Here is a 126,406-nt window from a genome sequence, read left to right on the forward strand (position 1 = left end):
AAATAAAGTCGGTCAACAATCCCCTAACTAATGATGATCAAAAGGTGTTCTTCGTACTGACATTACAATGTTTCACACATACATTTTTTAAATAAAGTCGAAATTATATCCTTTATTATAAAAGCTAGAGTTGCCAAGCTATCATGTTTGCCCTAATCACTAGCTTTTTTTCCCTCCTAAGCATGTATCTGATCTCAGTCGTTGATTTAAATTCATTGTTAATCTAATCTCAGTCGTTGATTCAAAGGCTATGTTTCAAACTACTCATTTCCTCTCTCATACAGATACGTCATAATGTCCATTAAAAACATAGTTAATACTAATCAAATCACCATAACTCCCAACGATTACCATCTCCAACCATTGTCATCTCCCGCTAATCAAATCACCATAACTCCTAACGATTACCATCTTCTACCATTATCATCTCCTACCATCATTTTTATCTACAGAAACTCTTAACGATTGCTGAAGGTGAAGTTTCCCCCAAATTTTACCACTAAAGTTATAGGAAGATATGCGTTTACCAAATTTTATCGTCTCCTAACTCTTAATGCTATCTGAAATAGAGTGATAGGAAGATATGCGTTTTAAGGTAAAGTTTCCCCCAAATTTTACCACTAAAGTTAAATGTTCGTTCTTCACAGTGCATGTACAAAATCAGGTTTGTTTCACTTGATGATTTAATCTTTTTCTATTTAAATAAGATGAACGGATTCCGTAAACTTATTCCGTAAACTTTTTCTGCCTAACTTCTAGGATGTCGGAGAACTGCAACCATTCTTCGTTGTTGAATATTTCTATGAGCTACCGGAGCAATGACACTTGCTAGATGGTGATAGGAATACTCATAACGTCATGTTCAACAAATCAGTTTGTCGGCCGTTGTTGACAAATGGTTGGAGTGCATTGCGATTATTCTACGAGTTTAGTGGAAGTAAGATTATTGCATTCCAGTACGTTGGTGGGAGTAGATTTCAAATCTTTGTTTTTGCTCATAACATTACACTAGCTGATTATCCACCCTATCATTCCATGAGTGCGGCAGCATCATGTTATTGTACCTTTGAAGTTCCTATCGTTGGATATGGATCGACGAAATCACCGAAGGTTGTTTGTTGTTTTTTTGTTGCTATTCAATTAGATATATGCTATAATAAACGATTTTTGTCTGTCATTAACAGTTTTTTTTAGGAACTACCTGATACTTTTGGCAAATTCCTTAGAGTGAAACATCACGATTACGTCATGTTGTGCGGACCTTATGACAATATAATTCCTGCGAGACTCAAATATACATACGACCCCATACCAAATGTGATGTTCGGAAAAGGTTGGACGAGTTTTTGTGCTGCCAATGGTATTGAGGGCGGAGACGTGTTGATTTTCAAGTGCAAGTGCGTCATGGACAAAAAATATGTTATCGTATCCAAACGTTGGTAAACACATGACTGGAGTTTTTTATTAGTAATAATTTAAGTTTTTCTTTGAAAGAAAGAATAATTTTGTTTTTATTTTCAAATATTATCAGCTTTTCATAGGTAAAAAAAAGGCAAAAAAAAGTACGTAATGCAGTTTATGTTATTGTCTTTACAGTTTAGTTTGCTCTCTTTTCGTGCCGTAGCATCTTTAATTTTCTGTTTAGTGGCAAAAAATATATTGCATCACAAAAAATTGATGAAATCGTAGTTGATTGCAATTGAAAACTTTTATGCACCTATTTATTGCAGCCATAAAAGCAATTAGTGCAAATTAAATGTACTTTTCTAAAAAAGTTTTTTGTAAAGGAATTATAACTAGGTATATTCACTCGCGTGCTTTTAATGTGAATGTCTATAGTATTCTATTGGTAGTAATTCCTATTTATTGCAGACATAAAAACAATTAGTGCAAATTAAATATATTTTTCTAAGAAAGTTTTTTGTTAATATCATCATTGCAGTCATGAATGCTTTCAATACGTAGTAATTAGCAGAGCAATTAGTGCATACTGCATAAAAGCAATTAAAAGCAATTCTTATTCGAAGAAAGTTTTTCTATTAAAAATAATTCTTATTAAAAGCAATTACTACCTATTTATTGCAGCCATAAAAGCAATTAGTGCAAATTAAATGTATTTTTCTAAGAAATTTTTTTGTAAAGGAATTATAGCTAGGTATATTCACTCGCGTGTTTTTAATGTGAATGACTATAGTATTCTATTGGTAGTAATTTCTATTTATTGCAGACATAAAAGCAATTAGTGCAAATTAAATGTATTTTTCTAAGAAAGTATTTTGTTAATATCATCATTACAGTCATGAATGCTTTCAATACGTAGTAATTGACAGAGCAATTAGTGCATACTGGTAATTGCTTTTAATAAGAATTATTTTTAATAGAAAAACTTAGAAATGACTGCAATCACTTAAAAATGTTGGAATTTATTTGCCGAGTACTGTGTTCTCGCATGGTCAGTTGTACGTTGCAATTTTCAGGGTCACTTCAAGACAGAGTTTGAAAATACTAATCGTTGATGGAGATGGAGAGAGTACTGATACAACCTCAAATGTTGTTTATGGCGAAGTCTTTCGTAATGTATCTTGATGGTTAATGTTCAAAAAATTTTGTAATGTATGCTACCAGTTGATTTTGTTGCTATTGTTGTCTTAGGAGGGAACATATTTTTAAATTGCTATAAAACTTCTATTAACTAAATATGTTTTACATTATTGTGATTGATTCGATTAACTTCTACATGGTATGACCCGTGCGATAGCACGGGTCGATGGTCTAGTTATTCGAAAATGGAATCTTGTAAATTTTGACTATGGATGTATCTTTAGAAAATGAGCAAACCGACAAAACTAAATGGTGGCTTTTTGCAAATTGGTAGACCAAGTTTCAAACGATACCCAGATTTTCATATAGTAAATTATGAAGACATGCAACACATGATCAGTGCTTTGAAGTTGTAAAGGATTTTTCTTTTCACAAAATACAAAAACACCAGTATTGCGGTTAATTCTTGTCAAAAAGAAAATTACATGTATAATTAATAGTACGTGAAGATCACAATTTTGTTAGTTTTCTGTTTGTTAAAAAATAGTGTAAAAGCTCATGTAAGTTTAGTTACTATTATGGACAATGCATAATATATGTAGGGGTCGAGGTTCGAAACATCTCACTTATTCATCTTAAAAGGTGAATTTCAAACCATTAAACTACTTGACAAAAAATATTGTATAAAAATTTGTTTAGTTATTTAACTTTTTGCATGAAAATGTTTTAATTAATGTTAACCTTATAAAGAAATTGTGGCTAATATATTAATGGTGTGTTTGTTTCAGCTTTAAAAAATCTAAGATATTTATGTTTGGTTACTGTACATAAAAATCACTTTTTAGAAAGAAAAAATGTTTTTAACTAGTTTATGTGTTCTTTCTTTAAAAAAAAAAAAAGTTTCATGTGCTAACTACTTATTTTTGAAAAAATAGATTTTAAGAAAAGTTAATCCTAATAGCTTTTCATATAAAATCAAAAATAATTTTTTTTAAATCCTAAACAAACACTTAAAAATGACAAAAGTAATTTTTTTTATAAAAAAATATATATTTTTCGATGAAAAAAGCTGAAAACAAACACACCTAAATATATTTTTATGCTATTTTAAAATTTTTGTTTTCTTGTCTCCGGGTGAGACTGGTCAACTCACCATCACTATATGCATTTTGACATATTTTTCAAAACTCAAATCTAGCACAAGGATCAGCTAATATGAGGGATCTAATCACACATTTCACTTGTGTGCCCTTTTTAAAGCTGGAGTAAAGTTCTATATGGACTAACGCATTAAAATTGGCAACAACATCAATCAAACTTGGAGCACACAAACTTTAAGAGAAGCACGTTTTAAGATCTCAAACCAACATCAGTGGACCAATAAAAATAGGTTTATATATTTTGACATTAGTGGCGAGTTTGACAAAATTGAGTTCAACGTGATTTCGACAAACTCACAGTCATTATTAATATATGCTTGATCTTTTTTTATTTGATAAGAAAAGAAAATCAAGTATTTACTTGATCATTATAAAAAAAGAGTTATATTATTTAAATGTTTAATTTTAACAACAAACATGACATTGTATAATTCAATTTTTTTTAGATAGGCGAAATGAAAAATAATCATTAAAATTCACACATACTAATGGAGGGGTCATGCTTCAAATCCTAGTCAAGACAGGTTTAGTCTAACAATTTCGACATTTTTACCAATTGAGTTAGAACTTTTTTTTTTAGTGGACTCTATCTCCTACTTTTTCATTTTGTACACTTTATAAAGATTTCAAAAATACAAAAATAAATAAAGGAGTTTCAATCGAAATAAAAGAGTTGAAGAGTTGAAGGTTTAGGGTTCAATTCCTGACAAAGAAAAAAAATACTAACATACTAACAATTAACATACTAGTATTTATAATTAAATAAAAAATAAAAATAAATAAAGGAACATTTTATGATTCGCTATTTTTATTATGTTCAAATATCATTTTTTTTTCTAAAAAATAAGCTTATACAAATATTATTAAAAGGAAATTGCTAAGTAGGTTGAAGTGGTTTGGTCAAAAAAAAAAAAAAAAAGTAGGTTGAAGTGGGATAAAAATAGGTCATGTCATGTGGGACTAACCACTTACGATCTCAATTCTTACAATCTCTCTCAAGTGTTAGCCTCTTACGTCATATCATCATATACTTGGAACGATCCACTACACCTCAATCAACCGCTGCTCTCCATCAAGCTAAATCAGGATGCTAAATACCATTTGTTAAGGGATGAACTAAAAGTCTAAACCTAATTATTTCTGGATTAACAATTTTTTAACAAGTAGAGTAGGAAGCATCTATGGCAACGTCATAGACCTTATTTGGCATATAAGTCTAGCTGCATCCTTAAGTATCATTTCTCACCTCGTGTCCTCATTGAGTACCCCATGAATTCTTCACAAGTTAGCAACACCATGGTACGTTAGCAACACTATGGGCTAGTTGACTCCCATGTTCTCCTGACAATCCCCACTCGAGTCTATAAAGTTGGAAAGAAAACCATCCAGCATCAATAGAAACTGACATAGGCTGGGTAATTACTTTAGGATGTAACAATATACTGTGAAATTTCAATCATGTCTTAATATGTGTAAGTTGTACAAGGTAAAAAGTAAGAGAGAAATAGAGATAAACATATACAAAGTATTTTGCTGTTCAAATAATATAGTTGTATAACTTTTGTATGATTATATGTATAATTAATATTGCTAAAATATAAGTTTTACATTTATGTAGCCATATGTTCAAACACGAAAGAAGAAAAATACAAGCTTGAGACACAAGTTACATAATTGAGCAGGTTAAGCAGTTGGATAAGAAGAATCCATGGCAATACCACATAAGCCTTCCTTAGCAGCTATACCTCTTTGCATCCTTATGTACCCTTTCTCACCCCACACTGTGCCCCATGAATTCTTCACAATCCAATAATCAGTGCCATTAGCACTACCATAACCAACAGCAGTAACACCATGGTCTAGCTCAGTTCCACATTCTCCTGTGTAAATTCCACTAGAATAAAACATGAAACTTGAATCACTAGCATCAATGGATACTGATATTGGTTGGTTCGCCACAGCTTTGAGAAGCACTTTCTCGCTATTAACTGGAACCTTTTCAAATCCTTTAATCTTAGCCACAGGGGTGGTGGTTGCAGTGTTACAGCTTCCATCAGCCGCTTTATAAGGGTAATTAGTCTCACTTGTGATTCCACCATTTTGAATGATAAACTCAAATCCATCTTCCATTAATCCTCCTTCACACCCTTGATCTTCACCTTTTGTGTCACAATCAACTAGTTCTTGTTCTGAGAGGGAGACTAGTTTGCCTGTTGTTATTTGGTTGATACCCTCAGTTGCAGCCACTGTTGAAAATGCCCAGCAGCTCCCTTTTGTTTCATTTTCAAAACAAAATCAACGGAAAGATTATTTATTTAATCCAATTAATTAGACTCAATATAATCACATCAAATAAAATCATAGTAAGAACACTATACCATATATAACAAAAGTTTATTAATTTTTTTTTGAGGAAAGAAGTGTAACATCCCGCTCGTCTGCTAATGGAAATTTTACCTGTTAAGTGTATCAGAGGACTCAGGTTCATGGAAAGTAAGTATGGGAGATATTTTATGACATGTCAGCATAATACGGGGAAAATATTAGAGTCGTTTTAAAAACGCTTAAGACAAGGGCAAAATGGTAATTGCACGCCAAAGGATATTTATTTGGATTTGGTCTCAAAATCATTCATTTTCCATTCACTTTCTCTCTCTAGGGTTTGAGTTTGGCAATTGCTCTCCCCTCTCTCTAGAACTCACACGCCCTCCTTCTCTCTTTCTCTTCCTCAATTCTTCTCAAACTTCTTCCAAAATCATGAATCATGTTGTATAAGATTCCTTCAAGGTCTTTAGTTGCTTGGGAGCTTGGGATTTGGTTTGATTTCCTTACTTCTCATCACTAAGAGAATCTCAAGAAGATAGGGTGATGATTGGAGCAAGGTTTGAGCTTGGTAAGGTTCCTTCTTGGTCAAGAATTAAAGGAAAGATGATTTGAAGTGGGCTTGAAGAGCTAGAGTATGGATTGTGATACTTTGAGCTTTGGAAGCAAGCTAAGTTTCAATATGTGAAGTGATGAGGATGCTTGAAAGCTTGGGGATCAAGTGCAAATCATATTATGTGAGTTCCATAAATAGATTACCCACCCTTGGGTTTGCTTAATCTTGTGAAGAATAATGATTTATGTTAAGTTTAGTTTTTATGAAACTTTAGTGCCCCAAGCCAATCCTAGTTGTTTATATGTTAAAATTGCCATGATATATGTTTAATTAAGTCTATACAAGTTGTTGGATGTGTTTGGTGCATTACAGGGTCAAATTGGACGAGTTTTGGGTCGAAAATGGCGAAAACCCGCAGCCGAAATCACCGAAAACGCAGAATTCGCAGCGCTGCGCCTGAACAAGGGCGCTAGGCGCCCAAAGTCAGAGAGGCCAGCGCTAGGCGCCCTCCCTCTGGCGCCAGGCGCCCCAGACAGGACAACGTTCGCGTTGTTCTGCGCTCGGGTGCTTGGGGGCAGTCGCGTGGGGGTCCGAGGCGATCGTTTCGAAGTATTCTTTGACTGTTTTCACTTATTTTTCAACTGGAATAAACTTGGCTTTATGAAATCATAGAATTTTCTAAATGGCTTAAGTCTTGGGTTTTGGCATTTTCGGTCCTTAGAAATTATTGGAAATTTGCACACATTGTCAATTGATCCGTGCATCATTAATCGTGGCAATCTTAGCATGTATCACAAGGATGGCTCAGGAGAGTTTAAGCATGATGGGGTAGTAATGAACTAAGAAAGGGAATGTATGTAGAGCCTCGGCTTAGCTAGTCGAGAACTTGAAGATAGCATGTGACAAGTAAGGCAAATATAGGATATGGGTCCCTAGAATGATAAGACGCGAAGTGTATTCTCTTCGCATATGATCTAGCATGCCTTAGCAAGTATGTGAGCCGTGGATTGACTAGTTGATTTATCCACCATGATTAGGTATGTTTATGAACAAGTATAGGTTACCGATAATCGGATCGATCAAGGTTCCGATGTAAACATGTATGTATGATTATGTTTAACTTTTATGCACGACAAGACCATGACTAATAAGTGTAGGTGACATGTCTCTTGATATCCACATCAGGGGGATACAAGGGGTTCTCATGATGAGAACGATTCAAGCCGTAAGGGACCCGCATGTCACTGAGTAACAAGATGTAGGTGCTCGTGTCTCTCGTTATCCACGCCAGAGGGATACGGGAGGTTCTCGACCTAAGGGGAACGGTTTAAGCCGCAAGGGACCCGCACGACACCGAGGGAGTCCGATGTACGTACATCGGTTATGTATGGGATTGATCTCGGGGTTACTCCACCCGGGACTATCCGTAAAATGAATCAAGATAACATTGTTTGTTCAACGCTAACCAATATGAATGAACTTAAGTACGTTTATGTATGTTATGATTATGATTATGAACATGTATGAACTCAGGTACGTTTATGTAAGAGAATAATAGCATTAGATGCTTTAAGATAAGTATAGGTTATGTCTAGAGCAAGCTATGAACATGATACCGATGACGATCTTAGGTTCCCCTAATCGTCCGGTTTAGCATCGTGCCATGATTATGATATGTTAGGCCTCGGTACATGGAGTGTATTCTTGGCAATGCGGTTCTAGATTCCCCCTCGACCGCCTTGGCACGTATAGGAAGTGAAGCCTATAACAAGTGAGATAAGACTATGACGGCTTTAGTATACACTACCGTCTAAGTATGCAAGTCCCCACACATGTATCATCAACCGTCAGGTTGTAATGTAGACACGTGGTGACCGTAGGTTTCTCCTTGAGGTTGCCTATAGCCTAGGATTTAGGGGAACTCACTGAGACATTATGTCTCATCCTAATCCTTATTTGTTTCAGATAAGCAGGACGTTTATGCATGTTCGGAGCTGGATGGATATTACTTCAAGGGTTCGTTCGTAAAGCTGCAGGACGTTTTGGACTTCAAGGATGTATTTTTATGTATGGAGGGGTTGTGTTGTATTATTATTTATACGAACGTAACTTGATGTAAATATTATTCATTCGAAGTTTTTAATTGTTGTATATTTTAATGTATCCAATACTAATATTAACGCACGTGCTAGACTTTCTAGATACGTCTGGTATGGGTGTTACAATTGGTATCAGAGCAGGTCGATTCAGACCGTGCCTTGGGTCATTAATGTTACAACTAAGGTAGTGGGACCATTAGGTTCCGGTAGATGTTCTAGTTGTTGTTGTTAGTTGAGCCTGATCAACTCAATTTAGCATTCAACGATTAGAATGGATGCCTGAGAGCTGAATAGGACCCAGGAGGAACGAAGTATGTGATGAAGTAGTTTGATCGTGCCAAAAGGTGGCCGGTGAACTAATCAAGTAGAAGTGTGAATCCTCCGGGAATGTAAGGCATGTTAAGAAAGAACGTTTTGGCAATGACGGGTAAGATGATAGTGATACTTAATGTACCCGTAAGTGAAGAAGTTGGATATATATATCTAATCATGACCGAAAGATTCGGTAAGAGTTGTTGTTGGAACGGGTTATGATATTCTGGAATGTCAGAACAAGGCTACAAGATAGTGAGAAGTTGGCATATGATGACAGAGTCAGCAGGCTCTCAGGAATAGCAATATGTGAATGAAGTTAAGGACATGTATGCTCGAAAAGTTGCGTAAAAGGCAATGTAGCGAGGTAAGTTATTCGTAGTGGAAGAAGTTAAGGATTCAAGAGAAAGTTTTATATTATAAGGACTAAGACATTGATTTCCGACGTGCCAAGAATGGTATCGAAAAGGGGCTGATGTTGCCATGCATATGTTATAGAATGTTTTACGATGATAGGAATGAATGATGTACATTGTATACTTGAGAGTAAGAATTTTATGCAATAAATGTTTTCTGAAAAATGGAGTTGGAGAAGCTCACGAATAACAAGCCTGGGACGAAACTTTCCGTTTTTATAAAATTTACTACTTTGTTCCTATGGTTTGCAATGGCTATTGGGGAGATATCTTCACAATAAACTTTTATGCGACGAAAATCTTTTATGACCTCAAGTAACGAATGCATATCATATCCTAAGATTTTTAAGGAAAGGACATGGGCAACCATCAATAAAATCGATACGGTTTAAGGTAGCTTTGGAAGTTAAAGCGGTGTAAAGTTATAAGAAATCAAAAGGTTCTCGGATTATATGGAATTATGGTGTATTTCTCGAACCTATGTTTTGCTTAATAGACTTGCTAAGGCTTGATATGATGTTGAGTTATAAAGTTTAAAAGAATTTAGAAAAAAATTACGCGTATGGGTGATTGAAGTTGACATTTTGAAAATTCATAAAAGTTTTTCTAGGAACCGGTTTGCTACGATACTCGTAGAGCGAGCTAGACTTATTAGAATCTAGAATTGATGACACATATGTGTTATCAACTCGTTCTATGATTTTATAGCAACGGCCAGGGCCTAAACTCAATATATTTATAAAGTAGAAAATCATCAACGTCAATGACCCGTGCGCTAGTTTACGAAGTTTTCTTTAAAAGGAAAAAAATTAATGAGCAAGCATTGGTATGATTAAGCAAAATATAGTCCGCGAGAATGCGAAGGTACAAAGATTAGATGTTCAAGAAAGTTATGTTCAAGTGCTAGATGGGTTGTTAATGGGAATTGAGTTTACTCAAAAATAAGTTCAGATATGATATGTATGGTAAGTGCAACCAGCAAGAAAGTAAGGTTTACCCCCGAGTCAAGTATTATGAGCATAAGATAAGTTATCACGAGTTTTTAATTTACAAGACAAGTATAAAAATTGTGATGTTGGTTGCAACATGGAAGATCTCAAGAAGTAAGTATTCAAGTAATAAGCATGAATTGAAGTCTCAATTGCTCTAACGGATTAGGGTAATGGTTTAAGTCAACAGGTGTGAATCAGAGTAGCGCCATGGAAGCTAATCGTTAAACACGAAACATGGGATTTTAGTATGAAAGAATCTTTGAGAAGAATTTTCGATGTGGTAAGTAAGTATGGATGTTTATGTAGATAGCATTGGCTAAGGTAAAAGTTTTAAGTATGTGCCAACACCTAAGTAAGATGATAATGGAAAGTATGTAAGGTTCAGAAGGTTTCCTCTTGTGATTCATATAATGATCATAGCATCAAGAAAGAAGACCGGTTGCAGGAAAAGGTATTAATGCTCAAGCGATAACCGAATGAGATGATATGGTGAATCAAGTTATGTGTTTCTGAAGAAGAGGAACAGGTTACGTCAAGTGGGTCAAGGATCATCTATGGTTTATGTTATGCAGTAATACGTGTCTGAACTATGTATGTCAGTTAAGAATGTAAGAATCTACCTTCGAAGTTTAAGCATGTTGTCGTGTAAGGAGATGTGACTCTCGAGCTTTGTGCAATGAGAATCATACTTTCTGAGGCAATACTTGTTGAGTGAAAACGATACTTGTTAAGATATGTTAAAGCATGATTTATAACTTTTAAAGTAAGATTGGTATTATGGAACTTGGGAACGATGTTTTTATTTAAACTCATGGAATTATACATTTTCGAAACTGATAAGATACGTCGTAAGTAAACTCACTTAAGACGTACAAACTTCAGGACCAGCTTGTCGTGGACAAGTTTTAGGCGAGTGGTAAAACCTTTTCCCAAAAATATTGAAACTCGTCCGGTGGTTCTGTGGCATCATTATACAATCAGATTTGGAGATGATAAAATCTTTTTAGTAAAGTATAAATTCGTTCCAAGAACTCGAATACCAAAGTTTAAGAAAATTTCTTTAAGCAAGATGCTAGAACACGTATCGTTATCATTTAACAAGTAGTGGCAATTCAAAGTATGCACACGTTATGGGAACGGCAATGTTCGTATGAAGTCAATATCATGTAGGATACACGGAAATGTGTTCAGAATGTTTGGTGTAAGTACAAGTAGAATTTCTAGCAAGTTTCAAGAGCATGTGAACCACAACATTGGTGATTAAATTGTTAAGATGAATCGGCATAGTTGATTTCACATTTCCATGTCAAGCTATGTGAGTACCCACTAATTCAGGTGCCGAGAAATCGCATGAAGTCGAAATTTTTTTTTTCCTAAGGCTCTGAAAGGAGATAAGTGATTCGTGGAACCGTCTATATGAGTAATGAATGTAAGAGGCATAAGTCGCAACGTGCGGTAAAGAAGATTATGTAGGCATGAAAAGATATTTAATGTTGCAAGTAAGCACTGCAGGGCAAACCTGGTTTCCGGTAGGAATCCAGTTAAAAGGCAAATCCTGAGTGTACATGTTTATGATAAGATACTTTTATGAATGGTTTATGTTAAATGGGTAAGGTACGAATCCGAAACATTAAGCCTATGTGTAGCAAGATAAGTTCCAAATCACAAGTTCTGAGATAATTCTAGATTTTGTGAAGGATAACAAGAATGAGAAAACTTTATACTTATGTGTATGAATTAAGAAACAAGATGAACTGCATGTTTTGAAGGGAAAATTGTGCGATGAACTTCTTGAGAATGTATGATAAGAATAAGTATGACTTAAAGCAAAGACGGTAAGGATTCGTTATGATGATTGGTAGATGGTCTCTAAATTTCGAGGACGAAATTTCTTTAAGGGGGTAGAGTGTAACATCCCGCTCGTCTGCTAATGGAAATTTTACCTGTTAAGTGTATCAGAGGACTCAGGTTCATGGAAAGTAAGTAGTGGGAGATATTTTATGACATGTCAGCATAATACGGGGAAAATATTAGAGTCGTTTTAAAAACGCTTAAGACAAGGGCAAAATGGTAATTGCACGCCAAAGGATATTTATTTGGATTTGGTCTCAAAATCATTCATTTTCCATTCACTTTCTCTCTCTAGGGTTTGAGTTTGGCAATTGCTCTCCCCTCTCTCTAGAACTCACACGCCCTCCTTCTCTCTTTCTCTTCCTCAATTCTTCTCAAACTTCTTCCAAAATCATGAATCATGTTGTATAAGATTCCTTCAAGGTCTTTAGTTGCTTGGGAGCTTGGTATTTGGTTTGATTTCCTTACTTCTCATCACTAAGAGAATCTCAAGAAGATAGGGTGATGATTGGAGCAAGGTTTGAGCTTGGTAAGGTTCCTTCTTGGTCAAGAATTAAAGGAAAGATGATTTGAAGTGGGCTTGAAGAGCTAGAGTATGGATTGTGATACTTTGAGCTTTGGAAGCAAGCTAAGTTTCAATATGTGAAGTGATGAGGATGCTTGAAAGCTTGGGGATCAAGTGCAAATCATATTATGTGAGTTCCATAAATAGATTACCCACCCTTGGGTTTGCTTAATCTTGTGAAGAATAATGATTTATGTTAAGTTTAGTTTTTATGAAACTTTAGTGCCCCAAGCCAATCCTAGTTGTTTATATGTTAAAATTGCCATGATATATGTTTAATTAAGTCTATACAAGTTGTTGGATGTGTTTGGTGCATTACAGGGTCAAATTGGACGAGTTTTGGGTCGAAAATGGCGAAAACCCGCAGCCGAAATCACCGAAAACGCAGAATTCGCAGCGCTGCGCCTGAACAAGGGCGCTAGGCGCCCAAAGTCAGAGAGGCCAGCGCTAGGCGCCCTCCCTCTGGCGCCAGGCGCCCCAGACAGGACAACGTTCGCGTTGTTCTGCGCTCGGGTGCTTGGGGGCAGTCGCGTGGGGGTCCGAGGCGATCGTTTCGAAGTATTCTTTGACTGTTTTCACTTATTTTTCAACTGGAATAAACTTGGCTTTATGAAATCATAGAATTTTCTAAATGGCTTAAGTCTTGGGTTTTGGCATTTTCGGTCCTTAGAAATTATTGGAAATTTGCACACATCGTCAATTGATCCGTGCATCATTAATCGTGGCAATCTTAGCATGTATCACAAGGATGGCTCAGGAGAGTTTAAGCATGATGGGGTAGTAATGAACTAAGAAAGGGAATGTATGTAGAGCCTCGGCTTAGCTAGTCGAGAACTTGAAGATAGCATGTGACAAGTAAGGCAAATATAGGATATGGGTCCCTAGAATGATAAGACGCGAAGTGTATTCTCTTCGCATATGATCTAGCATGCCTTAGCAAGTATGTGAGCCGTGGATTGACTAGTTGATTTATCCACCATGATTAGGTATGTTTATGAACAAGTATAGGTTACCGATAATCGGATCGATCAAGGTTCCGATGTAAACATGTATGTATGATTATGTTTAACTTTTATGCACGACAAGACCATGACTAATAAGTGTAGGTGACATGTCTCTTGATATCCACATCAGGGGGATACAAGGGGTTCTCATGATGAGAACGATTCAAGCCGTAAGGGACCCGCATGTCACTGAGTAACAAGATGTAGGTGCTCGTGTCTCTCGTTATCCACGCCAGAGGGATACGGGAGGTTCTCGACCTAAGGGGAACGGTTTAAGCCGCAAGGGACCCGCACGACACCGAGGGAGTCCGATGTACGTACATCGGTTATGTATGGGATTGATCTCGGGGTTACTCCACCCGGGACTATCCGTAAAATGAATCAAGATAACATTGTTTGTTCAACGCTAACCAATATGAATGAACTTAAGTACGTTTATGTATGTTATGATTATGATTATGAACATGTATGAACTCAGGTACGTTTATGTAAGAGAATAATAGCATTAGATGCTTTAAGATAAGTATAGGTTATGTCTAGAGCAAGCTATGAACATGATACCGATGACGATCTTAGGTTCCCTTAATCGTCCGGTTTAGCATCGTGCCATGATTATGATATGTTAGGCCTCGGTACATGGAGTGTATTCTTGGCAATGCGGTTCTAGATTCCCCCTCGACCGCCTTGGCACGTATAGGAAGTGAAGCCTATAACAAGTGAGATAAGACTATGACGGCTTTAGTATACACTACCGTCTAAGTATGCAAGTCCCCACACACGTATCATCAACCATCAGGTTGTAATGTAGACACGTGGTGACCGTAGGTTTCTCCTTGAGGTTGCCTATAGCCTAGGATTTAGGGGAACTCACTGAGACATTATGTCTCATCCCAATCCTTATTTGTTTCAGATAAGCAGGACGTTTATGCATGTTCGGAGCCGGATGGATATTACTTCAAGGGTTCGTTCGTAAAGCTGCAGGACGTTTTGGACTTCAAGGATGTATTTTTATGTATGGAGGTGTTGTGTTGTATTATTATTTATACGAACGTAACTTGATGTAAATATTATTCATTCGAAGTTTTTAATTGTTGTATATTTTAATGTATCCAATACTAATATTAACGCACGTGCTAGACTTTCTAGATACGTCTGGTATGGGTGTTACAAGAAGTTTATTAATTTATGCACAATAGTTAATAAGTAGGATATGATTGAAGTGTGAACATTTGTGTAATTAAATTCATATAATAAAGCGGTTCGGGTCAAATTGTTAAAGTTGAAGCGATTAAGACCACCTGAGACTTGAATAATCTTTGATCAGACTTTATTTATCCACGAAAATTATTAGGCACCATTTCTCTAGAAACTAGAGGATTAAGAAGAAGAAAATCATATAATAAAGTATTTTTTTTATGTATGATATTGTTTATCTTACCACATTGACCCTGGTCCTTGATTGGAGTGACAGCTCCTTTTAACCTCCAATCTACAGCTGCTGGAATAGCAGTAACATTTTCATACTTAAACGATGTCGTATTAAATTCACGAGCAATCTTCTTGTAACCATTACGGGAAGCCTTAAATTCTTCAATAGTCAAATCAGCAAGGTGATTAACACTTAGCTTGTAAGGTTTGTTGTCAGCAGCATTGAATGATTCAATGAACTCAACATTGTCCTTGAATATTTGGAAACGTGTTTCCTTCTCAGCAGCATCTTCATACACTTTGCCATATTCTACCATCCATTGTTCGTGTCTTTCTTGTAAAGATGGTGACTCATACAGTTTTCGGGACATGACATTGGTAATACCAGCAAGTGCAAGGATGAGGAACAAAGCCAATATGTATTGTTTTTTGCTAGTGGAAACCATTTTAATTTCTTGTTATCAAAGAAAAGCTTTGTTGAGGTAATGTGTGTTTGAGGGAGGAATGTAAATTGGTATGAATTGAAGGCAATAGCATTGATGGTTTATATAGAGATCATTTCTTATTCAAGATTCCTGTCACGGTATATTGCATTTGATAGATTGGTAGTTTCTTTTATTTATTTATTTTATATTATTATTTAAACAACATGGTAGCTTGTGTTCTGTTTAAGGGCCATTGCAACTTGGTCAAAATTCATTAAACTATTTAATTAAAGTGTACTTATCTACGTAAGAAAACAGAATAGCCAACAACCTACACAAAATAAATATAATACAATATAATATGTATGAGCAAGCAATTTGGAATTTATGGGTTCTTTACTTTGGTTTTATCCATATTTGATTTGATAAGTCTAACGTTGTATGGTGATTGAATTCCCTTGCACGGAAGTTTGTTGCATGGATTTATACAAGCTACATGACATTTGTGTATTCTCTGATTTGAACATAATCTGTTAATGCATAGTTGTAGGGCTTTATTTCATTCGAAACTTGCTTGTAGTATTTGCCGAATAGATATATTGGTCCTAAAAAATTGAAAGCATGAGTAAAAATAGTCTTATTTTTTGCGAATTGACAAGTACATTATGAAATTGGGAAACCGGTGGTCAAAATAGTCTCTTCATTAGTAACCAAAAAATAAATAAAAATCCGTCTATTACCTTACTATTAGAAAATATGACATAAAACGTTAATTTAAAATGTGGCATGTTGATCCTAAATCAATGTCAACACTTCATAAGCTAATTTTCTATAATAAACTAGTCCTTAAGATAACCTAAATTTATATTTAAATTAGCCTCAACTGAGTTGACGTTAATGTAAAATAAACTTGCAATGTAACATGTCTAGTTAACATGATATGCCATAATTATAACGATTGAAATTAATATAGGAGTCCTTTTTTAATGATATCTTACAATTTTGAAATGTATTCGCTAAATCGTAAAAATGAGAGACTATTTTGAAAATGCTTAAAATTTTGTGGATTAATTAATTTGACTATTACTTTTATCCTGTTTTGTCTCCCTCTTCCACTTAGTTTTTCTCTTGCTTTCTTTTTTTCAATAAAAAATGGCTAGACCTCCACCAAGACAAGACTAAAGACCATGTTTGGTCAAACCATCAGTCGCATGATTAGCTCCCCTTAAGATATGAGACCACAAGATGTTACCACCTTTAGACAATCATCATGGATATCAATAGCCACTTTTGAATATGATTCCACCATAATTGAATGAAAGCCTCTATAAGAGAAACCAAAACCTTGCCAAGATGATCTCGAAAAACAACATTGGACACTTCACATTCCAATGAGCAACCAGGCAAGATATGAAGAAATTGTGTGTCTTGTATGTTTTCCCTTTATAACTAAAACCAGAGCAAAAAAATCAAGAATTCCTTTTACGGCCTCTACTTGATCCAAAGACGCCTCCACAAAGAGGATAATATCATCTGCAAAATGCAAACGAGACAATCTTGGCCACCGTCTAGTTAGATGGATGGAGGTCCACATAATTTGCTCCACAACAACTTAAATAAATGAAATAGACGCCCAATGCACAAAACAAATAGATAAAGAGAAATAGGGTCTCCTTGTCTCACTCAACGAGATGCAATGAAATGGACAAGAGCATCACCATTCCAATGCACGCACATTTTCACAAAAGAAATACAATGGTAAACCAAAATCACAAGGCTAGAGGGACATCTTATGTCAAGCAAAACATCATGACTAAAGTTCCATTTAAGCATGTCATAAGCTTTCTTCAATTCTATTTTTATCGCCATCCGCCATTTAGAACTAGTTTTTTCTCCTGGAATCAAAGACATCCTGAATAATAATAATAATAATAATAATAATAATAATAATAATAATAATAATAATAATAATAATAATAATAATAATAATAATAATAATAATAATAATAATAATAATAATAATAATAATAATAATAATAATAATATTATGATTTTCAATGCAAATCTACTTTTTTTAGGTTCCTTAATATGAACAACCGGATCCACATTTAGATAAGGGTAATAAGAGTTTCAATAATTCCGTCCACCCTCGCATGAAAATTGAAGATGTCAATGATGAGATCACATAAATTTTCCCTGACTTTGATAAAAATAAAAAAAAAAAAAAGGTCTTGTTAACGAGTGCACTCGGGGCACTCTTTAAGCATCCTAAATTTGAAAATTATTATTTTAAAAAGTCAACAATTACAATTTTCAATGCATTCATTACATAACTTTTCATACAAAACTTACCATTTAAAGTGCTTAAAGAGTGCCCCGGGGCACTCGTTAACATTTCCGAAAAAAAAAAAGAGTTTGAAGGCTATCAACTCAAGGAGCCTTACACCCTTCATAGCACGAACCATTCAAAAAAATCTACCACGAGTAATCAGTCTAGCAAGACTATTTATTTTCTCTTGTTAGATCTCTGGGAAAGTTGTAGATATAGATAAAATGAATCAAACTCTTCGTCATCAACATAGATATTTTTGTAAAAACTAGTCACAGCTTCTGAAGCACGGGTACTCCATTTTGCTAAACGTACCCGTACAGGGTACTGCGCGGGTACTGGTACACGTACTGTACACGTACTGTACGCACCCATGAAGCACCAATATTTTTTTATTTTTTTTAAAGGTTGGGTACAGTTGCGGTAGTGCAGTGGTACTTGAAGGGTACATATATCCTCTTTTTTTTTTTGGAGAAAATGGAGCTTTTAATGAGAATTAATAGCAATTATAGTTTTTTTTTTGTTTTTTTTATAAAACTCAAACTTACTTAAGCACATCCTCTTTTTTTTGGAGAAAATGAGCCCTTTTTATGAGAATTAATAGCATTATAGTTTTTTTTGTTTCTTAATACAATTCAAACGGTTCAAGAGGCACAACAACCATTTCCTATGTTCTAGAACTGCTGCTTCCTACTAAATGCCCCACCTTTCATTTGAGCAATATAATTTTCTCATGCAATGTTATTTTAAATTAAAAAAAAAAATATTATCCTAACGTACCCGTACCTTTGTTTTTTGAGAAATGACGTATCATGTACCCGCACCCGTACCCGTACCAGGTACCGTACCCGCACCCGTGCAACGCAGGTCACAGCCTGACTTAGTTTATCCTTATATGTAATCCAGTTCCCGGCATCATCTTGTATTATCTCAATCTTATTTTTGCAATGACGAATGGCAGTCACCCCCACGTGAGAATTTAGTATTACGATCCCCAAAATCTAACCACTTAGAGCGATATTTTGGGAACCAAAGGATTTCTTCTTACATCAATACTTTTTATAGTTGCTTCCAAGCTTCATGTAAGTTATGATCCAAATAGGGTGTGAACCGATAAATCGACCGATGATTCAAAGAATTCATCTTCTTAATGAGACTCCTATCGCGAGAAAAACATTCCAAAAAACACTCTTATTCCACTCTTGTAGCTTATATTTACAGTTTAAAGATCATCATACCACGACATAACTGAATTTCAGTTTTGCTACATGAACATATCAAAATCGGTTATCCATGAAGCAGAAAACTTAAAGGGCCTACTGTTTGGTTGTTCAGTCATCAAAATCTTGATCGGTGGTCTAAGAAGAAGGAAACCTAAAGGACCTGTGTTGTCTCTTCCTTTATTTTTCTCTTTTCATTTTTGAATTCGAACACATATTTCCTCTTCGATTTTTGCATTATATTTGTTTTGAAGTTTTATAAGTTTTCCATTTTTTCCCGATGTGGTAAGAACAAATTTTAACTTAGTTCATGCAAACATCATCCCGCTACAAAAAATCATATGGATACATGAATACAATTCATGTAGGTATACACATAGACACGAGGGCAGAGGCAGGTCTTTCGATCAGCAGGGGCTAACATATATTCAATGTGATTATTTTTTAGTATTTAATTTTAAAATTTGGCATAAGAATAATAATTTTAATTTAAATTAGTATGTTTCTATGTGAAAGAAATTTCAAGAGTTATTAGTATATGATGGGAAAAAAATGAAAAAGAAACAAATATGTATAGATTTTGATGTTCAAATAACACAACTGTGTAAATTTCGTATAAATGTATATTTAATGTTGTTAAAATACAAGCTTGAGACATAAGTTACATAATTGAACAGGTTAAGCAGTTGGATAAGAAGAATCCATGGCAATACCACACAAGCCTTCCTTATCAGCTATACCTCTTTGCATCCTTATGTACCCTTTCTCACCCCACACAGTGCCCCATGAATTCTTCACAATCCAATAATCAGTACCATTAGCACTACCATAACCAACAGCAGTAACACCATGATCTAGCTCAGTTCCACATTCTCCTGTATAAATTCCACTTGAGTAAAACATGAAACTCGAGTCACTAGCATCAATAGCAACGGATATTGGTTGATTAGCCACAGCTTTGAGAAGTGATTCCTCGCTATTAACTGGAACTTTCTCATATCCTGTAATCTTAGCCACAGGAGTGGTTGTTGCAGTGTTACAACTTCCATCAGCTGCTTTATAAGGGTAATTAGTCTCACTTGTGATTCCACCATTTTGAATGATAAACTCAAATCCATCTTCCATTAATCCTCCTTCACACCCTTGATCTTCACCTTTTGTGTCACAATCAACTAGTTCTTGTTCTGAGAGGGAGACTAGTTTGCCTGTTGTTATTTGGTTGATACCCTCAGTTGCAGCCACTGTTGAAAATGCCCAGCAGCTCCCTTTTGTTTTATTTTCAAGACAAAATTAACACAAACATTAATTATTCAATCCAATTAGACTCAGTCACAAAAAAAATCATTATAACAAGAACAATGTATAGCATAGGTTAATAGGTCTTTACCCCTTGTAATATAGGTCATTTCCGGTTTTAAACCCTGTAATTTTTTTTTTATTTACCCCCTGTAAAAAAAAATTGTTTTGATTTACCCCCTAATAGGCCAAACAAAAACCAGTTTTATTTTTTTTTTCAAGAAATTTTCGTTTTTGTTTGGCCTATTAGGGGGTAAATCAAAAGAAAAAAATTTTAAAGGGGGAAATCAAAAAAAAAAAAATTTACAGGGTGTAAAACCGGAAATGACATATATTACAGGGGGTAAAGACCTATTAACCCTATATCTTATATATAATAAGGGTTTATTAAGTAAGCTTTGACAATATAAATTATTATTGCATTGACATTCAATCATATTTGTGCAACCTTGTAATAGTACCTTATGCACAACAGTCAATAGTATGATAGATTGAAATGAACATTTGTGTATTTAAGTTGATATTATAATTTAGTGGTTGAGCTCAAGTGATAAATGACCTTCAATTACGGTTGAATATGTCAGGATTATCTGAATTTGACATCCGACCAAAACAACTTTTTATCAGTTTTTTAGTTGCCTCTTGGGCTTGGCCTAACTTCGAATAACTACAATTCATTTCCTTAGAAACGGGAGTATCAAGACAAAATATATTCATATAATAAATCAGTATTCATGTGTATAATATTGTTCATTGTTTATCTTACCACATTGACCTTGATCCTTGATTGGAGTAACAGCACCTTTTACCCTCCAATCTATAGCTTCCGGAATAGCAGTAACATTTTCATACTTAAATAATGTTGTAGTATACTCACGAGACATCTTCTTGTAACCATTACGGGAAGCCTTAAATTCTTCAAGAGTCATGTCAGCAAGGTGATTAACACTTAGCTTGTAAGGTTTGTTGTTAGCAGCATTGAATGATTCAATGAACTCAACATTGTCTTTGAATATCATGAAACGATTTTCCTTCTCAATTGCATCTTCATACACTTTGCCATGTTCTGCCATCCATTGCTCGTGTCTTTCTTGTAAAGACGGTGACTCATACAGTTTTCGGGACATGACATTGGTAATACCAGCAAGTGCAAGGAGGAGGAACAGAGCCAATATGTATTGTTTTTTGGTAGTGGAAACCATTTTCTTGTTATCAAAGAAAGCTTTGTTGAGGTATGTAGGTGTTTAAGGGAGAAATGTAAATTGGTATGAATTGAAGGCAGTGGTATTGGTGATTTATATAGAGATTACAAACTATAAATTAATCTGAATCAACATGGTTGCTTTCTTATTCAAAGTTCCTGCCACGCAATATTGCATTTGATTTAGATGGGTTATGGCTGATTTCTTTCATTTCTTTATTTATTTTATAGTACTATTATTTAAAGAACATGGTAGCTTGTGGTTTGTCTAAGTAGAGCATTGAAACTTGGTCAAAATTCATTAAATTAAACTAATGAATTAAAATGTGCTTATGTAAGAAACGGAATAGCGGACAACTTACACACGTATAATATAATATGTATGGGCAAGCAATACTAGGAATTATGGATTCTTTTTATGGGTTTACCCATATTTGATGAGCCTAACTTTGTATGGTGTTTAAATTCCCTTGCACGTAAGCTTGTTGCATGACATGACTGAGATGAAGTTACATGACATTTGCCTATTCTCTAATTTGAACATAATCTGTTAATGCCTAGTTCTAGTTGTACTACTTTATTTCACTTGATTACTGCCGGTGGTGTTAAGAGTAAATAGACAAATTGATTTTGGAAATTGCAACTATCAGTCAAAATATTCTCCAGTTTTCGCAATTTAACAAACTCGTCCCTAAAATTGTAAGTCTTAGTCAAACTAGTCTAAGTTAACTTTTATCATAGCAAGTTAGCCTATGATTCTAGAGACGATTTAAATTTTAAAGACAAATCAGCTCATAATAAGTTAACATGGATGTATGTGACATATCTAATTAACATGTCACGTTAACAATGAACGTTTATAATAGGGACTATTTTGAATAATTAGAGTTCTACTTGGCAATTCATAGAATAGAAATAAAGTATTATTTTGAACCACACTTAAAATTTGGATGACATTGTACCGAAAAAGAAAAAAATAAAATTGGGCGACTAATTTGTTTAGTGACACTGTAAAAAATTTGTGCAGAAGTTAGTTTTCTCAATTAAAAATTATCGCTAATAAAAAATAAAAAGTTACCGAGTAAAACAAATTTCAACATTAGCAAATTCTCTGGAGATTGCCAGTTTCGTTTATCACAGGCCCGCCATAATGAAATGTTCACCACATAGTTCTCATTTTTCATTTCGAGTCAAGAATATAACGGAAATTGTTGACTTGTTTTAATGGAGGTTCAAAAAACTTAGCATAGGAGTATTTAACACAGCTATAGGTAACCCATGTGCTTCGTCATAAAACAACATAACAAAAACATAAAAACAGTGATCCAAAATCTGACTGATAATTAAGACATTGTCCAAGAGAGACCAAACTATAGTTGCCAAAAACGGTAACATAATCCTAAAAGAACTCAGTTTAACTAAACAATTGCCTGGGATTTGTTAAGGATCACTCCCTCATATTTGACCTGGAACCACTTCATGGCATCATCCTTCGTGACACGGTGTTGAATTCCAACACGGGCCTTGCATCTGCGGCGACGACCCACACGGTATCCAGGGCGCTCCAGAACAACAAAAAAATCCATTCCATAAATACCAGTAGAAGGGTCATACCTGGAGCAGATTGTCAAGCATCAGGGACCAATAATGTTTCAATAATTTTAAATCTTAACAACTATGAAATCAAACATTTATGAGGAGAATGAACCTAAAGCAAGATAACATAAATACAGAAAAATAAATCCAAAAAAGAAAGGCATGGAAGTGTCATTTCAAGTACAGTAAGCAAAATTGCAAAAACAGATAATTGGACTTTACTTCATAAAAACACTAAATCACACAAATGAACCTAGCCTACATAAGTCCTTGTTCCTCAAGACCATATAGAGCAAACTTTATTATATGCACCAACAAAGCAAGGAATAATAAAAACGAAGCACAAATATTTTCAATTAATTTGGAACATGCAGTCTGTACCACAAGTACACAACCTATGTCATATCATAAAATTTCCTGCCTAAAATGTTAATCTCTGACAAAAGTAAAAAAAATAGCATGAAATCCAAGAGTTGTTCTTAAGCTTACTTGATTCCCAAATCAATATGCTCCTGAATACCAAAGCCAAAGCAACCAGTATCACTGAAGTTCCTCCTCAAAAGTTCATACTCCTTCACCTTTAAACCACTTTCCAAAAGCTGCATTGCCTTGTCGCCTCTGACAGTAACATAGCATGCAATCTTCTCATTTCTTCTGATTCCAAAGGATCGCACAGTGTACCTCGCTGTAAAAATTCAAAGGAGAAACAAATGAGACAACCACATTTATCCAATATTATATGATAGCCAGTTTATAAGATTATATAATATAAAGTACATTTTATGTTATAAAGTACATTAGATTTTTTAGCATGGAAACTAGGTTAAATTGAGCAAAAGTAAGCCAAAATGCTCAAGTACACCGACAAGTCGAAGACCGTAAACATCTTTCATTTCTTTTCTTACATGTGTGGATTTGATATTTTATTGCTTACATTAATCCTATTCCTCTAAGACCCGTAACAACCTTACCACAATTTTAGTCACAAGTTCAAACCTTTCATCATTACCAATAACTACAAAATCAAACTACAATCAATACCCTATTATCAAGCTTTCACATTGTTGAATGAAAACAAAAACATAACACAGTTGAAAATCCCATAATTAACCCTAAATTAGACTACATACCAAGCCCCAAGTTAATTTTTTTGTCTGAAAAACATTACACTTTCAAATCACTAGGTCTGTGAAGAAAAACTGATAGAATCCCAAAATTGATAATAAAGTTTATTTACCTATAAAAATAAACATGTAATTAAACATAACCCTAAAATCCACACTCATTACCAGCATTACATAAGAACCCAGTGATAAATTTCTACAAAACTAACCTTTGGAGAACACTGGGGTTTGACCACTAAGTTGTTCCAGCACCTACAACACAAAAAAAAAAAATATATCAAAATGAAATCTATAAATTGACAAAAAAAAACTCAGATCCAGTGAGAAGAAGGGTGAAAACCTTAGCGGCTCTGGTGAGACGATCTCCACTTTCACCGACGGAGATGTTAAGAACGAGCTTCTGAACCTTGATCTCCCTCATTGGGTTCGCCAGTTTCTTCTCGGAAGCCATTGATGTGTTGCGGCTGCGGCAGCAGAGATGAATGGAATGAATAAACCCCTAAGCTATTTATATAATCATTTTTTTCTCTCTGTTTTTTTTGGTAACTATGGTATTAAGCCCAACGGTTTATCGAAAAGTGTAAAGCCCAATAAGATTTGGGTGACATTGGAGAAATAAGTAGGGTGAGATAAAAACAATATTTTCCTAAAACAAAATGCTACAAATTAGATTTTTTTTAAAGATATTACAAACTAGAATTATCAGTTAGATTCACAAATTAGATTTTTTTTTTTAAAGATATTACAAACTAGAATTATCAGTTAGATTCACAAATTAGATTTTTTTTATTGTAACAAATAATAAATAATAATTGACAAATTTGTCATTTACAATTTTTATTGTAACATTAATTTATTTTTTTCAACTATACTCATGAATTAATACTACTATATGCATCATTTCCAAGTTATTCTTTTCAACTTTGTATTTCTGATAATAAAAACCAACCAATAGTTAACGAGGTGACTTGATATTCTTTTTCCTTCATATATAAATCTCCTTTAGTTTTTTTTTTTTTTTTTTGAAATGAGCAACTTTGACAATTTTTGTGGGACAAATGGAGTATGAATTATTCCATAAGTAAAGATCAAACTCATCCATGAAAAAAAAATCATTAAAGATTAAACTCTGTTACATGTACTAAAAAAGGAAAAATTTATTTGAATGAACAGAAGTAAACAAAGATGATGATGAGAGAAAGAAAAAAAAATAGTTCAAATTTTTATTTGAATAGAAGTAAAAGAAAGATTATGAGAGAAATGAAAATGATTCCATTATGATGAGAGAAATGAAACTATTGAGTTCAATTTTGTTTTATGGATAACAAAATGGTCGAAGCATAAAGATAAAGAAAAGACTAAGCTTTATAGCATGGAGTAGCAACTAGCAACTCCATCCGGGTCTGCTAGTTATAAGAACTATCCTATAAAAATTGCACTATAAAGTGATTTGATTGTATGCATGTTTAAAAAAATTGCATTATCGGTGCATACAAACCAAATCCTTATTTATTTCGATTACGATGGACCACATGGCACAGGCTACATTTTGTAGCTTCTAGAAATTAGAGTAAGAGAGCTCTAAATTTAAGGTTGCGCTCTGAACCAAACACAAGCATGAAAAAGGAGCGTGAGCATGAACCTGCTGCAGTCGTGTTTCCATAAAATCACATTTTTGAAGAAAATGAACATGATTTTGGATTTTTCACCCCGTATCATACATACTTACTAGTCAATAAGATAAACATTCAGAAATCAACAAACTGTTTAATAAAATTAATATTGAACTAATGTATACTACACTATTGAGAAATAACAACATGGTTTGCAGTCACTCTCATTACCATTGCCCCTCACAAATTCACCCTATCAAATTTAGCAGTATATCGAGAATCACTATTTTAAAAACCATACTGAATTGGACAGTTCAACCGGTTGAACCTTGAACCAGTCTTTAATACGGTTTGGTTATTTTGGTGATTTGGTTGCAGTTTCGCTGGTTTGATGTCAAATTCGATTTTTAAAACTTCATCCGTAATTCACACTTTCTAAATGAAAAGCTTCTTCCATGGCCCTCAAAACTGACAAAAGCTCTGCAGAGATCACGCCCTCGGGTTCCAAATTGGTAATGTCATTCCTGTTAAAGGGAGATGATTTTTCCTTCACTCCTTCAAAAATCACAAACCTACAAACAGGACACTGACCTTTACTTGTTAACCAAGTTACTATACAATCCTCATGAAACATGTGATTGCATGGAGTAAGCATCACCTCTTCTTTGGCCTCAAAATCCTCCAAGCAAATAGCACATCTCATACCATCTTCTTTCTTTTCTTTAACACTCTCTTTCAAATCATTTGCTGCATTGCCTCTATAATATAAGCTAACTCTTCTAGCTAAACGCTTTGGTGTAGGGTCGTAGACTACTTTCCTTAACTTGCTTAATAAAGTGGATTTGGAATTTTCTACCGATTGTGGAACTTGAGTGTTTCTTTGCTGTGTTGATGTTGATCTTGAAGTTGAATGCTGGAAAATCTCTCTGAGTCTTGTGGGGTTGTAGCCCCTTCTTCTCATGTCCTCATTGTGATTATAAGTTTGTTGTCTTCTATGTGGTTGTAATGGAAAACTGCAAATTGTTCAAAAACTATAATAAGTTCATGGAACTAAATAGAACACTCCTTTGCTGAAAAACAGTATTTGGAAGAACTATATTACTACAAAAAACAAAGATCTCGTTAAGTGTATTCCTTTTTCATCCTTGAGAATACCAGTTTCATTGTTATGAAATCCTGAATTTGTAGGAATCTTTTTCAGTGTTATATCAATCAAATACTTTTAAATTCTCTAAAATTTAAAGCAATTGAAACAAACATCTATATATAATCATCTCATTAGTTTATCATCCAATGAAAATATCTTCTCATACTAATATTATCAAGCACTGTATACTTTTTTCAATAAAAAAGAAAGAAAAACTGGTTCCAGAATATTAAGTTCTATGTATATAATTAATAGGAAGTTTAAACAAATATGAAAATTGATACAAACACAGACACGCAAACACCGGTAATAATTTAACAAAATAGAAGTTATTGAATGTAACCACATGTGTTGGTCATGTATCATACACCAAACGCGCTTGTTATTTGAAGTGTCAGTGTTACATAACTAAACACATAAGCAAACTGGAAATTTGGCCTTACTTTGGTATCCTATGATGTTCTGTAGGAGTTCTTCTGACTTCCCACAACCGCAATGGATCTTGTGCACCTGAACTCCTCTCATCCTGCTAACATGAACCAAAGTTAAATACTAACAAGTTGTTACCATCAAACAATGATTATTCCAATTTCAACTCTCTTCTTCTATAGACATAAATATAATTGGTTTTTTATATTCTCTTTCATATCCTAAAAATCTTGCTATTAAATCAAGAATATTGTGATATGCTTACATTGGCCCTAGTAGAGTGATGAGATCTGTAAAACACAGGTACTTCATTGAATTCATGAGGATTATTGCTAGTGTGATGAGGAGCATCATAGGCTCTAGAATCTGTTCTCCGAAGGCCTGGCAAAGGCGTAAAATTGTTCATGTTTCGGCTCATCGTTTCACCTTGCTCCTCAATTGATCATGCATATATTCTTTTCTTATTTAGAGGGTGTAAATATTGCTTCAATTGTGGACTTACGGAATAAATGACTCTGTTCATTTTAGTTGTCAGATAAGAATATATGCTTAGTAATGTAATGTTGTCACTTGTCACTTCTATCAACTATTACTTTTGAAGCTCTTGTGTTTTCTATTCTGATTCAAAGCCTGATGCTTACTCCATGTTGAAACAAAAGAATTCAAGAAAGAATCATGTTCTTCAAGTGTGAATGGAAGCTTTATTTATTGAATGTTATTTTTTAAGTATTGAGGGTAAGTAAAAAATTGCATCACTATTCACTAGTTCGGAATTTGTATAAGATATCATGAAAACACGAAAACGATAGATTCTAATATAAAATTAAAATTATGGTATGATCCTAATATGACTTATCTCCATTGAAAATCCTCTCAATTTTTTTTTTCTTCAGGTGTAGGCTCAACTATCAAACATGAGACCTAATTTTAATGATAAGCTACTCCCTCAGGTATTTATTTGACTTTTTTGATTCATTGCATAAATCACACATTTGGTCTATATTCTAGACAAGATACATCAATTACTCGATGAATCTAAAAAGTCAACTTTTTTTTTTATAAATAGGACCGGGGGGAGTATACCCCCTTTATTTTAACCGCGAACAATACACAAAACTGATTTCTTTCACAAAAAAAAAAAAAAATATATATATATATATATATATATATATATATATATATATATATGGGTTTTGCTAGAAGCCACCCATGAATGTGTTTTTTAGCAACCCACACCTCAATGTGTGATTTCTACTTTTTAGTTATAACTTTGCTAAAAGACACCTTCATAAAAATTAGTTGGTGTCTTTTAACAAATGCTCATAGAATAACTTGCTAAAAGACACCTTCATAAAAGGTGTCTTCTAGCAAAACCCTATATATATATAGGGTTGCTAACTTACACCCACCTAAAGGTGCAAGTTAGCAAGCTGCACTCACTTATAATTTACTAAAACACCCTTTTGTTTATATTCTAATTAATTTTAAATAGAGGGGCAGTTTTGTAACTAGTTTAAAAAAGATCCTTAAAAAAAGAAACAAAAAAGACAATGACATGCTTAAGGTACAAAACATGTAATAAAGACAAACTTTTACGGAAACAATATTTGGAATGATGAAAGTGGGTGTAAATTAGTGAAGGTTGCTAACTTGCACCTTAATAATACTTATAAAAATGAGTGTAAATAATCAAGTAATTTTAGGTGAGTGTAGCTTGCTAACTTGCACCTTAGTGTTTTTAGGGGGCGTTTGTTTGCCGGATACACAATTTATTCCCGGGATTAACTTTCCTAGGAATATATAGGTGATGATTTTATTCCCAGGAAAATATAGAAAAAAGTGTTTGGTAAAAAACTTAATTCCTGGGAACTTTACTTAAAAAAAAATCCAAGGAATAAATAAAGTATGTTTGGTTTACAATGTATATTCCTGGGAATGAATGTTATAATTATAAAAATACCCCTATTGTGTATGCGGTGAAAGTGTACGATTTTGTGTTCTATTAACCTTTGAGATTTTCCAAACCTGCAAATGAAAAAGTATACAAAATCTAGTTGGAGTTAATTTTCATTGCTCATTCTAATTGGTTCTTGTTTTTATCCTTCTTCTGAACATGCTGGGATAATGGGAGTACGAAGTGAACATGAAGTCCAAAATCTATAGAAGTGGCAGTTACTTGTATCCTTAATAAAATAACCAAATATATAATTAGTATCAACTAAGGGCATAATTGGCTTTTAACATGAGATAATGGGTTTGGGTTCCTGGGAATACAATTTTCCCATCTCCATATGATGGGAATAATATGGAGGAAAACGTGGGTAAAGGAGGTTATATTTTGGTTCCTGGGAAACATTGATTCCTGGGCATTTTGTTTTGTTCTCATCTACCAAATAAAGGTATATTTAGTTCCAACGCTACAATCCTGGGAATGTTTTCTCTATCCCCCTAAACAAACGCCCCCTTAGTGTTTTTAGGTGGGTGTAAGTTAGTGTGTGTGTGTGTGTGTGTGTGTGTGTGTGTGTGTGTATATAGATACAGATACATACATACATACACACAAAGCTGATCAATCTAATTCATCAGCCTTTGGAAAGAAGCAGGTGAAACTTTTGAAAAACATGTTCTGAAATATTTTTGTCAAACATGTTACCCTCAAGATGCAAGAACAAACCTTGACACAAATGGTTCCATTTCCAGCAATAATAATTAACCACTTTTCAATCAAATAGAGCATAGTATGTAAGTTATAGATTCTTAGGAAGATATGGGGAAAATATTTACCAAAATAATGTGATGTATAGAAGAAAGAAAGAAAACTTGTTATGGTTTATCTCAATAGTTTTACTCCTAAGGATGAATCCTAAGTACTATAGATGATGCTGAACTTGGGAATACCATTTCTGGAGTTGATTACAATGATGCTTAACTAGTGAACAATTAATCTAGTTGATAATTCTTACAACTTCGTAAATCATTCTGAAGATTTTAACTCTACACAATGCTATCCAATATTATGTGTATGCAAATAATAGTGTTAACAAGGGCACATGTTAAAGAAACCCAAAAGAAAAAATATTCTCTTAAATTGTGTGCATTCAATTCATTAAAAAGTTAAGATTAAATGTAATACACATCTTCCAATAAATCATTTCTATGTTTGATTTATTAACTTGTGCCCGGGCACAAGTTAGCATTTCCCATAAAATAAATCTATTCTTGACACAAATGGTTCCATTTCCAGCAACACTTAACCAGTTATCAATCAAATAAAACATAGTCTAGATACTTTAGATTCTTACAAATGCATGGGAAAATAACGATTCCACAAGGTAATCTATGTGAAAACAGAATTTTTGCTACATGTAAAATCCATTGAAAATGCCCCACACTAAATCAAACAGCACAGTCATCCGACGAAACTACAATCAAAATCAGAGGTATAGATGAATCTTTACTCAACAAACCCGCCAAAACATCAAAACCACGAGTGACGCAAGTTAATGACACAACTTCCCATGCCTAAAGCTTGCAATTGGTTCCTCACATCAGCCAGCTTCTTCGATTTTTTTGATAGATATCCCGTACAGTAAATGTTCATCTCCCTTAAGAACGTGACATTTTCTAACAAAAACTTCACCAATCTGATTTCGGCTTCATCTCCACGAAAATCTGAAATATCACATGATTTGAGAGAAGATTTGAAACAGCAAGGCAATGAATCTGATGTCCAGTCTTCACCATCCAAGGATAAGTAAGATCCCTAAACAAGAATCAATACACAAGTCAATAGACTGAGATAAAATTATTGTTAGCCGTTAAAGGTGGCAGAAGAAAATCTGGAGCAAGATACAAGATGTACCCCATAAATGTCAAGAAATTCTAGTTTAGGACTCTTTCGGAGAATGTCTGCTAATACTTCACAACTAGGATCGTCGAAATGCACTTCAAGATGCGTCAAATTCTTGAACGAAGGTAAAAGATGAAGAGCAGATTTTGCGTAGTTAAGACACTAGCAAGGGAAACAAAAACAAGTCAAGATCGCTGTGATATTTAAAGAAGGGTTTTGCTAGAAGACACCTTTTATGAAGGTGTCTTTTAGCAAGTTATTCTATGAGCATTTGCTAAAAGACACCAACTAATTTTTATGAAGGTGTCTTTTAGCAAAGTTATAACTAAAAAGTGAAAATCACACCTTGAGGTGTGGATTGCTAAAAGACACCTTCATGGGTGGCTTCTAGCAAAACCCTTTAAAGAATATGCAAATAATATAAGGACATGACTAATCAACATTTACAATAGACATTATCTATAAATTATAAACATAAATTGATCACACTACGTAATACTTAAGGGGTCAAAACTGTTATTAAGCCTATTAAGAAATGTAATTGATCAAATTTAAGTGATGCAATCCAATAAAAAAAAAAAATCAAGTCTGTTGTCTAAACTACCCTCCATGATTAATAAATTGGGTCATTGAAAATATAAAAAGTTTAATTAAATGAGGGGTAATATAGAGATACTATTGTTAAATAAGATCGAAGTGGTTAAGATTTGCTTATATTTCATTACAAAGGAGTACAATATTTATATTATATTAATGAAGACAATAAGTAAACATTCAAACATACCTGAATAGTTTCATCTGATAGCCTGAGAGACTCGACACTACCAAGACGACTGAACAGCTCAATTGCAAATATAGCAACATGCAGTTCGTTATTTTGGACACAGAAAAACCCAAGATCAATATATGCATCAACTATGGAGGTAGAGTTAACAAGGAAACAATTTATAGTTGGGTTACTTTTGTAACTTAAAGATGAAAGATTCACGGCATCAATTTCGAACATACAACTGTTACGATCTAGACTAGAAGATCTGAAAAAGATGTCCAACTTCTTCAATGTTGGAATTGCAACACTAATGTTTATGTTCACCCAGTAACATTTTTCGAAGGACAACTCTTGTAAGACAGGGCACCCAGAAAAAAGTCTTTGAGCCGACTTCTCATTTGTGAAGGTAAGATGTGCAAAAGATAATATCTTCAAGCTAGGGAAACAGATACCATCAGGTACAGAATCAAGGAAGCCAAATACTATATCCAACTTAGTCAATGACCGGGATGCCGAGAAACTATTGGGTAACACGAACCTACTATTTTTAGATTCTAGGTTAAGTGTAAGATCATGGACATCATGCATCAATGCAGAAGATAACATTGAAGTAACTTTCCCTGTATCAACAATAGTTGATGGTAATTCAATGAAGAGCTCTTTTATACGGTTGGATTTGTGAAGTAGTTGGTCCACTAGATCTACGAGGCAATCTGGTGACTTAGAATTTCGCTTTGGAGATAATTCTCGAAAATCAAAGACGGGTAATTGGGTCCACAAGTATCTCCACTTTGTTGCTAATATAGAAGTTCTTCCAGCCTCTTCCGTAGAGAGACGAGAAAGAATATAATGAAGAATTCCCTCAGGTAAATCGCTAATCATATCTTTCATATCAGCCATATGATATCTTTGGAGCTTATGTGAATTTGATGATGAGATTGTAGAAGCCATGGGCTATGCCTGCTAAAAATATTAAACAAAAAATAATGAAATAATATACAAGTAGAAAACCACCCACAAGAATGGTAAAATCATTGATTCATATGAGAATAGGGAAGTAATTGCAAATGATAAGGCACTAAATGTTGTTGATTAAACAAAAATTGTTAGGCATTTTCAAAAACAGTTGATATGCACTCATTCATCATGAACTTGACTAACAGACGGGCAATTTCACAAAAATTGTTGAACGATGTGCAAAGCATTGATTCGTATGAGAATAGAGAACGAATTGCTAATGATAAGGCACTAAATGTTGTTAATTAAACAACAAACAGACTTGGCATTTTCACAAACAGTTGATATGCAGTCATGAATTTCACATTTGAATAAATAAATAAATACAACATCGATGTGATTAGCAAAGAAAATAGACACAACGTACAAACCCAAACAAACGATTGAAAAATTGGAAATGATTTGAATACAACGGAATGATTTGAACGGTTACTAACTGATATTGAATAGAAGATGTAAAAAAAAAAGAGAAATTAGTGAAAACTCAACTGAAGAAAAGGTGAAAGATTGCAGCTCAAACGGTGACGACAAGAGCGCCTGGGAGTGTTCGTTCCGGTGAGGCGACGAGCGAGACTCTCATTCGTTCGTTACGGTTATTCTTCCCACAAAGAAACCTGCGTTTTGTATGTGTTGTGTGCCTTTCTTTCTTCTTATTTTATTCACTCATCTCTTTTTACGGTTGTTTTTTTTATCCGTGTTAACGTGTTAACGAGTGTCTTTGAAACACTTTTTAAAAATCATAATTAATAACTATTTATGAAAAAATATGTAATCAGTACATTTGAAATCGAAACATTTAATTTTTTTTAAACATAATTACTTATTTTAGAAAGCTTAAAGAATGTCTCGGAACACTCGTTAACAAGACTTTTTTTTTTCATAAGATATATGTGTTGATCATACATCTCTTTTTAATGTTATTTTAGGGTTAAATATATTTTGTCTTTATAAATATTTGAACTTTTTGTTTTTTTTTTGGTCAAGAACTTTTTGTTTTAATTCTTAAAAATAAAATTGACTTTGTTTGCGAATTTGGAGGGGAAGGGAAGGAAAAACTTGGAAAAAAATGAATGAGAAAGTGGAAGAAATAGAGAACATTGGAAGGAGGGGCTTTGGGGCTTATTTTTCTTTATAATATAAACTCTCTCATTCGTTCAATCCCACATAGAGACTAGGGCAGAAACTTGTGTTTCGTTTTCTTATGGTTTTGAACCTTTTAAAAGTGAGAAATGATATTTAAACATCCATTTTATGACAATTTTTGTGACAACTTTTTCTCTCATACTTACATTATCTTTTACTTTATCTCTCTATTGTTTTGGTTTTCGTGCAAATACCTATTTTTTCTTTGTAAATTATGGTTGTCACATACTTCCTCTGTTTCTAATTATAAGCAAATTTTACTTTTTAGGTTCATTCAATTAATGATGTATGTGATTCATAATATGGACCACATACATCATTAATTGAATGAACCTAAACAGTCAAATTTGCTTATAATTAGTAACAGAAAAAATAAGTTATCAACCAAATGGTTGTTCAAATAACATACATCTTTAAAAAGTCTCTTACTTCTAGTTTCTAAAAGTATTTTTTTGCAAAATATCTCTTTTCATCCTTTAAATTTGAACAAATTATCAGGTTAGTGCTTTAAGTTTATTAAGTTTTAAGCCTCTTCAAAAAAAAGTTTATTAAGTTTTAAATAAGAGTTGTGTTATTTGAACAACGATTTATGTAATAACTTTTGAGACAGCAATAAATTTAGAAAGAAATATAAGTATTGACACGGAAACCAAAACAATAGAGAGAGAAAGTAAAAACATAATGTGAGTATGAAAGAAAGTTGTCACAAAATGATTGTACAAATATCATTTCTTTTCAAATAAGTACTTCAATTTTTTTGAAGTTTTAAATAGGTTCTTTAAGTTATTTTAAGTTTCAAATAGGTCCTTTAAGTAGTTAATTTAATGCAACTATTTGAAGATTTTAAGTTTTAAATAGGTCCTTAAATGGTACTAAAGACCTATATAAAACTTATAAAATTTAAAGGACTAACCCGATATTTTTATCAAAATTAAAGGACCAAAAAAGGTATAGTCAGTTTTTTATTATCACTTGTGCCTCTTGTTTTTAAGTCTGTTTATGTGTATCATTTGAAATTTTGAATTTTATTGCATTCGTGTTTTATATATTATAAAATTCTTTCTTGCAAATATTTTTTTAAAAATTAACAAGAGATAAATTAAACATTTTTGTTAAAAAATGGATGAATTAAATATGAATATTTTATGTTTTTTCCGCTTAAAATTTTAAATTTAATTAAAACATTCTAATTTTTTTAGAGATGTTTTTATAATATTCTAAATATTTTTGTAGAATCTAATTCAAAAATTTGAATTGTACATATGATCTGATTTAAAAGTAAGGATCAAAAGTATTGGCTAAAAACTTTTGAAGAATTAAAAATTGCAGAATTTTTTTATAGAGATTAAAACAAAAGTTAAAATATTTATGGAACGAAAAATATATTTAACCTTTATCTTATTTATTTATTTGGGATAATTACATTAACCTCCCTTAAGTTTTAGTTAAATGACACATACCTCCCCTCTAGTTTTTATTTGATCAATTACCTCCCTTATTTTGGCTTCTAAATGACACGGACCCCCCTCCTCAGTTAACGTTGTCTGTGAATTGTTGTTAAAAGACTGCCTTCATCTTTCATCATTCAGGAGGCTACAATCTGATGTAAGCAAATAAAGCCACGAATCCATTTTGAGAAGAACTTGTGACTTCCTATTTCACCATGTTGCTTTTTTATTTTCCTTCGTCTTCATCATATCCTTGATTACAAAATGAGCGTGTGGTGTGTTTGGTAAGATGTGGTGTCACTGTTTGCCATGTTTGAATTCATTTATCTCCCTTTGTACTATATAGATATAGATATTGGTGTTGAAGGAAACAAAACTCAGAAGATGCAACTTGCAAGAGTCAACTCATCTTTGTTTCCAAAGAAGTATGTATAACGTTGTTCGCAAGATGTTTGTTGTTTTGTCTCAAGGGTGCTTAGAATTGCTTGTTGATGTGGTTTAATTGATACTATTTTTCTTTTTATTATGAGCAAAGTAATGTATAAAAAAAAATGATGTTATTGTGAATTAGAAGATGAAAATTTCTAACAATGTATTGTTGAGCGTTGCTCAATTTCTCACTGAGTCTTTTAAACTTGGGAGAGGATAGATAACAAATTAGAAAACGAATCCACCTGGGTTGGTCTGGTGGCATTGGCTTGTGATCTGGGAGTGTGTTCAGTGTCAATTTGGATGGGTTAATTTAGCTTCTTAAAAAAAAAACAAATTAAAAAACGTGAGTGAATGACTCTATGAGCCAAGAATCAGAATAGGGAGACTACAGAGTACAAAGCACCAATGAAGTGTTTCAATTTTTTTCTTCCAAATGAAACAAAACAGATGACTGACGCCGATACATAAGGGAGGTCATTGTCTATTAGTAAACTAGAGGGGAGGTGTGTGACATTTAGCCAAACCTCAGGAGAGGTGAGTGTAATTTTCTCTATTTATTTTGTGTGGACAAATTTATCCTTTTATTAATATGTCTGTCGAACAAATATACACTTAAGTGATTGCCAATTTTGGATTTTGAGTTTATAGTTTATAAACTCACACTCTTTCAAAAAAAAAATTATAAACTCATATGACAAAAAATATTTGTTTGCCAACATTTTTTTTTCTCATGGACTTACAGTGTATTTCACTAGCTTATAGTTTAATTTTTTTTTTGAAGGAAGCTTATGGTTTAAAATTGATAACTTATCATTTCTTCTCTCTATTTTACCCATGTTATCTTACTTTAAAAAAAATTAAATTAAACATCTTTTTTTATGTCATCTCATAATTGTAAGTTAGTTCAACCGTTAATTTTATTAAATATTATAAACTCAATCACCTATCTTATTTATTATAAGTTCATCCGGTATAAACTAGTTTTTTCCGTTATTCTTTTTTTATATTAAACAAAGCCTTATTCGACCAAAATGAAATATACTAGTTTTTCTTTTCTAAAGTAAACAAGTTATACAAATGTTTCCAGAAATGTATGCAGACGTGATTGAATTTTTATATTGATTATGATGGCTGAAATTAACAAGTTATACTAAGAGATTACTAATAAGCAACGATGAGGATTAAGCCTCCAATAATGATAAGTCAAAATCAAAGTTGATGAATTTTTAATTTCAGCCACCAAAAGTACTAGAGCTTTGATCTTCTCACATAAAGTGTGCAAACTTTCCTCCCTTTGCTGAAAAATTTGACCATTCCGCTCTTTTCAAATAGTCCAAATCGTACAAATACCAAACCATTTTCAAAAACATCCACTCTCTTTTCGAAAAACCACAAAGAGCAGTAAAATGCAAAATATGTTCATAAATATTGTCGTTTCCTGTTGTTGCGACACCTAACCATTTAGCCACCAAAGATCATAAAATACTGAAAAAGTTACATCTATGAAATAAATGATCCATGTCTTCTGGCATGCCACACCCACCCAAACAAAGACAGTCATTGAAACTCTATTGAAAAGATTATCCTTTACAGGAAGATGGTTACATCAATAGATGATTATTGAAGTACCAATGACCTTTCTTAAGGACTCTTTGAAAATCAGGGTGATGATTGAATTGAAAGGCATAAAGCCCGTTCGATTTCATGTTAATTTAATTTTTTTTCGTAAATTTGACATATACAGCCCGTTTTTTATAAATTTATGAAACAAAAATATCAATACACCTTAATTTATGAGTATATCGTAGAAATTTCCTTAGATTAAATGGTGGATGTCATTTATCATGTGGGATCACGAAATAAATAATTAAAAAAAATGACCAAGACTTTTTTGTTTTGGAATCGAGGAAGACTTTTTAAAAATTGAAACAGGTACAAGCAAAGCACCGACGAATACAAAATTACAAATGTGTTACGCAAATAATTACAAAAGTTGCATTTTAAAAGAAATTGAGGGTAGGTTACACTGTATACACCATTAAAATAAACAAACGAACAAAGAAAGACCAAGACTTGGGAACGTATTATACTATGAAGGCGAGACCAATAACTGGTTTTAAAAATAAATGGCCAGCTATTATTTAATGTTACCTTGGTATTGCAGACTTTCAGGTTCACAGCAATAGTGTAAAATACATCATCACTCTTGCAAGTTACAATTTCAATGGCTAGTAGTAGCATCCAAAGTGTCTCTTCACCTAGAAGGATGAAATGGAAATATGATGTGTTTGTGAGCTTCCGTGGCGAAGACACACGCAACAATTTCACTGATCATCTTTTTGGCGCTCTTTATAAAAATGGCATTGTTGCCTTCAGGGATGATGCAAATCTCAAAAAAGGTGAAAATATATCACAAGAGCTTGTCCAAGCCATCGAAGAATCCCATATTTTCATTGTTATCTTCTCAAGAAACTATGCTTTTTCCACATGGTGCTTGCGGGAACTAGCAAAAATTGTTGATTGCATTGAAGTAACAAGACAAACTGTTATGCCTATTTTCTTTGATGTGAGTCCATCTGAGGTACGAAAGCAAACCGGTGATTATGGAAAAGCCTTTCGAGAGCATGAAGAAAGATTCAAAGAAAACTTAGAGGAAGTGCAAAGATGGAGGGGATCCCTGGAACAAGTAGCCAATCTCTCGGGTTGGGATATAAGGGATAAGTAAGTACTCTTTTCTATGTTTGCATTTTGAGTTTATTAACAACTGATTCATTGAACTAGTTTTCTTCATCATTGAACTATTCAATTAATTACAGAAGCACACAATTTTTGTTCTTGAATTGCTTTATCAATTAGTGTTTGTAGCTTTTGTATGGAGTTGTCATGTGATAATGATATTTCTAACCTATGGTCTTTTAGGCCACAATATGCAGAGATTGGAAAAATTATTAAAAAGGCAACATGCTTATTGGGAAACAAATTTTCAACTTTACCCAACAATATTGTTGGGATGCACTCACAAGTGGAAGAATTGGAAAAGCTTCTGATTTTGGACTCCGATGATGTTCGTGTTGTAGGGATTTGTGGAAAGGGTGGAATAGGGAAGACAACTCTTGCTACTGCATTGTATGCTAGAATCTCTAATCAATTTGATGCATGTTGCTTTATTGATGATGTAAGTAAAATTTATGGAGACTATGGCCCAATTGGAGTGCAAAAGCAACTTCTTTGTCAAACTCTAAATGAAGAAAATCTTCAGATATGCAATCTTTATATGGCATCTAATTTGATACGAACTAGGCTATGTCAAACAAAATCCCTTGTAGTTCTTGATAATGTTGATAATGTTGAACAACTGGATAAATTGGCCATGACACGAGAATCACTAGGTACAGGGAGCAGAATCATCATAATTTCTAGAGATGGCCATATCTTGAGAGAGCATGGAGTAGATGGAGTTTACAAAGTTCGACTCATGGATCATAAAAATGCCCTTCAATTGTTTTGTTGGAAAGCTTTCAAAAGTGATGATATCATGAGCGATTACATAGACTTGGCAGATGATGTACTGAGATATGCAAATGGCCTTCCATTAGCAATTAAAGTGTCGGGCTCTTTTTTGTATGGTCGAGATGTTTCTGAATGGAGAAGTGCATTGACAAGATTAAAAGAGAGTCCAAAGACAGATATTATGAGTGTACTCCGAATTAGTTTTGATTGACTAGAGGATAAAGAAAAAGATATATTTCTTGATATTGCTTGTTTCTTTGATGGAAATGATGAGATATACGTGAAGAAAGTTTTAGATTTTCGTGGATTTCTTTCCGAAATTGGTTTAAGAGTTCTCGTTGATAAATCACTCATAACCTGTGAGATGCAGAGAATTTTTATGCATGATTTGCTCATAGAACTGGGCAAGAGTATCGTTAGAGAAAAGTCACCCAAAGAACCAAGAAAGTGGAACAGGTTATGGGACTACAAGGATGTCCACAATGTTATCTCAGAAAACATGGTAATAGTTATTGAAATGAGATTATTGCTTGTCATTTTTTCTATAATTACTTGATAACATTGTATTTGTGATTTTGAATGTCATTGGCAATACTGTAGGCAACTGGAAACCTTGAAGCCATAGTGCTGAAGCGTTATGCAAACACACAGGAGATGACAACATTGAGGGCTGAAGCTTTAGCACAAATGAGCCGTCTTAAATTGCTTGTGCTGTGGAATTTGAATTTCTCAGGAAATCTCAATTTTCTTTCAAGTGAATTGGGGTATCTCTGTTGGGATAAATATCCTTTCACTTGTTTGCCATCAAGTTTTGAGCCGGATAAACTTGTTGAACTGGACCTACCTGGTAGCAACATCCGAAAACTATGGAAGGGCACAAAGGTACCATAAACATGGTCTCTCTGAGCCTTTGTTTATCTTTTTCAGCTTAGTCAAAGAAATAAATTCAAGCTTAAATACGATTATTAATATGTCTCTTTCTATTGACCATTGTCTGCAGTCTCTTCACAATTTGACATATATGAATCTTTCCCACTCAAAAAATCTTATTATGCTGCCAAGTTTCTTGGAGATTCCAAATCTCGGTTACCTAAATGTTGAAGGGTGTATAAAACTTGTGCAGATCGATCCATCCATTGGTATCTTAAGAAGGCTGTATAACTTAAATTTGAAAAATTGTAAAAATCTGGTCAGTGTTCTTTATAGCATTTTTTGTCTGAGTTCTCTCAAACATCTAAATCTCTCAGGCTGTCCAAAATTACATGATAATATGTTAAAGGGACAAAGGCAAATAGAACATTTGGAGATGCTTGATAACAAAGAATGTACTATCCAATACCAACCAACATCCTTCATCCACAAAGTTTTCAAGCCACCCTTCCGATTTTTTATTTTTCGAAAACAAGAAGATTCAATTGGTTTATTGTTTCATTCATTGTCTAGTATGTCATGCTTGCAAACTCTTGACCTAAGTTTCTGCAATCTTCTTCAAATCCCTAATGCAATTGGGTTGTTGCATTGCTTAGAAATCCTAAAGTTAGGGGGGAACAATTTTGTGACACTGCCTTCTAGCATGAAAGAACTTTCCAAACTTAGAGAATTGAACTTGGAGCACTGTAAGCAGCTGAAATATTTACCTGAACTCCCATCAAAATTTGTTTTACCATTAAAACAATTTTTTTTTGTTAATTATGGATTATATATTTTTGACTGCCCCGGTTTAATTGACATGGAATGCTGTTATAGAATGGCTTTTTCTTGGATGATACAACTCCTTAAGGTGCCAACGCCATCCTTTTCCTCTTGTTTATATTTATTTTTATGTGATTGAACTACTAATACATAACTAAATATAAGTTAAAAAAAATACATAACTAATTATTTATCTGGTATCAGGTGCGCATGAAATCCAATCCCCTAAGGGGTCGGACTGATATTGTTATTCCCATAACACAAAATCCAATATGGTTCAACAAACAAAATGTGGGTAGTTCAATAAGCATGGATACATCACCCATTATTGATGACACCAATTGTATAGGCATTGCTTGCTACTTAACTTTTGTGGCACATGATGATCCAACTAATTTAGGTGAAGAAAGGTCACCTCATATTGGGCTGGTTTTCCGATGTAAACAACATTGGCGCTCTACAATTACTCCCATACATCTTGAAAACGATCTGGTCACAGTTGACTTAGAACACATGTTGCTAATTTTTCTCCCCAGGGAATCATTTATGGAGTATATCACAAGTGGACAACGTGGGTGCTTTCCCCAGAGAATTATTAAATTGGAAGGTTATGCTGTGCATCCCCCCAGATTGCATTTGGAGGTCAAAAATTGTGGTTATCGATGGATTTTTAAGGAGGATGTGGAGCAATTAAACCCACAAATGATGTACGGTGGAAATTCCTCGGTTCAAAACAAGTACTCCCTCCGTCCCTTAGTATAAACACATTTCAGTTATGCCTACTTCTCGCTTTCAGTGCTGCATCAACCCACTAATTGGAAGACAATGCCAATCAATAGGGGACTGGTAATGGAAATCCAAATAAGTTGGTCAAGTAAAAGGAACTCCCATAGTGTGAATCCCCTTGGAGTAGGGGGATGAGACCGGGTCAACTGCACCGTTCTCTCCCTCCGCGCATGACTAATTGAGAACGAACCTTGCAATTAGAATGACTTGGACTTGACCTTCCCAGACACTTTGGAACAGTCCTAGAAAGGAGTCGATGATTTCAGTGAAATGGAAAGTGAGAGTAGTAGAAGTTGTATTGTAACATCAGCCAACGATTCCATTCCTCCTCCTTTCACGTGTTACTAAATGTCATTATTGTAGCAACATCAAGCAAAGAAAAGCCATCCTTTGGAGATACTTGATAACAAAGAAACCACGACCCAGTACCAGTCAACATCCTTCATCCACAAAGCTCTGAAACCATCCTTTCGATTTTCGATTTTTCAAACAAGTGAAGACTCGATTGGTTTATTGTTGTCTCATCAATCATGTTTGAAATATCTTGACCTAAGTTTCTGCAATCTTATTCAAATCCCTGATGCTATTGGGTGGTTACACTGCTTAGAAATCCTAAAGTTAGGTGGGAACAATTTTGTTGCAAAGAAATATACATTCTACTTTGCACTCATTTTTTTCCCTCCTGTGTGCCTGATAAACAAGAGGCACATGATCACTTCCACATTACTTGTACAACAAGCATTACAAATTTACCAATTGCAACTCCAAAAGCTTTGTTTAGGAAGTGTTAATAACGGTTAAACTTTTACAAAGATTTGTTAAATATTATTCGATAGGATTTGTTCTCAAAAGGACCATGTCCCAAAATCAAATTTTAACAATTGCGCAGAACATGTAACAGAAGCAAATTAAAAAAGAAACAAAGCTAGCATTCTACATGCAGCTGGACGAATAGGAACAGGTTCATATGCCAAATCTAAAACGTAGCAACATCTCCAAGTCCAGCTGCAATGGACTACATATTGATGACAGAATTACAAAATGAATGCAATCAGATGGCACCACCACCATGGAACTGCGAAACAATATGCAGAGTAGATTCCTTCCTGATATTATAATGAGCTAGAGTATAAACATCTTGAAGCTGCTTTCAAGCAACAATAAGCTTCACTTGGTCGAACAGCCTCTTTCTCCTGAATGTTGGATTACACATTATTTATTGTATCTGAAATCTCTACATTCAATGTTATGATTATTCGTGTCAAAGTTTTGACAAAAATGTGCATTCCATCTCTCAATCGAGGCATTAAATGAAGTGTGGACACCTTGTAATCAGAAAGGGTGCGACCGGTGAAGATGAGCCTTTGTTGATCGGGTGGAATCCCTTCCTTGTCATGGATCTATGTTTTCTCATTCTCAACTGTATCTGAACTCTCTACATAAAGAGAACACTAGTTAAATCATGAACAGTAGTAATCCATCAAAATCAGAACAAGTTGGGACCAGAGTTTTTGTTCAAAAAGTTTACTCATGAGATCAAATTCGTCAATTGACAGACTATATCAGAAGATGTTCCATGATATAGTTCATTGGGTTTTTAAAACCATTGTTAGTAATTAAGATTTTCTAAATGAAAAGCTTCTTCCGTGGCCCTCAAAATTGAAAAATACTCACCAGAGATAAGTTCATTGCGTTCCAGATTGACAATGTCATTGCTGTTAAAGGATGAAGAATTACCCTTCATTCCACCAAAAATCACAAATATACAAACTGGACACCGACCTTTGCTTGTTAACCAAGTTACAATGCCAAAGAAGAGGTTGCATGGAGTAAGCATCACCTCTTCTTTGGCCTCAAAATCTTTCAAGCAAATAGCACATCTCATACCATCTTCCTTCTTTTCTTTAACACTCTCTTTCAAATCATTTGCTGCATTGCCTCTACAATAGAAGCTCACTTTTCTAGCTAAACGCTTTGGTGTAGGTACATAGACTACTTTCATTAACTTGCTTAAAATAGTTCATTTTTCTTTATAATTTTAATTCCCTTTTTTTGTATCATGTTTGATAGTTGAGGGAGAAAAATAAAAATATTGTGTTAGAATTAAGTGAAAAGTGATGGATTCAATAGTGTTTAAATACTGTTTCCAAAGCAAAATTATTAGTTTCATTAACAAGTGCTCTTAAGACACTTGTTAGTATGACCCTAATTTTAATGATAAGTTATATCCCCTTTATTTTAGCCGCGAACAATACACAAAACTGATTTCTTTCACACACAAAAAAAAAAATATACACAAAACTGATCAATCTAATTCATTAGCCTTTGGAAAGAAGCAGGTGAAACCATGTTCTGAAATATTTTTGTCAAACATGTTACCCTCAAGATGCAAGAACAACCCTTCTTGACTTTTCAATCAAATAGAGCATAGCATGTAAGTTATAGATTCTTAGGAAGATATGGGGAAAATATTTACCTAAGAGCATCCACAATGGAGACATTCATTTTTGGGGTCTTAAATGGGTTCCACATGTACACATCACTCATATCATTTTTTAATAGTGGTACCTAATAAGCACTCAATCACTCTAACCCAGATCTCACATAAAGTTCTTAAATGGGACCCACTAATTAACTATCAATAATTTTATATCATTATATTTCAATTTTTTAATATTAAAAGAGTGCGGATCCCGCTTAAAAGTGTGGGTCTTATAAGACCCTCCCAATGGAGATGGTCTAAGTAATGTGATGTATAGAAGAAAGAAAGAAAACTTAGTATGGTTTATCTCAATAGTTTTACTACTAAGGATGAATCCTAATTCCTATAGATGATGCTTAACTTGGGAATACCATTTATGGAGTCGATTACAATGATGCTTAACAAGTGAACAATTAATCTAGTTGATAACTCTTACAACTTCGTAAATTCATTCTGAAGATTTTAACTCCACACAATGCTATCTAATATTATGTGTATGCAAATAATATAAGGTAGTATTAACAAGGGCACATGTTAAGAAACCCAAAAGAAGAAAAATTATCTTAAATTGTGTGCATTCAATTCATTAAAAAGTTAAAGATTAAATGTAATACACACCTTCCAATAAACCATTTCTATATTTGATTTATTAACCTGTGCCTTAAGGGCACAAGTTAGCATTTCCCATAATATAAACCTATTCTTGACACAAATGGTTCCATTTCCAGCAACACTTAACCAGTTATCAATCAAATAAAACATAGTCTAGATACTTTATATTCTTACAAATGCATGGGAAAATAACGATTCCACAAGGTAATCTATGTGAAAACAGAATTTTTGCTACATGTAAAATCCATTGAAAATGCCCCACACTAAATCAAACAGGCACAGTCATCCGATGGAACTACAATCAAAATCTGAGGTATAGATGAATCTTTACTCAACAAACCCGCCAAAACATCAAAACCACGAGTGACGCAAGTTAATGACACAACTTCCCATGCCTAAAGCTTGCAATTGGTTCCTCACATCAGCCAGCTTCTTCGATTTTTTTGATAGATATCCCGTACAGTAAATGTTCATCTCCCTTAAGAACGTGACATTTTCTAACAAAAACTTCACCAATCTGATTTCGGCTTCATCTGCACGAAAATCTGAAATATCACATGATTTGAGAGAAGATTTGAAACAGCAAGGCAATGAATCTGATGTCCAGTCTTCACCATCCAAGGATAAGTAAGATCCCTAAACAAGAATCAATACATAAGTCAACAGACTGAGATAAAATTATTGTTAGCCGTTAAAGGTGGCCGAAGAAAATCTGGAGCAAGATACAAGATGTACCCCATAAATGTGAAGAAATTCTAGTTTAGGACTCTTTCGGAGAATGTCTGCTAATACTTCACAAGGATCATCGAAATGCACTTCAAGACGCATCAAATTCTTGAACGAAGGTAAAAGATGAAGAGCAGATTTTGCATAGTTAAGACACTAGCAAGGGAAACAAAAACAAGTCAAGATCGGTGTGATATTGAAAGAATATGCAAATAATACAAGGACATGACCAATCAACATTCACAATAGACATTATCTATAAATTAGAAACATAAATTGATCACACTTCGTAATACTTAAGGGGTCAAAACTGTTATTAAACCTATTAAGAAATGTAATTGATCAAATTTAATGGATGCAATCCAATAAAAAAAATCAAGTCTGTTGTCTAAACTACCCTCCATGATTAATAAATTGGGTCATTGAAAATATAAAAAGTTAAATTAAATGAGGGGTAATATAGAGATACTATTGTTAAATAAGATCGAAGTGGTTAAGATTTGCTTATATTTCATTACAAAGGAGTACAATAATTATATTATATTAATGAAGACAATAAGTAAACATTCAAACATACCTGAATAGTTTCATCTGATAGCCTGAGAGACTCGACACTACCAAGACGACTGAACAGCTCAATTGCAAATACAGCAACATGCAGTTCATTATTTTGGACACAGAAAAACCCAAGATCAATATTTGCATCAACTATGGAGGTAGAGTTAACAAGGAAACAATTTATAGTTGGGTTACTTTTGTAACTTAAAGATAAAAGATTCACGGCATCAATTTCGAACATACAACTGTTACGATCTAGACTAGAAGATCTGAAAAAGATGTCCAACTTCTTCAATGTTGGAATTGCAACACTAATGTTTATGTTCTCCCAGTAACATTTTTCGAAGGACAACTCTTGTAAGACAGGGCACCCAGAAAAAAGTCTTTGAGCCGACTTCTCATTTGTGAAGGTAAGATGTGCAAAAGATAATATCTTCAAGCTATGGAAACAGATACCATCAGGTACAGAATCAAGGAAGCCAAATACAATATCCAACTTAGTCAATGACCGGGATGCCGAGAAACTATTGGGTAACACAAACCTACTATTTCTAGATTCTAGGTTAAGTGTAAGATCATGGACATCATGCATCAATGCAGAAGTTAACATAGAACTAACTTTCCCTGCATTAACAATAGTTACTGGTAATTCAATGAAGAGCTTTTTTATACGGTTGGATTTGTGAAGTAGTTGGTCCACTAGATCTACGAGGCAATCTGGTGACTTAGAATTTCGCTTTGGAGATAATTCTCGAAAATCAAAGACGGGTAATTGGGTCCACAAGTATCTCCACTTTGTTGCTAATATAGAAGTTCTTACAGCCTCTTCCGTAGAGAGACGAGAAAGAATAAAATGAAGAATTCCCTCGGGTAAATCGCTAATCATATCTTTCATATCACCCACATTATGTCTTTGGAGTTTATGTAAATTTGATGAGGAGATTGTAGAAGCCATGAGCTATGCCTGGTTAAAACATGAAACGAAAATAATTAAATAATATACAAGTACGAAACCACCAAGAATGGTAAAAAATCATTGATTCATATGAGAATAAGGAAGTAATTGCAAATGATAAGCCACTAAATGTTGTTAATTAAACAACAAACAGACTTAGGCATTTTCACAAACAGTTGATGTGCACTCGTTCATGAACTTGACATTTGAATACATAATAACAATGTGGATGAGATTGGCAAAGAAAATAGACATAACGTACAAACCCAAACAAACGATTGAAAAATTGGAAATGATTTGAATACAACGGAATGATTTGAACGGTTACTAACTGATATTGAATCGAAGACAAAAAAAAGAGAAATTAGTGAAAACTCAACTGAAGATTGCAGTTCAAACTCTGCGCCTGGGAGTGTTCGTACCGGTGAGGCGAAGAGCGAGACTCTCATTCATTCGTTACAGGCTTCCCATACAGAGACTAGGGCAGAAACCTGCGTTTCGTTTTCTTATGTGTTGTGCCTTTCTTTCTTCTTCTTTTATATTCACTATCTCATTTGACGGTTATTTTAGGGTTAAACATATTTTTCTCTTTATAAATATTTTAACATTTTGTTTTAACTCTTCTAAAAAAAAATTGGACTTTGAGTTTCTAAGGCTGTGTTCGGTAACGGTTATAGCTTCTTGAATTAGCTTCTAAGTTTGTTGGATTAAAATATGATGTGTTTGATAACAAACTTTTTTCATAAACTTATAACTTTTTTTGAGAAGCTATTTCAATTAACTTTTAGTTTTTTATATTCTCTTCCAATTTTAACCTTATTAATTTTATTTTATTATTTTTAATAAGAAAAAAAACTACCCATATTCATACGTAACTACCCACTTTTTACATCATAAAAAAAAGAAAAACTACCCACTAGCCATTTGCACGTTACCATCCATATATTTCTTTTTTTTTTGGAAGGAATCCATATATTTCTTTGTTCTTTATTCTTTATTCTTTTTTTTTAACTTGCTTTTAATTCATTTAATATAATATATAATTTTAAATAAAATCTTGTAACAAATAGTACAACCATTTTAGTGAAATAAAAAATATTAATTGAATTCATAAAAAAGCATTTATCATTTTGGAGATGAAAGTAATTTAAAATAAATTCAAATATTTAAAATTAAATAAATAATTTATAAAACAAATATTAAAAAACATGTCCTTTTATGTCATTTTATATTTATCAATCACTTCAACAACTAATTTTACCAAACACATTATTTTTAATAAGTGAGTTTTTCAGCTATAAGCTATCAGTCATGAGTCATTAGCTATAAGCTAGTTTTTCAGCTATAAGCTATCAGTCATGAGTCATTAGCTATAAGCTAATTTTTCAGCTATCATCCAACTTATCAGCTATCAGCTAGCTTATAACTTATTTTTACCAAACAGAGTTTTTTTATCATTATTTCTGCCTTTTGTTTGTAAGTTAGCTCATGTATATCATTTGAAAATTTGAATTTTATTGCAATCGTGATTAGTATATTATAAAATTATCTCTTGAAAATATTTAAATTCGTGATTAGTATATTCAAATATTTAAATTATCTCATGTATATCATTTGATAAATTGAACATTTTTGTTTAAAAAGTGGATGAATTAAATATGTATATTTTATGTTTTTGCACTTAAAATTTTATATTTTGTTCAAATATTCTAAATTTTTCATAGATATTCTTATAATATTCTAAACATTTTTATAAAATCTAATTTAAAAATTTGAATGGTACATATAACCTGACTTATAAACACAAGTATTGAAAGTGTCGACTTAAAATTTTTGCGGGACTAAAAGTTGAAAAAAAATTATCTAAATTAAAATGAAATGTTAAAATATTTGCGGAAGTAAAAAAATTATATAGACTAAAAAGTTAAAAATCTTAGCATTCCGCTATTTTCAACTAGTCCAAAACTTACGATACCAAACCATTTTCAAAATCAACTACTCCATTATCGAAAAACCACAAAGAGCAGTAAAATGCAAAATTTGTTCATAAATATTGTCGTTTCCTGCTTTTGCGACACGTAACCAATTAGTCCATAAACCATCGAAAAAGTCACATCTAAAAATACTCCCGTAGTTGGCGGGACCGTTAGAATACTTTGATTCTTTCTTATTTTTACCTATAATTTAGAAGGGTGAATCAAATGTGAGAAAATATTAGAAAATTATTTCTCAATTTATAATAAATTGAACAAAAATTTGGATAAATATGGGAATACTTTTGAAATGAATAATTAGTGAACCAGAGCATAGATAAATCACATTCATGGAATTGACACCGTGGATGTTTAAGGGGAGCTCAAGTGGCTATCAGCATCCTTCATTCAAGACATTAGCACCATTCTGAAGCTTTAGATGCCTCCATTTATGAGGGGATGTCTAAGGTTAGGGAATCCACATCCATAGAATTATTATCCTTACTAATATCTTCATTAATCTCATCTAAAACAACACCAATTTACGAAGCAGAATTTACTTTAGATGCCTCCAGGACTGCATTATTACTTGAAACAGTCTCATCAACAGAGTACAATCCAGAAGAGGGAACAAAAATTGATGATGGGTCACTCAACATCCATGTGAGCATGTAAACTGTTCTCTCCAGCAATCTCAGATGGTTTTCCATATCTAGTACCGCTGTCCCAAGATAAAACATCATTAACAGCACGCCTCTTACAAACTAAGGTTTGATTTTGGGCAGCTGAAACTACCCTGGAGCTCTCCTGATGGATATCAATAAAGATCCGTTTCTCATTAGGCTCCACACCAGTGTTGACACTTTCTTTATCGAGCAGCGTATTTAACTGCCTCTGAACTGAAACTGCCAATGACACAGCATGGTCACGAATTAAAGAATCAAAAGGAGGGCAATGCAGCATGCTTTTTAACGCCTGGTGATACTGCAATAAGCCGATAGATGGTAGAACTGATCCTCTACTTCGGCAGACACCAAGAACTTTCAAGATATGCTCGCAAAGGTTGCCATCTTTTGCCCAACAACAATCACAGATGCTCAACATTGAACCAGGGTTCAATACAATAAAAGTTTTATCTTGGTCATCTTCGTCTTTCACCTTAGCACACCCATCTTCCATTAAGACATTGGTATCTGGAATCTTCAATGCTTTGCGCCATGATGCCAAACCACTCGTCCATTCGTTTTTCCAATATCGTGCAAAACCGTCTTTATCTGAGCATTCATCAAGCCAAAAATAAGAATGGACTTTTGTACCTAGCTTGTCAACCAACCAATCAGCACGCTGATAAGCGTCGGTGTCTTTCTCATTCAACAACCTGATCTTCAGTTGGTTGTGGTAAAGCTCGATTGCTGCCCAAGATTCCTGGCTAGCAAGCGGAAGAGTTTTAAGTGCATCAGCCCATGCTCCTGCACCAAAGGGATAAAATAAATCTAATGTACATAAATTCCAACTACAACTTCATGAATCATGATATTGAATGAACAGAAAAACCCTTAGGAAATATCCGGAAAATATTATTATACAAGTTGTGCAAAGTAGAAGCAAAAGTCACACAAATGGTTAACAAGTACAACTATTTAGAGGCTTTTACCATCCAATAAGAGCAACACCTAAATATAATGTTTATAATTTTATAGATATTTAGAGATGACCATATCAATTTAAGTCGACGATAGAAAAACAATACTAAATTTTTATTTAAAATTGAAATCAAATCCCCACACTTTCTGCGGTATAGACCAGTTTTGATGTGAAAGCAGATCTTTTCTTCCTTTCTAAGGCATAAAGAGCAATAAAAATAAACACAACAATAACAGGTTCTGGACATACTATTATGTCTCAATTTTATAGGAAAATGGGCAACATATCACTTCCTGTATAAAGAAATATATTACTAACCCATTCGAGGATACCAACTGGCCTTGAAATAGTCCATAAAATTGAATTCATCAACGAAGTCCTCCACGAAATCTTCAAAGAGTGACATGGTTCCCTGACAGCGGCAAATATTATCCATTATCCAACCAAGCCGTCGGGATATCTTTATTTGCATATCCGTTTCCAAACACTTCATTATGTTTTTATGCCATAAATGTCGAACCCGCCAGAAACTTATTAATACTGAGCACTGAAACACGTCCCTGAGAAATATATGGAATATAAATACTTGTCATTCAATAAATTGAGACAAGTTAAATTCCTTTAAGTGATATAGAAAAACATAAGGTTTTGGTTCAGAATGCCAAATAGATTGTTCGAGTAAAATTGAACCAGTCATCAGCATTGTCATATGAGCAGATCAAGGACAAAAATATATTTTTTATCCAATGCACTCTTCCGTTCAACTTTTTAATAATTAGCCTCAAGGGGAAAAATTAAAATGAAATGGTTGATTTTCGGTATGAGAAAAAAGCAGAGCAAAGCAAGTCAGTAGATAATCTGAACAAAGAAGAGTCTATGTTTAAAATACTAGATACATTCCATTTCAAGTTTTCAACCAACTACTTTGCACAAAATTATATGCAAAGGATTCAAATTACATAAAGAGACACCGATTATTAATGAGATTATCCAGCTTAATGATATATTGAAGATACCTGATTGCTGGGACATCATACTGTGGATCGTCTACAATGAAGCCAGCTAACTTCCAAGTAGGATCTTTGGTGTGTACTCTATTATGCAGAGCCCTCATCCATCGATGGGCATCCAAACATGAAAACTTTGGTGTTATTATCCAAGCCACAGGAATGGCCTTCTTGTCTGAGTTGAACACTAGAAGACTATGAACCGGGTACTGCACGAAATTACCAATGTGGTTGATGTTAGTTTCTTTGAAACTCAATGAAAGTAATATATGTCTGCTTACTCAAAATCAAGTGAGAAAGTCAAAAGCAAACCTTTAATTTATTTGTACCAAATCGTGAATCAGATGCAAGCAGACCACGGTTGCCAAACTTAATCATTTGTTGCAATTGCCACTCAGTTTGAATGCCCAAAATGAATGGATCAGAATCAGAGAAATTTTGGTAGAAGAAAACATTACTCTGGCGGCTTTCAACCCACATGCTGATACTAACAGAATCATCAGCATCTAGCTCATATGTAGAACGACGGATTTCCCTCTCTTGTCGTCGGACATAACGGTGAGTCAAAAGGTCATCGCGGTTACATGGACCCCCTTGTTTCTCAACTGATTCATTGTGCCTCTGCATAATGGTCTCCACTGACACTCCAACATATAGAAGGGATAAAACCCGAAGTCGGAGATCTTCTGAAATATATGGGGCAAACTCAGCAGGTGTTCCAGCAGCCTTTTTATCCTGTGGGCCATGGCACGGTAAACCCTTTTTATCCACATGCTTATCATCATTATATATGACCAAGGCAACAGAAGGTTCAGCTATGAGACGTTTGACAATGAAGTGACAGGTGCAACCTCGCTTGGTATTTGGACGACCAGCATTTTTCTTCTTTGGAACATATGAAGTTCGACTTGGTCGTACAACTCCACCTTTTCTATGATCATCTGGACCAAAGGAACACCAATACAAAATATACTCTAGTATGCCATCAACCTTTTTCTTGGAAGTGGTTGATGGAGATCGTCGACGCCTTGCTTCGACATGAAATCTTGTAGGACATTCTTTATTATTAGATTCACCCTTGACAAAATCATTAACTCTAGCAAATGGGATTAGAGCAACTCTATCTAATTTATCATGCCAACCTTCCACTTTTGACCAAACTAGGTTATCAGAAGAAATTTTCAAGGTGGGATTCTGCACCGGAAGAGATAAGATTGCATCCCATCTAGCCATTCTCACTGAAGGCCCTTCCTGTAATAGATGGTTAAGATTTAAAAGTCATTACCAATGGACTTAGCATTATTATGGTGTGGTCGACCCTCCAAAGAAACCACAAGCAAAATCGAAGACTTTCATTGTCCAAGCAAGTATAATATTATTGTTCTTATTTTAACCATGTGTTTAACTACAATTCTATCATTATGCTCCAAAATGTCTTTTTTGTCCACCCACCGCCACAATTTTCATCAAAAGCAAAAGAGAGAAAAAAATATAATAAAAAATAAATATAATTTCTACTATTTTTCCATCGCCGGTACGTCAAATCAAGCAAGTAAAAATTAGTACGGTTCGGTACACATACCCAGTACAGGTACTTGAACAGTTTAGCAGTAGCATGTTTCAGGGACGCTATTCTATATAGTGGAACAACAAATAGCAGGATAAAAACATACCAAAAACTATGGACAGAAGATAAATAGTTTGCACAACACATGTAAATGTTGAAAAGAATTAAAATAAAATAAAAACTGTTAGAATTAAAACATTGATAACGAAAAGAACAATTAGGATGAAGATCAGGTAAAAGCACGATTAACATGTCATTGAAATTGGTAAATGAGAATAGAGGAAGCATAGCGCGCTTCAGAATGGAAAAACCTGTCTGTCTGTCTGTCTGTGTTAGCGATTGCGAGTTCGGCGGGAGTGAAATGGGAACTAAAGGCGGCTGGGACTGGGAAGGGAGCTTCTCAGACTGACTAACTCGACGTACTCTCACTCACAAAAATGTCAGTAACAATAATTAATTAATTAATCAATGATAATTTTATATTGGTTAAATATGTTCTAAAAAAAATTGGTTTTTCTTTTTAAGGAAAAAAAAAATTGGGTTAAATATGTGCTTTAAAATCAAATAAAAAATGAGGAGAAATTTGGTGTGCAAACTTAAACTATAAATTCATAGGCTAGTAAACTCAAACCAATAACCTGCAAACTTAGACTAAAAGAAGTGTTTGTTTCAAATTTATTAAATTTATTTCTATGAATAATAACATTCGTTGAATATATGAATGTGAATTTTAATCTCGATGTTTAGCAAAAATATGTTTGGTTAACATTATATAAATTCAAATATATTTAATTAACACTTAATTTTTTTTCAATTAAGTTTACAAAGGTAAAATTGAGATAAAAAATGATAAGTTTTTAGCTAAAAACTACTTAAATTAGCTTATTAAAAAACGATATAAGTTAGTAAAAATAAGCTATAACTCGTTAGAAAGTGACAATTATCAAACTGGTCTTTTTTAATCAAATAAACTTATAAGGCATAAGCTATAAGCTCAAATATGTGTGGCTTGTCAAACATACTCTTAATATGTTTACATCAATTTTAATGATAAAATATTATGGCAAAATTGCATCAAGCATTCTTTAAGACACATGGTTGTACCAAATAGATCATTTATGTTTTTCACATAAGTTATCTGAGTTTAAGAATGTTCGCACGGTTTAATTTTTTTTTTTTTGTTCAGAAAATTATGAGTTGTACCAAGAAGGAAAAAAAATGTGATTGCTGAGATGTAGAATTTTTAGCCTAATAACAAAAAATTTCAGTAAAACAACCAAAAAAACTCAACTAAAATCATCTACTGAGACATATTCTTTCTTTCCCTCTTCTCCATGGGGCCACGGTACTTTGCATTCTCTTCTCCATCAAATAACAACTCATTTCATTCCTTTGAAAAGTTCTGCAAAGCCAAGTGAATGCAAAACTTCTCACCATACTAAAATTGACAATATATGGTCACAGCACCATATCGACCAGTTAAAATCTGCCTATGCATCATAGACAGCTTTCAGAAGTACCTTTATAACAATAAGCATGGGTCACAAAAATACCACGTGCTTTTACTGCATGACATAGTTACATGTCCTGGTTTTGATTTTTAACCATAGAAATGGGCAGGGCCGTCTTAACAAATCTGTAGGCCCGGTTTTAGTTTTTAAAGGATGTAAAAAAAAATTAAATTTTAGGCCCCAAAAAAAAACATTAAAGAAAATTATTACAAAAAATACTCAAGCAAGAAAATTATTACAAAAAATACTCAAGCAAGACTTGAACCCATGACCACCCCCATTGAATCATGAATCAAAAAGCAGCCATGCCACTGATACACTGCAATCCACTTGATAATATCACACATTAATTAGTATATAACCAATATTTGCGTGCCTTGGAAACAAAAAAATAATATTTTGGGCCCCAAAAAAATTGAGGCCCGGTGTCATAGCCCAGCCTCGACGGCCTATGGGCCGGCCCTGGAAATGGGAAAAACAAGAGGAAAAAAAAAAGAAAATTGTTGTTGACACATTAGCTTTGGCTGTGTCACACATGTAAAAGACGTTTTTACCCCTTCAGTAGTTAACTGCCGAATTATGAAACCGGCTGCAGTTAACTACCGAGGAAAACTTCGGCAGTAAACTAGCGAGGAAAATTGAAAACTTCGGCAGTTAACTGCCGAGGAAACCTCAAACCTATTTTTTTTTTTTTGACAAAAACTATTAATTCTTTAAACCTAAATTTTCATTAATTAAATTTAATTCTTTAATTATTTTAAGGACTTAAACATAATTCTTTTTATGATTTAATTCATATGATTTTGTTGCCATAATGAAGAAATATGGATTTTGTTGCCATTAAATACAAGATTCTTTTTTTTTTGGACAAAATTAAATACACGATTCTTTTTATAAAGTTGTTGATTTCATTCATATAATTTTGTTGCCATAAATAAAAGAATATGAGATCCTATAATTACTACATATTCAATCACGTTTCTTAATTAAAAAGAGGGTTTTTTTTTTTTAAGAATAGAAAAGTGGTTTTATTTGTACAAAAAAAAAAGAGGTATTATTGACAGAATAATTACAAATATAATTATTTGAAAGAAAGATGAATAATATTTGAAATATTATAATTTGTCAACAACAAAAAAATATCTGAAATATTATAATTAATTACTAATAATTACAAATATAATTATTCTATCATTTGTAACGTTTTTGTTGTTGCATTTTTTTTATTGAATCATCATTTTAGGTCCATTAACTACTGATTGCAGATATTATTCATCTCTCATATTTCTTCATTTATGGCAACAAAATCACATGAATGAAATCATAAAAAGAATTATGTTTAATTCCTTAAAAGGATTAAAGAATTAAATTTAATTAAGGAAAATTTAGGTTTAAAGAATAAAAAGAATTAATGGTTTTTGTCAAAAAAATAAAGGTTTGAGGTTTCCTCGGCAGTTAACTGCCGAAGTTTTAGATTTCCTCGGCAGTTAACTGCCGAAGTTTTCCTCGGTAGTTAACTGCAGCCGGTTTCATAATTTGGCAGTTAACTACCGAAGGGGCAAAAACGTCTTTTACATGTGTGACACAGCCAAAGCTAATGTGTCAACATCAATTTTCAAAAAAAAAATCAGTGTAAAAGCAGTTAAAACGTGATCTACCATAACCATAAATTGATTTTAAATATTACTTAAGGAAACTTGTTCTGGTTTTGATTTCCTGCAAAAGTTCAGAAGCAATGTAACATTGGTGCTAGTTCATTTGCTCCAACTACTACAATAAGATACTACACATGTATCGATAAAAAAATGTTATTAAGTGCCCTTTAGGGTATTGTTTATGTATCTAAAAACAGTAACTTTTACATTAAAACTTGTGTAATTATAACTTTTATATGTGGATTTCTATTTTCAAGACAAAATTTTTTCTTTTTATGATTCCTTAAAGAATGTCTTTTAAGGCACTCGTTAACAATCTCTTGTTAAACAATTCAGTGTCATAAAAGAATTAAACTTCAAAGTCATTAACAATTCAGTGTCATAAAAGAATTAAACTTCAAAGTCATTAACAATGCTTGGAACCTATCTGAACACTTGGATGGTTCCTTTTCCAAGCTAACAATTATCAACAAAACGAAATCAGAGTTTGTCGAACAATAAAAATTGATCCAGTTTGCAACGTACATGCTCCATAAACCAGATGAAGTTATTTCATTAACAATGCTTTAAATTTTGTAATTTTGTAATGCAATTAGATCAGTTAATTGAATCCATCATCACAAAATACAATAAAGAAAATAAAAGAATAAAATATCTATAGAAACTTAATGACACAACCACCAAGGCCCTCAGATTGCCACTGCCTCCATACATCATACAGCTTCTCAACATCGACAGGTAAATATCTCGAACAAAATATCTGGATCTCCTCTAATACTGTGACATATTTTAACATAAACTCAACCAATTGGATTTCATCTTCGACTCCGGTGAAATTTGAAATGCTAAATAATTTGAGAGAAGATTGGAAACAGCTAGGCAGTATACTCTCCATCCAGTCCTCAACATCCAATACATATTCAAATCCCTAAAGAAGAAACGGTTAACAAGTGAATAAATGGAACAAATATTAATGTATCTGTTATCCTTGGAACATAACAGATGCAAACACCGAAGCATAGTATAAGATGTACCCTAGGAAAAGTAAGGGCTTCTAGTTTAGGAGTTTTGTGGAGAATATCCATCAATACATCTAAAGTCTCAGAGAAGCCGAAAAGCCCCGGAAGAACATGAAGATGTGTCAAGTTGTGGAATGAAGGAAGGAGATGGAGAGTCTCTTTTGCATTGGAAAGGCACTAGTAAAAAGAAACAAAAATTAAATTACTATTGTGATAGAGTGAGAATATGTAATGAATATAAGATACACGTAATTAGTAAACATACCTTGAGAGTATCCCTTGTTAGTTTGAGAGACTTGACACTGCTAAGCACACTCAATAGACCAATTGCACTATAAGCACAATCGAATCTATCTTCTGGATCATCGTTATACACATAATGATCAACATGTGCATCAACTATGAAGATCGGGTTAACAATGATAAATTTTACGTTTGGATTGCTCAAGCATCTTAAAGATATAAGGTTCACAGCATCAATGATGACTATAAAATTCTCTTCACCATCTGGACAACCAGAGCCAAGATGAATGGTCAACATTCTTAAAGTAGAAACTGAAACATTGATCTGCTTTATGTTCTCCCAATAACAATCAAGTAAGGACAATTCTTGTAAGATAGGGCACCCAGAGAAAAGTTGTTGAACTGATTTCTCATTTACAAAGGCAACTTCAGAAAGTACTAATGCCTTCAAGCTAGGGAAACAAACACCACTATGAATATATAGAGTGAGATCAAGATCTAAGCGCAGCTTATTCAATGACGCGGAAGCTAAGAAATTATGGGGTAACACAACTGTAGCACCTATAATACCTACTAAGGAAAGTTCAAAATCTTGGACATTGTACTTCAAAATAGAAGATATAAAAGAATTAACTTTGTCTACATCGACGGTAACTCTGTGTGTTGAAACACGGAGCCTTTCTACACAATTAGATTTGTTAAGTAGTATGCGCAATAGATCAAAGAGGCAATTTGCTGACTTAGGAATTTGGTCGTCGAGTCCATAACATTGACGATTTTTAAAATCAAAGACTGATAATTTAGTCCACAAGTACCTCCACTTCGGTGATAATATGGAAGTTCTTACGGCATCTTTGGTAGGGAGTAAGGAAAGAATATAAAGAAGAATGTCATCATGTAAGTTGCTAATCATATCTTTCATGTCACCGATATTATCAAAATTGGGTGATGCGATTGTACCGGCTATGGGTTGAGCCATTCCTACCTGCCTGCCCAAAAACAAGTGAGTCACAAGTCAAAAACAACTACCCAAGAGTTGGATGCATGAAAACGCAATGTATGCTAGGTTTGTCTAAGTTGAGATGAAAAAATTAATCACATATCCATTCCAGTTATAGCATATCAATCCGATTTTAAACTTTTTTTTTAATGACAAATGTTAGTATGTTAGTTTTTTCTTCTTGTGAGGGTGAGGACTTGAACCCTAAACCTCAAATTCCTTAACCCTTAGCTCAAACCAGTTGAACCCAACCCCCAAATCAGATTATAACCTTGTGTTGTTAGAATAGAATGTTAGTAAATGTTGTCATGTAAATACTAAATGGAAGAAACGCTCGTTAATTTAAATCTCGTGACAGATTCGGTTCATTCCAATTATTACAAATCAATCCAGTGATTTCAATTACAGTCTGATACATGAAACGAAGATGACTTAGCTAGTAATCAAAGAGAAGGGAATGAATAGAAAGTGATTACCTCATAGAAGTTGGTCTGTGTTCGGAAGTAGCAGCGAGAGGGAAGGATGCGAAAGACACAGACAGTGAGTGTAGTGAGACCTAGTTTGACTTTGAATTCATTTGTCTAACGTTCACATGATAACAGCAAAATTGTCCCCGTCTAGTTTTTTCTCCAACAATACTTAATAGTAGAATAATTGAAAACATAGAGCATAATTCAATTGGTCCCTCAAATTTTGTTTTAATTTAACTCATGTTTGCCTTTCATATCTTTTAATTTTAATGAAACTTTACAAAGATATTTAGAAAACTATAACAATCTGTCTCATAAAAGTTTAATTTTTTTTAACAAAAATATGAATTAAAAAATGGTTTTTTAAGCGCTAAAACTCAATTCATATTTAATTCATCATTTGTTAGAAAGAATTAAACATTTCCTAGATGAATTTTTATAATGTATTAAACATGATTACAAAAAATAAGTCAAACTTTTGAAGAATACACATGAGTTTACTTAAAGGTAAGGACTAAAAGTCGTGACGGAAAACATTTGAAAGACCAAAACTTACACTTGAGAAAGCAAGCCAAGACTATTCCTAAGAACCAAAGGAACTACAATCATCTAGCTAAAGCTTTGCTTTTAAACCAAAGAAACTAAGCTTCCAAACAACAGAACTAGCTACTAGCACTTATTAAGAACCATCTACATGACAGTCACAAATATTTGGGATTGCTTTTTGTTGCACCATTTTTGGAATGAGTTTGGATGTGATCATTACTTGTGCTTTTCAGTGAAACTTGGCTATTTGTTTGTTTTCTTTTGCCTTTTGTTTTTAGCTGATGTTGGACAATACCCTCATTAGCTGAGTTTACTTAAAGGTAAGGACTAAAAGTCGTGACGGAAAACATTTGAAAGACCAAAACTTACACCTGAGAAAGCAAGCCAAGACTATTCCTAAGAACCAAAGGAACTACAATCATCTAGCTAAAGCTTTGCTTTTAAACCAAAGAAACTAAGCTTCCAAACAACAGAACTAGCTACTAGCACTTATTAAGAACCATCTACATGACAGTCACAAATATTTGGGATTGCTTTTTGTTGCACCATTTTTGGAATGAGTTTGGATGTGATCATTACTTGTGCTTTTCAGTGAAACTTGGCTATTTGTTTGTTTTCTTTTGCCTTTTGTTTTTAGCTGATGTTGGACAATACCCTCATTAGGATAATCCCCTCAAAACTTTTGTAGAATGTCCACACTTCTTTGAGCTTCAGAAGAACAAGCAATTGCAATATTCACTAGCGTGTTGTCAGACTCTAAAACAAGAAGTTTGTCAGTTGTGAGAGAGGTGTGGTTGGTAGTGATAGGTTGAGGCATAGCACAATGCCGAAGTGTGCTATCCAAACCAGGAACCAAAGAAGAATTTGAGGGACCAGCAGCAACTGTGTTCTCCAGATCTGAAGCTGCTATATGCTCAGTAGCATGAATAGAATCAATGTTGTCACAATGGGGTTCTTCTTGAAGCTCTATATCCCCAGCAATGTCACCCTGCACCAAAGAGGAAAAAGCTGAGTAGGGGGAAGACAGCCTCCGAACCTCCGAAAGCTTCTCACGCTGTTTAGTGTCATGTACAACAGAAGGATTGTACCCAGCCTCAGCATGAGCAGGTGCCTTCTTTGGTGTGCCAGACACTAAACAAGCTAAACAAGCACCTCTTGAGGATTGACAGCCATAGATTTATTGGCATCTACAACCAAAAAAACTCAATTAAAATCATCTACAGAGACATATTCTTTCTTTCTTTCCCTCTTGCTTCTCCATGCGTCACAGTACTTTGCATTCTCTTCCCGATCATTAAAATCATCTACTGAGACATATTATTTCTTTCTTTCCCTCTTACTTCTCCATTCGTCACAGTACTTTGCATTCTCTTCTCAATCAAATAACCACAACTCATTTCACTCCTTTGTGAAGTACTTCAAAGCCAGGTGAATGAAAAACTTGACACTATATAAACCGGTTGAAATTTGCCTATGTATCATAAACAGCTTTTAAAAGCACCTTTATAACCCATAAGCATGGGAAATGACAATTCACAAAAATACCACGTGCTTTTTACTGCATGACATCATTACATGTCCTGGTTTTGATTTTTAAACATATACAACAAAAACAATTATCCCACCAAGTGGAATTGGCTACAGGAATGAAATGACGCCTCAGTATTTTGATTTTTAACCATATAAATGAAAAAAGAAGAGGAAAAATTCAGTGTAAAAGAAGTTAAAACAGTGATCTACTATAACCATAAATTGATTCTAAAAATTACTTAAGGAAACTTGTTCTGGTTTTGATTTCCTACAAAAGTTCAGAAGCAATGTAACATTGGTGCTAGTTCATTTGCTCCAACTACTACAAAAAGATACAAAACATATCTTGATTTGGTGCTTCTGAACAATTGAGTTTATCAAAAGCAATGTAACATTGGATCTTTCATTGAGATAATCTAGCAATATCCTCTTTTAGTATTTTTGACATACTTGTACATAACACTATAACTATAGGGAAAGAAAGATATGAAAAATGTTCTTAGAACCAACAGACATTTTTCAATCCGCTATTATACATAACAAAGGAGGAAACATAAGATTAAATAAGTAGCAGAAAATCACTAAAGACAAAAGTTTACACTCTACACCACCACTGAGACAAATAGCCCAACTTCAGTCTTTTCACAACCTGTCCTCCAATGAGATCTTCATCCATGATGCTCCAAATTATTCAAAGTGCCTCTGAGATTAGAAAATTGAATTTCTCATGTTTTAGAATCCACAACATCTCATACTGATTAAAAAAGGGAAATGGTATAATAGATTCACTATAACAGTATAACCCAAGTCTTTAATTTAAAGAACTAACAATAAGGAAAGGATGAAGTCATTGAGAAAACAATTTATCAATCAGAGCATGTCCATTCTTACCTTCAGCAGGGAGCCCCCCAGAATTCGCAGCCTGAAAACAATGACGAAAATTAGACAAAGGCATTCTAGGTGTTCCACCTAACAATGAAACAGCCACTAATAACTTGGTGTTCACTATTTTTGCTCTATAATGAAAAGTATTTTTACTCACTTCATCCTCGTCAGATTCATCATCAGAGGATTCATCATCGTAGCTGGAACTGAAACAATGAAAAGAAATGTATATGAGTGAGAAGCTCAGCATAATTTCAGGGTAAAGATCCCAAATCCCTCTCTATAATAACACACACATCTTCCAAATGCCCCAATATCCCTAACAACGACATGCAAAGGAAAAGAAAGTTAAGGTAAATCGAATCATTCCCAAGTAAAATCAAAAGATAAGTTTAAACTTAACATGTTCTTATTCATGAGAAATTTGCTCCAAACAACCTGTAGGCGGTAGATTAACCCAACAACCAAATCTGAAGGAGCTAAATTAGGCTCATATCATGAAAAGGTCATAGCAAAAAAAAAAAAACACTTTACATACTAGAAATATTATAAAGAACATCAGCCAAATCCTATTAAATTGAAGGAAATACAAACAAAATAATGTAGAAAGTCTATAGCTTTAAGAAGTAAAAAAGCAAAGATATTACTGAAAAAGAGGTTTAAGAAATTATGAAGATATAGAAAATACAGTAAAGAATTCTGAATTTGCTTTCAAGTCAACATTAAAAAATTTCTTATGATCACAAAAATGCGGCCCAATATTAACTTAGTGCATTTAAAAGAACATATAGCTTTCAAGTACTAACCAAATATTTTAACTCAAATAGATAAAACAAATAATACAATTCGTCTAGTTCAACTTGCATTACCTTCACATCAAGTTAGTAGTTATTTCAATCAAACCTTTCACTTTCCACACAGGAACTGGGACCCACGTTTAATTGTTTATCTCTTTGCCGATTAAGTGTTTCAACATCTAAGCATTGGCAGGAGCCATGGTTAAGCATACTGCTGAACCCTAAATGTTTCCTCTCCATTATGTCCATACTTCACACTAACATAAAGACCTAACCTAACATTCTATAATTCAGTCACTCACATATATTTAGGCTTCACTCAGCATTGAACCATACCTAACATAGTCTAAAAATGTTGGGATGTGATAGTGTGCGAGCGAGGGTGGGGGGACAATGAACCAGTTTCACAAAATTCTAAGTAAGAGGAGACCACCTACTGAAGTTTGAAAGACAACTTCAAGATTCAATTTGGGGTCAACCACTCTAAACACTAAGACGGTTTCACTTCCCAGCAAACAGAGTTTGTCCAATAACATAAATTGATTCAGTTCACAAATGGCATACTTCATAAACTAGTCATAGTAGTCTAACAAGTGATGCTATTTAATTAATCAACCACACTTTTATATAGTGGAATGAAGTTAAATTAGTAAATTGAACCCATTCAAAGAAAAACAAAGAAGAAAGAAGATTTACCAAAACTTGATGACACAACTTTCCAGGCATACATCTTCCAATTGGTCCAAGATATCATCCAGCTTCTCCATATCAGCTGATAAACGTCTCGAACAGTGTATCTTGATCTCCTCTAAATATGGGGAATTTTCTAAGATAAACTTAACGAATTGTATTTCATATTCATCTCCATAAAAATTTAAAAAGCATAATTGATTAAGAGAAGATTTGAAACAGCACGGCATTGAGTTCAGTATCAAATCTTCATCATCCAAGTAGTTAAGTACCTAATCAAGAATCACGAAAAGAGTCAATTTACAGAAATAATATTACTGTTATCCTTGAAACATAGGAAATACAAGGACAGGTGCAGAATGTAAAATATACCACCCCAGGAATCGTAAGAACTTCCAGTTTAGGAGTCTTTTGGAGAATGTCCATTAGTGCTTCATTAGTGTTCTCGGGACTCAGAGAAAACACATAAAGATGTGTCAAATTATAAAATGTAGGAAGGAGATGGAGAGTATCCTTAGCATGGTAAAGACGCTAGTAATGGAAACAAAATTACATTCAGTATTGCGATACAAAGAAAATATGCAACAATTATAAGAAACACATAACGAAAGACAGCATTCTCGTTAGGCATTAGTGCATACAATATTTAAAAAAAAATGAAGATGATGAGAAAACAGTCAAACATACCTCAAAAGTATTATTATATAGTTTGAGAGACTTGACACTACTAAGTCCCGTTAATAGCTCAATTGGAGATTGAGCAGCGTATGGTTCATCATGTGGATAGTCAAAGTTAATATATGCATCAGCTAGGGAGATCAGGTTAAGAAGGATAAATTTAATGGTTAAACTGCATGTGCAACTTAAAGATAAAAGATTCACAGCATCAATCTTGATTGTCATATGAGGATCAAAATCTACACTGATTCTAAACTTCCTTAATGTGGAAATTGCAACATTAATCTGGTCTATATTCTCCCAATAACAACCACAGAATTCCAATTCTTGTAAGACAGGGCACCCAGAGAAAAGTTGATTAACCGAGTTCTTGTTAGCAAAGATAACATCTGAAACTATCAATTTCTTCAAGCCAGGGAAACGAATACCACTAGGAATATGTAGAGTGAACTTGAGTCCTAAACGCAGTTCATTCAATGACTCAAAAGCTGAGAAACTATGTGGTAACACAAAGTTATCTTTTGGATCGCCTAGTGAAAGTTGAAGACATTGGATTTTGTGCTTCTCAACAGAAGATATTAAGGACTTAACTTTGTCGGCATCAACAGCAACTCCAAATATTATAACACCAAGGCTTTGTATGTGATTAGATTTGTGCAGTAATCTTTGAACTAGATCTAAGAGACAATTGGCCACATTCTTCCTATTTTGTAGGCTTGACTGATACTGACGAAGAAAAGTTTCAAAATGAAAGACAGATAAGTGGGTCCACAAGTGCCTCCACTTCTTGGCTAATATGGAAGTTCTTACAGCATCTTTGGTAGGGAGTAACGAAAGAATATGAAGAAGGACGCCCTCAGGTAAGTCGCTAATAATATCATCCACATTATGTCGTTGGATCTTATGCACGTCTGCTGTTGAGATTGTACCAGCCATGAGCTATGCTTGCCTACTTGAAAACAATAAATTAAGAAAAAAAAATAAAAATGTAAATTAGTAAGTATAAAACACGAGTGATGTGTAATTTAGGAGCCTAATTAACAAAGCAAAGGGCATATACAATAATAAAACATTACAAAGTGTGTGCTGAAGACAATCACCCTAAACCAACACTAGTACACTACTAGTTACGTTGATCTAAAACCTAACAAGATTCGAATGCGTGTTGTGTTGTGTGGTAAGAAATCAGTGTAACAATGGTAGAAACTTAACTTAAATTCAACTCACAATAAATATACATGGTAAAGCAATAATCTGAAAAAATCATTGATTTCAATTTCCGTACAAGACGAACCGATTACCTGAGCATAGCAATGATGTGAGCGACTGAACAGAACAAGCGAACGAGAGGAAAGGATGCTGCACGCACCGGTGTCAGTCAGAGACAGAGTGATACCAAATTTTGATGAACTGGCCTCACTCACACCAAAATGACAAAGGTGTCAAGTTGTGAAAGAGATATAGTTTTGTTTTGTTCTAACCCATTTTTATTTGAGAAATGATATTTTGACATCCATTCGATGACAACTTTGTTGACAACCTTGTTTTTCTCACTTCTTATTAGTCAAAAACAATAGAGAGGGAAAAAGGAAAAGAGAGGATAACAACATCGTGTGAGTATGAGAGAGAAAGTTGTCAAAAAGTTGTCAAAAAGTGGTTGTCAAAATATCATTTCTCTTTTTTTTAATGAGAAATGATATATTTGAATATCCGACAACTTTTGCAACAACTTTCTCTCTCATACTCACATTACTTTTTACTTTATCTCTCTATTGCTATGGTTTTCGTGTCAATACCACTTTTTCTTTGTAAAATAAGGTTGTCAAATAAGTTGTCACCAAATTGGTTGTTCAAATAACACTATCTTTTTTATTATGGTGTGAATTTTACAGTCAAAAAATTTTCATAAAATATACAAGTATCATTTCATTTCTTTTTGAGAAATGATATTTATACAACCATTTTTAACTTTCTCTCTTATATTCACATTATATTTTTATTTTCTCTCTATATTGTTTTGATTTTTGTGTCAATACATAATTTTTTTTTGTAAAAATATGGTTGTCAATCAAATTGATGTTCAAATAATATTGTTCTTTCTTTTTAATTTGTTCGTTAACTTTTTCTTAGAAGTTTACTCTCTAACTCTATGATTAGGACCGATTCAACTATACAAAATAACCACAATTTTCAACAATATATGATTGAATTAATTTCAACTTTTTTTTTAAGCTAACCCTAATTTAATGGTGAATTGTTTGATGGAACTACTAGTTTTCGGTGTTTGTAAGAGTAGATTGTACATGAACCAGAGGTTCCGATGTAGATGAAGATTCCTTGTGGACCGTTGATTCCGCCGATGTAGGATTCAAATTGATCGAAGGGCGGTTTTGCGCCGCAAAAGGAGTAGAATGATAATGTTACCGATTTCCATGTGCAAGGAGGACTGCATGAACCCAACTTGAAGTCCCACATCGGAAGTCATGAACCCGGTAAAAGGATTTATATAGGATTGAACAATCCTCCCCTTTTTGCCATGGTTTTGAGGTGGAGTTAGGTTCAATCCCTATCAGATAAGCGTGTTTCTTTGTCGAAGGTGAATGAAGTTTTGGTGCAGTTTGTGCAGCAACGAGAAGTCGACATCGAAGAAAGAAAAAGTTGAGTGAAAAAAGACTGCCTCTTGGATTATGGAATTAGGGTTTGAAATTTTTACAGAATTTGGGAGCTAACAACTAGGCAAGCTTGATGAAGAATTGAAGCAGACTGACAAGGAGTTGAGCACTTTCCGGGAGGAAATCGGTTTAGCTTACCAAACATGTTCCATAAGGTCCTTTACAATGAATTTTTAAAGGAAGGGGATTTAATGACAATGAAATCAGATAAGTTAATTGCAGCGAAGAGGGAGGGGAGAGTGACCCAGACTAGTTTTGAATTAATTTGATTTGCTTCAGTCACTTGGCAAAAATGTCAATTGTTGATAAGCTAGCTTATCACTCATAGCTTATATGCTAACGGCATGAATTTGTAAGGTTCGGTAAGATTTGCGGTAGAACAAACTTATAAGTATGAAATGACATAACTTTTTTCAATTAAGGCTACAAGGGTAAAATTAAGATTAAAAAATGATAAGCTTTAATCTAAAAACTATTTAAAATAGCTTATAAAAAATGATATAAGCTAATAAAGATAATCTATAAGCTCGTGAGAAAGTGACGGTTGCCAAAAACATATTTTTTTGGTCAAATGAGCTTGCAAGACATAAGCTATAACCTCAAGGCTTGCCAAACATTACCCTTAACATGTTATATATCAATTTTAATGATAAAATACTATGGCAAAATTGTATCAAGCATTCTTTAAGCCACATAGTTGTACCAAATAAATCATTTAAGTTTTTGTTTTCCACATAAGTCATTTGAGTTTAAAAATTGCTGAGGTACAGAAACTTCAACCTAATAACAAAAGTTTTTAGTAAAACAACCAAAAAAACTCAATTAAAATCATTTACTGAGATATATTCCTTCTTTCTTTCCCTCATTCTTCTCCAAGCACCCACAGTACTTTTTATTCTCTTCTCCATCAAATAACAAATCATCTCACTCCTTTAAGAAGTACTACAGAGCCAAGTGAACGAAAAACTTCTCAAATTATGAGGATACTAAAAGTGACGATATATGGCCACTGCACCATATCGACCGGTTGAAATTTGCCTATGCATCATAGACAGCTTTCAAAAGTACCTTTATAACCCATAAGCATGGGAGATGACAATTCACAAAAATACCACATGCTTTTACTGCAAGACATCATTACATGTCCTGGTTTTGATTTTTTACCATATAAATTGGAAAAAGAAGAGAAAAAAATTCAGTGTAAAAGGAGCAATGGTTTTGATTTCCTACGGAAGCAATGAAACATTGAAGATAGTTCATTTGCTCCAACTACTACAAAAAGATACTACACATATATTGATTTGGTGCTTCTGAACAATTGAGTTTATCAAAAGCAATGTAAGAACGGAAATAAAGATATGACACATGTTCTTAGAACTAACAAACATTTTTCAATGTGCTATAATACATAACAAAGTAGCAGAAAATAATTGAAGACAAAAATTTACACTCTACACCACTGAGACAGATAGCACAACTTCTGTCCTTTCACAACTTGTCCTCCAACGAGATCTTCATCCTTGATGCTTCAAGTTTTTCAAAGTGACTCTGAGATTAGAAAATTGAATTTATGTTTTAGAATCCACAACATCTCATATCGATTAAGAAAGGGAAATAGCATAATAGATTCAACATAGCCTGAGTCCTTAATTTAAAGAACTAACAATAAGGAGAGGATGTAATCATTGAGAAAACAATTTATCAATCAGAGCATGTCCATTATTACCTGCAGCAGGGAGCACCTAAGAACTCGCAGCCTGAAAACAATGATGAAAATTAGACAAAGGCATCTTAGGTGTTCCACCTAACAATGAAACAGCCACTAATAACTTGGTGTTAACTATTTTTGCCCTATAATGAAAAGTATTTTTACTCACTTCAACCTCATCAGATTCATCATCAGAGGATTCATCATCATAGTAGCTGGGACTGAAACAATGAAAACAAATATATACGAATGAGTACCTCAGCATAATTTCAGGTCATAATCCCAACCCCCATCTATAATAACATACACATCTTCCAAATACTCCAATATATCCCCAAGAACGAAAGGCAAAGGAAAAGAAAGTTAAGGCAAATCGAATCATTCCAAAGTAAAATCAAAAGAAAAGTTTAAATTTAACATGTTCTTATTCATGAGAAAATTGTTCCAAACATCTTCTAGGCTGTACATTAACCTAACAACCAAATCTGAAGGAATTAAATTAGGCTCATATCATGAAAATATCTCAGTAAAAAACCCACTTTACATACTAAATATATTATAAAGAACATCAGCCAAATCCTATTAATATGAAGGAAATACAAAGAAAATAATGCAGAAGTCTATAGTTTCAAGAAATAAAAAATTAAAGATATTACCGAAAAAGAGCTTTAAGAAATTATGTTGGTATAGAAAATACAATAAAGAATTTTGAATTAGCTTTCATGTCAATCAAGTCAACATTAAAGTTTTGCTTTTGATCACAAAAACGCAGCCCAATATAGACTTGGTGCATTTAAAAGAATATTAACTTTTAAGTACTAGCCATATATTTTAACTCAAATAGATAAAACAAATAATACAATTCCTCTAATTCAACTTGCATTACCTTCGCATCATGTTATTAGTTATTTCAATCAAAACATTCACTTTACACACAGGAACTGGGACCCGCGTTTAATTGTCTATCTCTCTGCCGATTAAGTGTTCCAACATCTAAGCATTGGCCGGAGCCATGTTTAAGCATACTGCTGAACCCTAAAAGTTTCCTCTCCATTATGTCGGTACATCACACTAACCTAAAGACGTAACCTAACATTCTATAATTCATTCAATCAAATATATTTAGGATTCATTGAGCATTCAAACATACCTAACATGGTCTAAAAATGTTGGGATGTTATAGCGTGCGAGAGCAGGAGGGGGAAGATTGAACCAGTTTCACAGAATTCAAAGTAAGACGAAACCACCTACTGAAGTTTGAAAGACAAGTTCAAGATTCTTTTTGGGGTAAAAATCATTTCATGCTTTGGTTTGGCAATTATAAAAAGTAAGAACAACCACACTAAACACTTAGACAAGTTCATTTCCCAGCAAACTGAGTTTGTCCAATAAAATAAACTGATTCAGTTCACAAATGGCATACTCCATAAACTAGTCATTGTAGTCTTACTAGTGAAGCTACTTATTTCATCAACCACACATTTATATTATGCAATGAAGTTAATTAGTAAATTGAATCCATTCAAAGAAAAACAAAGAAAGAAAGAAGATTTACTAAAACATGACGGCACAACTTTCCAGGCATACATCTTCCAATTGGTTGCAGACATCATCCATCTTTTCTATATCAGCTATTAATCGTCTCGAACAGTGTATAAAGATCTCCCTTAAATATGGGGCATTTTTTAAGATAAACATAACAAATTGGATTTCATATTCATTTCCATAAAAATTTGAAAAGCATAATCGATTGAGAGAAGAATTGAAGCAACAAGGCACTGAGTTCAGTATCAAATCTTCACCATCCAAGTAGTTAAGTACCTAAACAAGAACCACTAAACAAGTCAACTGGCAGAAATAATATTATGGTTAGCCGTGAAAGATGGCAAAAACAAGCACTGATGAGGAAAATAAAGCGTACCGCCGCAGGAATCTCAAGAACTTCCAATTTAGGAGTCTTTTGAAGAATGTTCATTAGTACTTCATTAGTCTTTGCAGGTACCACAGAATACACTTCAAGATGTGTCAAATTGTCAAACAAAGGAAGAAGATGGAGAGTATCCTTTGTATGGTGAAGAGACTAGTAATGGAAACAAACTATGTTCAATATTGTGAGAAAGAAAATATACAACGATTAAAAGAAACACATAACTAAAAACAACATTTTCATTAGGCATTATCTGATGAAATACTTCACAGAAAAAAGAACGAAGACGGTGAGCAAATCATCAAACATACCTCGAGAGTATCATTTGCTAGTTTGAGAGACTTGACATTGCTAAGTCCACTTAGTAGCTCAATTGCACACTCGGCATTAAATAGTTCATTAGGTGGATAGAGAAACCCAAGATCAATATGTGCATCAACTATGGAGGTCAGGTTAACAGGGATAAATTGTATTGTTGGATCACATTTGCATCTTAGATATAAAAGATTCGCAGTATCAATCATGATTGTCATATCATCATGAATGTCTACGGAAAGCATGTTAAAACGGATGGTCAACTCCCTTAGTGTGGATATTGCAATGTTAATGTGCATTATGTTCTCCCAAGACCAATCATACAAAGACAACTCTTGTAAGACTGGACACCCAGAAAAAAGTCGTTGAAATGACTCCTCATTTGCAAAGGTAACATCTGAAACTACTAATGTCTTTAGATTAGGGAAATGAATACCGCTAGGAATATGAAGAGTGAAATGGAGTCCTAACCATAGTTCATTCAATGACTCGAAAGTTGAGAAACTATGGGGTAACACAAACTTATCATCTGGATGACCCAATGAAAGTTTAAGATATTGCATTTTGTGCTTCACAACAGAAGATATTAAGGAACTAACTTTGTCTGCATCAATAACACTTTTAAATATTTGAACACAAAGCCTTTCTATGCGATTAGATTTGTGTAGTAATCTTCCAACTAGATCTAAGAGGCTATTTTCCTCGTTTTTCTGATCCAAGAGGCTATTTTCCGTGTTGTTCTGATTTCGGGGGTCTAAGTCATATCGAGGATGACGAAAATGAAAATCAAATGCAGATAAGTAGGTCCAAAAGTGTTTCCACTTCTTAGCTAATATGGAAGTTCTTACAGCATCTTTGGTAGGGAGTAACGAAAGAATATGAAGAAGAACGCCTTCGGGTAAGTTGCTAATAATATCATCCACATTATGTTTTTGGATCTTAAGCACATCAGTTGAGATTGTACAAGCCATGATCTAAGCCTGCCTTCACGAAATAATAACATGGTAAGTTCAGCGAACATTTTAAAGCATGAGTAATATAACATTTACTCCATTGTATACTAATAATACATGTACTTCAACCAAACTACCAGCAAGGTGTGAATAAAATAATAAAAAATAAAAAAAATGAAAGGGAAATAGGGATAATTTGAATCTGAAATACTTATGTTGTGTTATAGGAAATAAGGATTCCCTTATTATGAATGAATAAAAATCAATAATCTGAAGAAAAAAAATCCATTGATTTAATAAATTTGAGGCTCAGATTCGAATCTTTAGAGCTATAATCATAAAACAAAATGAAAGAAAGACAATGAAGAGAAGGGAAGAAAAGGAAGAGATTACCTTATTAGCAATGAAGAGAGTGAAGCAACAAGCTAAAAAGCATGCTGCGTGCAGTGGTTAACCTCAAACCTAATTTTGATGGATTAGCCTCACAGTAACCCAAAATGACAAAGTTGTGTCTGTCAACCTGGTGAGAGAAAAAGGAGTAGCATTTGGTGGTACCAGGATTTGGTGCTGTAGAAAAGCACACAGTTTGGTGCTGGAATAAATCCCTGCCATTGATATCAAAATGGACGGTTCAGATGAGACACCAGTTTAACACAGTTTGATGATCTAAGCCATTAATCTAAATTGGACGGTCATGATCTGTTACAGCACCCTGTTGTAACAGCAGGAAATCCAAATCCGCACTTGGTGACATTGGTCTTCTCTATTTTTCGGATAATACTTGGGTGACATTGTGGTCGGTGACATTGGTGACATTGACCAACCACAATGTCACGCGTGTACAAAGAAACAAAAAAATATTATGAAATAGAAAGAAGAAAGGCATTTGTGACATTGTGGTTGGCCAATGGTTTGGGCAATGTCACAATGTCACCAACCACAATGTCACCCAAGTGTTACCCCTATTTTTCATAAGGTTTTTTATTTTTATTTTTTTATGTACACTTGTGACATTATGGTTGGTCAATGTCAACAATGTTACCAACCACAATGTCACCAAAGTGTTATCTGACGTAGAAAAGGAAAAAGAAAAAAGTTTAAATAATATACTCCCTCCCTCCCATCCTATTTAAAAAATAATTAAGGAAATTTTAAAATAGTTTATAGTTTCAAGCTTGTAATGAATGTGCATAATAATCCTTTCAATGTATGGAAATTTTAAAATAGGTTATGATTGTGTATTATATTAGTCAAAATGATCTCTTAAATTAAAATATTTTGTTAATATTGTCGTATTATTTTTTCAATATACTAATTTATTGTCATATCAATACCTAACAATAGTTAATAGTTAATGTCAATATGGAAGGATTACTTTAACATGTGTAATTATTTTAATTAACAAAGTGTATAATCAAAGACTATCTTAAAATTTCGATGCATTTAGAAATATTGTAACTACTCGTTACACGTTCAAGATCAAAATGAATATTTACCCTAACTTATATTTTTAAAATAACTAAATAATGCGTAATTATTTTTGAGTGTCCAACTAAATTTTATATCCTCTAAAAATACTAATTTATTACTGAGGTTGACCATCTAAGTATTTTTCATTGTGAGATACTTAAATTAATATTTAGATTGATCTTTTGAATTGTATAGGACGGCGATCAAGGGAAAAGCCCTCTCTAAAAAGAATTAATATTGTTAGATTTTTTTTTAAGATTAAATTCGAATTCAAAACTTTTGATTAAGTTTAAAAAGAATTCATACAAGTGTTATTGGGTTGGCTAGTTTTGTTTTGTCCTAACCATATTTTTATTTTGGTTTTAAAAACTAAATTTGTTGCTTCAAAGTTAACAAACGTTTTAATTATATTTTTAAGTTGGCGAATCTATTGTATTATCTCCTTACATACAAAACTATTTTTTTATAAAGGCAAATATTAACTTTTGGTCCTAAACACGTGCTAAGGAATCTAAAGTAAACATTTTGTTTAAAATATCGTGTTAATTTAATTTTTTAGAGATTAAAAATTAGTAATATTTTGTAATAAATAATATTTACCATTTATAAAAAATTTAACACGTACACATAAGTTACTTTAAAAAAAAACACGTACACATAAGTTATCATCCCTTTATAAAACTTGCATGTGCATTTAATATTCTATTTTTAGAAAATCTTAGTAACCCGTGGTTAAGAAGGGTGACACTTTGGTGCCATTAATGACACCATGTCATTAGATACCCACCACACACATCCATAATGCTTGGGTGTCATCAATGGTCAGGATGTAATGGCACGGTGCCATTAATGATACCCAAGTATTTCCCGGTTAAGAACACACGTAGGAACTCAAAATACAATTTTAACATAAAAAAATGAGCAATGCTATATCTCTAGAAAAATAACATCAAGAATTCTTCAAAAATAAAGAGTAGCCAATCACAATGTACTATTTGCCACAATTCAAGGAGGTGTGTCTGAAAAATAAGAAGTGGACAAATAAATCATCCAATTAAAATTTGACAACCGGAAATATTCTTGAAGCTATAAAAAATTGCATGGAAGAAGACAAAACAAGTTCTTCCATTTTCTCTTTCCGTTGACGAAGCTATGAATGAGTTGCTAATCTTGCTACTGCCATTGCACTGTTGATGCTGCTGATGAGGTTTGGACTTCTTTCTAACCACCAAAGTTTTTTCAATTTTATTTATGCTTAGGTTCTCTAATTTGACTAAGATTTTCTTCCGCAACGTCTTTAATTACCTACCATAGTATTTTGCTGTTGTTTCCATCAACACCATGGATCTTCGTTTCGTTTTGTGGAATTTTGATCTGCTACTTCAAATCTCGTTTAACCATTCAAATTCATGTTATATTTTTTTTTCAATTGTGGCCACTGCATCACTTGATCATGTTTCTTTTTTCAGCTCATACTATCGCATTTTCTAGTGTTTTTTTTCCAGGTTTTAACTAGAACTACGAACGACGAACACTTCTCGGATTAGGTGTGTGTCCTGGTGTCGGACATGCATCGGCGTCCGATACCAACACCGACACAATACCTATGATTACACTGAATTATGTCATTTTCTCAAATCATTGTCCGTGTCATGTCTGGTTTCCGTGTATGTTCTTCATAGATTCTACTTCTTTTGTTCAACCAAAAGATGGTTTGAAGATTACAAAGTTTGAAACCGACTATGACACGACACCGACACATGTGAATTATGCCATTTTCTCAAATTATTATTGGGATGTCGACGTGTTAGTGTCCGTGTTGTGTATGTGCCGTGCGTGGATTACAACTTTCATTTTTCAGCTTTCACCGGGTCAAATAGCCATCTTGTGATAATAAATTCCAGAATCAGTGGTTGAAAGTAACTGAGTGCGTGTTTTGGGTTAACACCAAATAAAATTCAACCCTTTCTCTGTTGGGGAGATTCTGGCATAAGTTGATGTTAATTAACATGCGCATTTTTGGATATTTTTATTTTTTAAAATAAATTAGCCAACGAGAAGACCTTCACAGAAAATAAGTTTTTAACACCTGTTCTTTCCTCTTAAACCTCAACATTTTATAATTATCTAATTTTCCTTGCATAGCAGACTTTCAGCTTCACAGCAATAGTGCAAAATACATCATCCTCAGCAAGTTAGTTTTGGCTTTTACAATTGCAATGACAATGGCTTGTAATAGCATCCGAAGTATCTCTTCACCAAAGATGAAATGGAAATATGATGTGTTTGTGAGCTTTAGAGGTGGTGACACACGCAACAATTTCACTGATCACCTTTTTGGCACTCTCCATAAAAAAGGCATTGTTACCTTCAGGGATGATACAAAGCTCAAGAAAGGGGAAAATATATCATCTGAGCTTCTACAAGCTATTGAAGGATCCCGTATTTTGATTGTTATCTTTTCAAGGAACTATGCTTCTTCAACGTGGTGCTTGAAGGAACTAGTAAAGATTGCTGAATGCATTGAAGTAACAGGACAAATTGTTCTACCTATTTTCTATGACGTGGATCCATCTGAGGTGCGAAAGCAAAGCGGAGATTATGAAAAAGCCTTTCGGGATCATGAAGAAAGATTCAAAGGAAATTTAGAGAAAGTGCAAAGATGGAGAGGAGCCTTAGCACAAGTAGCCGAACTCTCTGGTTGGGATGTAAGGGATAAGTAAGTAGTCTTTTCTGTGTTTGCAACAAGTCAATCATAACTTTTAAGTTTATAAGTAAAACTTAAACTCTTCCTTTGATTTTTTTTTTTTGAAACAGCAAAATTTTATTGATAACCACTTAGTCTAAAACAAAAGCACATAATTTTTGGTTCTTGAATTGTTTTATCAATTAATTTTTGTTTGGGGTTGTTGTGTGATGATTTGGTATTTCTATCCTCTGGTCTTTTAGGCCACAATATGCAGAGATTGGAAAAATTATTAAAGAGGTAACATGCTTATTGAGTCACAAATCTTCAACTTTACCTAGCGATATAGTTGGGATGCACTCACGAGTGGAAGAATTAGAAAAGTTTTTGATTATGGACTCAGATGATGATGTTCGAGTTGTAGGGATTTGTGGAATGGGTGGAATAGGGAAGACTACTCTTGCTACTGCTTTGTATGATAGAATCTCTAATCAATTTGATGCTTGCTGCTTTATTGAGGATGTAAGTAAAATTTACGGAGACCATGGCCCGATTGGAGTGCAAAAGCAACTTCTTTGTCAAACTCTAAACGAAGAAAATCTTCAGATATGCAATCTTTTTATGGCATCTAATCTGATACGCACTAGGCTATGTCAAATAAAATCCCTTATAGTTCTTGATAATGTTGATCAAGTTGAACAACTGGATAAATTGGCTATGACACGAGAATGGCTAGGCACAGGGAGTAGAATCATCATAATTTCTAGAGATGTCCATATCTTGAGAGAGCATGGAGTAGATGAAGTGTACAAAGTTCGACTCTTGGATCATAATAATGCCCTTCAATTGTTTTGTAGAAAGGCTTTCAAAAGTGATGATATCATGAGTGGTTACATATACTTGACAGATGATGTTCTAACATATGCCAACGGCCTTCCATTAGCAATTAAAGTTTTGGGCTCATTTTTATATGGTCGAGATGTCTCTGAGTGGAGAAGTGCATTGGCAAGGTTAAGAGAAAACCCAAGGACAGATATTATGGATGTATTTCGAATTAGTTTTGATGGACTAGAGGATACAGAAAAGGATATATTTCTAGATATTGCTTGTTTCTTTTATAAAAAATCAGAGACATACGTGAAGAAAGTTTTAGATTTTCGTGGATTTCATCCTGAAATTGGTTTAAGAGTTCTTGTTGATAAGTCATTCATAACCTGTGAGAACGGGAGAATTTTTATGCATGATTTGTTCAAAGAACTAGGCAAGAGTATCGTTAGGGAAAAATCACCCAAAGAACCAAGAAAGTGGAACAGGGTGTGGGACTACAAGGATGTCCACAGTGTTATATCAGAAAACATGGTAAAATAATTATTAAAATAAGATTATTGCTTACCATTTTTCTATATCGATTAATAACTTCAAAGTATCTATCATTTTTAATGTCATTTGCAATACTGTAGGCAACATCAAACCTTGAAGCCATAGTTCTGAGGCGTTATCCAGAAAATATTGAAGAAATACAGGAGATGACAACATTGAGGGCTGAAGCTTTAGCACAAATGAGTCGCCTTAAATTGCTCATGCTGTGGAATTTGAATTTCTCAGGAAGTCTCAATTTTCTTTCAAGTGAATTGGGGTATCTCTGTTGGGATAAATATCCTTTCACTTGTTTGCCATCAAGTTTTCAGCCGGATAAACTTGTTGAACTGGTCCTACCTCGTAGCAATATCAGGCAACTATGGGAGGGCACAAAGGTACTATTAACATGGTTATGAGCCTTTGTTTTTCTTTTTCTGATGCACACATAAGAAGTGTTTATCTCTTAATATTCCTTCTTTCACTACAGTTAGTAAAATAAACAAATTAAAGTTTAAATATGATTATTAATTTTTCTCTTTCCATTTATCATTGTCTGCAGCCTCTACATAATTTGACACATATTGATCTCTCTCACTCGGAAAATCTTATCATGATGCCCGATTTCTTGGAGATTCCAAATCTTGAGTTGCTAGATCTTGAAGGATGTATAAAACTCCAGCAGATTGATCCATCCATTGGTATCTTAAGAAAACTTTCCAAATTAAATTTGAAAAATTGTAGAAATCTGGTAAGTATTCCTAGCAATATTTTTGGTCTGAGTTCTCTCAAACATCTAAATCTCTCAGGCTGTCCAAATTTACTTAATAATAAGATGTTAGAGAGACAAAGGCAAAAAGAACATTTGGAGATGCTGGATAACAAAGAATGTACTACTCCATACCAACCAACATCCTTCATCTACAAAGTTCTAAAGCCGCACTTTCCATTTTCGTTTTTTCAAAAACGCGAAGATTCGGCTGGTTTATTGTTGCCTTCGTTGTCTCGTCTGTCATGTCTGCAATATCTTGACCTAAGTTTCTGCAATCTTTTTCAAATCCCTAATGCAATTGGAAGGCTACATTGCTTAGAAATTCTAAATGTGGGAGGAAACAATTTTGTTACTCTACCTTCTAGCATCAAGGAACTTTCCAAACTTAGACAGTTGAACTTGGAGCATTGTAAGCAGCTGAAATATTTGCCTGAGCTCTCATCAAATATTGTCTTGCCAGTAAGAAAAACATTTTTTGGTAGATATGTAGCTGGATTATATATTTTTGACTGCCCCAGTTTAATTGAGATGGAATGCTGTTATAGAATGGCTTTTTCTTGGATGATACAAATCCTTGAGGTGCCTACCCCATCCTTTTTCTTTTGTCTATATTTATTTTTATGTGATTGAACTAATACATAACTAATTTATTTGGTACCAGGTGCACATGCAATCCTACCTCCCAATGGGTCAGATAGATATTGTTATTCCCAAAACTCAAATTCCAATGTGGTTCAACAATCAAAATGTAGGTAGTTCAATAAGCATTGATCCATCACCTATTATGCATGACAATTTGATAGGCGTTGCTTGCTGCTTAACTTTTGTAGCACATGATGGTCCAACTAATTTAAGTGAGACAAGTCAATATCAGGATACTTCGACTAATTTGGGTGCAGGATGGTCACCTTATATTGGGTTTGGTTTTAAAAGTAAACAGCATGGACGCTTTCCCATTGTTCCCATACATCTTGGAAAAGATCTGGTCACAGTTGATTTAGATCACTTGTTGCTAATTTTTTTCACCAGGGAAGAATTTATTGATTATTATATGAGTTATATAACAAAGGGATTGCATGAAATTAGCGGTATTGAATTGACAGCTGTAGTTGAGCAGCCACTTGGTTTGCATTTGGAGGTAAAAAATTGTGGTTATCATTGGATATTTAAGGAGGATCTGGAACTATTAAACCCACATATGATGTACAGTGAAAATTCCTCAGTTCAGCCATATTGTTGAGGTGTAAAGAGAAACTTTGAAAGAATTGAAGAAGAAAGATTGCAAGACACTGTTCTACATTTAGCAGAATGTTGATTCAAATCACTTTGAAAAGATTTCAAAGATCACAAGATCAAATGAAGCCTGAGATATCTTGGAGAAATATTATGAGGGAAGTGATAATGTGAAGCAAGTGAAGCTTCAATCTTTGAGGAGAAAGTATGAATTAATGCTGATGGAAGAAGATCAAAGAATCAATGATTACTTATCAAAGACACGTTCTGCTGTGAACCAGATGAAAGCATGTGGTGAATCTGTTACTGATCAACAAGTAGTTGGAAAGGTAATGAAATCCCAGACCTCAAAGTTTGGTTTCATAGTTGTAGCCATTCAAGAATCCAAAAGGATGTTAAAACTATGAAGATTGAAGAACTTCAATATTCTCTGGAAGCACATGAGATGCTTGTGATTGAAAGAGGTTAAGAAAGGTCCGTATAACAAGCACTGCAAGCTTAATTTACCAAGATATGATAAGTATTGAAAGAAGAAAGATAAAGGAAAGTTCAAGAAGGAGTTTGATAAGAGAAAGGTGCAGTGCTATAATTCTAAAAAACTTGGTCACTATGCTGATGAGTGTTGTCACAAGAAAGGTGGAAAGAAGAATCAGAAAGGTGAAGAAAAGACAAATATGGCTCAAGACAATTTTGATTCTGAAGTAGTTTTATTTATGGCTACTAATTGTGAAGGTGATCCTATGTGTGAGGTTTGGTATATCTCACATAGGATCAACTAAGAATCACCACGCCACTTTGATGAAACAAGCGGTGGTTCTTTCTCAGGATCAGCAGTTGAGACAAAGACGTCTATGCCAGGCAGATCAGACTTTCCTGTCAGGACTTGATGATTCAAATTTTTGGTTTACTGGACATAGCTTGGGAAATTGATAGAGAAGCAAAAAGAAAGTAAACAATAGACATTCCCTATAACCAGATTGTATCGTTATTTTTGTGTGTGATCCTCCAATGCAAAATTAGTGCAAGAGCAACCATAGAAATAAAAATTTGGGGCTGTAAAATTTGAGGCAACATAAATAAAGGTAATTGTAAGAAAACGTAGGTGGCTTTCAAGTTTAGTGACTATATCACATAATAATGTGAAGCAAAGAAGTTGATATCATATTGTAAATTTGGTGGTGTTACGTGGACTACACAGTCACATTAAAAAATTGTATCAACTTTTGTTCGTGATATTTATAAAATATTTATAAAGTGATCGAGGGTTGGATATTGGTTGAAATGATACAAAACTGGTTGAAATGATAAACACTGCCATCATATATAGAAGTCCTTTTTACTTTTGTGTAACCGTTTGTTAGACTCTCAGTATCAAAATGCAGCTGGCCTTGAAAAGACAGCGAGATTTAACGATTATGGCCTTTGAAGGCCATCAATAAACTAACAGAAACAAACAGCAGGGATATAGTTAACTTGTGATTTTGCAAGGACTAACTTGTTATTTAGCACATTTAAATAGATAATTTAGTTGCCTTTAGTGTTAATTTAATTTAGAAATATGGACAATTAAATAATGTAACGGTAGAACCCAGAAAGAAAAAGGACAATTCACAAAGCCACCGTGCTTTATTGTACTACTTGTTTTGATTTTTCAATAATATGTAATATTAAATTACCTTATATTCATAGTCATAGATGACTTATAGCTTATTTGCAATAACTAGCATCAAAAGATACAATGGAATTACCAATTTATAGCTCATGTAAAGTCATACAACTTCAGGATAAATTTGTATTACACTTTTCCAATGATAGGCATATGATAAATTGATCAAGACTAAATCATTTTCTAAGCTATACTGGCTTATCTATTGAAATAACGTTTAAACTGAAGCAGTTTCTCCTGCCAATATTTATAACCATAGGAAAGGGAAGTGGAATAAAGATGGAAACAATTCAGTGTGAAAAATTCATTGTGAGATCTGGTGAAATCCGGAAATTGAACGCTTTAAATGGAATTTAAACGAGTTCTACCATAACCTAAAACTAATGCTTAAAGTTACTTCAGGATAAAATTTGTTCTGGTTTTGATTTCCTATAAAATTCAGAAACAATGTAACATTGGTGATAGCTCATTAGTTCCAACTGCTACAAAAAGATAATGCACATATACTGATTTGGTACTATAACTAATAAAGATATGACAGATGTTCTTAAAGAACAAATAAACCTTTTTCAACCCACTATAATGCAACAAATGAGGAATCTGAAGATTAAATAAGTAGCAGAGAATCACAAAAGACAAAAATCTACATTGTACGTCACTGAGACAGATAGCACGACTTGTCCTTTGGGGGGTCTTCATCCTTGATGCGTCAAGTTTTTCAAAGTGTATCTGAGATTCGAAAGTTCAATTTCTCAAATTTTAGAATCCACAAATCTCATCTCATATAGATTAAGAAAGGAAAATAGCATAATAGGTTCACTATAATTCAAGTCCTTCATAAAAAGAATAAGCAATAAGGAAAGGATGAAGACAGTGTGAAAATAATAATCAGTCAAAGCATATTCATTCTTACCTGCAGCAGGGAGCACCTCAGAATTTGCAGCCTGAAAACAGCGACGAAAATAAGACAAAGGCATTCTAGGTGTTCCACCTAACAATGAAACAGCCACTAATAACTAGGAGGTTTTACTCACTTCATCTTCACCAAATTCATCATCAGAGGATTCATCATCATAGTAGCTGGACCTGAAACAATGAAAACAAATACAAGCAGCTCAGCATAATTTCAGGGTCAAGATCCCAGACCCCACTCTATAATAACACAAACATCTTCCAAATGCCCCAATACGTTCCCAACAACAAAAAGCGAAGGAAAAGAAAGTTAAGGCAAATCGAAACATTCCCAAGTAAAATCAAAAGAAAAGTTTAAATTTAACATGTTCTTATTCATGAGAAACTTGTTCCAAATGTTCCACCTAACAATGAAACAGCCACTAATAACTAGGAGGTTTTACTCACTTCATCTTCACCAAATTCATCATCAGAGGATTCATCATCATAGTAGCTGGACCTGAAACAATGAAAACAAATACAAGCAGCTCAGAATAATTTCAGGGTCAAGATCCCAGACCCCACTCTATAATAACACAAACATCTTCCAAATGCCCCAATACGTTCCCAACAACAAAAAGCGAAGGAAAAGAAAGTTAAGGCAAATCGAAACATTCCCAAGTAAAATCAAAAGAAAAGTTTAAATTTAACATGTTCTTATTCATGAGAAACTTGTTCCAAACACCCTGTAGGCTGTAGATTAATCCAACAACCAAATCTGAAGGAACTAAATTAGGCTCATATCATGAAAAGATCATAGTAAAAAACCCACTTTACATACTAAAAATATAACAAAGAACATCAGCCAAATCCTATTAATATGAAGGAAACACAGAGAAAATAATGCAAAAGTCTATAGTTTCAAGAAATAAAAAATTGAAGATATTACTGAAAAAGAGCTTTACGAAATTATGTTGATATAGAAAATACAGTGAAGAATTTTGAATTTGCTTTCATGTCAATCAAGTCAACATTAAAGTTTTGCTTATGATCACAAAAAGCAGTCCAATAAAGACTTGGTGCATTTAAAAAAATATATAACTTTTAAGTACTAACCAAATATTTTAACTCAAATACATAAAACAAATAATACAATTCCTCTAATTCAACTTGCACTACCTTCACATCAAGTTATTAGCTATTTCAAACAAAACTTTCACTTTCCGTACAGGAACTGGGACCCACGTTTAAGTGTCTATCTCTCTGCCAATTAAGTGCAAAATCGAAGCATTGGCCGGAGCCATGCTTAAGCGTACAGCTGAACCTAAAAATGTTGGGATGTTATAGCATGTGAGCGTAGGGTAGGGGAAGGATGAACCAGTTTTACAAAATTCAAAGTAGGACGAAACCACCTACTGAAGTTTGAAAGACAAGTTCAAGATTCTTTTTGGGGTAAAAACTATGTCATGCTTTAGTATGGCAAGTATAAAAGTAAGAACAATCACTCTAAACACTTAGATCGTTTCATTTCCCAGCAAACAGAGTTTGTCCAATAAAAAAATTGATTCACTTCACAAATGGCATACTCCATAAACTAATCATAGTAGTCTAACTAGTGAAGCTATTTATTTCATCAACCACCCTTTTATACTACGCAATGAAGTTGAATTAGTAAATTGAACCCAAACCCATTCAAAGAAAAACAAACAGAGAAAGAAGATTTACCAAAACTTGATGATACAACTTTCCAAGCATACATCTTCCAATTGGTTGCGGGCATCATCCAGCATATCAGCTGATAAATGTCTCGAACAGTGTATATTGATCTCCTCTAAATATGGGGCATTTTTTAAGATAAACGTAACGAATTGGATTTCATATTCATTTCCATAAAAATTTAAAAAGCATAATCGATTGAGAGAAGATTTGAAACAGCAAGGCACTGAGTTCAATATCAAATCTTCACTATCCAAGTAGTTAAGTACCTAAATAAGAACCATTAAACAAGTCAATTGACAAAAATGATATTATTGTTAGTCTTGAACATGGCAAATACAAACACTGATGCAAAAAATAAAACGTACCACCCTAGGAATCTCAAGAACTTCCAATTTAGGAGTCTTTCGAAGGATGTGCATCAGTACTTCATTAGTGTTGTTCTCGGGACTCCAAGAATACACATTAAGATGTGTCAAATTGTCAAATGAAGGAAGGAGATGGAGAGTATCCTTTGTATAGTAAAGACACTAGTAATGGAAACAAAACTATGTTCAGTATTGAGAGAAAGAAAATATGCAATGGTTATAAGAAACACATAACTAAAAACAACATTTTCATAGGCAGTATTGTATGCAATACTTAAAAAAAAAAACAGAAATGAAGATGATAGGCAAATAGTGTAACATACCTCAAGAGTATCATTAGCTAGTTTGAGAGACTTGACACTGCTAAGTCCACTCAGTAGCTCAACTGCACACTGAGAAGCAAATACGTCATCAGGTGGAAACAAATCAATATCTGCATCAACTATGGAGGTCAGGTTAACAGGGATACATTCTATTGTTGTATCACATGAACATATTAAGGATATAAGATTCGCCGCATCAATCTTGAATGTACAATCATGATCATAATCTACACAATCAAAGTCAAAACGGACGGTCAACTTCCTTAATGTGGATATTGCAATGTTAATGTGCATTATGTTCTCCCAAGACCAATCATACAAAGTCAACTCTTGTAAGACTGGACACCCAGAAAAAAGTCGTTGAACTGACTTCTCATTTGCAAAGGTAACATTTGAAACTGCTAATTTTTTTAGCTTAGGGAAATGAATATCACTAGGAATATGTAGAGTGAATTTGAGGTTTAAATGCAGTTCATTCAATGACTCGAAAGCTGGGAAACTATGTGGTAACACAAACTTATCATTTGGATGACCTAGTGAAAGTTTAAGATATTGCATTTTGTGCTTCGCAACAGAAGATATTAAGGAACTAACTTTGTCTGCATCGATAACACTTCTAGATATTTGAACACAAAGCCTTTCTACACGATTAGATTTGTGCAGTAATCTTCCAACTAGATCTAAGAGGCTATTTTCCTTGTTTTTCTGATTTCGGGGGTCTAAGTCATATCGAGGATGACAAAAATTAAAATTAAATGCAGATAAGTAGGTCCAAAAGTGCCTCCACTTTTTTGCTAATATGGAAGTTCTTACGGCATCTTCGGTAGGGAGTAACGAAAGAATATGAAGAAGAACGCCTTCGGGTAAGTTGCTAATCATATCATCCACATTATGTTTTTGGATCTTATACGCATCAGTTGAGATGGTACAAGCCATCATGCCTGCGTGAAATAATAAAATAGTTAAAGCATGCGTGACATGCAATTTAGGAGGCAAGCTTTTAACTTAATATAACATTTACTCTATTGTATAATAATAATAATAATAATAATACATGTACATCAACCAAACTACGCTAGGTGTGAATCAAAGCAAAAAATAAATAAAAAATGAAAGGGACATAGGGATTTGAATCTGAAATGCTTGTGTTGTGTTGTGTTGTAGGAAATAGGGATTCCCTTATTATGAATGATTAAAAAATTAATCAACGGCAAAGCAATAATATGAAAAAAATATCCATTGATTTAATAAATTTGAGGTTCAGATTCGAATCCGTGGAGCTATAATCATAAAACAGGATGAAAGAAAGAAGATTAAGCTAGACAATAAAGAGAAGAGGAGAAGAGGAAGGGATTACCTTAGTAGCAATGAAGAGAGTGAGCGCGTAGAGTGGTTCACCTCAAACTTAGGTTTGATGGATTAGCGTCACAGTAAACCAAAATGACAAAGTTGTGTCTGTCCCTTGTCAACTTTTTAACATTTTTGTCTCCTTAACATTTTTTTACTCACTCAAAATAATAATCACTTTAAACTATCCCCAAAATGACAAAGTTGTGTCTTCAACTTTTAAGATCCGGTACCTAATATATATTCCATTGGAGGATTTTTTTTTTTTGGGTCTCTTAAGACCCAGGATTTCATTTAAGGGAACCTCACATCACTTTTTAATAAAATAATCACTATTGAGTTGCTTTTGTTGAAATCTAAATAATAAAGAGTTATTGGTGGAACTCATTTCGACATTTTATTAGAGGGTCTCTATTGGAGTAGTCGAGTACCTATTAGATACTATTGTTACAAAATTATAAAAAAGTGATGTGTCTATGTGAGACTCGTTTAAGACCTCAATATTGAGGGTTTCTATTGTGGATGCTCTTAGAAAACCAATACTACATTTATAATTTTTTTCATTATTAAGCTTTTATTTATTAAATGAGAAATGCTAACAGATGCCAAATGGCAACAGGGTAGTGTAGTCAACTCCACAAAAGTATAAAAAATATTATTTTTAAATTAAAACTTTCTTATTTTGTATTCCTTAACCAGACATACCGGTTAGCATGATCCTTATTGAATTTCATCCAAATTAATTATTTTATTAACTACAATCAATAGTATTTTAGTAAATTATACTTACAATTTTTATCATTAAAATCAACACAATTAATCATTTTTTAAAAATCGTGCACAAACCTTAAACGCCTATTATTCTAAGATGAAGAGGGAATTATATATTTTTTAAGTAATTAAACAATGTGTAATTTTTTTATATGTCCAACTATTTTTGTTTCCTCTAAAAAAACTAATTTTTTCTTCATGATATACTGAAATTAAATATCTACTAGTTGTATAGGATTGAGATCGGTGGTGTCCTCGTGAACTTAACTCAGTTGGTATGGACAATGCATAATGTAAGCTAAGGTCTGGGGTTCAAATCCCGATCACCAAAAAATAAAAGATCGGTGGCAAAACTTCCACCTAAAAGGTTTAACGATGTTTGATTTTCTCGTCATATGTAATATTACAAGTGAAGAATAGAATCATAAATATATTATATTTAAATCGAGAAGCTTTTATAAGCCAAATAAATGTTAGTGCAATCTTGGTCTTAGTAGTGATAAATAATAGCAGATTTGGTATAACATGAAAGGCATTTAAATCTTATGTGCATCACAAGTCTCAACAGCCATCTATCTTAACACTGATCATGCCTCCTCGTCCTCCTCTTTCAATTCGGTGGTATAGCCAATGGTCGCCACGACCCATCATCACATATCCAAAAAGAATTCCCTCAAGAGATCTTACCAATCATTAACCCCAAACCTTTCAATGATCTAAATAAGGCCAAGAAAAAGAAAAATGTAACGAAGGGCACTAAACAAATATTGCAAACAAACTCTTCAAAACCAATTGATAGTATCTTAACGAATTGGATTTAGGCCATCTTCTGACTTCATCACTCCACCTACTTCGTCAAGATATTTGCTTGTTAGCACAAATTCTTTGGATGGTGAATTTAGACAATGACCTTGTTTTGGGTTTAACTAAGATTGATGATAACAAAAGAAAAGGCTCGAGTCTTTCATTTAGATAAAATCAACCGTTCATCCAAACACTTGAGCTCTTCTGTTTCAAAGTCTGGTACTACAAACCAGGTTAGTGTATCTCTCTCAGAAAAGACGAGCGAATAAAGTTCAAAACCCAAAATGTTTGGTGCAATTTATGACACAAAACTGGTTGAAATGATAAACACTGCCATCATATATAGAAATCCTTTTTACTTTTGTGTAACGAACGGTTTGTTAGACTCTCAGTACCAAAATGCAGCTGGCCTTGAAAAGGCAAAGCAAAATTTAAAAATGAAGGTCTTTGAAGGCCAGCAATAGACTAACAGAAACGAACAGTAGGGATATAGATAACTTGTGATTTTGCAAGGACTTACTTGAAATTTTCTTTTAGGCAAGGATGTCAGATAAGTTGATAGGTTGCGAATTTGTAGGGTAAGAAACAAATATTTGAACCTTACTTAACCCATTTTAGACACCATCCTTGTTTTTAAGTGTCTCATACCATAAACTTTCTTTCTCGGTTCTGATTCTCCAAGAGGAATGATATTTGTACAACCAATCCTAGACAACTTTTGTGACAACCACTTTTCCTCTCTTCTTATTGGATAAAAACAATAGAGAGAGAAAGAAGAAGAGAGAGAATAAAAACACAGGTGTATGAGAGAGAAGGTTGTTCCAAAAGTTGTCAAAAAGTGGTTGTACAAATATCAATTCTCTTCTCCAAAGTCTTGACTCAATTAATCCTATTCTCTATAACTTATCCTATTTCACTCAATTAAACTCTTAATCCTCACTCCCTTAAATAATACATGATGGAGTATTTCTGTTCCTTCAAAAATGGAAGGTAACAAATTGAGAGCTTAACAAAACCGATAGACAGATTCCTATTCAACCACACCCAGACAAGTGACAGCAACTTCATTTTTTCTCCAACGTTTAGCACAATAGGTGCCAGGTCGCACTGACATTGTGACCAAGCTATTCTATTAATTCTCTGCAGATCTCCTGAACTGATCCTCTCATTTCTCATTTAAACGAGACATTGGAATGACATTTTCCAAAAGTCCAAACAAAGTAACATTCTTCAGTTACTTGATAAAACAACTTAAAGAAGATAAACGAGAAGGAAATTTAAAATCTATCTTAAGAACCTTTTACATACAAATTTATCCTCCAAAAATCATCTCTCGTCTGTAGTGTGACACACTACTAATAATGAAGTTGTTAATACTGCAGGACAGATCACAATTGCAAAGTCACGAAATCAAAACTTAATCCAGAATCCGTCACTAAAAGCACATCCTCAGATCATACACGATTTAATAGGGCAAAATATACTACTTCTGCATAATAACGAATTTTTAAAGCAAATAGCAAAGCACATTCATATATGAAGCAATCAAACTAACCAGAAAATAAAACATAATATTTCAGAACTGTTTTGAATAGCATCATACATGACACACCAAAAATAACAATATCAACTAAAAGGACTAAAAACAACGACCAACACACCATTTATTAGACAAAGAGTGCAAGTGACGCACAGACCAAGCATACTGGAACACGCTTAGAAGCCACCACGGAGACGAAGAACAAGATGAAGGGTAGATTCTTTCTGAATATTGTAATCTGCCAGAGTACGACCATCCTCCAACTGCTTGCCAGCAAAAATAAGCCTCTGCTGATCTGGGGGAATACCCTCCTTATCTTGTATCTTTGCTTTCACATTATCAATAGTATCAGAGCTTTCCACCTCCAAGGTAATAGTCTTCCCAGTAAGTGTCTTCACAAATATTTGCATGCCACCACGAAGCCTCAAAACCAAATGCAAAGTAGATTCCTTCTGGATATTATAATCAGCCAAAGTACGACCATCCTCCAATTGCTTTCCGGCAAAAATTAGTCTCTGCTGGTCTGGAGGAATGCCCTCTTTATCCTGAATTTTAGCCTTGACATTATCAATTGTATCAGAACTCTCAACCTCCAAAGTAATAGTTTTTCCGGTAAGGGTCTTCACAAAAATTTGCATACCACCACGAAGCCGCAAAACCAAATGAAGAGTGGATTCCTTTTGGATATTATAATCAGCAAGGGTCCTTCCATCTTCAAGTTGCTTGCCAGCAAAGATAAGCCTCTGCTGATCTGGAGGGATACCCTCCTTATCTTGAATCTTAGCTTTAACATTATCAATAGTATCTGAACTCTCCACCTCCAAAGTAATAGTCTTTCCCGTCAAAGTCTTCACAAAAATCTGCATTCCACCTCTCAATCTAAGCACCAAATGAAGGGTGGATTCCTTCTGGATGTTATAATCAGCTAGGGTCCTTCCATCTTCTAGTTGTTTCCCTGCAAAGATAAGCCTCTGCTGATCAGGTGGGATACCCTCTTTGTCCTGGATCTTGGCCTTGACATTATCAATGGTATCCGAGGATTCAACCTCTAGGGTGATGGTTTTTCCGGTCAAAGTCTTGACGAATATCTGCATTCCACCTCTCAATCTAAGCACCAAATGAAGGGTAGATTCCTTCTGGATGTTATAATCTGCTAGGGTTCTTCCATCCTCAAGCTGTTTCCCAGCAAAGATAAGCCTCTGCTGATCAGGAGGGATACCCTCTTTGTCCTGAATCTTGGCCTTGACATTATCAATTGTATCTGATGATTCCACCTCAAGGGTGATGGTTTTGCCAGTCAATGTTTTCACAAAGATTTGCATCTGTTTAAATCAATAGAACAAAACATCAGAAACGGAATTAACAAATTACAATGAAAACCCTAATTGATCGAAATTGGGATAATAAGGAACACCAGAAAATAGAAAATTAAACAACTAATTTGGCAAAAAAAACTTCACATAATCTATGGCAGATCAGAAATCAAAAACACGATCAAGTGAGAAATTGAATTGGATCTAATATATCAGAACCAACTTTTTCAACGAAATTGAAACAGAACACCACAAATCACATCGGAAACCCTAATTCATCTAAATACCAACAAAAGTAAACAACAAATTTGGGGAAAAAGCTTCACATATATGACAGATCGCAAATTAGAAACAATAATGAATTGAAAAATTGAATTGACCTATATTCAAAATCATCCAGCACAGCAAAAACTGTAAAAACAATAACAATATCGAACAATTTTGGAGGTATTGAATAGAATCGAAACCCTAAGCATATTATGAAATGGAAGAGATAGAAAACGGAGACATACCTTGAATCGTAGATAGAAGAAGAAAAGAGAGACTTAGGTTTTTCGGAATATCGAATTAGGATTAGGATAGAAGAAGAATGATGGTTACGATTACGAGCGGAGCGGAGGTCGTATTTATATGTTGGATGTGCCGAGTTAATGACTAAAATAGCCTCCTGTCACCAATAAGTATATGACACGTATACTTGTTTAGCTGGCTAATTACCACAAGTTTGGTTTTTTGACAAATTACCACAAGTTTGGTTTTTCTTTTCCTACACATGGAACCACATCATCGTTTTATAATGTTTGGTCAACCGAATGACTAAATTAAAAATGTTTACAAACTTTAAAATTTATGTATGATTAATCTGTTACTAGGGGTGGCAAAACGGGTCTGACCCGCCGGGGCGGCCCGTTTGGCTCGCTATTTTTGGCGGACTGAGTCAAAGTTTTGAACTCGCTTTCTATAGTTGGCTCGGCTCGTCTCGTCTCGTTAAAATACGGGCGGGCACGGGGCGGGGCGGGGCAGACCGCTTAACTCGTTGAAAACGGGGCGGGGCGGGTCAGACGTGTCGGCCCGCTTAACTCGTGTTTCAATTTGTTATTTTGAGTCTTATTTTATGTTTTTGGATTTATCTTGGTTGTTAAGTTTATTTATTTTGAGACTTTATTTTATAATTTGGTTATTGGATTTATTTGTTTTATGTTGAGCATTTCTTATTTTGCTATTAGTTATGATATTGAATTCGACAATTTGATAATTATCTTGTTTTCACAAATTTACTTGCTACCTATTCTTTTATATTTTTTTACGATAAAAGCAACATAGTTTTTTGTAACAATTAAGTTGTAAAAAAATATATATAAAAAAGTGTTTTGTTCGGCAGGCCGGCCCGCCAACTCGCATGTCCGCCACTAAACGGGGCGGGGTGAGATTTTTGACTCGGTCACAAAATTTGACTCGGCTCGTCTCGTCTCGTTTTTAGCGGGCTTAGACGGGGCGGGCCTAAATGGGGCGGTCCGGCCCGCTTTGCCATCCCTATCTGTTACAGACCTCAAATTTATACCAAAATAGTTTAAAGGGTCAATCTGTTACTAACCTCAAACTTAAAATACTCACAAGTGATCAAAATAACTTAAATGACCAATTTATTACAAACTTCAATCTTAAAAGATCCATGGTATAATTTAGTCTTAAATTTAAATTTGGTCGCCTATGTTGATTCTGAGAAGAACGGGGCGGCAATGAAGGTATCTTGCGCCGGTGTCCGCGCATGCTAGCTGTTTAATTTATTTTCATATTGTGTAACATCTTTTAATTTCTTTTCTGCCATTGCTGATGCTAGAAATTAAGCATGTATTTGCAACAATATACCATTGTAGACACGAACAATGTATAATATTATACTAATGATTTGCAGTTTGTTTATGTTTGATTTTTTTTTTTTTAAAGTTGTTTATGTTTGTATTGTCCCTCTTATTGACTCTGAATTTCACTGTTCCATGTTAAGTCTATATGTTTCATTTATTATACTTAAAAATATAACAAATTATGATCCCTAAAAAAGTATAACATTTGAAATATAGGAAATGTTAACCAGTGCCCCGGGGGCACTAGTTAAGGAATTATAAAAGGAAATGTTGTATTGGAAACTGTGTATTCTACTTTTTGAAATTTAAAAAAGTGTTCTTTTTAATGCAAAATTTGATTTTTCTTTCTACTTTTAGTTCCTTAACCAGTCCCCCGGGGACACTGGTTAACAAGACCCTTGAAATATTTACATTATAACTATACCACCATTCTCTCAAAAAAAAAAAAAACTACAACAAAAAAAAAATACATTATGAAATGATTTTAGCTCAGAAGACCCGTGCGGCGCACAGGTCAGCAATCTAGTTTTTTAATAGTAGAATTGTTGGTATGGTGATGAATGACTTATATTATTGGAACGCTCAATCACTCGGATGTTTATGAGCGATTTATTTGCAACTTGATTTTTAGTTTTTTTATTGGTTTTGTGTCAATGTTGTTTTGGTGCTTTTTTTGCAATAGTTAGAGCATTCACAATAAAATTACTTAATTTTTGATACTTAAATGAGTCACACGTGTATACATAATTTATTTATAATTTTTTTAATATTAGTATCTAATAAGTACTCAATCGCTGCAATCCAACATCTCACACAAATTTCTTAAATGAGATCGACTATAATTTATGTGAGAGTTTTCAATGATTATTGTCATTTTGTCTATCTATAAAAAAAAGGTTATTGTTTGTGTTAGCACACTTTTTGTTGGAGAGGTTATTAACAATAACTTGTTCAATAAGTCTTCGTAAGCATAACTCAAAGGTAAAGACATCACATTATATATGCAAGACCATGTTCAAACTCTGAATTCCTCATTTATTCACCTTAAGAAGTGAATTTTTAATCACTAGACTACTTTACAAATAAAAAAACTTGTTCTATACGAACAATAACATTAAACATCAAAATCTTAAGCAACAACCGTTTATTTAGCCACTCAAACTAGCTTATGAGCCACTATATTATCTTGTCTCCAATGAACTCTATTAAAGAGTTTGAATTAAAAAATAGACAACAAATAAATACAATCACGAATGATAAAACCTTGTCTTTTTTATTCATAAGTTTGACAAAGACCAAAAACTTCCCCCTCCTTAACCGTCAAAGGAGAAAGTCTTCCATACACACAACCATAAATCATAAACATTTAGACACACTCACATCAAATTCAAAAATTAAAAGAGAGTAAAATTAAATGATGTTGATTGATGTGATCTAATTATTTTTGTTTTAAATTTTGTCATTTGATGTGAATGTGCCTAAATATTTATCATTTGTGCTTGTGTTCATAAAGGAGTTTCTCAACGCAAAGAGGGGCTGAGTCACTGTTCTCGCTCGAATAACAAAGGGTCTTTTTATATTTCCTTATTAATTAGTCTTGGATATTACTACATAGCAAAGTGAATGAAAAACTTCTGTAAATATTAGGATGCGAAAATTGATGATCTTCACCACCACATAAACCAGAAGAAATATGTCTATGCATCATATCCAGTCTAAGTCATTTCGTAACCAAAAAATAAGCACGGAAAATGACAATTAAATGTAACGGTAGACCCCAGAAAGAAAAAGTACAATTCAGTGTGCAAAGTTCATTGTGAGATCTAGTGAAACCCGGAAATCGAACGCTATAAACGAGTTCTACCATAACCAAAAATTGATTCTTAAAGTTGCTTAAGGAAAAAACTTGTACTGGTTTTGATTTCCTATATAACTCAGAAGCAATGTAACATTGGGGATAGCTCATTAGTTCCAACAGCTACACAAAGATATTGCACATATACTGATTAGGGGGATCTTCATCCTTGATGCGTCAAGTTTTTAAAAGTGTATGTGAAATCAGAAAGTTCAATTAATTTCTCATCATATCTTAGAATCCACAAAATCTCATCTCATATAGATTAACAAAGGAAAATAGCATAATAGGCTCACTATAATAAGTCTGTTTCTTCTTTCTTTCGTGCTAACATAGTTACGATAAAACACAGTTTTGGACGACCCATTCACTGCCTTTCATCGAGGAAGCGATGCTTTCATCGTCTTAGAGTTGTTTCTTCACAAGCGTACAAAGCAAAAGTCACCTAGGTGAGTTTTTACCATTAGTTATGATGACCACTTCCAGTTTCTTTCCCCTATCAGCACTCTTTCACTTTTGAATGTTTTTCCAATTCTTTTGTCAAAATTATTTTTTGACTTTGACTTGTTAATATATGTTTTCTTGCAATTTGATCAATATTTACAATTGTATATATTAGGTTCTTCTAGCCTATTTTACCCTCATTAATCTTTCAATGTGTGATTGGATATTCCTTTGTATTACTAACCATATTCTAAACAATATATATATATTTAAATTGTATCTGTTTAGGACTTGAGTATTTGTGTTATCTAAATTATTTTTTAATATATATTTTTCTATTGAATTTGTTACTAACTTTTTCTTTTTTTCCCTTATTAGTATGCTTATTTTGTTACTTAATCATGGAACAAATCATGTTACATATTTTGATGCCTTACTAGATGCACAATGAATTTCAAAAGGAAATTGATAGAGTACGACACGTTTATTTGAAGTGAACTCCTTATGAGTAACGTTTGAAAATATGTGTTGCGAGGTTAGTCACATTTTTTAAGGTAGTTGTTAAACTACAACACTCCTATAAATTGTAGGGGAGGAGATCATCTCCCGTGATGATATTTTCCATGAACTCAAATGTAACTGAACATGTGGTTAAAAGGGACAACTTGAAAGAGCATCAGAAAAATGGAAGAAAGAGTAAGCTAAACAATCTTACAATTGAGGCTTTGGAGTAAGTTGTATTGAACTTTTTAGCACCATATAATTAATTACCACATTATATTATAAATATACATGTATGTGATTTATTGACGTAGACTTTTTCTTTTTTTAAATTGAAACAGGTACAGGCAGCACCGAAGCATAGAAAATTACAAATGTGTTACGCAAATAATTAGAAAGTTGCATTTTTAAATTGATGGTAGGCTTTGTTAAAAAAAAAAAATGATGGTAGGTTATGATGTACGCACCATTAAAATAAACAAACAAACAAAGACCGAGACTTAGGAACGTATTATATTATCAATGAGAGATCAATAATTGATTTTAAAAATAAATGTCCAGCTATATATCATCTAATGTCACCTTGCCATTGCAGACTTTCAGGTTCACAGCAATAGTGTAAAATTCATTTTCATTCTCGCAAGTTTCAATTTCAATGGCTAGTAGTAAACTCCAAAGTGTCTCTTCACCCAGGAGGATAACATGGAAATATGATGTGTTTGTGAGCTTCCGTGGTGAAGACACACGCAACAATTTCACTGATCATCTGTTTGGCGCTCTTCATAAGAGAAAAATTGTAGCCTTCAGGGATGATACAAAGCTCAAGAAAGGGGAAAATATATCATTTGAGCTTCTACAAGCTATTGAAGGATTCCGTATTTTGATAGTTATCTTCTCAAAAAACTATTCTTCTTCTACATGGTGCTTGCAAGAATTGGCTAAAATTGCTGATTGCATCAAAGTACAAGGACAAACTGTTCTACCTATTTTCTATGATGTGAATCCATCTGAGGTACGAAAGCAAACCGGAGATTATGGAAAAGCCTTTCTGAAGCACGACGAAAGATTCAAAGAAAACTTAGAGAAAGTGCAGAGATGGAGGGGAGCCCTAGCGCAAGTGGCCAATCTCTCTGGTTGGGATGTAAGGGATAAGTAAGTACTCTTTTTAATGTTTGCAAAAAGTTGATTAACATTTTAAGTTTATTAAAAAAAACTTTACCGATTTCAGTAAACTAATAATGTTTTACGGATGTCAACTTTTTCAAATAATTACAGAAGCACTTCATTTTTATATTTTATGTTTTTATGTCTAACATTTTGGTTCTTGAATTGATTTATCAATTAATCATTGTTGTTTATGTTTGGGGTTTTCATGTGATGATTTGGAATTTCCACCCTCTGGTCTTTAGGAAACAATATGCAGAGATTGGAAAGATTATTAAAGAGGTAAGCAGCTTATTGAGTCACAAATCTGTGACTTTACCTAGCGATATAGTTGGAATGCACTCACAAGTGGAAGAATTAGAAAAGTTTCTGATTTTGGACTCTGATGATGTTCGAGTTGTAGGGATTTGTGGAATGGGTGGAATAGGGAAGACAACTCTTGCTACTTCGTTGTATGCTAGAATCTCTAATCAATTTGATGCTTGCTGCTTTATTGATGATGTAAGTAAAATTTATGGAGACTATGGCCCAATTGGAGTGCAAAAGCAACTTCTTTCTCAAACTCTTAAGGAAGAAAATCTCCAGATATGCAATCTTTATATGGCATCTAATATGATACGCAATACACTGTGTCAAATAAAATCCCTTGTAGTTCTTGATAATGTTGATCAAGTTGAACATTTGGATAAATTGGCCATGACACGAGAATGGCTAGGCACAGGGAGTAGAATCATCGTAATTTCTAGAGATGACCATATCTTGAGAGAGCATGGAGTAGATGAAGTTTACAAAGTTCGACTCTTGGATCATAATAATGCCTTTCAACTGTTTTGTAGGAAAGCTTTCAAAAGTAATGATATCATGAGCGATTACTTAGACTTGACATATGATGTACTAACATATGCCAATGGCCTTCCACTAGCAATTAAAGTGTTGGGCTCATTTTTGTATGGTCGAGCTGTCTCTGAATGGAGAAGTGCTTTGGTAAGATTAAGAGAGAATCCAAGGGCAGATGTTATGAATGTACTTCGAATTAGTTTTGATGGGCTAGAGGACACAGAAAAAGATATATTTCTGGATATTGCGTGTTTCTTTGATGAATATACGGAGGCATACGTGAAGAAAATTTTAAATTTTCGTGGATTTCATCCTGAAGTTGGTTTAAGAGTTCTCATTGATAAGTCACTCATAACTTGTGAGTGGGAGAGAATACGTATGCATGATTTGTTCAAAGAACTAGGCAAGAGCATCGTTAGAGAAAAATCACCCAAAGAACCAAGAAAGTGGAACATTGTGGGACTACAAGGATGTCCACAATGTTATCTCAGAAAACATGGTAAAATAGTTTTTTAAATAAAATTATTGCTTGACATTTTATCTATAATCGATTAATAACTTTAAATTATCTATGCTTTCATATTATTTGCAATACTATAGGCAACAGGATACCTTGAAGCCATAGTTTTGCCGCGTTATAAAGAAATTGGTAAAGAAATACCGGAGATGACAACATTGAGGGCTGAAGCTTTTGCACAGATGAGTCACCTTAAATTGCTCAAGCTGTGGAATTTGAATTTCTCAGGAAGTCTCAATTTTCTTTCAAGTGAATTGGGGTATCTATGTTGGGAAAAATATCCTTTCACTTGTTTGCCATCAAGTTTTGTGCCCGATAAACTTGTTGAACTGATCCTACCTCACAGCAACATAAGGAAACTATGGGAGGGCACAAAGGTACTAAAAACATGGTCTCTTATGAGCTTTTATTTTTCCTCTTTCTGACAAACATATTATTTCCTCTTTCTCTACACAAGCTGAAGAATCGAATTAAAGTTTAAATTTGATTATTAATATGTCCTTTTCTATTTTTCATTTTCTGCAATCTCTACACAATTTAGCAAGTATTGATCTCTCTCACTCAAAAAATCTTATTATGATGCCAAATTTCATGGTTACGATTACGAGTGTTTGCTTTTCTTTTTCGGGTTAACAAATAAAACTTGTTTGTCTCATAGTCTTTCATCTTTCTCTAGAGTTGGTTTAAGAAACAAAATAAAACTTAAATATGATTATTAATTTTTATCTTTCTATTTACCATTGTCTGCAGCCTCTTCACAATTTGACACATATTGATCTTTCTCACTCGAGAAATCTTATTGTGATGCCAAGTTTCTTGGAGATTCCAAATCTTGAGTACCTAAATCTTGAAGGATGTATAAAACTCGTGCAGATTGATCCATCCATTTGTATCTTAAGAAGACTTTCAAGATTAAATTTGAAAAATTGTACAAAACTTGTCAGTATTCCTAACAACATTTTTGATGTGAGTTCTCTCAAAGAACTGAATCTCTCAGGCTGTCCAAAATTACTTAATAATCAGCTGTTAGAGGGACAAAGGCAAACAGAACATCTGGAGATGCTTGATAACAAAGAAAGTACTACGCAATACCAACTAACATCCTTCATCTACAAATTTATAAATCCACACTTTGGATTTTCGATTTTTCGTAAAGAAGATTCGGTTGGTTTATCGTTGCCTTTGCTGTCTCGTCTGTCATGTTTGCAACGTCTTGACCTAAGTTTCTGCAATCTTCTTCAAATCCCTGATGCAATTGGGTGGCTACATTGCTTAGAAGTCCTAAAATTGGGGGGGAACAATTTTGTTACACTACCTTCTAACATCAAAGAACTTTCCAAACTTAGAGAATTGAACTTGCAGCACTGTAAGCAGCTGAAATATTTACCTGAACTCCCATCAAAAACTGTCGTGCCAGCAAGGAGCATTTTTGAATTATATATTTTTGATTGTCCTAGTTTAATTGACACGGAATGTTGTTATAGAATGGCATTATCTTGGATGATACAACTCGTTAAGGTTCCTACTCCATCCTTTTTCCTTTTGTCTATATATCTTTTAATGTGATTGAACTATAATACATAACTAACTTTGCTAGGTATCAATGCACGTGCAATCCAATTTCCAAATGCGTCAGATTTGTGTTGTTATTCCCGAAACTCAAATTCCAATGTGGATCAACAAACAAAATGTGGGTAGTTCAATAAGAATGGACTCATCACCCAATATGCATGACAAGAATTGGATAGGTGTTGCTTGCTTCTTAACCTTTGTAGCACACGATGATCCAACTAGTTTAGGTACACAATTGGAACCTCATATTAGCTTGGGTTTTCAGAGCAAAAATTTTGGATGTCCAAAAATTCACCTACATCTTGAAAAAGATCTGGTCACAGTTGGTTTAGATCACTTGATGCTAATTTATTCAAGTAAGGAAGAATTTACTCGTGCAAAAGGTTTATTAACAAAGTTATCGCATGATAATAGCGGTATTGAATTGAAAGCTTTTGTTGCGCAGCCCGTTGGTTTGCATTTGGAGGTAAAAAATTGTGGTTATCGATGGATATTTAAGGAGGATCTGGAACAATTAAACCCACACATGATGTTTAGTGGAAATTCGTCAATTCAAAATATGTATCTAACAAATGATTAGCGATAGTCTTGAGCCGATTAATGAAAAACCAAGAAATTCAATGGAATCATTAATGAATATATCTTTTTTCTATTTTAAAAATGAAAATATGCTCTGATTTTTTGCCAGTTCTCTTTTTATGCTAGAGTCAATATTAATGTGCATTGTTACAGTGATAATGAACAGACCCGGCCATTGATTGTCTCTGATGATCTATTTCTAACTATCAAAGTCTGGGATATATTTATCATTTATCTTAATGCTAAATTGAAGTTATTGGGGTCTAGCTCCGTTGATTAGTTAACGAGTAACTTTTCCAATATAACTTAAACATAAGTATGAACGTGAAAGAAAATGCAAGGTACTGTGTTTTATTGTTTTTCAGTGAGTATAGATGGTGGTTGTATAATTGTGCAACCTCTCTGTTGAAGATAGCTTTCAAGTGTTTGCTTATAGTTTAGTTGTTTATTATTCCTTATACTGGAAAAGTGCCAAGAGCCATGCAACCCTAACCAGATTCAATTAGAAAAGGGTCCTGTACCATAAAAAGGGAAATGTACATTCTATTTTGCACTCACTATGTCCCTCCTGCGCGCCTGAAATAAACAAGAGACACATGATCACATATAATTAATGGTTAGTTAGTGAAATGTAGTCTCTTTTGCATTGTTTAGGAAGTGTTAATAATGGTTAGTCTGTTACAAAGCTTTGTTAAATATTAACCTATAGGAACTGTTCTCAAAAGGACCATGTCCCTTCAAACATATAGAGTATCTGAAAGAAGAATTTAAAAGGCTTTTTTCACATAATGATATATTGTTTGAGTGAATAAAATTAGGAAGTCTTTTTCCAACTGTAACTGTGGTGTAAGTTTATTCTCATTTCTTATTGTTAAGTCATATATACTAATCAGTACTTATCTTTATTGATTTGCCCAAGACATTAAAAATCTTAGAACCGGCTCTGTAGTTAAGAGTCAAAGCTAGCAGGACTAATAGGAACAGGTTCATATGCACAATAAATCCAACAACTATGAGCTACATATTGATGACAGAATTACAAAATTAATGCAATCAGAAGGCACCATCACCATGAAACTGCAAAACCATTTGCAAGAGTGAATTTGTTCTGGATATTGTAATGAGAGTATAACTATCTTGAAGCTGCTTTCCCTCAACCATAAGCTTCATTTGGTCTAGTGGAATAACCCTCTTTCTCCTGAATATAGAACTTCACATTATCTATTGAATCTGAACTCTCTACATCCATTGTTATGGTCTTTCCTGTTACAGTATTGACAAAAATTTGCATTCTACCTCTCAATCGAAGTATGAAATGAAGTGTTGACTCTTTTTGAATGTTGTAATCGGAAAGGGCATGACCGTCTTCCAATTGCTAACCAGCGAAGATGAGCCTTTCTTGATCGGGTGGATCTTGGTTTTCACATCACATTCTCAATTGTATGTGAACTCTCTACCTCAAGAGTGATGGTTTTTCTGTCAATATTTTTACTAAGATCTGCATCTGCTCACATTAAAACACCAAGACAACATTAATTAAATCACAAGCAGTAATCCATCGAAATCATATTGACAAAGTTGTTCTGCAAAACTTTTACTCATAAGATCAAATTGATCCATATTGACAGACTCTATCTGAAGATATTCCACCATAGCCAAAGTTATCAATCACTGAATGCATAAAATTACGGTTTGTTCAATGACGCTATAATAGCGTGCAACAACCAACAATAGCGATTTTTTCAAATTCCGCACTAGCCGCTGTTTGACATCAGACACAAGTCCAAAATCATTATATAATACAAAGGCGTCTCTGACATTTCTGAAGGTGTTAGGTGTCCGACACCAACACAACACCGTGTCTCGATTAACTTATTTTCTTAAAGTCGAAGTCCTGTCCGTTATCCAAGTAAATTGTTTCATAGATTATGATATGCAAAATTCTATAATTAACTAATATGTTTTAAATTACTGACACAAATGTTTTTTAGGAAATTGACATACAACATGATAAATGATTAAGAAAGGTAAGTTCTTCCCTCTTTTCTCCTGAATGCAAACTCACCCTTTGTTTTTAGAAGCCCACATGATTTGGAAATTACTTAAATGCTCACGTGAAGTTATATTTTAATTTTTTTTTTTTTTTACAATGGAGGCAATGAGATTTAACCTAGAACCTCATGCATGCTTCCCAAACCCCTCACCACTGGACCAATCCTAGTGGCTTAGTTGATGTTAGTTTTTTTTATTTTTTTTATTACTATCTCTTTATTTCAAGTAACACACAATGTGAAATATTTATTAATGTGCAAATAATAATTTTAATTCAGAATATATGAGACACTATCACTATAGTCCATAAATGTAATTGCAAAAACATTTTTATTGTCTCTTTCGTTGGTAATTTTATGGACTAAATTGATCAACAAAAAATACATTTAACGACTAAATTGACTACTTGAAAACATTTTCGAAGACCAAAATAACTATTAAAAGAGACATTTATGAATGTGTTTGCAATTACGATACATTCGGAGACTATGACAATGTCTTATAAAATTATGGATGTCTTTCTTCACAAACTTATTTCTGGCAATCTCTTCGTTCAATGAGGGACTTGGGTTTTTCCAATACTCCCCCATACACCCAACATCATTGCTCTTGATAAAACGAGTGACCCAATCGATAGGCTTCAATATCATATTAAGTTTTTTTATTGGATATAATATAACTCATCCTTACAAAACCAACTTGTAAGATGAGGGTTGTTCGCTTTATAAACTCACTTGAGGTCATATTTTTATTGAATGTGAGATTTAGGTTTTTCCCAAATTATTTTTAATTTGTTTTGTCAAAGTTTGCATTTCAATGTGTAAAGAAATAGATGATTAAACAGGTAGACATGATTCTCATAAAGAACTAAATCAAAATACTGGACAGGAAATGCAACATTTGGTAATGATTGTAATTTTAGTGATAAGTTATCCCCCTTTATTTAGGCCACGCACAATAGTACTTGTTCTCCTTCATTGGCCTTTGGTAGGGGGAGGTGAAACCTTTTGAAAGACATGTTCTACAAATACTTTTGTCAAGCTTGGTTGCAGCAAATTAGGTCCAAGAACAACCATTTTTGTTTTTTGACACAAATCATAAATGGTTCCATTTCTAGCAACATTATCAATCAAGAAAAACATGGAAAAGTAACAACTCCAAAGGTAATTTTTGTCAAAACAAATACTGATTTGGTGCTTCTGAATAAGGATCTTTCTTTAAGTTAATCTGGAAACATTCTCTTTTAATATTTTTGTCATACTTGCACAATATTAACACTATAACTTGAGATTTTTTTTTTTTCAATTGCTTGACGGAAATAAGGATATGACAAATGTTCTTAGAACTAACAAACATTTTTCAATACATAACAAACGAGGAAACATAAGACTAAATAACTAGCGGAAAATCATTTAAGACAAAAGTTTAATTAAACTCTACACCACTGAGACAGATAGCACAACTTCTGACTTTTCACAACTTGTCCTCCAACGAGATCTTCGTCCTTGATGCTTTAAGTTTTTCAAAGTGCCTCTGAGATTAGAAAGTTGAATTTCTCATGTTTTAGATCCACCAAATCTTGTATAGATTAAGAAAGGGAAATAGTATAATAAGTTCACTATAACTCGAGTCCTTAATGTAAAGAACTAACATTAAGGAGAGGATGGAGTCATTGTGATTGAGAAAAGAATTAATCAGTCGGAGCATGTTCATTCTTACGTTCAGCAGGGAGCATTGTAGAATTTATAGCCTGAAAACAAATACGAAAATCAGACAGAGGCATTCAATGTGTTCCACCTAACAATGAAACAACCACTGATAACTAGGAGGTTTTACTCACTTCATCTTCACCAAATTTATCATCATCAGATTCATCATAGTAGCTGGAACTGAAACAATGAAAACAAATATATATGAATGAGCAGCTGGGCATAATTTCAGGATCAAGATCCCAGACCCCACTCTATAATTACACGCACATCTTCCAAATGTCACAATACGTCCCCAACAACAAAAAGCCAAGGAAAAGAAAGTTAAGGCAAATCGAAACATTCCCAAGTAAAATCAAAAGAAAAGTTTGAATTTAAATGTTCTTATTCATGAGAAACTTGTTCCAAATACCCTGTAGGCTGTAGTTTAACCCAACAACCAAATCTAAAGGAACTAAATTAGGCTCATATCATGAAAAGATCATATAGTAAAAAAAAACCCACTCTACATACCAAAAACATTATAAAGAACATTAGCCAAATCCTATTAATATGAAGGAAATACAAAGAAAATAATGCAAAAGTCTATAGTTTTAGGAAATAAAAAAGTAATGATGTTACAGAAAAAGAGCTTTAAGAAATTATGTTGACATAAAAAATACAGTGAAGAATTTAGAATTATTTTTCATTTAAATCAAGTCAACATTGAAGTTTTAATTATGATCTCAAAAATGTGGCCCAATATAGACTTGGTACAAATAATACAACTCCTCTAGTTCAACTTATATTCCCTTCACATGAAGTTATTAATTATTTCAATCAAATCTCTCACTTTCCAGAAAGGTACTGGTACCCACATTTAAGTGTCTATCTCTCTGCCAATTAAGTGTTCCAACATCTAAGCAATGGCAAGAGCCAGACTGAAGAATACAGCTCAAACCTAAAAGTTTTTTCTCCATTATTAAGTCCATACTTTACACTATCATAAAGACCCAACAGAGCACACTATAAATCGCTTAATCATATACATTTAGGCTTCACTAGGCACTCAATCATACCTAATTTACTATAGTCTAAAAAAGTTGGGTTGTTATAGCATGTGATCATGCAGGGTGAGAGGACAATGAACCAGTTTCCCAAAATTCAATGAACAACCAAAGCTTCAAGTCCAAGATTGAAAGACAAGTTCGAGATTCATTTTGGTCCAAAAACCAAGTCAAGCTATGGTATGTCAAGTGTACAAAGTAAGAACAGCCATTCTAAACACTTGGACAGTTCCATTTCCCAAAAAACATTCACCGACAACACAAAATAGAGTTTGTCCTACACAATTTTTTTGATTCAGCTCACATCCATTAACTAATCATAGTAGTCTAAACAATGAAGCTATTTATTTCATTAACCACTCTTTTATATCATGGAATGAAGTTAAATTAGAAAAAAGAAAGAAAGAAAGAAAAGAAAAGAAAGAAGATTTACAAAAATTTGATGACAAGACTTTCCAGGCCTAAATCTTCCAATTGGTTCCGAACATCAGCCATCTTCTCCATATCAGCTGTTAAATGTCTCGAACAGTGTATATTGATCTCCCCTAAATATGGGGCATTTTTTGTGATAAACTTAACAAATTGGATTTCATCGTCATTTCCATAAAAATTTAAAAAGCATAATTGATTGAGAGAAGATTTGAAACAGCAAGGCACTGAGTTCAATATCAAATTGTCACCGTCCAAATAGTTATGTACCTAAATAAGAGCCACTAAACAAGTCAATTGACAGAAATTACATTATTAAAGCCTTGATATTGGCAAATATAAGGACTAGTGCTGAATATAAAACATACCACACCAGGAATCTCGAGGACTTCCAGTTTAGGAGTCTTTCGGAGAATGTCCATTAGTACTTCATCAGTGTTCTCGGGACGGAAAGAAAACACATCAAGATGTGTCAAATTGTAAAATGTAGGAAGAAGATGGAGAGTGTCCTTTGTATGGGAAAGACACTAGTAATGGAAAGAAAACTATGTTCAGCATTGTGATACGGAGAAAATATACAATGAATATAATAAACCCTTAACTAAAGGCTACATCCTCAATAAGTATTATCGTAAACAAAAGTTTAAAAAAAAATGAAGATGAGCAAATAGTCAAACATACCTCAAGAGTATTATTATATAGTGTGAGAGACTGGACATTACCAAGTCCACTCAATAGCTGCATTGCACACTGAGCAGCATATGGTTCACTATGTTCAGAGAGATACCCGAGATCAATAGCTGCATCAACTAGGGAGGTCAGGTTAACAGGGATAAATTCTATTGTTGGATGGCATGTGCAACTCAAAGATAAAAGATTCACAGCATCAATCTTGACTGTCATATCATGATCATAATCTAAACAAAGACTATCAAATCTGATTCTCAACTTCCTTAATGTGGAAATTGCAACATTGATATGCATTATGTTCTCCCAATAACAACCACACAAAGTTAACTCTTGTAAGACAGGGCACCCAGAGAAAAGTTGTTGAACCGAGTTCTCATTAGCAAAGTTTACATTTGAAACTACTAATTTCTTCAGGCCAGGGAAACAGATACCACTGGTAATATGTAGATCGAACTTAAGTCCTAACCATAGTTCATTCAATGACTCGAAAGCTGAGAAACTATGTGGTAACACAAAGTTAAGATTTCGATTACCTAGTGAAAGTCTAAGAAATTGGATTTTATGCTTCACAGCAGAAGATATTAAAGAACTAACTTTATCAACGTCAACCGTATTTCCAGATATTACAACAGAGAGACTTTCTATCAGATTAGATCCGCGCAGTAATCTTCCAACTAGATTTAAGAGGAAATTTGCCCTTTTCTGAATTTGGTGGCTTTTCTCATACGGACGACGACGAGAAGTTTCAAAATCAAAGACAGATAAGTGGGTCCACAAGTGCCTCCACTTCTTTGCTAATATGGACGTTCTTACAGCATCTTTGGTAGGGAGTAGTGAAAGAATATGAAGAAGAACACCCTCAGGTAAATCGCTAATCATATCATTCGTGTCGTCCACATTATGTCGTTGGATCTTATGCACATTTGTTGTTGAGATTGTACCAGCCATGATCTACGCCTGCGCCTGTCTGCTCAAAATAACAAAGTATTAATAAAAAATATTATAGTAAGAAGAGTTACGAGTATAAAGCATCAGTGAAACGCAATTTAGGAGGCAAGCTTTTATCTTCGCATAAAATCAGTCCTTTACTTTTTACTGAGCAATTCTATAAAAATATAAGGATAGGTTTTGGAAAAGGAAATAAAAAACTTGGACACTCACCCTCCCTATCCCTATTTGGTTGATTTCATATCCTGAACAACACAATTCGCCAAATCCCAATGGTTAGGGGTAGGGTGCTGTTGGATTGGGTAAAGTTTAATGGTATGTACATAAAAGCATCTAACTTGGCAGTGGCGGAGCCAGGAAAAAAAATATCGGGTTGGTCACTAAAATAAATTATAATATATAAACACAAATTAAAGTTGTAATAAGCATTAAAATCGAAGTTGAAATGATGAAGTTTGATTAAAAAACTTGGGTGGATGCTTACATAATTACATATTTTACAACTACTATAAATTATGAAACTTTTTTTTTAACAGTAAACTGTTAACCGAGAGAATTTTCAATTGACAAGGACTGTAAGCCTCCGCTAGCATGCCAAGTATAAGCATCACAAAAATTGAAACCGCCGAAAACTAAAACCGTTGAAAAATTGTTTAAAGTCTCGCAAAATAGATCTATAATTGAACCATTTAAATTTTTCGGGTGGAACTACACCACTTTGCGAGAATTTGAATCAACTGAAACCTAAAACCGACACAAATTGTATCAAATTTTGCAAAATAGACCTATGATCGTTAATTTTTTAATTTTTCCGGGTGGACCATGGCCCACCCTAGCCCATGAAGGGCTCCGCCTATGTAACCTGGGGGTTGGTAAAAGATTCCATTCACTTGTAGGTATTCCCTTATAAGCATCTTAAAATCAGTCCAGAGTAGACACTTTCATGAATTTCAATTTCAATTTCACTACAAATTTACATCGCAAAGCTATAATATGAAGAAAGAAAGAAAACAATTGATTTCCATTTCATGAATTTCGATTACCTTATTAGCAATGAAGAGAGCGACGCAACAAGCGTCAGCGAAAGCGAAGGACTGAGTGAGGATAGTGCAGTTGGTAACCGACGTCAAACCTAAAGTTTGCACTACGAAAAGATGGATATGGGTTTACCGCCACAAAGTTTAGGCTTTTATTACCTACTAGTTTAGACCCGGTGTTGCCCGGGTTAAATATTAAACTAGAACGCTGACCCGTGCGCCGCACGGGTCTTATAAGCTAAACGATTTCATATATAATTGAATGATAACTAAATTTAATGTTGAAAACTATAAGTTCTTTGAAAATTTTGTTAGTGCAATATTACATACGACACTAAGATTTTTTTTAGTTTTCTTAAAACAACATATAATAGATCAATTCATATCAAACATTTTGAAATACTTCTTCATAGATTACGTTAGACGTCTCATCCATATCTTTACCATCTTCATCAGTTATCATTATCTTCAGCTCTTCTCTGGATGTAACTCTAGAAACAGCCACATATATGTGTGAGAAGAAAGGAGTTGGGAGGTATACACCAACGTGTTTCAGTGACAGCCCTTGGCTTTTGTTGATAGTCATCGCAAATGAGACCACCAAAGGAAATTGCCTTTTTTGAAACTTGAAAGGATCCAATATTGAAACTCAAATATTTTTCTTTTTGTTTTTTTAATCATTATTAGAAACTCAACCGTTAATTCAATAGTGATCTATATGTAGACGTCAGGTGTGTATCTACCACTTGCAAAAAAAAAAAAAAAACAAACCCTATCATAAGAAAACTACTCCAATATCCATTGATTTCCACATATATTAATATTAAGTTCGAAATTTGTACATCAAATGTCTTTGATAGAGAAAAGTACGATTATAACTACCTATATGTAACATCTATTTTTATTTTTTTTGAAAGAGTAACATCTATTGTTATTACTATTTGCTAAATGAAAAAAAAAATGTTGGAATTAACATTGGAAGTAAAAGAAATGAAACGGGATGGCAAAATTGAGAAAATGAGTTGCAGCGAATTCTAGAATTCGGGATACATAAACATAAAACATTGAAGCAACAAACATCAAAAAAAGTAAAAAAAAAAAAAAAATCCTTATTAAAGTATTAAGCATACGGTACTGTGCAGAAAGAAAAAGAAAAAAGTAAGAATTACAAAGAATACACCAAAGTCATATCAGTGAGCACATCCACGCAAAGAGGCAGAGAAAAAGAAATACAAAGATGCCGCATATAGGCGTAACATCGAACCCAAAAAAAACTCCCCAAAAACCACCTCTACACAACCGGATCAGAAATTAGCTAAAGCTATGACTATGAAATCTAAATACAGCCATCAAAAGAGTTCAGCCCCATAGCTATGCCCTCCACAGACCCAGCAGGCAACCGCCATCGAGTCAAAAAAACCAGCCAGCAAGCGCTGCTGCACAGACCACTGCAGAACCGCACCAGGAAAAACACACAGCAGGTGCAAGGCAACAACTGCAGGATGGAGCAAGTTGAGACCAATTCCTTCATAAGAGAGTCCAGTAATACTTTTGAGAACAATGACTACACTTTATCTTCTTTCGTAATATAGGAAAGTTATACCAATGCAAGTTGCGCCCGTAATTGCATTCATTCTAACCTATATCAGTAGAAAAGTTGGATTTGAAAATTTGTTTATCAATTGTCTAGGATAAACTATATCAAAGATACATTAAAAAAAGTATACCATATAAATTAACCAATAAAATTAACCCTCCATAAATAAAATGGTATTGAAAAGGACACTTGAGTAGTTAAACCCTCCACAAATTCATCTTAAGTAGACAGAATCATTTCCAATAAGATGATATTTAAAAGGCAAACCACATTTAATCATGTAGTAGAAGCATGTATTCCAGAAAAAAAAATCTAAATCATAAAGACATAAAATGAATGACAACACAAACATGTCCTTAAGTAGCTGCCATGTATATGCTATTTTAAGGTCATTCACAAATCGATGCTAAAAAAATAGTTTGAGATATTAGAAAATAATGTGATGCAAATTATAATTGTATCACATGATAAATCAGAAAATAAGAAAAGCAGCAAGAAATTAGTCACAATTTTGAGATACCACTTTCTTAAAATTGATATAATTACTGAAATTCTCAATGAGGATATTGTTCAAGATAGCATTGTGTAGGAAGTAAATGAACCAAATTATGAACTAACCAAAAAGTTTCACATCACATGGAAACAAATAGCTTCAATAAATTAGGAACATATTTGGCTATTTTATTGATACCTTAAAATGATGTCAAATGTACCAAATCAATGGAATACAAAGAATAACCCCACCTTCAAAAAAAAAGAAAAAGAGAATAACCCCCAACACTCCAAATCTCAATAGCTGGTTATGCATACCTGTCATTATCAATTAAGACAAAGCTAAGAATTAAAAAATAATGAGAAAATGCAAATGATTTCCAAACACTGCATATATAATAAGAAAATTCACTAAGCCAAAGAGATTACTGATACACACTGCTATGACTAAGCCAATTTCAACACTGCCAAAAACAACGCCAATGTACGCACTAATGCACACGACAAAATGAAGACAATCTTGAACTCGTGTTAGCAGCAAATGAAGACTATAACACAATTTTCCTAAACTTGTTGAAGTTCATGCCTTTAAATGATCAACGCATGGTCTCTATGTGCTTATGGTGTTTGTTGAAATCAAGGAATGAATGTTGCTGGAATAATATTCAAGAGGATGTTTCACATATCATCTATCAGGCCACATCGGTTTTGCAAGATTGCATTTGGGCAAACTTTAGGAATGCACAACATAATTATCCATACCAGAGTTCTGCACAACAAAATTATGCAGACCAGAATGTGCTGCCCAGATCAAAACAACAGCAGACATGCTGCGCAACAGACAGAAAATAGCACCAACAGCTGTTGTTCTGTCATGACAGCAGCACCAAAAACAGTACTCGCACCACCCCACATCCTAAGCACTCTGAAACACCATAGGACAGCAGCATCATTGCCTCAAAAGACACTCCCGGGGCACCAACTCCACTCATAAAACAAACACAGCGGTACATGCGTTCTCGTCTACACATAAAAAAATAAGAAGAATCAACTTGTAATAATAATTGTATTAGAAGCACTGATTTCTGGCTGATGGACTTTGAAATGAACTATAAATATGAGTGAAAATAAGACCTTAAGATTTGTTTTAGGGTAAGAATACAAATAAATTTTTACAAAATAAAACTTTGAAATTTTTACATTATGTTGATCATAGAATTACGCTTATTCCTTTACCTCTCCCTCATTCTCGACAATGTTAATTACCTCAACTCAAAGATACTTCTAACAGGGCAGTGCTCTAAGTTTCATTCAAAACCTATAGTTCATAACACTAAATTCATCTATTCCAACAATTATAAAGCATCAAACTTGCAACATAAAAACAAAATCAAATTTTCTTTTCAAAAAATCAAAACTTAATCAATTACGTAATTACAAAATGAGAAAAAACACATCCAGATCCATGAAACGCAACATAAAGATTCAAACCAAAATAATCTCAAAATCAAATCTCACAAACATTTTAAACTCCAGCAAAGTCAAAAAAATTCAAAAATGAAAATTAAATCAAATAGAAAACTCAATCAACGGTGATTTTACCATCTCCGGAAACCTCCTCCTTCGCCGGAGACGTAGACAGAGCAGGTGCGGCGGCGGCCGCGGTTGCATAATCAGCGACGCGGTTTAAGAGGTAGCCATAAGGTGAAGAGCGAGATTGGGAGGTTAACCTTGGTATTTAGGCGGTGATTGATGGCTTCGATGAAGATCGACGACTGAAAGATCGAAACAAAGATGATACCAATCTGCGTGAAGCCATCTTCGATGAGAGAGAGGTTAACCATGGTGTTTAGTGAATTACAATTTTTAAGAAACTTAATATATCAAAGAATCTGGCATAAAAAACATATATATTTGCAGCCAAAGAAAACTAACTTAAAACTCAATTCAAATTACTTGCAACTTGAAATAATACAAAAATGGGAGACATTATACATGTAGAGCATACTGTAGTGGATATTGTTTTTTCTTCCTCATTTTCTTCTATCCCTTGAAGCCATAATCTAATCTTAGTAGCCGTTAAGTTGTATTCGATCTCAGATGTCACTCTTTCTTCATAAAATAGTACAAAAAATGAGCAATGAACTATATAGAAATGAGAAAATACTTGTGTCTTGGTTGAAGTCAATTGAGTAGAACATAGCGAAGTAAATACTTTGTAAATCCTGCCATGAAAAAAAGAAGTACCTTAATGGAATGGTTTCATAACTTATTTCCTATACAACCGTCAGTTTCTCCTTTCTTGCAAGCGAATCCCACATTTTAGCTCTCGTTCACCATCCATGTTAGGGAGCTTCTCAAATACCTGGTTTCAATTAGGAATGGAACCAACATAATCAAATTGAATGAGACAAAAAGGAATCTCAAAGTATAAAAAAACTATGTTTTCATGTATTGCAAATTCAAGCACAACCCAACTCTCATTCATTCTCGGTGATAGCATAAAGAAGAAAAACACAACATCCTGACCAAATAATTAAGAGTGCAGACAAACCAGTTCCTTTCTCACGTGCTAGGCCAACAAACATGAACTTCAAAACATTTTGGATTCCACTAACGAACTGAGAAATATCTTGAAGACACTAAACCTTAATAATCAAGGATATTAGTACCAAGAATTAAATAAAAAACAATCAATTGAACAACCTCATCTTATGATCTTTATCTCAAGATATTTGTAAAGTTTTCAGCATGAATAGTATCATTTGCCATAGATGAAGAAAACCACAAAATTGTTGCTCTCTAACTCAATATTATAAGTTTGAGATTCAGATGTGAAACATCATTTTCCATCCAAATAGTGTAAAACAAAAAAAATCATTGAAATCAAATAGACATAATTGATAAAAAAACATGCACCGAAAGACAATGAAACAAACATCAAAACTACTTCAAATTGAATGTTTAAGAAATTATAAGAAATAGACAAATTTAAGAAAGAAAATTAAAATCAAAATATCAGAAGCACCTTTATGATCAATTGGTGGAATCCAAAATGTTCTGAAGAAAAATTTACCACCGTAACTACCGACCACCACCGTAACCATCGATCATCTGCCATAGTTCAACTTCTGGCACCGGCACCACCTCCGTAACTGCCGCCACCTACAAAACCATTGGAATCTGAAAGCGGAATCCGAAAGCGACGAAGAAGAAGCTGAGCTAAGAAGCTATTACACAGAGAGAGAGAGGGGGAGAAGAAGAGGGAAGCATGGGGCTCTGTAGAGTTTGCATCTGTATTGAACAAATAATGGAGAGGTGAGATAATAACCTACGCGCGTGTTTCAATTTTCAAGGAGGTGTGATAATAACAAAGCAGTTACTATATGCAATAGTGGATTTTGAATTTGCAAATGAAAATTGAATTAGGAGGGAATACAATTAGGGTTGGGAAAAAGCAAGAGTGATTAGAGGGAAAACATAGGGTTAACAATAGCATTACGTAGTAAGCTTTACAGGGATAAGTTTGTATGAAAGAATACACATGTAAGTATATTAATTGAATTTATTTAAATTTACAATTATAATAATATCTTAAAAATAATTATATATGGTGAGATGAATAACTGTGTAATTTACCACGGTTTAGGGTTTTTTTTTTATAGAGAAACATGGTTTAGGGTTTGCTATATATAGCCGAGTTTTCATGGAAATTAGGGTAGCCGAGGTTGTATGGAAATTAGGGTATTCTGTTTGTAAACGTATTAAATAAGTGTACAACAACTTGTCAGAAAAAAAAAACTTTACAGAAACAATAGATATATACAAACGATGATACAACAAGATAGGAATGAAAAGATCATCAGTGGGGAGAAATATTAAGGATTGCTATATTTTAGAAGGAATTTGTTAGGTTAAATTGGTGCGATGCATTTTTTTACATGGAATTTGTTAGGTTAAATTACTGCTAACCTAATACAGCAAATGAGCGGGAAAATATTAGGTTAAATTGCTGCAGACCTAACAAAATTAATAAATAAGGATTTTAACCTAATCGAAATTTCAATCCCCATTTTTTAAACCACTATTTTGGTCCCTATATTTTACAATTTTTGGGTTTTTTTTGTCTCCATCAATTTTGATGATTTGTCACTTTCATCGATGTGACAATGACTTGCTATGTGCGTGTTGGATTATTCATTTTCCATGTCATTAATAAAATTTTCATTAATGAGAGTGAAACATCATTAATAAGAATGACAAATCATCAGAAGTGACGAAGACTAAAAAAAATTCAAAAATTGTAAAATAAGGGACCAAAATAGTGGTTTTATAAATAGGGGAATGAAATTTCGATTAAGTTAAAATAGGATATGATCAATTTGCATTTAAAGTTTAAACCTAAAGTTTACATGCAGTTTCACGCTATAATATATTTCGTCGGTTGATTTGAAATTAAATGGTTTAGATTTTAACTTGGTTTTACACATTAAAACAATTTGGACCCTTGATTTTGATCAGATGGCTCACAGGAAATTCCATTAGTGAAAAGATTGGTCTAACTTAGACCAATTTTTACTACCATTACATTCAATCTTCTCACTAAATCTTACTATGGTCTATCTAAATAAATCAAACCCAATAACTATCTCTCCTCCCTCCATTTTGGGTTGCATTGGTGGCTGAGTTTTGAGAATGATGACTTTATTGACTTTGTCTTTCTATCTCTCTCACAATCGATCATTCTCTTATTAAAATAATTTATTTTAATTATTCATCTATCAATTAAATACGTTTGTCATACCCCATTTTTTGACCAATTTTTCTCATTTTTTACTCGTATTCTAAAGCTGGAAATTTTCGTCGCTTCAAACGAAATTTCAGCAGAGAGTTATTTTAAAATACTTCATTTTGGTTCCGAAGGAACAGTTTTAAGGTTTTATTAATTATTAATATTATCTTTTATTTATTTTTATTTGTTATTATTAATGTTTTTTTATTATTTGATTTTTTTTCGTTTCTTTTTTAGGCATTTTCGAATTCTTTTTATTTTCTGTTAATTTCATTTTGTTTTTTTAGTTTTTCTTTTATGTCCAAAGTCCAAGTCAGATTGTCCATTTTATCCTCAAGTATGTAGGCAAATTGTCCAAGTATTTTCTCTCAATTTTCTTCTTTTTCCATCTTTATTTCACCAACCTATATTGCCACATAGTTCACATTAAACTCATTTGTTGAAAGCTCTTTTTTTAATTTTTTTTGAATAATTTTATGAAAGATCTATGATCGCTTTATTTTTAAACATATCACTTTTTAACAATTTCCAATGCAAAATTTCTAATTTAGTCTCCTTAACTAGTGCCCCGGGGGCACTAGTTAACATTTTCCATTTTTAAAATATCTTCCAATTTATTTTGCTTTGAACAACTTGCAAATTGATGCACTGCCAAAAAGTAACACCATACATAATATTGCAGATAAATGTGCTTCAACATAATAGAAATTGTTCCCTTCATGACGCTTTACATGTCCAAAATTGCATCTTTCTCCTCAAAAAGGAACTTTGGAGAGGAATCACTACTTTAATGTGATGTGTTTCCTTTTAATTTAAACTGACTTTTTCATTCAGCAAAGAACTACATTGCAAAATGAATGAAAAATTTCTCTAATTAATAGGATCCAAAATTTGATGATCCTCACAACACCGCATCCACTAGCAGATATTTGTCTATGCATCATAAACAGTCTGAAGCATTTCATAAATATAAAACAAGCAAGGAAAATGAAAATTCACAAAACCTTAACCACAGTGCTACATGTTTTGGTACTATAACTTGACAGAAATAAAGATATGACAGATGTTCTTAAAGAACGAATAAACATTTTTCAAGGCTAAGTGTTTTACTCACTTCATCTTCATCAGCTTCATCATCAGAGGGATCATGGTGGCTGTAACAGAAACAATGAAAACAAATAACAATGAAAACTGAAGATCTCAAACCCCTTTATAATCACACAAATCTTCCAAATTCCCCAATATGTCCCCAACAATGAAAAGTAATGGAAAAGAAAGTTGAGGCAAAACGAATCATTCCCGGATCAAATCAAACCTCTCACTTTCCACACAGGAACCGGGACCCACGTTTAAGTGTCTGTCTCTCTTTCGATTAAGTGTTCCAACATCTAAGCATTGGCTTGAGCCACGCTAGGGGTGGAACATATAGAGGGAAATAGAGAAAACTTTCGCATTTTTTTGAAAGAGTATTTTTTTTAGAGAATCATAAACTAAGGCTCATGATTGATATATTTTTGGTTCCCCAAATGAGAAGGATTTTGAACTATAAAGAAAAATTAACCCCCAAAACCCTCCCATCAGAATCTCCTCTCTTTCTTCCACTTGCTCCTTCCTTTTTTTTCCAAAACCCTCCCCTCCTTTTCCTCCATTCTCGCAAACAAAGCCTAAAAGTTTCCTCTCCATTATGCACATATTTCACACTATCCTAAAGATCTAACCAAGCATTCTATAAATAATTTAATCACACATATTTAGGCTTCATTGAGCATTCAATCATACCACTATGGTCTAAAAATGTTGGGATGTAATAGAATGCGAGCGCAGGGTGGGGAAACAATGAACAAGTTTCCCTAAACTAAGATTAAGATGAAACCACCTAGCTGAAGTTTTTTTATTTTTTTGAGGAAAACCTAGATGAAGTTTGAAAGATAAGTTCTAGATTCTTTTTGGGGTAAAATAATCATGTCATGCTTTGGTACGTCAACTGTTAAAAGTAAGAAAAGCCACTCAAAATACTTAACAGTTCCATTTCCAAGCAAACAGAGTTTGTCCAACAAAATAAATTGATTCTGACTAGTCATAGTAGTCTTACTAGTGAAGCTATTTATTTCATCAACCATACTTTAATATTATGGAATGAAGTTAAATTAATAAATTGAGAACCCCTTCAAAAAAAACAAAACAAAGAATGAATGAAATAATTTCAGAAAGAAAGAAGATTTACCATAACTTGATGACACAACTTTCCAGGCCTAAATCTTCCAATTGGTTCCGAACATCATCTAACTTTTCTATATCAGCTGTTAAATGTCTTGAACAGTGTATCTTGATCTCCCCTAAATATTGGCAATTTTTTTATTATAAATGTAAGGAACCTGATTTTGTATTCATCTCCATAAAAATTGAAAATGCATAGTCGATTGAGAGAAGATTTGAAACAGCAAGGCACAGAGTTCGACATCAAATCATCACCACCCAAGTAGGTATGTACCTATTTAAGAACCACTAAAGTCAATTGACAGAAATTACATTATTAAAGCCTTGATATTGGCAAATATAAAACATACCACCCCAGGAATCTCAAGAACTTCCAGTTTAGGAGTCTTTTGGAGAACGTCCACTAGTACTTCACTAGTGTTGTTTCTACCGTAAAAAGAAATCATGCCAAGATGTGTCAAATTGTAAAATGTAGGAAGGAGATGGAGAGTGTCCTTTCTACCGTAAAAACACTAGTAACAGAAACAAAATTACGTTCAGTACTGTGATATAGATAAAATATGCAACGATTATAACAAGCACGTAACTAAAGGCAACACACCCATTAGGTATTATCATAGACAATATTTAAAAAAAAAAACATGAAGGTGACGAGCAAACAGGCAAACATACCTGAAGAGTATCAGCAGATAGTGTGAGAGACTTGACATTACTAAGTCCACTCAGTAGCTCAATTGCACATTGAGCAGAATAGAGTTCATAAGGTGGAAAGAGACCCCCAAGATCAATAGATGCATCAACTACGGAGGTAAGGTTAACAGGGATAAATTTTATTGTTGGATTGCATCTGCAACTTAACGATAAAAGATTCACAGCATCAATCTTCAGTTTCATATCATGATCATAACGAACACTAAAATGCTCAAATTTGATTCTCAACTTCCGTAATGTGAAAATTGCAACACTGATCTGCTTTATGTTCTTCCAATAACAATCGTACAATTCCCACTCTTGTAAGACAGGGCACCCAGAGAAAAGTCGTTGAACTGACTTCTCATTAGCAAACATAACATCTGAAACTACTAATTTCTTCAGGCTAGGGAAACAGATAGCACTAGGAATATGTAGAGTAAACCTAAGTCCTAAGCATAGTTCATTCAATGATTCGAAAGCTGAGAAACTGTGTTGTAGCACAAACTTATCATTTTCATGACCTAGTGTAAGGTTAAGATATTGTACTTTGTGCTTCACAGCAGAAGCTATTGTAGAACTAACTATGTCTGTATCAACAGTAGCTCTATATATTTGAACAGCGAGCCTTTCTACGTGATTAGATTTGTGCAGTAGTCTTCCAACTAGATCTAAGAGGCAATTTGGCACGTTCTTCTGAATTTTGAGGTTTGAGTCATATCGAGGATAGGGAATTTCAAAATGAAAGACAGATAAGTAAGTCCACAAGTACCTCCACTTCTTTGCCAACACGGAAGTTTTTACAACATCTTCAGTAGGTAGTAAAGAAAGAATATGAAGAAGAACACCATCAGGTAAATCACTAATTATATCGTTCATGTCGCCCAAAATATGACGTTGGATCTTATGCACATCTGTTGATGAGATTGTAGCAGCCATGATCTACGTCTGCCTGCTCAATATAAAAAATTATTAACAATAAAAATGTAAAGTAGTGATATGCAATTTAGGAGGCAAGCTTTCAGGTTCATATAAATGATTAGTCACATGTAATTCAAACACTAGTAAAAAATGAAAGAAACTGGAATAATTTGAATTACCTGCAAATTTCTGAAAAAATCGGAATACACAGACGCATATATAATAACATGCCTCAAATGTAAAAAAAGCGATATAAGGAAATTGTTTGACAAATTTATTAGATAAAATTAATTGTTAAAACAAGGGAATGCACATTTGTTAAAATAATAAATACATTTTTTTCCTGTTCAAAATTTTCTAAAATCATTGCTTAAATAATCCATTGATTAAAAAAAGTTATGTTGAAAATACAAAAAAGAAGAAGGCATATACAAAGAAATACATTATTACTTCGACAACTTTTTAAAAGAGGTATGTCATTTGAATCACCGTTTTTGGGACAACAAAAGATATACAAAGAAATGTGAATATTGGCATGAAAACTAAAGCAATATAGAGAGAGTGAGAGTAAGGACACAATAAAAGTATGAGAAAGTTGTCCCAAAAGTTGATACAAGTTATACAAATATCATTTCTTTTTAAAAAAAATAGATATTTCTCGAAGAAGTAGAAGCAAACATCTTTTTTTTTTTTGTACAAATGCAAAAGCTTGAAAAACAAAAGAAAACAACGGGAAACAGCTAAGGTCGGGGATGGATCAACCTTAAGGCATCAGATTGAAACAAAGTCTTCAAGCCTTCAGGAGGGTGATTCCAAATCTTCATCTTGATGTAATTTCTAGATCTAAATTTTGCAAGAAAATCTGCACACGCATTCCCTTCTCTAAGAGTGTGAGAAAGATTCACATCCCAATTTAAATTCAACAACTCTTTGATGTTAATAATCAATGCAGCATAGCAATGATACTTATTGGAAGACTTGGTTATGAGATCAATAACAATTTTAGAATCATAGTAGCAGCAAAGATAAGTGCAACCATTATTCCTTGCTAGGCCAAACCATAAAAAAATAGCCATAAGTTCAGCATAAGTGTTATTTGCAGTCCCAGGAAAGTAGCGGAAACCATTCACCCAAGGTCCATCACCTTTTCAATTAAGCTCCATGCTCCAGTCCGACCCGGATCACCAAGGCAGCTCCCATCCACATTTAGGACAATGCAATTCTCTCTAGATGGATGCCAAGAAACCAGTCTAGGAGCATTCTGCTGAACATTCAAACTAGGGAAGCAAATCGTAATCAGAGCAGCTAGCTAGTCTTCTAGCTTCAGCAAAACTTGAAACAAATGAATGGTGTTATTTCCCACACAAACAATATTCCTTGCTCTCCAATTCCACCAAAGACCTGCTGGGAATAAATTGATTGAAGGACCCATAACATTAGATTTCAGTCAATCATCAGCATTCGTCGCACTAAAAAACTAGTCTCCGTGAATCTAAGGTTGGTCCACATGAATAGAACACCTAGGACAAATACTAGAGGGAGACATATTCCTATTATTGAGCAAAACTAGAGTAGGAATAGCTTGAAGTCTCCATATCCAAAGCCAAGATTTTATACTACCATGGTTTCTAAGCACAAGATTTTCATCTGAAACCACATGATCCAAAGCAAACATCATGTTAATAGTACTGATCTAAGAAAATATATTATTATCATAAAAATATGTTTAAAATAGCTTTTAAGTTTTACCTAAATTATTCAATAATTTTCCTCCTTCTTCATTGATTTCATTGGTGAAAGGGATTTGCACCTTGTCCTCCTTCTTCATTTTCCTCCTTGGTGCACCTTGGGAAGATGTTTCACTTCTTGATTCTACTGAGCTGACGATGCTGTCATAATATTTCCGACGTTTGCACATTCAATTATCGATTTATAATAGTATTTGTTTACATGTCAAGATCTTAGATCTGTTGAGCAAATTTAGTGATTAGAAATAATGGTGCGAATGTCGTTGGGTCAATATTTTGAAGAATATCAAGATTGATAAAGATTAAAATTATGTATATTTTTTATTTTGATTTCTTGGGTTTCCGTTTGAATTTATTTAGTTTTAAACATTTGGTTTGGTTGGATTTTTTTTTTATTTTTTTTGTTTGGGTGATTTGTTTTTGATGATTTGGTTTGGTTTGAATTGGTATGGATGATTTCATGTTTATCTTTGGATATTATGAAGTTCAATATTGTTGTCGTCTATCGTTGTTTGTTTGGAAGACCTTAGACCAGATATGTTACTGATTCAAAGATGAACTAATTTTGCCATTAACTCCAATATTACTGATTAATACTAATACGTAACTTGAGATCTCTCTTTAATTAATTCAATAGGTCATTATCAATATGTTTCTCTATTCCTATCTATGCACCTTATAATAGGTAGTGTTCTTGATTGTCTCATACTGGTACTTTGTTTACTAAAATATTTTTTCAACATTTTCCTGAACTTCACCTCAGTGTTCCTTGTCTGCGATACTGATTACTGATACGAGAGTTTATTTACTACCGCAAAACAAGGCTAGCATGAAACTCGCTATGTCAAAAAATACATTGTCTGCCATACTGGTACTTTGTTTCCTAAAATATTTTTTCCATATTTTTTCATACTGGTACAGTGTTCATTGTCTGCCATACTGATCAATTATTTTTGTAATGAAACTCGCTATGTCATAAAATATATCAAGGCAAATAAATTATATTTGTAATGATCATTTGTCATTGTAAACGAATTCACGTCATTTTTTTATGCTAATCAGTCCAATAGAACTAGTAATTTTTTTGTATATATTGATTGATATGCATAGTACAAAGCTCTTTAAAGTGTCTTGAAAATCTTTATTAAATAAGCTAAACATGGCTTAACAACGTATTATAAACTATTTTTATAATTTCTTTGGAGAGTTGAGATCAATTTAACTAAGCTCTTTCAAGGTAACTATTCCCCAGTGTTTGAAACTCACGACACCGAAATATGTGATTACATTGAATTAATTCATTTTCTCAAGTTATTATTGGTGTTGACCTATCAATGTCAGTATTGTATCCGATGTACGACACAGTGTCAGCACTTCATAAAAGAAAATAAAAATCTGCACAAAAAACCCTGTATACAAAGGGTATAAATATAGATAATAGCAACTATTTGTACCATTCACAAGATAGTTCCAAGTCAATCATAGTTAGCCAATTCGCTGAGGCATATAGAAACTCAAGTATACAAACATACAAAAATGAAAATACTCCAAAAAAAGAAACTCAAGTATACCAAGACACTTTTAGTTGAATAAAGTTAGATGAGTATCAGTACATAAACCGAATCCCAATTCACAAAAATCAAAAGGACATAAAAAGTAAAGATGGATACATATCTGTGTATAAATTGAATTGAATCCCATTACCTAAATGTAATGACACAGTTTTCCAGACCTACTAGTTCCAATTGGTTCCTGATATATTTCTGCATCTCCAAATCAGCCAATAAACTTTCTGAACAGAATATTTCGATCTTTATTAAAACTGTAGCATTTTCTAACAAAATCTTCAGCGACTCGATTTTAGCTTTTTCTTCACTGAAATTGGGAGTTCTCCAATTCACATTGAGCAGCGTCAAATTGCAGAAGCAAGGAAGGAGATGTTGAGTATCTTGTGTATGGAAGACACTATTAAAGGAAAAAAAAAAAAAACGATTCATTATTGTGATGCCGAGGAAAAATGTAGTTTGAATACTAAAAAACACATAATTAAAGGCAACAATACTAAAATAATGAAGATGATATATGATACATACCTGAAGAGTATCAATTCTTAGTCTGAGAGACTTTACCCTATGAAGTCCACTCAGTAGTTTTATTTCATGAGCAGCCGTATATAGATGGTTTGATGGAAAGCCACCCGTGAAATCAATATATGCTTCAACTATGGAGGTGAGGTTAACAAGAACAAATTCAAATGTTAAACAGCCTATGCAACTGAAAAATAAAAGATTCCCCGCATAAATCTTCTTTAGAATTGAGCAAATAATTTGCATGAAAATAGCGAAAGGTTATGCTCAATTCCCTTAAGGTGGGAATAACATTGATGAAATTGTCCCTGTACCAGCCATATCAGTGCTGCCTACCCAAAAAATAACAAAAACAATATAAGGATTGCAAAGTATCTATTGAATGGAAGAAGACAAGTGCCAACAATCTTTCGTTTCTTTCTCCTAGCTTCTCACCCGCAAAGATTTAGTAATACCCCTCAAAAAAAGATATTTCAAATTTGAAGAAATAGACAATGCCAAAAACTACTTAGCCAAAAGAACGTAAAATCAAAACAGAGTGTAGCATACATATAAGAGAAACAAAATAAAAAGCAAACAAAGAAAAGCTATGCATCAAGAACATTATGAACATGAACATGTTATTGCCTATATAATGAAAAGATTCAAAATAAAATGAAATCACCAGAATTGTTGTCTTTTCAAATAAACCATGACAAGTTTCAGAAAGCAAAACCAAGATAAAAATATGATTTTTAATCACCAAATATAAGATATTGTTTCATCAACACATGATTCATTATTCTACAAAAGACAAACTCAAATCGCACCTGCTTGTTCGTTCTTGTCATCAAGATCAGTTGTGATCAACAGTAAAGAATTCAAACGATATGCATCATCACAAATTAACCAAATGTTACATGCAACTCATTATTCTAATAAATGTTACACAGACCTGCTTGTTCGTCCTTGTGATGAAGCCACCGCTGCAAATGCGAAGCAAAGAATTGAAGCTGAAGCTGTGAATTGAGCAACGCAGGTGAATCTTCAAAGAGGGGAAGAAAACGGTTTATTTCTTTCTTTCTTTTTGTTTTTTTGGCAACTCAACTGAACTGAACTGAAGAAGAGGGAAAATGAAAAAATGCCTCTTTTTCTTTCTTTTCTCAATGGTCTTTGTTTTATTTAAATAGCAATATATTTTAATATTGTAACATCTAATTAACCTGGGTCTTAGACAAAAAATGTGTCAAGTTTAAAATAATTCAAGATTAAAAAAATTAGACTATGATTCTTATGGATGAGAGATTATGTGTCAAGTTTTATTCTTTTATTTAAAAATAAAGTTTTTTTTAATTATTTTATTATTAATATAATAATATAACAACTTTATATGATTAGATGATTTAATATTGTATTCTATTCTTATATGGCGGGTTACGAATCACACTGATGTGTGGCATAAGAATATTCCTTCAAAGGTCTCTTTGTTCGTGTGGCGTCTCCTTCGTAACAGATTACCGACTAAAGACAATTTGGCGCGAAGGAACATTCTTCATTCTAATGATCAGTTAGCGTGTGTAGCTGATTGTGGTGATGCAGAAACAGCACAACATATTTTTCTTAGTTGTGCAATTTCTGTCAATGTTTGGCAGCATGTCCGGAGTTGGCTTGGTATAGATTTTGTGGCTCCTAATATGCTTGACATCATTTTGCTCAGTTTTCTTATATGGCGGGTATGCCGCGATCTTCACATATTTTCTTTACAGTTATCTGGTTTGCCTGTGTTTGGGTCCTATGGAAAGAAAGGAATTACCGTATCTTCAGAAACATAGCTTCTGATCCATCAACTCTTATAGAGAAGGTTAAGTTAAATTCCTTCTTGTGGATGAAATCTAAACAAGTGTCTTTTACTTTTAGTTTACACGACGGGTGGAAACATCCGCTTTTGTGTATGGGTGTCCACTTGTAATTTTTTTCGTTGTTTTGTTGATGTCGGCGCTTTTATGGCATCAGTGATTTTGTAACTTTTGGGTGCTTCCATCTTTGCACACCTTGTGCGGGATGTAGTGCCTTAGTTGTTAATATATCTCATTTTGGCTTGTTCAAAAAAAAATATTTTATTCTATTCTTATGACAAACTTTGCATCAATTTTTTCAATTTATTAATATGATCGGTCAGTGTGCAATTATTTACTGATGTATTCAATAATGTGTTGCCATATCAGTTAATAAATATTACAACTTATGTGTTTAAATATGACAACTCGTGTGTTTTTATATTCATTATTTTTTTAGGGGGTTTATATATATTCATTAATTGACGAGGTAACACATCTTTAAATATATGTGTAAAGTAATTGTACACTAATGGAATATATTAATTAAATTACAATTTTATTTGCCATATAAAATTATTGGTTAAATATTTTTTTTTGTTACATGAGAAAAAGAAAAAAAAAAAGGATGAAAAAACCTGAAAATAAACTAAGTCCTTGAAAAAGACACATCTAAGGCATCGCCTAGTAAAGCTGATGTTAAACAATGAAGAGGTTCTTTGAAAGTAACAAGATGGTCTGAATTGTTAGCTCCCATCTTAGCAAGAATGTCAGCACGAGAAAGAGGGTTTGGAGACTCTAGAGCTATTTTGTGGATGATCTTAGCTATATTATTCATGTCTATCACCGAGCACAAAGAAAGAGGGATTAGGAAACCACATCTGTGCCAAACTGCCGCGGATCTCGAGCAAGAAAGGAGACAATGAAGAATAGTCTCATCTTCATTTTGGCAAAATGGGCAGGTGGGAGAGACATTGACGCCTCTGTGTGCCAAAACTGATTTGGTTGAAATAGAATAGTGGCAAGTTTGCCAAACAAAGAATTGTACGCTAGCTGCCACAGGTAATTTCCAAATCCAATTCCAAGATTCTTGAGAGGATTCCATTTCACGTTGAGAAAGAAGCCAATGATAACCACTACACGATGAATACCCTCCATTTAAACTAGCATTTCAAATCCAAGTGTCCTCCGTCTACGATATAATGCAAGGGTTTAAACTTTTGATGGCTTGAGAAACTATAAGGGGTAAAGTTGTATGCAAGTCATCTACAATAGATCTGTCATTATTCCACAAATTCTTGATCTTGAGGCATAAATCTGTTGGGTATGTTTTTTATCAATAAAAATATAATAACTTTTAATTTTTGCCACTCCAAAAAATTTCTTCAACTTTTAGTCCTCAAACATTTCCATCACCACTTCTAAATAAACTCATGTGTAAACTTCATATATTTGAATGAAAATTTACATAAATGTTTTGAGTATTATCAAAATATCTCACTAAAAAAACTAGATTTTTTTTAACAAATAATGAATTAAATATGAATTTTTTTTATGTATTTGGCGCTTGAAAGTTCATATTTAATTTATGTTTTGTTATAAAATTATATTTTTTTAGGAGAGGTTCTTATAACATTCTAAATATTTCTGGAAATTTACGTTCATTTCAAAAATATGAAGACTACACATGAGTTAACTTAAATGTATAGACCAAAAGTGACGATTGAATTTTTAAAGGATTAAAAGTCAAAGAAAATAATTATGGAGACTTAAACAAAATGATAATATATTTATAGAGAAAAAAAAACATATTTATATTATGATTTTATAAGTTATGGAGACTTAAACAAAAAGATAATATCTTAAAATTTGACACAATAATGTGTTAATTTTTTTTTTTTTAAAAGAAATAATGTGTTAATAGTTAATACTACCTTTTGAGTTGATCTAAGTCGTTCCAAAACAACCTTAAAAAATCTGACATGCTAAGACAAAAATATTTAATCACTCCTCTTACATCATCAAGATATTTGCTTGGTGACGCAATTTTTTTGGATGGTGTATTTAATTTAGATTATGATCATACTTTGGGTTTAACTAAGGTCGATGATAACAACAAAAAATGCTCAAGTCTTTCATGAAAATAAAACT

The 126,406-nt window shown here is 33.5% G+C and overlaps 16 protein-coding genes, 3 long non-coding RNA genes and 5 pseudogenes across 42 annotated transcripts; 8 read left to right on the top strand and 16 right to left on the bottom strand.

The window, feature by feature from the left end:
• Positions 1 to 848: 848 nt before the first annotated feature.
• Positions 849 to 2,586, top strand: LOC146931759 (uncharacterized). Its single transcript, XM_085707692.1, has 3 exons — positions 849 to 1,110; positions 1,195 to 1,439; positions 2,478 to 2,586. Exons 1-3 carry the CDS (start codon positions 859 to 861, stop codon positions 2,584 to 2,586), a joined length of 606 nt encoding a protein of 201 aa, XP_085563818.1. The 5' UTR covers positions 849 to 858.
• A 2,611-nt stretch (positions 2,587 to 5,197) lies between these two features.
• Positions 5,198 to 15,768, bottom strand: LOC146931760 (senescence-specific cysteine protease SAG39-like). Its single transcript, XM_085703325.1, has 2 exons — positions 15,257 to 15,768; positions 5,198 to 5,971 (listed from the first exon to the last, which is right to left on the bottom strand). Exons 1-2 carry the CDS (start codon positions 15,690 to 15,692, stop codon positions 5,385 to 5,387), a joined length of 1,023 nt encoding a protein of 340 aa, XP_085559451.1. The 5' UTR covers positions 15,693 to 15,768; the 3' UTR covers positions 5,198 to 5,384.
• Positions 5,979 to 8,763, top strand: LOC146931761 (uncharacterized). Its single transcript, XR_015006808.1, has 2 exons — positions 5,979 to 6,760; positions 8,545 to 8,763. It is a non-coding gene; the product is annotated as an uncharacterized LOC146931761 (long non-coding RNA).
• On the top strand, positions 10,430 to 14,987 carry LOC146931762 (uncharacterized). The gene is made up of 2 exons (XR_015006807.1): positions 10,430 to 12,944; positions 14,729 to 14,987. It is a non-coding gene; the product is annotated as an uncharacterized LOC146931762 (long non-coding RNA).
• Positions 15,769 to 19,775: 4,007 nt separating the features above from the next.
• Positions 19,776 to 21,796, bottom strand: LOC146931763 (senescence-specific cysteine protease SAG39-like). Its single transcript, XM_085703326.1, has 2 exons — positions 21,283 to 21,796; positions 19,776 to 20,485 (listed from the first exon to the last, which is right to left on the bottom strand). The coding sequence occupies exons 1-2, from the start codon at positions 21,716 to 21,718 to the stop codon at positions 19,899 to 19,901; spliced, it is 1,023 nt and encodes a 340-aa protein (XP_085559452.1). The 5' UTR covers positions 21,719 to 21,796; the 3' UTR covers positions 19,776 to 19,898.
• Positions 21,797 to 22,916: 1,120 nt separating this feature from the next.
• Positions 22,917 to 24,917, bottom strand: LOC146931764 (large ribosomal subunit protein uL5-like). The gene is made up of 4 exons (XM_085703329.1): positions 24,778 to 24,917; positions 24,647 to 24,689; positions 23,803 to 23,998; positions 22,917 to 23,331 (listed from the first exon to the last, which is right to left on the bottom strand). The coding sequence occupies exons 1-4, from the start codon at positions 24,886 to 24,888 to the stop codon at positions 23,136 to 23,138; spliced, it is 546 nt and encodes a 181-aa protein (XP_085559455.1). The 5' UTR covers positions 24,889 to 24,917; the 3' UTR covers positions 22,917 to 23,135.
• Positions 24,918 to 26,186: 1,269 nt separating this feature from the next.
• Positions 26,187 to 28,773, bottom strand: LOC146931765 (uncharacterized). 2 transcript variants are annotated; one of them, XM_085703327.1, is made up of 3 exons: positions 27,892 to 28,773; positions 27,641 to 27,726; positions 26,187 to 27,063 (listed from the first exon to the last, which is right to left on the bottom strand). In XM_085703327.1, the coding sequence occupies exons 1-3, from the start codon at positions 28,042 to 28,044 to the stop codon at positions 26,466 to 26,468; spliced, it is 837 nt and encodes a 278-aa protein (XP_085559453.1). In that variant the 5' UTR covers positions 28,045 to 28,773; the 3' UTR covers positions 26,187 to 26,465. The 2 variants fall into 2 exon arrangements, with proteins under 2 accessions (XP_085559453.1, XP_085559454.1); XM_085703328.1 differs by having other exon boundaries at positions 27,641 to 27,723; positions 27,892 to 28,771.
• A 2,090-nt stretch (positions 28,774 to 30,863) lies between these two features.
• Positions 30,864 to 48,116, bottom strand: LOC146931766 (F-box protein At4g22280-like). Of its 2 annotated transcripts, XM_085703360.1 has the most exons (5): positions 47,989 to 48,116; positions 33,752 to 33,765; positions 32,261 to 33,205; positions 31,489 to 31,638; positions 30,864 to 31,389 (listed from the first exon to the last, which is right to left on the bottom strand). In XM_085703360.1, the coding sequence occupies exons 3-5, from the start codon at positions 33,194 to 33,196 to the stop codon at positions 31,105 to 31,107; spliced, it is 1,371 nt and encodes a 456-aa protein (XP_085559486.1). In that variant the 5' UTR covers positions 33,197 to 33,205; positions 33,752 to 33,765; positions 47,989 to 48,116; the 3' UTR covers positions 30,864 to 31,104. The 2 variants fall into 2 exon arrangements, with proteins under 2 accessions (XP_085559486.1, XP_085559485.1); XM_085703359.1 differs by lacking the exon at positions 47,989 to 48,116 and having other exon boundaries at positions 32,261 to 33,208; positions 33,752 to 33,891.
• Positions 38,456 to 40,783, top strand: LOC146931767 (disease resistance protein Roq1-like; annotated as a pseudogene). Its single transcript, XR_015006811.1, has 3 exons — positions 38,456 to 39,006; positions 39,205 to 40,297; positions 40,396 to 40,783. The product of XR_015006811.1 is annotated as a disease resistance protein Roq1-like (transcript).
• LOC146931768 (uncharacterized) lies at positions 40,747 to 43,124 on the top strand. Of its 2 annotated transcripts, XM_085703363.1 has the most exons (2): positions 40,747 to 41,575; positions 41,692 to 43,124. In XM_085703363.1, the coding sequence occupies exons 1-2, from the start codon at positions 40,766 to 40,768 to the stop codon at positions 42,247 to 42,249; spliced, it is 1,368 nt and encodes a 455-aa protein (XP_085559489.1). In that variant the 5' UTR covers positions 40,747 to 40,765; the 3' UTR covers positions 42,250 to 43,124. The 2 variants fall into 2 exon arrangements, with proteins under 2 accessions (XP_085559489.1, XP_085559491.1); XM_085703365.1 differs by having other exon boundaries at positions 41,560 to 43,124.
• LOC146931769 (uncharacterized) lies at positions 43,674 to 44,275 on the bottom strand. Its single transcript, XM_085707693.1, has 2 exons — positions 43,948 to 44,275; positions 43,674 to 43,708 (listed from the first exon to the last, which is right to left on the bottom strand). The coding sequence occupies exons 1-2, from the start codon at positions 44,273 to 44,275 to the stop codon at positions 43,674 to 43,676; spliced, it is 363 nt and encodes a 120-aa protein (XP_085563819.1).
• On the bottom strand, positions 45,477 to 48,116 carry LOC146931770 (F-box protein At4g22280-like). Its single transcript, XM_085703361.1, has 4 exons — positions 47,987 to 48,116; positions 46,671 to 47,615; positions 46,103 to 46,249; positions 45,477 to 46,003 (listed from the first exon to the last, which is right to left on the bottom strand). Exons 2-4 carry the CDS (start codon positions 47,604 to 47,606, stop codon positions 45,719 to 45,721), a joined length of 1,368 nt encoding a protein of 455 aa, XP_085559487.1. The 5' UTR covers positions 47,607 to 47,615; positions 47,987 to 48,116; the 3' UTR covers positions 45,477 to 45,718.
• Positions 48,117 to 49,901: 1,785 nt separating this feature from the next.
• LOC146931771 (uncharacterized) lies at positions 49,902 to 54,248 on the bottom strand (annotated as a pseudogene). Its single transcript, XR_015006810.1, has 5 exons — positions 54,109 to 54,248; positions 52,543 to 53,481; positions 52,240 to 52,439; positions 51,542 to 51,783; positions 49,902 to 51,048 (listed from the first exon to the last, which is right to left on the bottom strand). The product of XR_015006810.1 is annotated as an uncharacterized LOC146931771 (transcript).
• Positions 54,249 to 57,489: 3,241 nt separating this feature from the next.
• On the bottom strand, positions 57,490 to 59,896 carry LOC146931772 (F-box/FBD/LRR-repeat protein At5g53840-like). 2 transcript variants are annotated; one of them, XM_085703355.1, is made up of 4 exons: positions 59,702 to 59,896; positions 58,248 to 59,210; positions 57,998 to 58,159; positions 57,490 to 57,891 (listed from the first exon to the last, which is right to left on the bottom strand). In XM_085703355.1, exons 2-4 carry the CDS (start codon positions 59,202 to 59,204, stop codon positions 57,619 to 57,621), a joined length of 1,392 nt encoding a protein of 463 aa, XP_085559481.1. In that variant the 5' UTR covers positions 59,205 to 59,210; positions 59,702 to 59,896; the 3' UTR covers positions 57,490 to 57,618. The 2 variants fall into 2 exon arrangements, with proteins under 2 accessions (XP_085559481.1, XP_085559480.1); XM_085703354.1 differs by having other exon boundaries at positions 58,248 to 59,214; positions 59,702 to 59,841.
• A 2,248-nt stretch (positions 59,897 to 62,144) lies between these two features.
• Positions 62,145 to 66,253, bottom strand: LOC146931773 (F-box protein At4g22280-like). Of its 6 annotated transcripts, none has more exons than XM_085703339.1 (7): positions 66,123 to 66,253; positions 64,831 to 65,770; positions 64,516 to 64,674; positions 64,150 to 64,415; positions 62,814 to 62,862; positions 62,663 to 62,693; positions 62,145 to 62,473 (listed from the first exon to the last, which is right to left on the bottom strand). In XM_085703339.1, the coding sequence occupies exons 2-7, from the start codon at positions 65,755 to 65,757 to the stop codon at positions 62,463 to 62,465; spliced, it is 1,443 nt and encodes a 480-aa protein (XP_085559465.1). In that variant the 5' UTR covers positions 65,758 to 65,770; positions 66,123 to 66,253; the 3' UTR covers positions 62,145 to 62,462. The 6 variants fall into 6 exon arrangements, with proteins under 6 accessions (XP_085559465.1, XP_085559463.1, XP_085559466.1 ...); XM_085703337.1 differs by having other exon boundaries at positions 62,741 to 62,862; XM_085703340.1 differs by having other exon boundaries at positions 64,831 to 65,773.
• Positions 66,254 to 68,687: 2,434 nt separating this feature from the next.
• LOC146931774 (F-box/LRR-repeat protein At4g14103-like) lies at positions 68,688 to 72,904 on the bottom strand. 4 transcript variants are annotated; one of them, XR_015006812.1, is made up of 7 exons: positions 72,790 to 72,904; positions 71,440 to 72,423; positions 71,123 to 71,281; positions 70,757 to 71,036; positions 69,371 to 69,422; positions 69,220 to 69,250; positions 68,688 to 69,041 (listed from the first exon to the last, which is right to left on the bottom strand). XR_015006812.1 is itself a non-coding variant. In XM_085703347.1 (7 exons), exons 2-6 carry the CDS (start codon positions 72,412 to 72,414, stop codon positions 69,236 to 69,238), a joined length of 1,467 nt encoding a protein of 488 aa, XP_085559473.1. In that variant the 5' UTR covers positions 72,415 to 72,423; positions 72,790 to 72,904; the 3' UTR covers positions 68,688 to 69,041; positions 69,220 to 69,235. The 4 variants fall into 4 exon arrangements, 2 of the variants coding, with proteins under 2 accessions (XP_085559473.1, XP_085559474.1); XR_015006813.1 differs by having other exon boundaries at positions 71,440 to 72,427; XM_085703347.1 differs by having other exon boundaries at positions 70,757 to 71,022.
• A 2,079-nt stretch (positions 72,905 to 74,983) lies between these two features.
• LOC146931775 (disease resistance protein Roq1-like) lies at positions 74,984 to 81,222 on the top strand. Of its 2 annotated transcripts, XM_085703336.1 has the most exons (7): positions 74,984 to 75,073; positions 76,015 to 76,585; positions 76,816 to 77,911; positions 78,013 to 78,306; positions 78,471 to 79,259; positions 79,342 to 79,428; positions 79,511 to 81,222. In XM_085703336.1, exons 2-7 carry the CDS (start codon positions 76,086 to 76,088, stop codon positions 79,532 to 79,534), a joined length of 2,790 nt encoding a protein of 929 aa, XP_085559462.1. In that variant the 5' UTR covers positions 74,984 to 75,073; positions 76,015 to 76,085; the 3' UTR covers positions 79,535 to 81,222. The 2 variants fall into 2 exon arrangements, with proteins under 2 accessions (XP_085559462.1, XP_085559461.1); XM_085703335.1 differs by having other exon boundaries at positions 79,342 to 81,222.
• Positions 81,223 to 81,976: 754 nt separating this feature from the next.
• On the bottom strand, positions 81,977 to 86,322 carry LOC146931776 (F-box protein At4g22280-like). 6 transcript variants are annotated; one of them, XR_015006815.1, is made up of 9 exons: positions 86,235 to 86,322; positions 85,691 to 85,818; positions 84,878 to 84,946; positions 84,555 to 84,716; positions 84,196 to 84,455; positions 82,939 to 82,990; positions 82,614 to 82,665; positions 82,493 to 82,523; positions 81,977 to 82,308 (listed from the first exon to the last, which is right to left on the bottom strand). XR_015006815.1 is itself a non-coding variant. In XM_085703351.1 (8 exons), the coding sequence occupies exons 2-8, from the start codon at positions 85,814 to 85,816 to the stop codon at positions 82,298 to 82,300; spliced, it is 711 nt and encodes a 236-aa protein (XP_085559477.1). In that variant the 5' UTR covers positions 85,817 to 85,818; positions 86,235 to 86,322; the 3' UTR covers positions 81,977 to 82,297. The 6 variants fall into 6 exon arrangements, 4 of the variants coding, with proteins under 4 accessions (XP_085559477.1, XP_085559478.1, XP_085559475.1 ...); XR_015006814.1 differs by having other exon boundaries at positions 84,878 to 85,818; XM_085703351.1 differs by lacking the exon at positions 82,939 to 82,990.
• A 1,198-nt stretch (positions 86,323 to 87,520) lies between these two features.
• On the top strand, positions 87,521 to 88,142 carry LOC146931777 (uncharacterized; annotated as a pseudogene).
• Positions 88,143 to 89,350: 1,208 nt separating this feature from the next.
• On the bottom strand, positions 89,351 to 91,250 carry LOC146931778 (polyubiquitin). The gene is made up of 2 exons (XM_085703362.1): positions 91,165 to 91,250; positions 89,351 to 90,661 (listed from the first exon to the last, which is right to left on the bottom strand). The coding sequence occupies exon 2, from the start codon at positions 90,659 to 90,661 to the stop codon at positions 89,516 to 89,518; it is 1,146 nt and encodes a 381-aa protein (XP_085559488.1). The 5' UTR covers positions 91,165 to 91,250; the 3' UTR covers positions 89,351 to 89,515.
• A 4,660-nt stretch (positions 91,251 to 95,910) lies between these two features.
• LOC146931779 (disease resistance protein RUN1-like) lies at positions 95,911 to 100,068 on the top strand (annotated as a pseudogene). The gene is made up of 5 exons (XR_015006809.1): positions 95,911 to 96,469; positions 96,727 to 97,817; positions 97,919 to 98,212; positions 98,586 to 99,353; positions 99,433 to 100,068. The product of XR_015006809.1 is annotated as a disease resistance protein RUN1-like (transcript).
• A 3,241-nt stretch (positions 100,069 to 103,309) lies between these two features.
• LOC146931780 (F-box/LRR-repeat protein At4g14103-like) lies at positions 103,310 to 108,030 on the bottom strand. Of its 3 annotated transcripts, none has more exons than XM_085703345.1 (7): positions 107,904 to 108,030; positions 105,904 to 106,879; positions 105,591 to 105,749; positions 105,227 to 105,492; positions 103,879 to 103,927; positions 103,758 to 103,788; positions 103,310 to 103,571 (listed from the first exon to the last, which is right to left on the bottom strand). In XM_085703345.1, the coding sequence occupies exons 2-7, from the start codon at positions 106,858 to 106,860 to the stop codon at positions 103,561 to 103,563; spliced, it is 1,473 nt and encodes a 490-aa protein (XP_085559471.1). In that variant the 5' UTR covers positions 106,861 to 106,879; positions 107,904 to 108,030; the 3' UTR covers positions 103,310 to 103,560. The 3 variants fall into 3 exon arrangements, with proteins under 3 accessions (XP_085559471.1, XP_085559470.1, XP_085559472.1); XM_085703344.1 differs by having other exon boundaries at positions 103,690 to 103,788; XM_085703346.1 differs by lacking the exon at positions 103,310 to 103,571 and having other exon boundaries at positions 103,594 to 103,788; positions 105,904 to 106,022; positions 106,446 to 106,879.
• A 3,944-nt stretch (positions 108,031 to 111,974) lies between these two features.
• On the bottom strand, positions 111,975 to 112,677 carry LOC146931781 (uncharacterized). Its single transcript, XR_015006816.1, has 3 exons — positions 112,541 to 112,677; positions 112,234 to 112,351; positions 111,975 to 112,098 (listed from the first exon to the last, which is right to left on the bottom strand). It is a non-coding gene; the product is annotated as an uncharacterized LOC146931781 (long non-coding RNA).
• Positions 112,678 to 115,847: 3,170 nt separating this feature from the next.
• Positions 115,848 to 118,624, bottom strand: LOC146931782 (F-box protein At4g22280-like; annotated as a pseudogene).
• Between the last annotated feature and the right edge of the window lie 7,782 nt (positions 118,625 to 126,406).

The sequence above is a fragment of the Medicago sativa genome, chromosome 4 (assembly GCF_051527215.1).
Source record: "Medicago sativa cultivar Bolivia chromosome 4, Bolivia_mono, whole genome shotgun sequence".
NCBI classification, from domain to species: Eukaryota; Viridiplantae; Streptophyta; class Magnoliopsida; order Fabales; family Fabaceae; genus Medicago; species Medicago sativa.

What these genes read in the sequence shown, in the direction of transcription:
- LOC146931759 (XM_085707692.1), top strand. Translation starts at nt 859, where the DNA reads ATGTTCAACAAATCAGTTTGTCGGCCGTTGTTGACAAATGGTTGGAGT. An exon ending in GATCGACGAAATCACCGAAG is followed by an intron (nt 1,111 to 1,194) that starts GTTGTTTGTTGT and finishes AGTTTTTTTTAG; the next exon opens with GAACTACCTGATACTTTTGG. An exon ending in GTTATCGTATCCAAACGTTG is followed by an intron (nt 1,440 to 2,477) that starts GTAAACACATGA and finishes TGCAATTTTCAG; the next exon opens with GGTCACTTCAAGACAGAGTT.
- LOC146931760 (XM_085703325.1), bottom strand. Translation starts at nt 15,692, where the DNA reads ATGGTTTCCACTAGCAAAAAACAATACATATTGGCTTTGTTCCTCATC. An exon ending in CAAGGACCAGGGTCAATGTG is followed by an intron (nt 5,972 to 15,256) that starts GTAAGATAAACA and finishes ATGAAACAAAAG; the next exon opens with GGAGCTGCTGGGCATTTTCA.
- LOC146931763 (XM_085703326.1), bottom strand. Translation starts at nt 21,718, where the DNA reads ATGGTTTCCACTACCAAAAAACAATACATATTGGCTCTGTTCCTCCTC. An exon ending in CAAGGATCAAGGTCAATGTG is followed by an intron (nt 20,486 to 21,282) that starts GTAAGATAAACA and finishes ATAAAACAAAAG; the next exon opens with GGAGCTGCTGGGCATTTTCA.
- LOC146931764 (XM_085703329.1), bottom strand. Translation starts at nt 24,888, where the DNA reads ATGGCTTCCGAGAAGAAACTGGCGAACCCAATGAGGGAGATCAAGGTT. An exon ending in GTCTCACCAGAGCCGCTAAG is followed by an intron (nt 24,690 to 24,777) that starts GTTTTCACCCTT and finishes TTTGTGTTGTAG; the next exon opens with GTGCTGGAACAACTTAGTGG. An exon ending in AACCCCAGTGTTCTCCAAAG is followed by an intron (nt 23,999 to 24,646) that starts GTTAGTTTTGTA and finishes GAATTTTTACAG; the next exon opens with CGAGGTACACTGTGCGATCC.
- LOC146931765 (XM_085703327.1), bottom strand. Translation starts at nt 28,044, where the DNA reads ATGAGCCGAAACATGAACAATTTTACGCCTTTGCCAGGCCTTCGGAGA. An exon ending in ATCACTCTACTAGGGCCAAT is followed by an intron (nt 27,727 to 27,891) that starts GTAAGCATATCA and finishes GGTTCATGTTAG; the next exon opens with CAGGATGAGAGGAGTTCAGG. An exon ending in GAACATCATAGGATACCAAA is followed by an intron (nt 27,064 to 27,640) that starts GTAAGGCCAAAT and finishes AACAATTTGCAG; the next exon opens with TTTTCCATTACAACCACATA.
- LOC146931766 (XM_085703360.1), bottom strand. Translation starts at nt 33,196, where the DNA reads ATGGCTTCTACAATCTCATCATCAAATTCACATAAGCTCCAAAGATAT. An exon ending in TATCAGATGAAACTATTCAG is followed by an intron (nt 31,639 to 32,260) that starts GTATGTTTGAAT and finishes TTCCCTTGCTAG; the next exon opens with TGTCTTAACTACGCAAAATC. An exon ending in AATTTCTTGACATTTATGGG is followed by an intron (nt 31,390 to 31,488) that starts GTACATCTTGTA and finishes ATTCTTGTTTAG; the next exon opens with GGATCTTACTTATCCTTGGA.
- LOC146931768 (XM_085703363.1), top strand. Translation starts at nt 40,766, where the DNA reads ATGTCTCTTTCTATTGACCATTGTCTGCAGTCTCTTCACAATTTGACA. An exon ending in GGATGATACAACTCCTTAAG is followed by an intron (nt 41,576 to 41,691) that starts GTGCCAACGCCA and finishes ATCTGGTATCAG; the next exon opens with GTGCGCATGAAATCCAATCC.
- LOC146931769 (XM_085707693.1), bottom strand. Translation starts at nt 44,275, where the DNA reads ATGAAAGTAGTCTATGTACCTACACCAAAGCGTTTAGCTAGAAAAGTG. An exon ending in ACGCAATGAACTTATCTCTG is followed by an intron (nt 43,709 to 43,947) that starts GTGAGTATTTTT and finishes CTCTTTATGTAG; the next exon opens with AGAGTTCAGATACAGTTGAG.
- LOC146931770 (XM_085703361.1), bottom strand. Translation starts at nt 47,606, where the DNA reads ATGGCTTCTACAATCTCCTCATCAAATTTACATAAACTCCAAAGACAT. An exon ending in TATCAGATGAAACTATTCAG is followed by an intron (nt 46,250 to 46,670) that starts GTATGTTTGAAT and finishes TTCCCTTGCTAG; the next exon opens with TGTCTTAACTATGCAAAATC. An exon ending in AATTTCTTCACATTTATGGG is followed by an intron (nt 46,004 to 46,102) that starts GTACATCTTGTA and finishes ATTCTTGTTTAG; the next exon opens with GGATCTTACTTATCCTTGGA.
- LOC146931772 (XM_085703354.1), bottom strand. An exon ending in TAACAAGGGATACTCTCAAG is followed by an intron (nt 58,160 to 58,247) that starts GTATGTTTACTA and finishes TCTTTTTACTAG; the next exon opens with TGCCTTTCCAATGCAAAAGA. An exon ending in AAGCCCTTACTTTTCCTAGG is followed by an intron (nt 57,892 to 57,997) that starts GTACATCTTATA and finishes TTTCTTCTTTAG; the next exon opens with GGATTTGAATATGTATTGGA.
- LOC146931773 (XM_085703337.1), bottom strand. Translation starts at nt 65,757, where the DNA reads ATGGCTGGTACAATCTCAACAGCAGACGTGCATAAGATCCAACGACAT. An exon ending in TATATAATAATACTTTTGAG is followed by an intron (nt 64,675 to 64,830) that starts GTATGTTTGACT and finishes TTCCATTACTAG; the next exon opens with CGTCTTTACCATGCTAAGGA. An exon ending in AGTGGCTGTTTCATTGTTAG is followed by an intron (nt 62,694 to 62,740) that starts GTGGAACACCTA and finishes CATTGTTTTCAG; the next exon opens with GCTGCGAATTCTGGGGGGCT.
- LOC146931774 (XM_085703347.1), bottom strand. Translation starts at nt 72,414, where the DNA reads ATGGCTTGTACAATCTCAACTGATGTGCTTAAGATCCAAAAACATAAT. An exon ending in TAGCAAATGATACTCTCGAG is followed by an intron (nt 71,282 to 71,439) that starts GTATGTTTGATG and finishes TTCCATTACTAG; the next exon opens with TCTCTTCACCATACAAAGGA. An exon ending in TTCTTGAGATTCCTGCGGCG is followed by an intron (nt 71,023 to 71,122) that starts GTACGCTTTATT and finishes GTTCTTGTTTAG; the next exon opens with GTACTTAACTACTTGGATGG.
- LOC146931775 (XM_085703335.1), top strand. Translation starts at nt 76,086, where the DNA reads ATGACAATGGCTTGTAATAGCATCCGAAGTATCTCTTCACCAAAGATG. An exon ending in GGTTGGGATGTAAGGGATAA is followed by an intron (nt 76,586 to 76,815) that starts GTAAGTAGTCTT and finishes CTGGTCTTTTAG; the next exon opens with GCCACAATATGCAGAGATTG. An exon ending in GTGTTATATCAGAAAACATG is followed by an intron (nt 77,912 to 78,012) that starts GTAAAATAATTA and finishes GCAATACTGTAG; the next exon opens with GCAACATCAAACCTTGAAGC.
- LOC146931776 (XM_085703349.1), bottom strand. Translation starts at nt 85,816, where the DNA reads ATGATGGCTTGTACCATCTCAACTGATGCGTATAAGATCCAAAAACAT. An exon ending in TAGCTAATGATACTCTTGAG is followed by an intron (nt 84,717 to 84,877) that starts GTATGTTACACT and finishes TTCCATTACTAG; the next exon opens with TGTCTTTACTATACAAAGGA. An exon ending in TTCTTGAGATTCCTAGGGTG is followed by an intron (nt 84,456 to 84,554) that starts GTACGTTTTATT and finishes GTTCTTATTTAG; the next exon opens with GTACTTAACTACTTGGATAG.
- LOC146931778 (XM_085703362.1), bottom strand. Translation starts at nt 90,661, where the DNA reads ATGCAAATCTTTGTGAAAACATTGACTGGCAAAACCATCACCCTTGAG.
- LOC146931780 (XM_085703344.1), bottom strand. Translation starts at nt 106,860, where the DNA reads ATGGCTGGTACAATCTCAACAACAAATGTGCATAAGATCCAACGACAT. An exon ending in AGTCTTGTCATCAAATTTTT is followed by an intron (nt 103,928 to 105,226) that starts GTAAATCTTCTT and finishes TCATTGTTTCAG; the next exon opens with TTCCAGCTACTATGATGAAT. An exon ending in ATAAATTTGGTGAAGATGAA is followed by an intron (nt 103,789 to 103,878) that starts GTGAGTAAAACC and finishes ATTTGTTTTCAG; the next exon opens with GCTATAAATTCTACAATGCT.